The following is a 144,179-nucleotide window of genomic DNA, read 5'->3' as shown; positions in this document are numbered from 1 at the left end:
CACATAATGATATCTGAAAATGTGGAGTATCTCTAGTATATTCCTTTTAACTTGATGCCTTATTTGAATTCATGGTAAGTGAATATCTTTTATAGGCGGGAAGTGAAAAGTGTTGGTGAGTCTAGCAAACTCCCTCCTTCAAACTGATCTTTACAAACTCCTTGTCCAGTCTAACTACTTCTTATATTTGACAGTCTTCAGTAGCACTTGATTCACTGTATGCAGGTGATTCATATTTGAGAAACAATATCTAAACTCTGGCTGCTTTCATGGTAAGTTTAAGTTCAAATGCTATGCTGGCGAAGTCTTTGTCATTCCTTCTGTACAGATCATACATAATACTGACAATAGGCAAATGGGTCTATAGTTCTGAGATGTTACAAGTTTCCTTGATGGGAAGATGGTGACATCAGATGCTACAAATATTTGAAGGATATAAATATGAAGGAAGAGGAGGAAATACACAAAGAATATGTTGAGGAGTAAGATGAAAATCAGGAAAAACTCCCTTAACAATGAAGCAATATTATATTGGCAGTGAGAAAGGACTGACCTACTTCATATTTTCCATTTCTAACTTCTGTGATTCTTATGAATTATTATTATTTTTGCTCTAGTCCAACAGACTCACTATGAATAAACTAATGAAGTCTGTTCACTTTGATACCTTACATGCTATATTGGGAGATGAGGAAACTTCTTTTGACCTCTTGCTTTGTCCCCTTTCATTCTTTTGATTGCTTATTAAACTTCTTTTATATACTACTTCTGTGACATTAGGAATATACGTCACTAACTTACTAAGACATGATGCTGCATTCAGTTCTATTAGTTATAATGTCTTACTTATTTCATTTCCACTGGTTTTTTTTCTTTCTATGCTGCTTATGTGTCCTCTTCACAAACTGTGTTCTTGCTAAAATTATCATCTTTTTAGTCTATTTTGAGCATGTTTACAAACTCGTCATTTCTAACTTTGTAATTTCTTTTCAATCCTTTTCTTATCTTTGTCAGGCTTGTTTGTTTTTTCAGGTATTTCAGATTTGTTTGGCTTCATCTTAATATTTCAGCAGTATATATATATATATTTTAGATTTATCATTCCCCTGTGATCTTCATTCAGAGGTTGAAAAGAAGAATTGGTTTGGCAATTTTACTCAGTATTTTGTTTTGTTTTCTCTGCAAGACATTTGGGTTCATTCTAGAGAGCTTTTGACTTGGTATTATTCTGCATATTTGCTTTTACTGTCTATATTACTTCCCAAATTCACTCAGCTGAACTTACTGAATGCATTTCTCTGAAGAGTCAGGAATCCAATTTGTGGTGAAAAAACAGCTAATTGTAGAGCATAAGGAGTTCAGTGTATCTGCTTTCTTGATTCTTTTGGGAACAGAATTGGTTAACTGTCTATTCTTCTAATTTATATAAACTCAATATCATTTCTCCTTTTTTATATACACACTTAGATTTTAAACTCTCATATAAGAATGTTTCCTTCCCAGGTCCCATAGAAGATGCTGGTATTTTCTGTTAATGCATTGAACTATATCCAGATCTCTTCAGAAAGATCATTCATTCTTCCTTTCATAGTTCAGCTGCCAGTGTATTTATGACGTAGAGACACTAAGAAATGTGGTTAAGGTGAATTTCTTTTGCTGATTAACAGCTTTATACGTTTTTTCACTGTTAAATTAGACTGGATATTAGTTTTTCTGCCATTTCCTAGACATGACTGTGGTGTTTTTAACTTCATGGTTAAATGTGCTTCATTTCAATTAAATCACCCATTTCCATTCTGATTGTATAGATCCAAAATATTGTTATCTACCTATTCACTTAAACATTGCTGTTTGAGCCAAACTCTGGTAGGAAGGGTGAAATAAAAACATTCAAATATCTGAAAAACATTCAAATAAGCGATGGCCACATTAACACCACCTATACCGAAAACCCACCGACCGCTACGCCTACCTTCATGCCTCCAGCTTCCACCCCGGTCACACCACACGATCCATCGTCTACAGCCAAGCACTGAAGTACAATCGCATCTGCTCCAACCCCTCAGACAGAGACCAACACCTACAAGATCTTCACCAAGCATTCTCAAAACTACGATACCCACACAAGGAAATAAAGAAACAAATCAACAGAGCCAGACGTTTACCCAGAAGCCTCCTGCTACAAGACAGGCCCAGAAGAGAAACCAACAGAACTCCACTGGCCATCACCTACAGTCCTCAGCTTAAACCTCTCCAACGCATCATCAGTGATCTACAACCCATCCTGGACAACGATCCCTCACTTTCACAGACCTTGGGAGGCAGGCCAGTCCTCGCCCACAGACAACCTGCCAACCTTAAGCATATTCTCACCAGCAACCACGCACCGCACCATAACAACTCTAATTCAGGAACCAACCCATGCAACAAACCTCGATGCCAACTCTGCCCACATATCTACACCAGCAACACCATCACTGGACCTAACCAGATCAGCTACAACATCACTGGCTCATTCACCTGCACGTCCACCAATGTTATATATGCCATCATATGCCAGCAATGCCCCTCTGCTATGTACATTGGCCAAACTGGACAGTCACTACGCAAGAGGATAAACGGACACAAGTCAGATATCAGGAATGGCAATATACAAAAACCTGTAGGAGAACACTTCAACCTCCCTGGCCACACAATAGCAGATGTGAAGGTAGCCATCTTACAGCAAAAAAAACTTCAGGACCAGACTCCAAAGAGAAACTGCTGAGCTCCAGTTCATTTGCAAATTTGACACCATCAGATCAGGATTAAACAAAGACTGTGAATGGCTATCCAACTACAGAAACAGTTTCTCCTCCCTTGGTGTTCACACCTCAATTGCTAGCAGAGCACCTCACCCTCCCTGATTGAACTAACCTCATTATCTCCACACTGATTTATACCTGCCTCTGGAGATTTCCATTACTTGCATCTGAAGAAGTGAGGTTCTTACCCACGAAAGCTTATGCTTCCAATACTTCTGTTAGTCTCAAAGGTGCCACAGGACCCTCTGTTGCTTTTCAACGGACACAAGTCAGAACACTTCAACCTCCCTGGCCTAATATCTGAATTAGTCTTTTTCCTTTGTGCACACTTACTTCATTTTCAGACTATACCACTACTTTAGGGGAAAATGAGATATCTGGTATATGCAGAAAGACTGATTTGGTCTATACTACTGTGTTATAAGATGTGTTGGAGAAGTGGGCTGTGATTGCAAAGCTAGAAAACCAGCTCCAGTATTTATCTCCATCTATCTGAACTCACTCATTTCCATGTGCCAGTGAAGAAGCAGAAAAATAATAAAAGGGGACATGCAGTAGTAGGATATATTCCTACCACTTGAAGTAGAATAATACACTAAAGATTGAAGAGCTTTCTGAAAGTCTTTAGATGCCTTTTTCTCCAGAGCCTTTTGAGAAAAACTGAAGAAGTTTGAAATGTAAGATTTTTTTTTTGTATGCTGACCCGCTGCACCATTTCAAAGGCAGCAGGCAGCAGACAGAATACTTTAGTTTCAAAGGCTCTGTCTACTTTCAAATATAAATATAGGTATTAAAAACACTGCTGCTTAAACAGTGTGGTCCCAGACTATTGACTGGAGAAAAGTAAACTGGCTTTAAACAGAATTGCCCTTTCTTATTCCTAAAACCCCTTTATTTTTTTAAAAAAAGTTTCCTTGTGACTGGACTCCCTTTTAAAATCTAAGGGCCAGATTGTCACCTGGTACCTTTTACCCACTTGATACGCATACTTAAATGACTAACATGTTAGTCTGTAGTAAGGCTAGTGAGCTACAAAAATGATTTTTTGATGGTATTGTATATTTTGTACTGAAAAATGAAATTAAAAACAATTAGTTTGTGCTAAAAGCAAAACCAGTTGTGAAATGGCTTGGCATTTCGTTAGTGATTTATTAGTAGCAAAGTCAGGCATGTTTTTAAGAAATCTTTTAAGAAGGGAGCCTTTGTATTTAACACACACAATCAAACTTTTGATGGCTTCAGGCTATTTGCATAAATGATCACAAGATCATATTTAATAGCTATGTAAGCTTCAATTCTGTAATTAGAGCTGAAATATGGATTACACTAACCATTGTACATTAATTTTAATTAGCTATTTTTTCTAAGTCAGCAAGGCCCATATTTTGAAAAAAAAAAAATTGCATATGCCCAACATTCAGAATGCCTAGGGTGCACACATTTAAGTTGTATTACAAACACTCTTAGATCTATCTACCTCCAAATACATGACTTACTCCCATACACTGGGCATTGTGAATGTATGCAAGTCAGCTGTGCACAGAGACCACTTATGCTTTTGGAAACGGGGGCCTATTTTGCTCAATCTTGTTTTGTCTAAGGCAGTATGAGTTTTACAGAAAGTTAAAGGAGATATAGTAAAATGTGGCAATAAACTTATTGTGCTACTTTTCCAAATGAAGCAGTGATTGTTTTCATTTAATGATACCTGCACAGGGCCGCCCAGAGGGGGGGGGGGCAAGTGGGGCAATTTGCCCCAGGCCCCACAGGGGACCCCCCGAGAATATAGTATTCTATAGTATTGCAACTTTTTTTTATGGAAGGGGCTCCATAAATTGCTTTGCCCCAGGCCCCCTGAATCCTCTGGGCGGCCCTGTACCTGCAGCAAAAAAATATCCACATAATGTAAACAAGGGGAGACATCAGTCCGCTGAGGCATAGCTAATTTTACTGAAGCAGACAGTCGTTCTGGTAGCTTTTTCACTACACAAATTTTCCTATGCTATTACAGAACCAAATAACTCACACGAATGGGGATGTATTTTGTACAGATGATATATCACCATTGCTGTTGCGCTGCCTTTTAAGATTATGGGTGTGAAGCCTCTGGCAACATCGTGGGAGGTTTAGAGGAGCACCACCTTCAACGAGTGCTCCCAAGATAGGCACAATGGGTGAAGTTTTGGTTTCATTGAAGTCAGCGGAGCCTGGATTTCATCCAATGTCTATAGGAAATCAAGGGGAATATACCTGCTGTTTTTCTCTTTTGGAGGGGTTCCTCATGCACTTTTTTTTTTTTTTTTTAGGTCAGGCAGCTGTGCTGGCTGCTGCAGAAGGAAGCAGGATTTCAACCTCTACTTGCCTACTTTGAGGAGTTCAGGGATGGTATTTGGCTTACTTTGCATGTAATTATATATTAAATGTATTATACAGCAAGGATGTGAGACAAGGGAAGATATTTGCTAAAAGGAAAAGAAATGCATGGGAGAAAAGGATAGGTAAGGGAAGAATGGAGAGGGGATAGAAAGGTGCATGGAGGGCACCTGTAGTGAGGTAATAAATTTGTTAGTCTCTAAGGTGCCACAAGTACTCCTGTTCTTCTTTTTGCGGATACAGACTAACACGGCTGCTACTCTGAAACCTGTAGTGAGGTTGAAGTGAAGAGGTACTGAGGAAGGGGACAGGGGATTGTTGGATCTAATAGTCCATCACCGGAGGGGAAAAAAGTTCTGAAGAAAACAGTCTGTAAACATCATCATCAGTGTCCAAAGGCCCTTGCCTAAATTGCTTCTACAATTGCTCTTGCTGATATTTTACTAACATTTATCTGCAGTTCAATACCATACTTTATTTAACAAAAATACTAAGGCTAACTTCATCCCCTGGGTAACTTTATTGACCTTGATGGAATTACTCTACTTATGACCTTGCTTAATTTTAAAGTGTATTGATCAATTGTATCTAGCAAATGTATTGACTTCAATAAAAGGCAACTGATTTACAATGAACTCTGACACTGAAGGTATGATTGTATACTTCTGTTCTGCCCTCCATGTCATATTTAAGGCAAGATTGCTTTAAGTAAATAGGATAACATTCAATGGAGGACAAATGCAAAGTACTCTACTTAGGAAGGAACAATCAGTTGCACACATACAAAATGGGAAATGACTGCCTAGGAAGGAGTACTGCAGAAAGGGATCTGGGTGTCATAGTGGACCACAAGCTAAATATGAGTCAGCAGTGTACCACTGTTGCAAAAAAGGCGAACATCATTTTGTATTAACATCAATCAACATCAACATCTATCAAGCTGTATTAGCAGGAGTGTTGTAAGCAAGACACAAGAAGTAATTCTTCTGCTCTACTCCATGTTGATTAGGTCTCAACTGGGGTATTGTGTCCAGTTCTGGGTGCCACATTTCAGGAAAGACGTGGACAAATTAGAGAAAGTCCAGAGAAGAGCAACAAAAGGAATTAAAGGTCCAGAAAACATGACCTACGAGGGAAGATTGAAAAAAATTGGATTTGTTTAGTCTGGAAAAGAGAAGACTGAGAGGGGATATGATACCAGTTTTCAAGTACATAAAAAGTTGCTACAAGGAGGAGGGAGAAAAATTGTTCTTTTTAACCTCTGAGGATAGGACAAGAAGCAATAGGCTTAAATTACAACAATGTCCAACCTAAACTGCCCTTAGGAAAACTTCCTAACTGTCAGGGTGGTTAAGCACTGTAATAAATTGCCTAGGGAGATTGTGGAATCTCTGTCATTGGAGATTTTTAAGAGCAGTTAGACAAACACCTGTTAGGGATGATACTTAGTCCTCCCTTGAGTGCAGGAGACTGGATTAGAAGACCTCTCAAGGTCCCTTCTAATCTTATGATTCTATGAAAATGTCATCTTATCTGACTGCAATTAGTCCATATATTTTGACCTATGCTTGCATGCATACATATAGGTGGACGCGCACACACACTCACTTTCTCTAAAATGGATGGTGATATTGAAGCAGGATGCCAAGTTTTCATCAAGGGAGTTCCTTTCATTATCAATTTCCTCACAGCTTTTGTTTCACTAAGAGGAATTCCAGTGACATGAAAGATTTGAGGCCAAATACTGAACTGACAATGGGCAAGCCCACTGAAATCTGTGGTTTTGTCCCCCAGGTTCTAAGTTAATGTTTTCAATAAAATTTCTGCTTTCTAAGTTAAAAAAAAATCCTGATTTTTGGAGGGCGGAGGGGATCTGACTCAGGGTTTTTGAATGCTTAGAGTTAGCAATACTGCCAAGCAGTGTTTGATGCAGCTGCAGAAGTGGTGAGATGGCTTTAAATCATTTTTGTACTTTCTTGGTACTGTAGCCATCTTGCAACTGGGCTGGATCCTCAGTGCAAATTACAGTAACCTGAAGGCTGCAATAATTAATGCCAGCTACTGCGGCCTCAAGAGGACATTTTGAGAGGCAGCTGTCACCAGGATGTAAATGAGCCTTGTTCATGCCTGATTATGTGTCCTACATCAGTGGCTAGTAGAGGGATTATACAGGGGTCATTACATTGATAATATACAAACCCAGTGATTGCCTTGCACTAGGGGGTTTTCCTGTGCAGTCTGGGTCCTCTGGCTTTAGGGCTGAGAGCAGCCCTAATATGTCATGGGATCAGATTTCTAGTGTCTGCACATAACCCACATTATTATTGTCTTGGATTTGACTTCCCAAGACTTTCTTGCATGTATGTTTTACTGGCAGAGTTTATTCATTGGATTTGCGTTTGAAAATCATAGACCCAACATTTTGATCCCTCTGGGTTCCCTGTGTTAATTCATAGTCATTCATTCATTCTACAATTCTATCCGTTTAAACGTAGGTGTATGTTTTTGACTTGGCCTGGTGTAATTTTAATTTAGAGATACTGCATATGACTTAAGATTAGCTGTATATGGTTAAAGGTGAAATGTGCCCATTTTCATGCACATGCAGTAAATTGCTATCCCCTTGGTTGAGAGCTGGTGTAAATATGGGCTAGGTGTATGATTCTGTGGAGGAGGACCGGATTATTCTATGATGGGATTCACAGGATTACAGATTTCATATTTCATTTGTGCCATATCTGACAAGTGGGTTTTCTCCTCCGTATAATGGACTTTGTAGCACACATTAGGGGAAAAGAGACTGATACTCATGTCGGCTTCTTTCTTCAGGACTTAAAATGTTCCATAGCCAGAAACATAGTACTGAATTAACATGAAAAGAAAAATCCTTTGAGAAATATTAAGGCATCAGGAAAGTGCTGTGAACCATGGATGCTATTGGATCTCTTACGTAATACAGCCTACATGAAACAGCTTGGCCTGTTAAATGCTTTGATGTCTTTCTAAAAGGTATGTTGTAGCTCAGTCAGAAATTATAGGATTGGTGCAGAAACCACTTGGTGAAATCATCTTATGCACAAGCTCAGAAAAGATTATCATAATGGTCCCTTCTGGCCTTAAAATCTAAGAATACATGAAAATCTCACATCTAACTTGATATACAAGTATGAAATATCATTAGCGTTCAATTGGATTGGTGAGGGGATAAACATAGCTTGCTCGGTCTGATCTAAATGGACCAGATTTTCAAAGGTATTTATGTGCCTTGTGGGATTTCAAAAGCACCTAAGCAGTTGATTTTAATGGGATTTAAGCTCCTAACCGGCTAAGGTACTTTTGAGAATCCCACTAGATGACTAAATACTTTTGTAAATCTGGTCCCATATGACTTGTACACAAGCCAGATTTTAAAGAGAAAAAGTAATCACTTATAGTTGTTGCAGAGATAAGTTAAGCAGAATGATAAAACAAATCTGTAGTAAACTTAAATCATTTTACCCTACACCTCAAATCTCTGAATGAATGTCTACTTTCTTCAGGAAGTTGGGACTTGAGGGCAGAAAATGACTCTGGCTGAAATAAGTTTCTTGGGGCAGAGGCAGTCTTTTCTTTTCTTTTTGTTCTGTGTTTGTCCAACACCTAGCACAATGGTGTCTTCCTGGGTTTTTCAGTGCTATCATTATATAAATAATAATGAGGCTGTCTCCCATTGAGCCCCTACAGTCATACAAGTTATTTAATTTTTGTATTGCAATTGAGATTTAGAGAAAGTCAGCATGGAAAAATAAACCATTAATATGACCTAATTTGGTTCTACCAAGACAAGCCTAGAATTGATGGCCACTGAAGGATGTGAAGGATGGTCTAACGTGACATTATTGTGCAGACCTTTTTTGTTTTTAAGCTTTATCTACAGTACTTCACCCTTTGTACTGTGTTAAGCTGTATGCAAGAGACAATGTCAAAGAACGTAGGCAGATGCACACAAATGTTATATCTAGGATAACGCATCCTCACTAGCAAGCCATGGTACCTGTGGTCCACATTTGCAGTGAAATCTGAAAGAACGATGTCCTAAACAGCACATAAAACAATATTTAGCAGTTGCATATGCTTTTAATCTTCAAGGTGTCTTAGACATTAACTAGTTAATCAAACCAGGGTCAGCAACGGCTGTCATTGAAATGGAAATCACTAAACGCCATGATGAAAATTACCTGAACCTAAATAAAAGTTAGCCTTCCACACAGCTATTTTCATTTTCCAGCAATGACAACAAGATATAATGTGAACAAGAACTATGGCTTCATGTACATTGCCTTGCATGCCCATCAGTGTTTTTCTGACTTGAGGGTTAGGTCCTAATAATTGCCAGAGAATAGCATCCTTGCCAGTTAGATGTTAAGCTCTTTATGGGAAGGACTGAAATCTTTAAAATTGTTATAAATGTTTAAAATTTATAATGATTAGTGGCTGTAAAGCTTCTGAGAGGTTGCCAGGCCTCCTCTATAGTTCAATAGTATGATCCTGTCAGTCTCTGTTACCTTTTTGTTTAAACATACCTTTCTGGAAGAAAATAAAATTAGACTTGTTCTGTGTGTGGATTCTAAGATTTAACAAGATTGTTTTAAGTGCTTTTTTTTAAAAAGACCACACGAAGAGGCTGTACATCAGAAATTTGATTAGATTCCCAAAAGTACCCAACTATTGAATCTTCTCTTGTAGCTTGAAGTGAGACTATATCACATGAAATATCTATCTTCTGCAATGCCAGCCAGACTTTCACATGTGAAGAGGAACTAAAAAATGAATTCTGAAACATTTCCAGCCCTTCATATCTGTGAATAATTTCAGGTCTTTTAGCTACTAGCAGCCTCTCGAGAGAAAAATTGAAAGGCTTTAGAAACACAAGCCCAGAAGGACAAATTCCCTTTTCTAACTGATTTTTATTCCTTTAGTAAATGTCACTTTTTAATCATTGCAGTTGACTGAAGCCATTAGGCTGAAAGAAACTCAATTCATAGGATTGACCTACCAGGCAAAGTCCAAGTGACCAATTAATACTTGTTTTTTTCCACTGTGACCTTAATGGACTAAACATTCTTTGCCTCCTCCAAGCTACATACATGTAAAAGAATGAGTACTATTTATTTTGAAAGGCTGTGAATGTTACTGCTTAGAATGATGGAAAGACCAAAGGTAATGACACAATGTAAGATGTGTTGATGGCATATCATATTTTCCAGATATAGTTGTTCCTTTCCCTCATCCTCTGCACCCTGGACTAATCAATAACACCTCATGACGAACACTAGAGACAATTTTGACAAAGGGGAGATTAAATGGAATGTGAAGTGACACAACCTGATTCTTTTTTCCCTTTTTCTATAAACTCACTTTCATAGATTTGAAAGTGGAAGAATGAATAGTAACTCTTCCAATTATTGTCAGTCTTTGGCTTCTTGAGTTGAATTGGAACAACTCTATACGTGAACACAGAGCAACAGTGTCATGAGAGAGGAAGAAATTCTTAGAAAATTATAAAAAAGGAAAAAATCCACCAACTTAAAAAAGGCTTTTATGCTATTTGAGGTATTTCTCTATTCTCTGCATAGACCCTGCTGGTGTATGTGTTCCCAAGAGCATTCTAATGTTAAAGCACACGAGGAACATTTAGTGCACATCAGTAGGGTCTACACAGACCGATTAATGTGCAACATTTTAATGTACTTTAGACATCAGACCCCCATAGTGTGCATTACCCCACTTTGTAGACAAGCCCTCGATCTCAATGCAAGAGAACAAGAAATCATAGAGGATGAGAAAATGCAATTTATGAGAGACCATGAATAAACATTGAAGGGCGAGATCCTCGACATACTACCCCAGCTTTGCACTGCTCAGGAGGTGCAAGGTAGCTTGAAAGCTCTCCTCACAGGGTAACTGGGGATTCACCCTGTGGTGGGGTGTGCACGACCACCTTGTCAGGCATCTGGATTTAGAAGCTACAGTAGATCATCAGTAATGGCTATAATTGCTACTCAGCAAAGTACTTAAGCACACATGTAACTGTAAGCAGGTGAGTATTCATTGATTTCAAGGGGATGCTTAAACTTAAGCATGGGCTCAAAAGCTTTGCTGAATCAGGGTCTTAACTAGCAAGATTATCAATGCAGTTTTGCTACTTATGGACTGTACTAGTGATCTTGACCATTTCCAACTAGTGTTACAAGTCTCTAGCTAAAATGATTTGTCTTGCACTTGACCTTTAAAGAATGTAATTCTAGTAATGATAGCCAAATGTGTTGAATATAGTATGTATAGCTGTCTAAGAAGTAGTACAGCATGATGCAACCAAGTGGAACCTTTTACTGGAAATTTTCATGAGAAACCAAAAATTAAAATTAAAATTTAATCTATTGTTGTTCATTCACATAGTTTAATTATGCAGTGTTTTTCTAGCAATAAATGTTTTAGTCTAGAGTTATTGTTAATTTATGAATGTATTGTGAATTGATTTTAGAGCAGAGATATTTAAGCAATATCACCTTTCTCAGCATTTTCTCTTTAGCAGGCTTAAAATGAGAAATTCAAAGGATTTAGCTCTCAGTTCTGTTTTAAGATTTTACTTGGTCAAATTCCATATATAATTTCATTAAAATCTGAAATAATCTGAATAATTGCCTAACTGCAAATAAATTATTTTTATAACCTAGAATAGTTGGATTCAGGAAATCATACTGCAAAAATTTTGATTTGCAAAAATATTTTAAAAGGCTTTTCTTTGGGTTATGGCACTTGGTTAGCAAAGTCTAGATTTGAGAAGTGGGTTTTTTCTTTTTAGGAAAGAAATTGAGAAGACAGCTGTCAAAAGATCACTGCATTATCTGAATATACCCTTTTTTTTTTACAAATATCTGATTTCTAGGGATTTAGGTTCAAAATACAACTTTGGGTTAGTAGCAAAAACAACACAGTACAACACACAGGCTTGGGTACTCAGAGTTATATCCACCAGAAGTTGAAATTTGGATAACGGTTAATAGTTCAAGTTACGGTGCCTTCTCAAACATTTCCTCTTTCCTTCTTCTCTTTGACCATGTGCTTTTAGTGCTATGTAAGTGGAGGATATTTCCCTGTAGCTAGGTTGGTTTCCATGTCTAGAGTTACATGGCCGTACAACAGCATCTCAGACTTTGGCTATGTGTACACTTAAACCGCTGCAGCGACACAACTGTGTTGCTGTAGTGCTTCAGTGTAACTACTCACTATAGGGATAGAAGGGGTTCTCCTATCACTGTAGTTAATCCACCTCCCTGAGAGGGGTTAGCTCGGTTGATGGAAGAAATCTTTCATCAGCCTAGTTCTGTCTACACTGGGGGTTAGGTTGGCTTAACTATGTTGCTCAGGGATGTGGATTTTTCACATCCTGGAGTGATGTAGCTGGGTCGATTTAACTCTTCAATATAGACCTGGCTGCTGATGGTTTCTGTTACGTTGCAAAATGACTTCTTTACTCAAGGGGAGAGGATGCATGGAGGAGAGGAGCAGGCAATTGGAAAGGGAATGGATGAAGAAGGATAGGGAAAAGTGGAAGGCAACATTTTTCAGAAGTGCCCAAGTCCCACTTTTAGCTTTGAGACCTTGTGATGGGTTCCCCAGGGTGCAGCCTGGGACTGTGGGACTGCTGTACCCCCCCTTATCTTTCTCCAACTTGGGCTGTCTCTCAGAATGCCTTGCTAGTGACCCCCCAGGCGCTGTGATCACTCAGCAGATCCGCATGTGGAGCCCCACAGTCAGCTAGATTGCATGAATGCTCCCAGAGCCACTCATGAATCACACAAGGAAGGCACCGGCCCAAATCCTCCCAGCTTTGTACCTCAGGAATGTACCGTCTTGCACTGCTCAAGATGGGCAGTTCAAATTTATTAACTGGTTCACCACTTCATCAATGGAAAGTGGATACACCAGCCTTTGCAATCCTGAGCAGTCTTGCCAACACTTCATACAAACTCACTGGTAAAACAAATGTATTGACTATAAAAGATAGATTTTAAGTGATAGGCAAAAAGTCAGAGTTAGTTACCAAAATAAAATAAAATATATAAGCACACAGTCTAAATTCTCAACCCTATTAGGCTGGGAAACATCTAGATTAAGCAGTTTTTCTCACCCCCACTGGTTATTGCAGTCCTTAATATACAGATTTCACCCTTGAAACCTGGGCTGGTTTCCTCTGCTGGAGTCTTCAGTCTTCTGAGAGTGTCGTTGTTGCTTGCAGCAGGAGAAAGGCGAAGCATGGGCCTCCTGTGTTCTGTTTTATACTCTCTCTGTCCCATGTGCTTGTAGAACACAAGTCCAGGCATGTCTCGTGGGCATTGCTGAATCCCCAGGCAAGATTGAGCAATTCCCCTGGTGTGGCCTCATGCATGAGAGTCATTGAATTGTAGTTCTCTTGCTGAACAATGGCTGTTGATGGGTTGTTTGATACCGTACCCGGACGTTGGTTACTTTCCTTGCTGTTGCCTCTGGGGAGCTAATATCCGGCTGATTCCCCAACTTACAGCATGTTTTAGTGACAACCATACAACACAATTCTCATAACTTCATATGCATTAATGACATACCTATATGGACAGAGAAATGACTTTCAGCAGATCATAACCTTTCCCCTGATACCTTACAAGGCATGCTTTATATGTAATATCACAATTATATACAGATGAGAAATATGGAGGTTACAAGACACTCCCCCAAGGTATAGTATGTCACAGACCCAAAAATGCAAACGGGCACCAAGTGGATTTACAAAAATAACTACATGAATTAGGTTCTTGATTTCCAAGGGGAGGTAGGGTACCTAACCAGCTTCTAGTGGTCATTGGTGCTTTTTTGAATCCCACTAGCTTCCTGTTTGCATCTTTAGGTGCCTAAATACCTTTGTGAATATGGGCCCCTACGTTCCATTGGCTTTCATTTTTGAAAATGGGACTTAGACAAAGGTGCTTTTGAAAATTTTACCTGGAGATTTTTACCCTTGTTAAAACATTAAAAATGTAAAATGTTCTAAATATAACAATTGAATTGCTTAAAATATTATGTGTACATGAGCTTTTCCCATCTATTTCCCTACTTCATCCAAGACCATTTTATCCCACCCAGGCATAAACTCTCTGCATCCCCCTCCACACACCAGTTATAGACTGGATACTATTTGCTGGAAAAAAGACCCCACTGTGGTGAGCCTCAAATCTGTTGGGGAAAGGATGAAAGGTATAGATCAGATGATGCCATCGTGAATTATGTATTAGTTGGCAATGGGGAACTGGCTAAATCCCTTACCTGTTCATTTCTTTCAATATTTGTGCATTTTTAAACAAAGAATATTTGTAAAGGAAGGTGTAGTATTGTTTTTTGGGGTGTTATTTGGACTGTCTTGAAACACACTGTCAGTTTTAACTCTTTTTAAAATTATTTTTATTTGGGAAATCTTAATTACTAGTTAAAATAGTCCAAGAGTTTCCTTTTGAATTGTCAACTCTCTCCAGTTGAAAAAAAAATTCTTGATAGATTTGATAAGATGGTCTGAGCTAGTATAACAAGAAACCAACTTATTTTTAATTATGATGAGTACATGTTGGAGAGGTACCACACCCAAGGCAACCATTCTTCATCACTACTAGGTTAGTCTTTCATTATGTCCTGTACAGGTAGAGATCTTGTAATATCTAACAGAGATGTGACAATAGATGGTTCATTCAAGCAATGAAGCTCTTCAGACCTTCAAGGTCCTAAAGAAGTATTTCCTAAAATGAAGTCTCCTCATTAAATCCTGAGATATGTATGCTTATCAAAAATCTTAGGGTGAAATTTACCCATGGCACAGATGGCCAGTGCACTTAATCAAAGCCAATTAGTCAAGGTATTTTGGAGGTGAAATCTATTCCCTCCTTAGTGAAATTGTAGGTCAGGTTCATAAATAATGAATTCAGGAACTTGTATTGTTAGGACACATGTCAAATTCTGGAAATGATTGCAGCTGGATTTTATATAATAATGAGAGGCTTCAACGTTAGCTATTACCAATGCTGTGAAAGCTCAGAGCTTATGTCAATAAAGGCTGAAAATATTAAACTTGTAAAACAAAGAGCAGCAATGGGCTTACTGGGAAAGATCCTCAGCTGGTATAAATTGTAATGGCTCCATTTCAGTCAAATGTGCTGTGGACAAATGGGCTGATCTTTGACATCAGTGGAGCTATGATAATTTTTACCACCTGAGGATCTTCTCCATTGTGGGCAATAACCCTTCTGCCATTATTCGTGACCTGGAACAACTGTCTGACTAGTTCCTGTGTGAATAGATTTGGGACATTAAGAGTCAAAATGAGCTAGTATTTCAAAGCCAAATGGCAAGGGCCACTTTTTAGATGGGAATAATTCCAGGGAAAAGTGTGAACAATCCTGGATTGATTTCAACTTCCTATGATGAGCTAACTCCACCCTTAGCATATATGTAATTTTATGGTATAAACTAAACAAATCCACCCAGCCCTAAACTCAAAGTGGAGTAACTGAATGTGTGGGATTGTTATTCTACCATGTAAATGTGAACAACATCTTTTGCCTTGAAGTTGCTGAACCTAGCAAAAATGTATAGGAATGAATATGAAGGGCAAATATTCATACTCTATACACTTGATCTATCATCTTTGACTTCTTATTCAATTGCTTCCACTTGTTCCCAGCAAGGTTTATCCTGGGTCTGCCACATCTGCCATCTCATAAGGCCATGGACCATCTTTCTGATCTCTTTGTATAATGTCTTTCACAATGTGGGCCCAGTCCATGACTGTGGCTCTTAGGCTCACAATACAAAAAATAAAGTAAAAAAAATCTTTCTCTCTTTTTCCCCTTGGAAGGCAGAGGATCCTTAGAATGATAAATCATCAAAAAGCTACATTCAATCTTTTATTCTGTGTGGGGGGCAATTGCATTTTAAACAATTTAATCAGTTTTCTCTATGTTGACACTAGTATTTTACTGTTAGAAAAGAATTATAATTGCTACAACCATACTGGGAAAATAAGAAAGTCAAATTAAATTGTAATTCAGACTCAGGTTGTAAAAGGTCAGATTGCTAAAAAAGTTACTGTAATCATTTTCTATTTATGCTTAAGCAAAAAAATGCAAGATTTATTTCATGAAATTCCTAAATATCTGATTTACTTCCAAAGTTTAAGCATTTTGGAATGGTATCTTTTAGACCTGAACAATTTTGTTCTTTTAATACCAATTTAATATGTTGGTTAAAGTTCTAAATAAAATCTCTAAAGGCCAGATTCTGACATGGTCATGCAATTGGAATAATACCTATACTCTGCCAATAGTCCCATTGAAATCTATGTATTTGATTTTTGCTAACCTTACTCATTTTGATTAGAACCCTACCCATCAGCCAGTGTACTAATTGCATGGTAATAAACTACTTTATGCGACTCAGTGTAGCAGGATCTGGGCCATAATATATACAGTGGTTGGAAGTATGAGGAGTGACTTTGAGCTGAAACAAGACACTACCTCCCATTTGCTTGGTCAGGGTGACACTGCTGTTTTGGTTACCTGAAAGAACTGCTGGCATGGAGGTCAAGAGGTTCTGTTGGTATATTTTCCACCCCCCTTCTTCTAGATGAGTGAAGTCCACATCTCTGCATCTTGCTGATGGAGATGTTTATATCCCCGTGTGTTTTATTCTTACAGTTGCTGTAAAGAACACACACATTTCTCAACTGTTGGCTTGTGGTGCCTATTTTTTCACACACTTTTTTTTTTAATCTAGCTCCATTAATGAGTTTGTTATAGGCAAGGATTTGTGTAGGACCTGCCTAAAACCTGGTGGTCATATTTGCTGTTGACATAGCTCTACTGCAGCTGCACTGATTTTAAAATTCAGTAGATTTTGTTAATATTTCTGCAAGTTCACCAAGTGCATATTATGATGAATGGTGCTAATGGCTTGTACGCTAGGGGTCTTTGATATATAAGCCCCCACTGTGAATTTCTCCAGAGTGAAAGGTACCATGCAGTAACCACAGGCAGAGAGTTGTTAAGGAGTTGTTTGAGTTAAAACACTCATGTTTGTGTGGGTCCTTAGAGTGGTGGTCCCTAAACATTTCAGGGTTGTAGCCCCTCTTACTCCTGTCCATGCTCCCCCGCCCCCCGAGCCGGAAGCAGGGCCACAGCTCCAGGGCAGGGGGAAGACACGGATGAAGTATGGGGGCTGAGGCTGGGGCTGCAGGTGGGAGTGGGCCCGGGAACTGAGCTGGGGCTGGGGCTGGGGCTGAGTGTAGAGCCGCAGTCAGGGGCCAAGTCGGGGCCAGGAGCCAGGGCTGTAGCTGTGGGTGGGGCTGGAGCACAGATTGGAACAGAGCAGGGCTGAGTGGCGTTCCCTCCTCGGCCCCTGCGGAGGCTGCTCAGGCCCTGCCATGCCCCCTGAATGTTTCTCCACACCCCTATGGGGGGAACGCCCCACAGTTTGGGGACCTCTCCCTTAAACCTTTGCAAGCTTCCTTTGTGTTGCAACGTAGCTGTATAAAAGGAGGGTAGACCCTGTGAAGGGCTTTGGATAAGGGTTTTCCCAACTAAAAAGTGCAGAGGCTGAAGGAGGAAAAGGAGCACAGAGTCTGTGAAGCAGTTAGACTTTTGTGGGTGCCTGGAGAAAGAATGGAGGCACAAGACATCTGCTTGCGGACACGGCACTGACCTGTGAGGAAAGGTTAAAAAATCTGGGTATGTTTAGTCTTAAGAAATGAAGACAAAACAGGTGGGGAGTGGATGGACCCGATAAGTCTTCAAATATGTTAAGGGCTGTTATAAAGAGGACAATGATCAATTATTCTCAATGTCCACTGAAGGTAGGAAAAGAAGTAATTGGCTTAATCTGCAGCAAGGGAGATTTAGGTATATATTAGGAAAAACTTGCTGACTCTAAGGGTAGTTAAGTTCTGGAATATGCTTCTAAGGGAGGCTGTGAAATCCCTATCATTGGAGTAAGAAACCTCAGGAACAGGTTTGACAAAAACCTAGAACATCCCTGACAGGTGTACTTGGTCCTGCCACAGTGCAGGGGGCTGGGCATGATGACATTCTTGTCACCCTACATTTCTGTGATTTGATTCTATACACCACTCCTTTGACCCTCCAAATTATTCCTCAACGGCAAGCAGAGATGAAAGAGAGTTGCTGCCAACCCCTATTGTGATGGGTTCGGTCACAGAGACCCCCTTGGGACTGTCACCTGATGTGCTAAGACTACCTCTGAGCCCGTTTTCCCTGGCAGCTTGGGACTTCAGAACCCTGTCTTTTTGAGCCAGATGCACCAGCTGGCTGCAACACAGACCCAGGTCTGGTCCATGCCCCCAAATCTACAGCCTTAAACTGAAAACAGCTTAGCAAGTGCTCCTGTCTCCAGCACCCAGCTCACAATGGGATCTAAATCCCAAATAAATCCGTTTTACTCTGTATAAAGCTTATACACTCTCTATAACACCGATAGAGAGAGATGCTCTGTTTGCTCCCCTAGGTAATAATCATTTACTCTGGGTTAATTAATAAACAAAAGTGATTTTTTTACGTATAAAAACAATTTAAGTGGTTTCACATAATAACAGACAGAACAAAATGTTACCAAGCAAAATAAAACAAAACATGCAAGTCTAAGCCCAATACATTAAGAAACTGAATACAGGTACATCTCACCCCCAGCGATGTTCCAATAAACTGGTTTCACAGACTAGACTCCTTCCTAGTCTGGGCCCAATCCTTTCCCCTGGTACAGTCCTTGTTCCAGGTCAGGTGGTAACTAGGGGATTCCTCATGACGGACCACCTCCTTTGTTCTGTTCCACCCCCTTTAATAGCTTTGGCACAAGGCAGGAATCCTTTGTCTCTCTCTGGGTTCCCACCCCTCCTTCTACATGGAAAAGTACCAGGTTAAAGATGGATTCCAGTTCAGGTGACATGATCACATGTCCCTGTAAGACTTCATTACCTACTTGCTGGCGCACACGTATACAGGAAGAATTACAAGTAAACAGATGCATTTACAACCAATTGTCCTGGTTAATGGGAGCCATCAAGATTCCAAACCACCATTAATGGACCATGCTTTGCATAATTACTATAGGACCTCAGAGTTATATTTCATATTTCTAGTTTCAGGTACAAGAATGATACATTCATACAAATAGGATGACCACACTCAGTAGATTATAAGCTTTGTAATGATACCTTACAAGAGACCTTTTGCATAAAGCATATTCCATTTACATCATCGCCACAATTATAAACATATTTTTATAAAAATATGGAGTGCAACATCACACCTATATTAAATGATTTCTCCCCATGTTGCTACCTCCCATACTAAGGATGTGGCCCAAATAGAGGGTGTAGGATTTCACCAGGCACAAAGAGTCGCAGAGCACAGGAGATAAGAGCTGATTTGTGTGAGCTATTCCCCTCCGAACAGTTTCTAAACTCTCTACCCTGGTATTCAGAGATGGCATTGCTCCTCAATAGGTTGGCCTGGAATGCAGCCAAGATCCACAACCTGTCAAAATGCACACAACTCTGGAAGCTGCAAATTCCTTGAACTGAACAGACCCTAAAAATGACCGGGGATCTGTGTTTTTTTTTTTACAATTCCAAAATTTAAAGACTGGATCTCAATCCCACTATGAATTTTTTGGCTTTTATAACTTCACATCCCAACCTTAATGCTATTTCAACATATGTTTTTATATAAGTAAACAATGAATGTTATTGCTAACATTCTATCCTTGTTTTTCATTAAAATGTATGCAAATCAGGGTTGTTTTTAGGTCAGTGGAAACCTGAGGCATTTCATTAAATTTATGTATGACAGTGTTTGGATAACGGTGCATTTATGCACCTTGAGGGTTCAGTAAATTTCTGTTATTTACAATTAAGTAGAATACTGGGGCTTCCTTTAGCAATTGGGAAACAAAACCAAAAACACCCTGTATTAGTGTAGTATGAAATACTATGTCTAACATTATTCTTTTTTTATCTGAAAACAAAACTGATAATCTCCCTTGTAGTTTCAGTTCAATACCCTACAATTATTGCTTCTCATAAACTCATTTCTGAAATGAAACTGATATTTTTAAAGTGAAGACTTGCTAAATAATGGTAATATTATGGCAAACATAATTATAATCAGTGCATTAGCCAGTATGGCCTAGTTATCAAAGCAGGTGAGGAACTGGGACTCCTGAGATCTGTTTCTGACTGCTCAGACTACACATGTAACATTAGGAAAGTTGCTTTATCTCTCTTTGCTTCAGTTTATCTCTGTATAAAATAGGTATGATGATTCTTTTCTCACGTGCCTACTGACCGGCTTGTTTAATGACTGTAAAGTGCTTTGAGATTGTAGCTTCAGACGTTTGACCATATTACTTTTTTTAATTACTTGTTTCTAGCCGATGAGTAACACATTCAACATTGCTAACCCTGAGCATTCAAAAGTCAGCGCCCCGCCTCCCAAAATCATACAATTAGTTTAAAAATTGAGATTAAAAGAAGGATTCTTTTTGTTTGACTTCCAGCTTTTGAGTGTTTGGGTTGTATTCAGGTAATATTTACAAGCTTTTCTCTTCAACCAATAGGGCTAGACATACACTTTTTAAAAACAATTAAATGAAAGCTAAGATTTGCACATAATCACAAAGGATTATCACACAAGGAACTGGAGCTCTAAGAAAAACACCAAATATCACATGACTTGTGATAAAATCATGAGTTGGCAGCACTGCACATTTTCTTAACAATGTTAGTTTGGTTTTAAAATCTTGAAACATTGATAGGATAAAGGTTATTGTCCCAAAGCCTTAAATGTCCACCTTTTGTGAAGGGGATTTCCTGACCTGAAGGGTAAATAACATTTAATATTTGAGCTCATAATTAAAACCATAAACCATAATTTCCCTATAAAACAGGTGGAGTTTTGAGGCTCCAGAGCTCTACTTGGTTTTGCAGTGGTGGTGTTTCTATGCATTCCGATCAGGCAGCCTGCTATCTGACCTTCCCTCCGCAGCCAGCTCCTAGGCTGCTGCTTCCAGTTTGCTGCTCCTGGTTTAATGCAGATTCTGGCTCCTTTGTTGTCTCTGATTTTGGGTTATGCTTCCCTTTCCTGGGGGATTATGGAGGCTTCTGCTGGCAGGATATTGAAACGGGTGAGCACAATGCCCAGTAATGAGCCAGCAGGTTCATTATCATACACACAATGATACCATGAAGGAGCTGCAACAAAAGTGCTGTGACCAAAGTTGCAACCATATTGGTAATAAATTCTGTAGTGGCAGCAGCAGAACACCTGTAATACAGTGGCAGTCGAAATAATTTCAGAAGAGTTGCAGTACTGCCAGCCTCAGGTGTTTAAAAATCATGAGTCCAGTCTCAAAGATCGTGAGATTTAAAAATAAAAAAAGAATCCCAAAGGTTTTTTTATTTTTAAATTTGCCTTCTGTTTCTTGAGCTGTTGGGTGCTAGGGTGCGCTTGGGGAAATCTCTTCAATATTTTCTCCACAACTCTGACGGCAAGAATTTTTTTTTTTAATGGAAGTTGAAATTGTCACAGAATTGGACAATACTGGGATCTGTGGGTTCTGTCTCTCTCTACAAACTGCATTTATAAGGGATGGAAGCGCAGTATTGTCACCTTCAGCCACACCACCTCAATCTGTGCTTCTGTTAGACAGACAGACAGACACACAATGTGGGTGGAATTCAGGAGCTCTGGAGCCCAATGTGTCTGAGGCTATAGTAGTAGCTCTATTAAGTTTTCTGTTAATATTTGTTCTGTTATTTTTTCTTGAAGTTAGTCTTACAGAGTCTGATCCAGCAACTGGAAGACATTGCTGAGCAACCTTAATTCCCATTAGTGATAAGCAGCGTTAGGAGACTATATGACACAGTTCAGGGCAACTACACCTCTGTTCCCCTTCTATGGTTCATCAAGGGCACCCACTCTTAGGCTTCTGGCTCCCCAGATGTCACCTCTCTTTGGTGGAGACATGAGCCTCTCTCCCTCCTGACTGGGGTATTTCCAGGCAGCACAGCTCCCTGCCTACACCGTGAATTGCTCAGTGAAGTCAGACTGTCTAAGCAGCCTGCTTTACTTTTCTCCTCAGAGATGGTAAATGGTGTAATTGCCCCAGTTAAGTTACCCCACAGCTCTTTTTAAGCAATGCATTTATTCTTAAGGTAAAAGCATTACAGAGAAAACATATTAAAAACTATAAAAGGAACTACACTTGTGGTAATAAGCTTACCAGAGATCATCTCCACAAGCATTCTGGTCAGTGTAAGTCCTTCCAGCCCTTCCTTAAAGACGGGGGGCCTCCCTCCTGAAAAGTGGGTCCTGTTGATTGGCTGGATTAGAATGAAGGACTGAGGCAGTTTTGGATAAATAACCTGAGTTTAAAGTCCATTCCTTGTCTGTTAGTTGGTGGAGAATCGAGTTTGACCCAGTGTATGAAGCCTCCTCAGGAGGTGGTAGTTCTCTAGAAACATGACATCATGAGTAAATTTGCCTAACCACCCTCTATGAATCTTAGTTCCTGAAGGGTTGTGGTCCCCCTCTTCCAAAGAATTACATACAATCCCTTGCCCACAATGATGCATAAATTTAATTTAATAAGTTTTGCCCTCAATACTGCAGGAAATTGCCATATCTGTCTCACCCATTAGTGCTGAGCACCATTAGGAGGCTTCGGTACCTTCCAGAATGAGGCACATAAGCCAGTAATTCCCATTAGTGATTTTTTTTTTCTTTTTTTTTTCTTACATTTAGGCTTAGAGAACTTCATAAGGGTTTAAGCTGGTAACTTCTAATTCTTGAACATGAGTTCCCACACAGCTTGCTCCCATTGGATCATGAAGCATGTCTGGAAATATTTCTCTATTCATTATTAAGTCTCCTGTCATCGTCTTGTCCACAATACTGGTTTGGTTTTAAAATATGTAGTAGGTACAGTGGCCCCCAATCATATCACAATAATGCACACCGATTCCTTTGAGTGATTTGTCAGAAAGCATGAGTGGCTCTAGTGCCTTTATTAGCTTCAGATGGCTAAGAATAAATTCCGTATTTCAATGGCCTCTTGGTTCACGCATTATGTTTTGATAACTTTATTGAATTCCACTTTGATGAAAGTTTAATCAAAGTACCCTTCTACTAAAGGGAAGCATGTATTTAAAAGACAAAAACATTTATGTATTCTATACATGCATTTTTCTAAATATCAGTGTTCAGTTTTTTTGCATTTTTAATAAGCTCTTGTTTTAGTTAATTATTTATAGGGGATGCCATGTATTTTTAAGGTTAGGAAATTAATCTTCATATTTTAATATCAAAATCCATTATTTCCAAGTGATCTCAACAAGCCTGCACCAAGAATTTGACCTTGCTGATTAATGGAAGTTTGAGAAATATTTGTTTTGCTTTTGGGAATTTTTATTTGCCTTTCAGATGTATAGGATTTCTACATATGAGTTTTATTATGCAAATCTGAGTTAAGCTACCCAGCATATGGAAATAGATAGAGCTGTCTGATTTAATCTTTAAATATTGGAGCATTAAATGAAGCAGAACCCTTTACTTTCTGTTAACAAAAGCACTGATGAATGTTCAGACTTATGCTTTCGAATGCTGCAATTCAATTATTTGATTCACGTCATGGTCACAGAATGAAAAATAAGAATAAAGTGATAGAGACAGTTAAAATTGTCTGAATATATCTGAAGTCAAACGTTTCCTGAGTAAATTCTTAAATTTCAGTTTTGTACAGAAAGTGCACATTAGGTCTGGACCCTGTCACCCATACTGCCTCCCCCAAAGCACCTTTTCTTTTTGAACTCGAGTTAAAATGAACTGCCCTGAGGTATTCTACAACTAATGAATACTAGTTGTGAACAATTGTTTGTGGTAAGGGACTGCATAAATGTACAGCTATCTGCCTGGAAGTTGGGGAAGTGGAATAGAGGATAGGGGCAGATAACACATTGGAGTGAAGGGGTGTTGTGTTGGTTTTTGTATTTATGACTTTTTTCAACACAGAATATCCAAATATGCCAAGACAACCCCTGATTAAAAACCATGACTGTAATTAGATAATTTAAAGTAGCTATCACTAGATGTTGGGGTGGGAAGGGAGGGATTGATCATAGAATCAGAGGACTGGAAGGGATCTTGAGAGATCATCTAGTCCAGTCCCCTGCACTCATGGCAGGACTATTATCTGGACCATTCCTGACAGGTGTTAGTCTAACCTGCTCTTAAAAATCTCCAATTCCACAGCCTCCAAAGCTTAACCACCCTGACAGTTAGGAAGTTTTTCCTAATGTCCAAACTAAACCTCCCTTGCTGCAATTTAAGCCCATTGCTTCTTGTCCTATCCTCAGAGGTTAAGAAGAACATTTTCTCTTCCTTCTCCTTGTAACAACCTTTATTTACTTGAAAACTGTTATGTCCCCTCTCAGTCTTCTCTTTCCCAGACTAAACAAACCCAATTTTTTCAGCCTTACCTCATAGGTCATGTTTTCTAGACCTTTAGTCATTTTTGTTACTCTTCTTTGGACTTTCTTCAATTTCTCCATATCTTTCCTGAAATGTGACATCCAGAACTGGACACAATATTTCAGTTGAGGCCTAATCAGCGTGGAGTAGAGCAGAAGAATTACGTCTCATGTCTTGCTTACAACACTCCTGCTAATACATCTAAGAATTATGTTTTTTGTTTTTTTTGCAACAGTGGTACGCTGTTGACTCATATTTAGCTTGTGGTCCACTATGATCCCCTGATCCCTTTCTGCAGTACACCTTCCTAGGCAGTCATTTCCCATTGTATATGTGTATAACTGTTTGTTCCTTCCTAAATGAAGTATTTGCATTCATCCGTATTGAATTTCATCCTATTTACTTCAAACCATTTCTCCAGTTTGTCCGGATCATTTTGAATTTTAATTCTATCCTCCAAAGCACTTGAACCCCTCCCAGCTTGGTATCATCCACAAATGTATAAGTGTACTCTCTAAGCCATTATCTAAATCATTGATGAAGATATTGAACAGAACAGGACCCAGAACTGATCCCTGTGGAACCCCGCTTGTTATGCCCTTCCAGCATGACTGTGAACTACTGATAACTACTCTCTGGGAATGGTTTTCCAACCAGTTTTGCACCCACCTTATAGTAGCTCTGTCTAGGTTGCATTTCCCTAGTTTGTTTATGAGAAAGTCATGTGAGACCGTATCAAAAGCTTTATTAAAGTCAACATATACCACGTCTACCACTTCCTCCTATCCACAAGGCTTGTTATCCTGTGAAAGAAAGCTATCAGGTTGGTTTGACATGATTTGTTCTTGACAAATCCATGCTGACTGTTACTTATCACCTTATTATCCTCTAGATGTTTTCAAATTGATTGTTTAATTATTTGCTCCATTATCTTTCCGGGTGCAGAAGTTAAGATGACTGGTCTGTAATTCTCCAGGTTGCCCTTATTTCCCTTTTTATAGATTGGTACTATATTTGCCCTTTTCCAGTCATCAGGAATCTCTCCCGTCTTCCATGACTTTTCAAAGATAATCGCTAATGGCTCAGATATCTCCTCAGTCAGCTCCTTGAGTATTCTAATGATCGATTCATTAGGACTCCATTGGAAAGTCTGCTTTGTTGCAGCCCTGGTCAAGCTCCCATTGCTGGATGACAACAGGCCTGCTGTCTTTGGGTCCCTCATGGCGGACCTGTGTGCTTTTAAGCTTTCCTGAGTCTGATCAGAGTCCAGGCACTACCTCTGGCTCTGGGTTCTAGGTGCACTCTCACAGTGCAGATGCTTTCTCTAGTACCCCCTTCTGTGAGCTGAGACCCTGTAATCCAACTGCCTAGAGCTCGAGACTAGTGCTGACTCACCCTGACTCACCATTAAGCAGTGCTTAATTTGTAATGAAAGAGGTGCTGGGGCTCAAACAATGTTTTTACATTCGTAACTGAAGCAGCAAGCCCAGAGGTGCTGGGGTTATGAACTGTCAAGCCTAGAGGTGCCAGGGGTCAGCCCTGGCAAACCCTGGCACAAATTAAGCACAGCCATTAAGCACATCCTTTCCTAGAGCTCCAACTTTATGGGTGCTCTGGTTTACAGTTGACTTCCTCAGGGCACAGATAGTTGACGCTAAAAGTTGACGCTAGGCTTTGCATAGCATCTCCAACACACTTACTATTTATTTTAGATGGCACAAAAGAAGTGTGGGTCCAGGCAAAATAAGAAGCATCTGTATGCCATTTCTTGTCTCAGTTTCCTTACCACTCTTGAGTATTCTTTGGGATTTAGTCGGAGTCCTTTAGGGTGTCAAGGAGCCACCCTGCTGCAGCTATTGGCTTCTTGTCTGAATCATGAAGTCTATCTCCTCCAGCCACTTTCCTTTGACTATGGCTGGTTCTTTTGCCAAAGAAGTCTCCACTACCTGCAAAAGCTGTCTGTGCATTCCTGTCCTCTGGCCCAAGTTTTTTCTGTCTCAGCCACCCAGTCTCTGGTTTTAAAAAGTAGAACTAACATCTTGGTTCTTTGTTCAGTTATGTACTTCTAAATATATTCCCTATAAATGAATTCATAAATAGTTTTATAAAGTTATCTGTGGCTGCCATCAAAAAACCCAAACCCTAAAACAAAAAACTACACACACGACCTGTGTTTACATAATTGTTCTTGCCTGTGCAATTAATATTTTGTCACATTCCATTTTCATTCAAAGTTTGCCTCACAAATGAGGCATTGGAATTTCATTTTTCTAAATACCCTGTGAAAACCAGTGGAATGCACTAGCATTTTGACCCTTTCAGCATTTTGTAATTTAATTATCTGTTCATTCTATTCCTTGTGTACAGGCTACTGATTGTCTAGAATGTCTGTGTGAATGATAGTCAAAGTTCCCCTGAACCAAGGGCTCATTGGGCTGATGTGGTGAAGGCATGTCATTTTCATAGCCAATGGTACATAAGGGGGAGTGATGTGGCCAGCATCCTGTCCCATTGCCTATGACTGCCCTGACACAATAGATCACATACGCATTTTGCATTTCAGTGAGCTGTGTGAATGGTAGCTTTGTTAAATAGATCACCATTCTGTTGCCTGAGTTACTCGCCACTTGCTTACTTATAATTTGGATATCTAATCTTTCTTCCCAATGCATGTTTGCCTCTTGCTGACAATATTGGGAGCACCTGGCACTGGCCACTATCGGAAGACAGGATACTGGACTAGAGGGACCAATGGTCTAACCCAGTATGGATGTTGTTAGGTTCTTACTGTGTGTGAATGTAGGAAAGGATAGAATTATTTACAATCTGAAACAAGGAAAAATAATCACAGATGTATCTCCGTAAATTTGAAAATCACTTTACAAACACCAAATGTTTACAATTTATAAACTAGGATGATATTGTAAATTCCTTTAAAATGGCTTGAGGAATGGATTGTGGGTGCTGGGCTGTAAACTCCGCTTTCAACTTTTAATAGAATATAGTCTTACTTTTCATAGGAAATCATTATTAGAGTGGTAAGAAGTAGGCATTCTTAGACATGGCACCAATTTAAACAAGCACAAAAATTAGTTGACAAATGTCAAGTTATGTATTTATAGCCTCACTCCTCCATTCTCCCACCCCCAAAGCAAACTAATTAGAGACGGTGGCCTGGTAGAGAGAGCATTAGACTGGGACTTGGGACACCTGAGGTCTATTCCTCGTTTGGCCTCTGGTTAGCTGGGTGACCTTAAGCAAATCATTTCACTGCTCTATCCCTCAGTTTCCCTAGCTGAGCACTTTTGAGATGTACTGATGAAAAGCATTACATAGGAGGTAGATATTATTATTAAGATGAACATGTGCAAAAACCATAGTAAACTAAGGGACTTCACATCTTGCCCTGAAGGTAAAAAATTCAATCAATAAAAACATCACCGGAAAAAGAGGTAATATCTGCTGTAAGACAGACCCAAACACAAAGGATTGTACAAATATATATCAGCACCATGTACTGTACACAAAAGGGAGACAGTGGAGTTTCTGGATCACTGGTGTAATGTTCTCATGCTAACTAACATCACTAAGCAAGACCATGTTGTAGAAGAAAGTCTAGACACCAGGAATGTGATTTAACTAGGCTACAACTTTATTAAGTAATACATGTGAACTACCTGGTAATAACTTATCCAATGCAGGTCATTCTTCATATTGTAATCCATTCTACCTGATGAAAGCTTGCTGTCAGACCCCCTCCTCCCCCCCCGGTTAACCTGGTCCCAGTACTGCCGCTGAAACCTTGATGGCTTCCCTTTGTACAAGGATTAAGAGGGGTTGTCTCTTTGCTCTACCAGACATTGAGAGCCCCAACCCCATTTCCCACCTTCTTTAGAGAATGCCATCTGTGACGTTGCACTCCATGTGTTTTATGGAAATATGTTTATAGACTCATAGACTCTAAGGTCAGAAGGGACCATTATGATCATCTAGTCTGACCTCCCGCATGATGCGGACCACAAAAGCTGACCCACCCATTCCTGGAAGAATTCTCTCCCTTGACTCAGCTGTTGAAGTCCCCAAATCATGATTTAAAGACTTCAAATCGCTGAGAATCCTCCAGCAAGCGACCCCTGCCCCATGCTGCGGAGGAAAGCGAAAAACCTCCAAGGCCTATGCCAATCTACCGTGGAGGAAAATTCCTTCCCGACCCCAAATATGCTGAACCCCGAGCATGCAGGCAAGATTCTCTAGCCAGACCCTCTGGAAAAGTTCTCTGTAGTAACTTTTAATATCATAATATTTATGAGTATGAATATGATGTAACTGGAATATGCTTTACACTAAATACCCCTTGTATGATATCATTAGAAAGCTTGTAATCTACTAAGTGTGTTCATCCTATTTGTTTGCATGTATTATTTCTATATCTGGAGTTAGGAGAATAAGATATAAACTCGTATCACTGATGTAAACATATGAAGTGGAGGCCATTAACGGTGCTCCAGAAAGAATCAGTTGTAAATGGCCTTAGTTACTTGAAAGTCTTCCTCTATATGTGTGAGCCAGCCCATGGGGAATGGAGGTCTTACAGTGACATGTGACCATGTCACCTGATAATGAAAGGAGGGGTGAGGACCCAGAGAGACAAAGGATTCCCGCCTTGTGCAAAAGCTATAAAAAGGAGGTGGAGCAGGACAGAGGGGCTGCCAGTCATGAGAAGTCCCCTGTTTATCACTGGAGATGTCTGCTGGAACTAACAAGGACTGTACCAGGGGAAAGGATTGGCCCCAGACTAGAAAGGAGTGTAGTCTGTGAAAGAAGCTTATTGGAACATCTCTGAGGGTGAGATATTACCTGTAATCAGTTTCTTAATGTATTAGGCTTAGATTTGCCTGTTTTTGATTTATTTTGCTTGGTGACTTACTTTGTTCTGTCTGTTATTACTTGAAACCACTTAAATCCTACTTTTTATACTTAATCAAATCACTTTTATTTATTAAATAACCCAGATTAAGTGATTAATACTTGGGAGAGCAAACAGCTGTGCATCTCTCTCTATCAGTGTTATAAAGGACAGACAATTTATGAGTTTACCCTGTATAAGCTTTATACAGAGTAAAACAGATTTATTTGAGGTTTGGATCCTATTGGGAGCTGGATGTCTGGGTACTGGAGGCAGGTAACCTGCTGAGCGGTTTTTGGTTAAAGTCTGCAGCTATGGGGGCATGGCCCAGACCTGGGTCTGTGTTGCAGCAGGCTAGCGTGTCTGGCTCAACAAGACAAAGTTCTGGAGTCCCAAGCTGGCAGGGAAAATGGGCTCAGAGGTAATTTCAGCATGTCAGGTGACAGTCCCAAGGGGATCTCTGTGACCGAACCCGTCACACCATCTCATAATCCTCTTCCACTTCTAGTTTATCAGGGAACCAGATCCTCTGGTGATAGGTTCCACTTCTAGTTTATCAGGGAACCAGATCCTCTGGTGATAGGTTCCCAGTGCATGTAATCTGTGACAAAATGAATGTTACAACTTAATCTACCCACTAGTTCACTGGACGGCTGAAAGGAGGGTAAAAAAAACCCATCTTGTCCAGTCTAGCAGTGAAGGAAAAATTCCTTCCCAGCTCCAAATGGGTAACTAGCTCAGTGCATGCAGCAAACCCCCAAACTCAATCATTCGCTAATCTGGGAGGAATGGGGAGAGGGAATGGGGCTTCTAGGAAGGGGGAAGGGTTTATAAGCCCTCCTTTCGTGCCTCTGTGTGTGTGTGTGTGTGAGACCTGATAGGCTTTGCTGCACTCTTTTGTCCATCTAATCAGCCTTTCTGCTATCCTCAAGCCCATGGAGTATTGGGGGTTTAGTACCGACCAAGTTCATCTCAGTCTGTGAAATCTGAATGAATCACAGCCCCAAGGTGCCATATCTGCAGAATATGAGGCATGCTCATTTCATTTGTATAATAAAAAGGAAAGGATTCCCTCTGTCCATATTGATTTATGCGTTTCTGTAGATGACCAGCCAGTCCCCACCAATATGCTGACACACTACCATATGCTTCTGGATTTCTTGTTAATACACTATAAGGTAATTGGGCCTGTCTGTCCAGAGAGCAGTTACATACTAAAATGAAAAATATGACAGAGTAAATGAAATATTGATGAATACAACTTGAAACACATTTCAAAACTATATTTTCATATTATGTCTTTAGGAGAAGTAATGCCTTATCAGGAAAATTATATATCATATTGATTGTCATCCTGATTCAGAGCAGAGAGACAGGTTAGGTTACCAACACTTAATATTCCAATAACCATTTTATCTAGTAACCACAGCCTCTACTAAATTGAGCAGGGTTATTTCTTTATTAGTTATTCATTAAAATGAGTTTTGCTGTTAATACCAAATCTCTAGAGGTTAGCATACAGTGCATTCTAATACGTATGCTTGATAAATATATTAATATTTAATATCAATAAATTACCCATTTCTATAATAGTGTGTGTAGTATGGTGAATATTAAAGCTGAGTAGCCTCTGCCACTATAATTTGATTTTTCAGGGTATAAAAGCATTCTGATATTTTTGCATAACGTTTTAAAAACAGATACTTTCAAAAAGCAAATTTGGGACCTAACAAACTTGATAATGCCCCTAGTGCCAGACTGTGTGTGTGTTTTAATGCATTGTGTATTCAGAACACATTTTTGTTTAAAATAACAATTAGTTCTGGTTGAGATAGTCTTTATGAATATATTTTACTGTTTGGTTAGTGAATCATGTTGATTCTGATTTTCATTTGACAGCACTTCATCAAATTTAACAAGTGCTCTGCAGCTTTGATGACATTTAGGATTAATCCTGTTTCCTAATTTGGGGTTAGGAACTTCAGAATTCCTTTGAGCTGTTTTGGTCAAGTTGGACAGTTGCAAAGAGCCGTGTACATACTTTTCTAAACAGTCTGTGTATATACTTATTCCTCTGATTCAGTCGTGGATTAATCTGTATTAAGTACTATTAGATTTGTATACATAGAACATGTACAGAAGTAGTTTCTTTTACTGTTTGTGGAGGATAGTAAGATTCACAACTTTGGCAAGCTTTCTTTCGCAGAAGCTACATTTTAGTTAATGTATCTGTTAAAATCAGAGTGGATATCTTTCTCAATTCGTTAACTAATCTGTGTAGATCACTGAGTGTCTTCTTATCAATCACTGTAGTAGATCCAAGGTTTGTAACACTGGACTCTCAAGTCTTCTTTCACTGCCTTAATAAGACAACTAAATAACTGTAAATTGTCATTCTTAAATATAATTTAATATTTTGTTTTTTTTCTTTTGTCTTTAGAACATTAAAACTTCAGTCTGAAACTATGTAGGAGGTCTGTTCGGCAAACACTCCATGGTTCCTGTGAAATATGACTGTTAACTATGGTCTGATCACAATGGCATACTCATTCACCTGCTTGCTTTTTTTTAACAAATGTAGAAATTACTAATCTCAATACTGGTAGAATCATTTCTTTCCCCCCTAATTTTCAACTGTAGAATAAGGGGCGGGGGGGGGGGGGGGAGAGAAGGGGTAGTCTCCAACAGTTACTGGTCTGTAGCTTGTTTTGATTACAGACACTCCCCGGGTTACACAAGACCCGACTTACACAAATTTGACCTTAGGCAAAAAGATCCATAAGGCATAAATAAAATTTTTGAGTTGCAGAACCTATTGCGTAGCGTACTGAAACACAAAGTACTGTAGTGCGGTGTGGAATACAGCAGTAGCATCTCCTACAAGGGAAGGCTTTGTGCTCTCACAGCCTCTCAATCTCGTGTTATTTCACTGATACTGTATTTCTGTTATTTCACCCTATTATTTCATTCAAATCATGCCTGGAAAGTGACCAAGTGATAGCAAGGGTGCAGGACCAGTTTGTAAGCGAAAGAAGATTGATTTAGAGCAGAAAATGAAAATAGTGAAAAAGTATGAAGGCGGACAAAGCCTGTCGTCAATTGCTTGTGAACTAGATTTTGCTACCTCAACAGTGAAAAGTATTTTTAATGATAGCGAAATGCATAAAAGAGCACGTGAAAGGCTCTGCTTCTTTAAAATCAACAGTCATAATGAAGCAGGACCCCAATTCCTCAAGATTCTTGAAAGTGAACAGAGGCATTGATGAAATGCTGGCCTGTTATAGACAGATATATAAAGAGAAGAAAAAGGCCACTCTCCAGTCATCTATCAATAAGTTTGTAAGGAAGGTTGAAAGGTCTGCAACGTCCACATCTCCACAGCCTTTCACCTCCAAAGCCCCCTCTGACTACCCCGATGATGTAATGCCTGTCACCTCCTCTCCTTCCTCATCTACAAATTAAGCCCATTGTCATCCATACCAAAATTCAGTGTGCCAGGATAACAATAGGATTAAGGTAAATGCAATATTTTTGTTTGTTTTTTTATGCTTGCACAATATATGTTTCCGACTTACGTAAAATTCGGGTTATGCAAGGCTTTCCGGAACGGAACGATTGCGTAAGTTGAGAAGCATCTGTATTTTATTTAGATTGATGTTAAAATTTCTCACTAGCATATTAAGAACTTCGGGAAAAGTGAAGATTTCAATGCATCATTAGTATACATTCTGTAACAGCTTGGCTCAAACTAAAGATATTCCCAGCCTAAGTCTTTGAATGTTTCTTTGAGATGCAGTTTGAGACCTTAGGACTTCTAGTTATACAGGGGAGTTATACTACCAGGAGTATGCCTGGATTCTGGTATTTGTACTTGTATTTCCAAATTGTGGGTGTGGGGGGTGTACTTGTTTTTTCTAGCCTGTTTCGCTGTCTCAGGGAGACATTTACAGATTCATAGTAAACTGAATTCTAATCTTCTCCTGGTATTTTTGTTCATGAATGATTGCTTATTGAAAAATTATCAGGGGATTGGGTTGTCTGGTGAGACCATACCACCAAGAAATGTGCAGCTAGAGTGGAAGAAACAGAGGTGAAAGGAGTTCCAGTTTGAACTGACTATGGTTTTCATAGAACAGCTGCACAAATCATTGTATAGATACTTAAAGTAACTTCCAAAAACTTTAATAGTTTAATCCTAATTATATTTCATAGGACTTTGATGTGAGAGACAAGGAGTTAATGGTATTTGTATTCTATGGATATACTGAGAGTAGCATTGGTTACAAATGAGAAAAATATTCATTTGATGCTTGTGTGTTTTTTAATCATTTCAAAATATGAGCTTTCGTCTGAACTTCCAATAACTTAATTGTTGGTTGAAAAATCAGAGAATTTTATTGAGAAAATTTGGGTTCTCCCCCATCACAGGGTTGGTGCAGGCTCTCCCACTTTTGTGCCTGCACCCTGTGTTTAGGCTGGTATAATAAAGAGTCTTTCACGCCTTCTTTTGCTGGATCACCCAAGTATCTTTATTTACAGCGTTCATGCAGTTCCCCGGACTCCCAACATCTAGCGCCCTACAGGCCCTCCCCAGGGTCCCCTGCCTTTGAGACTTCCCTCCTTGGTAAGGAGACAGCGATACTACCCTGCTCTCTCCTCCCAGGCTAGCCTCCTCAGTGAGGTTTGTTCAGGGTCTTTATAGTCCTCTCGTGCCTCAGCCCACCTGTCAGCTTAGCATGTTCCTCTGAGCCAGCCCTGATTAGGGTTTGCAGCTGGGCTCACTGCTGAATACCTGTGTCTCTATCCTGGCCTCCTGGCTAGAGAGCAGACTGCAGCCAGCATTTTGGCAGGGCTTTAAAGGGGGTTTTACCCCTGCCCTGCCACACCCCCCATCAAATTCAAATAATAATAATAAAAAAACCAAGTGAAAAATTAATGTATTATGCCATTGAAAGCAGAGAACTTCCAGATGCCTCAGCAAATTGATTTCTGGCTGTACTGGTTATGGAAGCAGCACCTGTTAAAATCACATTAGAATTCAAGTGTGAACGTGAGGAAGTGAGATACAAATCACATCATTCTGATTACTAAGGGCTTGTGATCCACTTTGTATGCTGTATGAAGCCTTAATGTGTTGCCTTGATGGGTCACAAGATATCAAAGTATAAAACTAACATTGGTTTTGTGACCAGAAGAGGTTTTTGGTATCTATCCAAGACTAATTATATATCCGCAAGAGAGGTTAAATATAGGATGACTCCCTCAATATGTTAAGTACAGTTTTGCTGCCTGTTACTCATACAATAAGAATAATAACATGTCATTACCCTTTCATCCATGACTAAAGTTAATTTTAACCCAAAACAACCAGAATTGATCACTTTGGCAACGCAGGTGCTGATGATCTAGGCAGAGTGGGTGTGTCTATGCAAATATGGTCTACTCCTGAGATCTGTTCCCCCAGCACATCATTAGAAGGCAGGGGAGAACTCATTCAGATCCTGCTTACAAATGCTAAATCTTTAAAACTGTATAGTATAACTCCAAGAATCAGAGCAAAGTTTTTAGGGTATAGTGATCAAACGTGTCTTGTGGATAGTTGTACACAAACAGCTTGTTGAAACACCAGATAACTGTGTCTGAATGGTTTTGTACCTGCATAAGCATTGACATTAATCAAAAATACAGACAGAAATTCCCCACACTCTGTACATTTTGTGTGCTTGGTAAGACTTCATTTGAAAGGATACAAAAATGAATCATTGCACTTTTAGCAACAAGTCCCAAGAGATCTTTTTACCAAAGAATTTATTTTATGAGAGATTAATGGTTCTGATTGAGATGGTTTACATCCAATACATGACAGTTTAAGAGCATTTTTAGTAAGAAAAGCTTTTAGGGTTTTAGAAATCCGTGGGACTTCAGTAATGCTAAAGCCAAATTGCTTTTCCTTCCAATGAACATCTATATTGCCTTGATTGTTGCTATAGAGACATGCCAACAAATGCCTCTCTTCACTACCTTTATAGGGTCTCGTTTTCTCTTATCTTATAGAAAAAAACGTCTTGCCAGTTTAGCTTTAAAGGTCACTGCAGCAGTACATTACTTATTACTACATCAAATTTTAATGTTGATGTTTTTAGGCAGTCTCTTTTATTGTTCTCACACTTTGCCTTGTATATTTTTAGGGAGTTACTGTACATTTAGAATATAGATGTACATTACAATCTAATTTCCTGAATTCCATTAAATAGGTATATTTCCCAGCCCCAAAGTGATCTGCCCTAGCAGTGCTCACCACAAGGTATGTGTGTGGGAGAAATTAAATAAAAATCAGTTAAAAATGAAGGTCAAGATTATAAACATAATTCAAGTTTTATTTAATGTTCAGAGCTTTTTAGAGTTTTTTTCAGAACTTTTGATGAAAATATATTGTAATTAAATATATTACAAATTAAGTGCTTTTTACCCTCTTTAAATAAATGGATTACTTAATACATACATGGAAAGTTCTATGCATTTGCCTGGTATAGGAATGTAAAAGTGCTGCTATTTATCTAAAGCTGGAAAGGATAACCTAGGTTTTTTCCTTTTACTCTCTCATAGGAATCTATCTCAGTTAATGCAGCATTTTACAGAGGTTAGAGCACTGGACTTAGATTCAGGAGACCTGTTTTCTTTTCTTGGTTCTGCCACTGACTTGGTAAGAGACTTTGGGCAATGAAATTAACTTTGCCTTTCTCAGTTTCCATATCTGTAAAATGGGTATAATGTGCTTTCTGAAGTGCTTTTAGATCCACAGATTTAAAAAAAATTAACGAGTTATCTTAGGGCTTTATACTGCCCATCACTGTAGTATCTGAGCGCTTTCTGTGTAAAAGCAATAGTGCTAAGGATGTCTTTAATGGATTTCATGGACTCTCTAGGTCTTCTCCTATTTTGGGGTAAAAACTGTCCTTGGAGTAGGATTTTTGTTTGTTTGTTTTTTTGGGGTGGGTTCACAGGGCTATGGGAATAGAAGATGGTGGTTATATTGTGAGTGTCATTTATGGTGGGAAAGACTTTCTCAGTGTTTTTGCAATGCTTCCTAAAAATAGCCAAACTCTGGAATCTTCCTCTGGAATATTGTTCTACAATTGGATCCTCTCAGCTGAGGGTGCTTTGGTCCCCAGTTCTCATGTGCTTTATCCTGGACTTTGTGATCTGTGTTGCCCCAGAGGAGCACAACTGTGGCTGGAATTCATAGATCAAAATTTGGTCTTTGATGTAGCTGGGGCTTGATTCATTAATTGCTTTGTAAATTAGACCTTAAACAAGATCTTAAACTGGAATTGGGAGCTGACTGGGAGATAGTGGAGAGACTTGAGCATGGGCCTGATGTGCTGTGGCAGCCTGAACCATACAGAAAGCGGGCACCTGCATTCTGTACCAGCTGGTGCCTGTGTGTCATCTTCCCCATTCAACTTCAGCTACAGTGAGTTACAGTAATCCAGCCTGGAAGCGACAAATGCCTGGATTACTGTGGCCAGGTCTTTGGGAGGAAGGGATAGAGTTATAATTTAATATAATTCTCTTCTTTGGAAAGCACAATAAATGTGTTAAAGTTCCAACCTTGCATATTTCTCAGGGAATGATTTTTTGCCTATCTTCTACAACACATGCTTCAGCTCTCACCATGTGATGTAATTTTTCCTATTGAAAAAGCATCGTATTTAGTACTAAAAAGTGTATGGGGATGCTTGATAGGCAAAGAGACAACAAAATGAGATCTTCTACCAAGCAGATAAATATAGATGTTGGCATTTTTTAATATGTCAGGTTCTAGACAGCTAAATGTGTTGGGTGTGATTTTTAAAGTGTCTAAGGGTATATCTACACTGCAATTAAAAACTCATGGCTGGCCCATGGCAACTGACTCAGGCTCATGGGAATTGGCCTAAGGGGCTGTTTAATTGCAGTGTAGACGTTTTCAGGCTTGGGCTGGAGCCTGAGCTCTGGGACCCTCACACCTCGCAGGGTCCTACAACTCGGGCTGAATTGGAAAGTCTACACTGCAATTAAACAGCCCCTTAATCTAAGCCCTATGAGCCCGAATCAATTTACACAGACCAGCTGCGGATTTTGAATTGCAGTGTAGATGTAGTGTAAGTGACCATGAGATTTGTGCTTCTAAGTCATGGCAGCACTTTTGAAAACCCCACCTATTCTTGGTGAAGGTTTAAGACTCGGCAATTGTTGGCTGTTCACCTTTTTGTTTTATTGGAGTCTTGAGAGACTCAACATCCCCTATCACTGGGTCCTCCAGTTGTTTGACCAGTTTGGTCTTAATCTTACATTTCTTTTCTGGAGCTTTTGAAAGGCTTTTCTGTCTGATTGTGCTGTCACCTCCCTTGGGAAGGACTCCAAGTGAGGCAGCTATGCAAAGCAGAGCTGTAACTATAAGACTCAGTATCCTAGAGAATACACTAAATTCTGTTAGACTGCATTGTTTTTGAGGAAATTGTGAGCAACTTATTTTGCTTGACAATTTTTCAGTTTTCAATAAACGGATTTAATGAACACTGGAGCAAATTTGCTCTGATTTCTGAGTGATGCATGGATAATAACTAGTGATGCATGGCTACCGGGAGAAACTGTACTCCTCTAACTCCCTACTATTTTGGTAGGGAAATAGATTCCTCTGGTGACTCCTACTCCTTCCTAGGGCAAAACTGCACTCAAAATAAGTGAGTAAGAACAGAGGATTTGGTGCCATGTGACTATACTGAAGTCTTTTCTCCTGTTTAAAGTCTTTAGTCCAAAACCCATTGAATTCAATGGAAAGACTCCCGTTAATTTCAGTAGGTTTTGGATGAGACTAAATGCTAGGGATTAAGAATTGTATAGTCAGTGGAGTATTGCCTAAGCAAGGACAGCATAAGGAGTATCACAATTCAGTCCTTGCTACATAAAAATAGCAGTAAAACATAAGCGCAGACTCCGTGGGTGCTCTGGGGCTCAAGCACCTACCGAAAAAAATAGCGGGTGCTCAACACACAGGACCCAGAGGTTGAGTGTGAAATGTGATGAGTTCTGTTCTGCTAACAGCTTCTGCCCTTGGAGCAGGAATTTGTTTATAAAAAGAGGCAAGGTGATTAAGATAACAAAAGGCTTATCATTAAACTAAATTAAGGATTGTTAGATGATCCTGAAAGCATTCCCAGGCACTCCAATTAAGAGAGAGGAAACAAAGAATAGGAATAAATGGTCCATTTTCAGCATGGAGAGGAGTAAATAGTGGCGTTCCCCTGGGAAGGGCTTGTAGTGGTCTGGGACCAGTGCTGACCTTCAAAAAGGTGAGGCCGCGGTCTCCCAGCGCTGCAGGTACTCCACCTCTATGAGGGGATTAGCATACAGCTCCCAGCGCTGGGGCACTGTTTACACTGGCGCTTTAGAGCGCTGTAACTTGCTGCACTCAGGGGGGGTGTTTTTTCACGCCCCTGAGCGAGAAAGTTGCAGCGCTATAAAGGGCCAGTGTAGCCGTTGCCTGAGTGAGGTGGCGAAGTTTGCAGATGATACAAAATTACTCAGGATAGTTAAGTCCAAAACAGACTGCAAAGAAAAAACAACGAGGAGTCCTTATGACAACTTAGAGCAGGGGTGGGCAAACTACGGCCCGCGGGCCACATCTGGCCCATGAGACCATCGTGCCCAGCCTCCGAGCTCCTGGCCCCTGCCCTGCTGTCCTCCCTCCCCCGCAGCCTCAGGTCGCTCGCTTCGCCGCCGGCGCAATGCTCTGGGCAGCACGGCTGTGAGCTCCTGGGGCAGAGCAGCTGCAGAGCCCAGCCTGACCCAGTCTCTGTGCTGCGTGGTGGCAGTGGCCTGGCCCAGCTCCAGCTGGGCGGCGCAGCTGTAGCGCCGCCAGTCACCGGTGCTCCAGGCAGTGCGGTAAAGGGGCATGGAGCAGGGGGGGATGGATAGAGGGCAGGGAAGTTCGGGGAGGTGGTTAGGGGCCAGGGGTGTGGATAGGGGTTGGGGGGGGAATAAGGGGTTGAATGGGAGGCAGGAGTCTGGGGGGGCAGTCAGGAAGGAGGGGGGTTGGATGGGGTGGCAGGGGGTAGTCAGGGGACAGGGATAAGGGGTGGTTGGATGGGGCAGGGGTCCCGGGGGGCCATCAGGAATGAGAGGAGAGGTGGGATGGGGCAGCAGGGATCTGGGGCATAAGCTTTCGTGGGCTATAACCCACTACATCAGATGCATGGAATGAAAAATACAGTAAGCAGGTATAAATATATAGCACATGAAAAGATGAGAGTTGCCTTACCAAGTGGGGGGGTCAGTGCTAATGAGGCCAATTCAATTAGGGTGGATGTGGCCCATTCCCAACAGTTGACAAGAAGGTATGAGTATCAACAGAGGGAAAATTATTTTTTGTAGTGACCCAGCCACTCCCAGTCTTTATTCAGGCCTAGTTTGATGGTGTCAAGTTTGCAAATTAATTCCAGTTCTACAGTTTCTCGTTGAAGTCTGTTTTTGAAGTGTTTTTGTTGAAGAATGGCCACTTTTAAGTCTGTTATGAGTGTCCAGGGATATTGAAGTGCTCTCCACATGAGGGAGGGGAGGTTTGTACAGCTCTAACTATATCAGTAGAGTTAAAGGGGTACAATTTGTGTGTGTACATAAGACCTATGAGTAAACAAAATTGACACTTCATCAGGCTTGCAGAATCTGCCATTGGGAGAACATTAGAACATAAGGGCCATCCTGAGTTAGACAAATGGTCCATGTAGCCCAGTATCCTGTCTTCCAACAGAGGGAATGAAAAGAACAGGGCAATTTATCGTGTGATCCATCCCCTGTGGTCCATTCCCAGCTTCTGGCAGGCACAGGTTTAGGGACAGCTAGAGCATGGGTTTCCAACCGTGACCGTCTTGGCTAATAGCTATTAATGGACCTATCCTCTATGAACTTCTCTAATTCTATTGTGAACCCAGTTTAACTTTTGGCCTTCACAACATCCCCTGGCAAAGAGTTCATAGGTTGTCTGTGTGTTGTGTGAAGAAGTACTTCCTTCTATTTGTTTTAAACTCACTGTCTACTAATTTCATTAGGTGATCACTGTTTCTTGTATTATGTGAAAATGTAAATAACACTTCCTTATTCACTTCTTCCACACCACTCATGATTTTATAGACCTCTGTCATACCCAACTCAGTTGTCTCTTTTCTAAGCTGAACAAATCTTTTTAATCTCTCCTCATAAGGAAGCTGTGCCATATCCCAATCATTTTTGTTGCCCTTCTCTTACTTTTTCCAAATCTAATATATATTTTTTTGAGATGGGGTGATCAGAACTGCATGCAGTATTCAAGTTTTGGATATACTATGGATTTATATAGTGATGTTATGGTATGTTCTGTACTATTATCTATGGCTTTTCTAATGTAGCTCTGTGTGTGTGTGTATGTATATGTATATGTGTGTATATATATTTTGAATTATGAAAGAACCATTTGTGTTCAGTTGTAGATTTAGAAAAAGTCAGTTATAGTGATCCTTGAGTTGTTGCTGAAATCCAGGCATACACACAAAAAAGTGAAAAGCAAAGATAGGGAAATACAGATTCTCTTCCCCCACTGTCCCTTGCAAAATAGCTGCTCAGAAATTACATGAAGACATTATTTTAGCTTGCCTCCTTCATCAGAGTAGTGTTCCAAAGTGGATTTGTTTAGCCAGCAAAGTCAGATTCTTGTTAGACATCAGGCAAGATGGGAAAGAGAAGAATTAAGGTGGGGAAGAAAAAAATGACACTTGGAAGGGGGAAATGTTGATTAGGATTTATCTGAACCTGGTGCAGGAGGCGATGTCATCTACTTCCCTCTTCTTATGCTATCTGGTTTTGGCATCTTTCTGGATGAGGAAAACAAATCCTCTGTGGTGTTATAGTATATTCCTGGATCCTAGCAGATGGTGGTTTTGGTGACAGTGGAGCTTGGTCTCCTTCCTGCTGGTTAGTGCCGCCTCCTCCTTGTACGTAGAGGTGGACAAAGCTGTATGTGTGTGTGGGTGAAAAATGTAGATTTGGTGACACTGAAATATTTCATGAACTCATGTCAATTTTTATAAATTGTTTATTTTTGGAACCTCCCTAAATTTCCCCCAAAATGTAAATATTTCTATTTTTTTGTTTGAATTGATTGTGATTCAAAAATTCCTTTTTCTTTTTTAAAACATTCAAAAATAATTTTAAAATGGCTGAAATTGAAATGAAATGTTTTGTTTCAGTTTTGTCTAAACGAAGCATTTCAATTTTTTTACTTTTTTCAAAATTGCCAGTGAACAGAAAAAATTATTTGCCCACCTCTGCTTGTAATCAAGCTAACTGTGTAGTCTGTGAACTTAAGCAAGTTGCCACTTGACCCTGGAAATGCAAAATTAACCAATTCCGATACAGATTTGTTGGTTCCACTTGTAAACATTTCCTGTTTGTGTCATTTGATTTAGTGCTATAGCAATTTTGTGGCTTCACTAAATCTCCTAATATTATTTTTTGCTTAAACACAAGTTATTGCAAGTATTTCAGCTTTCAACTTTTTCTTTTTTTATATAAACTGTTTAAAAAAAACAGCAAGTTCAGCTTGTTACTGTAGTATTTATGGAGTTTGAACAACTTTGGGTACAGGCTTCTGCAGAACTATTCTATATTCTAAGTGTTTATTATATCTTCTTCTTATTTTATTAGTTACTTTCTAACCAGATTATGAACTGTAGTTCTTGAACAGTGGCAACTCTCAAAGAAATCAGGGAGCTAAAACTGATGCTACAGCTTCACAGAAATTCCAGTTGGCTTGTGGAACGCTGCTGGAGTTTGGGCTGCATTTTGCAAGAATAACAGTGTGCAGCTTGAATTGCCAGATGTAATGCCATCTAAATATAGCACTTTTCAGAAATAACATCAGATTGCAGGAAGTTGGCTATTGTAATACCTTCAGATAAACCTAATTATCTGCTATTTTAAAACTTGCACCCCTCTAGCATTTTGAGGTGGACCTGAGAAAACCCACTGCCCTCCATTCCAAATATAACTAACAATTAACTTCCGCTGTCCTCTGTGATCACACCGCTGTGGAGAATTGGCTTTATGATATGACTGACTCAATCATAGAAAAATGACAGTGGGCACACTTCAGGCCTCCACTAGCCTCCTGCTCCAGGAGTAGAGTCCAGCTGCTATATTCAGGTCTGAGCTTAGCTGCCAACATTTAATAACAATAATAAAAAAATTCAAGGGACACACCTACAGATAAATTGGGGATTTCCATCCACTCCCTTTCCATAACCCCAGCTCCCATCTGTCAGAGAGTGCTGTGTGCATTCTGGTGAATTGAAGTTATTTTCTGTAGCTTTTTTCCCCCTTTCAGTTTCTTAACTATAGAATCCAGAGCACAGCAGCCAGATATTTTGGTATGGGAAGACTCACCAGGTGGCAGCAAGCCAATGTTCAATGTTTGGAAGACATGGTGTATGGTGATATCAGTTTTGGTTATGCCAGGTTCTGGATAGAGGATGCTGTGTGAGCAGTTAGAGAGTTTGCTCTTTGCCTGTGACTGGAGTCAATTCTTGAGCTAGAGTTGGCCCACAGATGTTGGACTGAGATTCCCGGAAGAAGAGATTGCCCTGCATGCTGTTTGACTATCTGGTATATATGTGTAAATAAAAGATGTTACACTTAGCAATTTCATATCTGTATATGCTATTTCACTTTCACTAAGAAGCCAACATGAAAGGCTCTGGACATCTGCTACCGCTTGGCACAGGGGCAACATTGGTTTCCGAAACAGGATAATGGTGTCAGAAGATGGGTAGCAATATTAATATGAGTTCAAAATAGCCATCTCATGCCTTTCTTCCTCAAATGTAGAGAGAAAGAGAGAGATATGATAATGATAGCTTTTAAAGACATCAAATTCACTGACCTATGAGTTTTCTTTTTTTCTTATCCCCTACTTCTGTTTTTCTTTCTGTCTGATCCATCCTCTCCACCTCAAAGCTCTTTCATTTTTTTTCTTGTTACGGATGTTTTACCAGATGGCATATTGGGACCTAAGCACAGGAGTAGGTTCAGGCAGACCACTAAGTAACCAGATCAAAGCTATCTGCTGTGTTAGTATCAAGATATTCAAGTCCAGATATCACCCACAGTCATTGGTACAACAGTCATCCAAATGGCTTCACAGACCAGGCCCCGTTTAAAGGGTATAAGTGGGAAACTGTAAATAATCTCCGGTTTTAGGAAGCATTAACTGGACAAACTTAAGCCCTGACATAAAAGGACACACTGGGTTAGACCAATGATCCATCTAGCCCAGTATCCTCTCTTCCAACAGTGGCCAGTGCCAGATGCTGCAGAGGGAATGAGCAGAACAGGCAATCATAGAGTGATCCATCTCCTATCGTCCACTCCCAGCTTCTGACAATCAGGGGCTAGGGACACCCAGGGCATGAGTTTGCATCCCTGACCATCTTGGCTAATAACCATTGGTGGACCTATCCTCCATGAACCTATCTAATTCTTTTTGAAACCTGTTATAGTTTTGGCCTTCACAACATACCTGACAATTAATTCCACAGGTTGATGGCGTTGTGTGAAGAAGTACTTCTTTTTGAAACAAACCTGTTGCCTATTATTTTCGTTGGCACACCCCTGGTGTTGTGTTATGTGAAGGAGTAAGTAACACTTCCCTCTTCACTTTCTCCACACCATTAATGATTTCATAGGTCTCTATCATATCCCCACTTAGTCGTTCATCTCTTTTCCAAGCTGAAAAGTCAGTCTTTTTAATCTTTCCCCTGACGGAAGCTGTTCCATACCCTTTATCATTTTTGTTGCCCTCTTTTGTACCATGTACACAAAGAACAGATGTCTGAAACTGTCTATTTTTTTTCCTGTGCTGGCATATATCTTTGATTGAACTGTGAGAGAGGCACAGCCCAAATTAAAGTGTTGCATTCAAATCCCAACTCACTTGAAGACCCTCATTTTTACTAGCTCTTTAGAGCAATGCAGAATTGTATAGAAATATTCATGACCAGTTCTCTCAACTGTGTTACAGATGACAGAACAATGGAGGAAAAGATGCATATAGAAGTAGTTAATGAGGAAGTTTAAATAAGCATAGGCTTCTATAAGTAGTTTGCTGGCAACTAATAATAATAATAATACAACTGATGATAATTTTACCAGGTGTATATTACATTGTTATAAGGTACCCCAGAGGACTTTAGTATCATGTGCACTGATGCACAAAATACTTGCAATGGGTTTTTTCACTAAAAGTGCTTGTTTTCAAGGTCACATTTTTGTTGTGTTGATTGCTAGCAACAATATTTATTATTTTAAGCTATTCTTTAGGAGCTAATACAAGTTGTATAATGCATTGTTTGAATTAAATAAAACATATTCCAGTCCCTTCTGGGATAAAATGAAAGAAGTGCCATACTATTATGTCAGATCTCTTAAAGAAAAATGTATTACAATCTGCAAACTATTTTGTTTCCATTAATTTGTCAAAGGGTGTCTAACTATTGGTGTGTAGTCAAGGAGGCATGTAGAGAGACTTTAAAAACTAACACCCTGACGTTTTTCATTTCCTCCTTTCTAATTGCTGCAGAGGTTAAAAATTATTTTAATCAACTTGTTGGTAGCTTTGTTAGCATGAATTGTAGATATCAGAAGGACTGAAATGAAGTTTTTATATAGTAGCTTTGTCAATCAGACCCCTACAGAAGCAAGTGGGTAAACTAACTTTTAAAAATAAGTGTTTCAGAACCATTTTACTATAGCAATGAGATTTATTTAGACTGTAAGCTCTTTGAAGCAGGGGCCATCTTTTTATTATATATGTCAGATGCTTTTGGTAGCTACTACACTGAATTTCACCAATATGACACTTTCTAATTAACAGAATTAGTGGGCAACATGGATTATGTCTGAGCTTTCCATGACCGAGAGGGACCTAATTTTGACTGTTGTTTTTAATTTTGAAATTGACAATTATTTTGTTAAATTTATACTCTGAGGATGCTTGCCCCCAGTATAACTCAGAACTTTTCCAGAGCTGTTATAAAGTAGGCTTGAAAAGAGAGAAAGAGAGAGAGGATGCTATAAATTACTCTTTCCCAGACCAGAGAACCTGTAGAAAACTTTGCCATACTCTGATGGTCATTGCAGGGATGGGTGGAAGTATGTATACATCCCTATCTACTTTACAGTTTCTTTGTTTTCATTACTTTATATGATTGCGATATACTAGGTATTCTTGCTGCATCTGTAAAATACAAAATGTGCAATGTATAGCGAGTGAAGTTTGCAAATGGAAAGTTTCAAATATTGCAGCCAGTGATCTACATTAAAGTATTACAAAACTCAGTATTAAATAATATGGTCTTGGTTTCCTGCATTCTCTTGAATTTTCACATAGCCTCTTAGAGATAGTATGTTATTTTCTTTATGGTTTGCATTTGCAGTATAACGGTTAAAGATAATGTCAGCTTGCACTCTTCACAGGAAATTTCTCCTTCTTTTCTTGGTCTGAATTCTAGTAGGCAGGCATTCATATGTAAAAAGCAGGAAACTTGTCATGTCAAGGAATGAATGTCAGTCTTGGTAGGAGCAAAGAGTAATTAATAAGAGGCTCATTAGGTATCCATAGCTGTACTGTGATAGACACATCAGAATAATCTTCAGGTGGTAAAAAGATTCAACTCAAGGCAGTAATTCAGTAGGAATTTTTGCACTGACTTCAGTAGGCTATGAATCTGGCCCTCAGCAAGGTAATGATAGAAGGAGAAAAGGAGAACATATATAGATAAATCAAGCGTTGCTAAATCTTTATCTTTCTGTAGTTATCCCTATGGTAGCTTGGAAGAGTACTGCCCAAAATTGCCATCAAATTTTTAAACTAATTTGCTTTGACCGTGTTAATATTTTACAAATCTAGTGTGTGAGGTTACAAGCAAGAATGTCTGAAGAACATATATGCTGTAATTTTATACTGTAAAACATTCAAGGAAAACATGTTTTGAACTATCATGAGTATCTGTGATACAAACCTGAGATGTAGGAAGTTACAAAAGCAGATTTTTCAAATGTAGGCAAAAGTGAAATGTGAATTCAGACAGAACATTCTTAGGGTATTCCAGGAAACATATTTGCTACGACGCTTTGACCCTTCTAAGAACTTCTGGATCAATGATCTGTATGTTTGATTCAAACCAGTCAATAAATCAAGAAGTTTAATGCTGTCTTATTTTTCAGTCACATATTTCACGCCTCCGTAAAAGGAGTCCCTGTTTTATAAATTGCCAATGTTAGCTGTTTTCATTTTTGTAGTTAATAGCTTTCAGTAGATTTTCTTGTTAAATGTATAGGAAACTACATATTTTCTTGAAATCCTTATTAGGTTAGCAGTAAATATTCCCTATGCATACATAGTTCTAGAAACATTTTACTTGATAGATTTTATTTACAATCCATCCCACTACATTCTTAAACAATACACTGTAAAAGGTATATTTAACTTGCATTTCCTCTGAAACACTGATTTGATTTTCAGTTACAGGAGATGTCAGTGCTAGTTAATTTCTAATTTGGCATATTGGCTTCAGCAGTCCTTAAGGTTTTGATTATAGAGTAAGAACACAGAAGGTGCCAAGGGGTGCCTCTGGGCAGATATGTTTTGCATCAATTACCTTATTCGGTTGGGGCATTCATATCTAAACAGCTGAAGACAAGCTAAGAAAAGGAATTACTTTTCCTTGTTTTGACATTTGAAAAATTAGCCCTGGCACCCTCTATATAAACGTCAGTTATACACTTGCTATAATTTCATCACAAAGATGACACAATCAATGCTAAGTATGTAAATGCGTGTGTATATTATAGCTGGAGTTGACAGTAATGCCTATTAAGTTTTCCTAACACTTTTCATTGAGACCTTGTTTTTAGTCTCACGTTTTATTGAGAAGCTGTAGAGCCTCCAATCATTGAAACAGGAAGTTGAAATTTGGCAGTGTATTTCCTTGTTCTCAGTTGCCTTTTGCTGAGCCCTGTGGGGAGACACACACAAATTTTCCTAAGTGTTACTGACCATTGCTGTTTTTAAATGCTTAGTAGAGGCAAGCTAGAGTTTGGCAGCTAAATTTTCTATAGATTTCCTCTGCATTAAGCTTACTCCAACCCCATGTTGAAGGAGCTAAGTCAGACTTTCACTGTAATTACTTCTCCCTTGCTGTCAGACAAAGCCCAGGACTGAAGTGACTATCTATCTCCTTTACTTTCAGTGATCTGCTGCTGCTCAGACAGCATAGAGGAGAAGGAGGAACAGCTTGACTTAAATACTGAGTTGGACAGGCTGGGAGTGGGGAAAGGTAAGGAAGGTGGTAAGAGCAAGAACAGGGATAGAAGGGAAAAGGCTTGAGAAGACATGCTAGGAGGAACGATAGAAGAGTCTACCGTCACTAGAACATACAACCAAAACCTGGAATTGAACTCAGGGTTCCTGAGTCTCAACATATCTTTGCTGTCTAGAAAACAGCTCTGAAAATCCAGTGGCAAACTATGTGTCCCACCCAGTTGGTCCACATATAGGTTAACAAGCTACTACTGTAACCAGTCAGTTTATTGAATCAAGTAGTAGACATCTGAGTTGTGGATCTAAAGTTTCCCATATTAATTAATATGAATGAATATTAATTCAAGTTGCAGGTTAATATGGTGCCATGCGATGGAATTTGGTCTTTTTATTTTTAAGCTTAGGAAATTACATCAAAAATACTATGTTAAAAGAACATTCTGTTGCAAAGTTAAGTATTGAAAAATTAGGACCCTTGCCTCATTCAGTGCACAAAATTGACAGGACTTAGTGAATGAATCAGATTGTGTATTGAACTAAAGCTTTGTCTCATGGTTAAGATAGGTGAATATTAACCTAGAAAATGGAATTGTGCCTCTGCCACAGACTGTCTTCTGTGTAGTTCTTCTTCGAGTGATTGCATATGGCCATTCCACTTCAGTTGTGTGAGTCCCCACTGCGCCAGAGAGGTAGATTTTTTCCTTAATGGTACCCATCAGGGTAGTGCATGCACCTTCTGTTGTCTAGTGCCACTGCATGATGGTATAGAGGGCAGGAGCCACTCCAGACCCCCCTAAGTTACTTCTTACCACCAATGGTGGGTAGTTGGACTACATTCTATTGCTTCTGCAAGTTCTCCCCTTGCTGGAAATTTATTTAGTCTTCTGTAAATAGTTATTGGCACTTGTTTCATTTGTTATATTCTTTACTATTGGAGCACCGGTTTCCTCCTCTTATTGGCCACAGTGCCTAGTACTGGGGTATACCTCAGTCTCTAGGGTTTAAACTTTGTGCTGCCTGAAGTGCCTTAGGGAGGCCCTGGACCAAGAAAGACAGAGTGATGAGACTGTACCATATCCTCATGGAGGTTGCTCAGCATCTACCTTCTGAGCCTTCCATCTTGAGTGTGCACCTAGTGCTTCGGCATCAGTAAGGATTGCCCCTCCGGCATTGTTTTGGAGGAAGCACAAGAGGTTAGAGTTGTTCAATTTATTTCCATTCCTCTACCCCCTTACCTATTCCTCTTCAGAGACCACTGTCACGAGACTGTCCTTCTCTGAGAAGTACAGTATTTTCTCCATTTGAGAGCTGTAGAAAAGATTTCCCCCTCTCCAACATGGGAAGGGTTTCTATTCACATTACTTCCTGATTCCAAAGGCAAAAGGAGGTCTCAGACTCATCCTGGACTTGCAAAATTTGACCAAACATATAAAGAAAATACTGTTTTGCACTTTCACCCTAGTCTCCATCATGTTCTTCCTGAATCTCGGCAATTGGTATGCTGCCCTCAACATGAAAGATGCATATTTCCATGTGGTTATCCATCAAAATCTCAGGAGATTCCTAAGATTTCTGTTAAATAACACCCATTATCAGCTTATGGTCCTACCCTTTGGCCTGTCTTCTGCCCTGTGAGTATTTTACAAAATGCATGATGATGGTAGCTGCATTCCTAAGGAAAGCAGATGTGCAAGTGTGTCCTTTCCTGGACTATTGGCTGATATGAGGTCAATCCAAGCTCCAAGTAAAAGTCCATCTATCCAGGATTCAATTCCTCTTCAATGTTCTGGGTCTGTGGATCAGTGAAGATAAGTCAGTTTTCTTTCCAGTTCAGAGAATAGAACTTATGGAGCTGATCCTGGTTTCTACAGTAGCCAGGGCATTACTACCTAAGGACAGACTGTATGGCTTAGTGGTGTGAGCCCTTGGTTTGTATTTATCAGAGCTGGGTTCTAATCCTGCACCTGCTGATCAGTGAGAAGTCATTTCACCTCTTTATTTTGACAGATCAAGGAGTAATGGTCTCAAGTTGCAGTGGGGGAGGTTTAGGTTGGATATTAGGAAAAACTTTTTCACTAGGAGGGTGGTGTTGTAGAGGCAAAATAATCTGGTGGCCATCTTGGATCCTCTTAAGGACAACTAGGCATCCATCTTTGTGAGCCTTCTTGCTCCTTCCCCACCCTAGTTTGGCGCCCTTTTCCTGGTTTCGGCAGGAATAAGAGAGCTGTCAATCATATAATCTGCTCAGTGACTGGAAGTCTATATAAGGCGGTGTTCTGATCAGATCGGGACTGCCTGTCTGAGTGGCAGAGTGCAGAGCAGACAATCAAGGGTAGGCCATTCACCCCACATGGGTTATTCTGGCTAGGGAATTTCTCACTTGCACACACTCACTACATCATCTAGGAGATTCGCATACTACACCCACGACGACGCAGGTAAAAGGTAGAGGGAGGGTAGGACTCATCATCAGTTCACCGGAAGAAGCTCGATCATCCCTGCTTTGGGTTTCCACTTCCATCCAGGGGATCCAGTGACTAAGAGGGAGAAAGCTGCTAGAGATGGTAATGTGATCTTGTGAGTCTGCTTGTACTGTTCCCTATTGTTACAGCCTGTCTTGTTGGTTATTTTGCCCTGTTTATTTCACCTTTGGGATCCTTGCCATATTCTTTCCTTAAATAAAACCTCATTGTACCTTGATTTGTGAAGTCTTTATACAAACCGCCGGTGATAGATACGGGTGGGGGACGAACCTAGGACCGAAATATCTGGGCCACTTTTATTTTAGTCTCCTGTTTTGGTAAACAGTGAAGCACTGGAATGGGTTACCTAGGGAGGTGGTGGAATCTCCTTCCTTAGATGTTTTTAAGGTCAGGCTTGACAAAGCCCTGGCTGGGATGATTTAGTTGGGAATTGGTCCTGCTCTGAGCAGGGGGTTGGACTAGATGACCTCCTGAGGTCCCTTCCAACCCTGATATTCTATGATTCTATGACAGATTCCAGACAATGTTACACATTTCCATAGATCTCAAAGCCAATTTGCTTACTATAGTAAATGGTCTTAGACTACTGGAGCACATAGTCTCCTGGATGATTGTGATTCTGCACCTCAGACTGCATCTCAGAAAGGTGCAAGGCTAGTGTACTCCTGGCTTGCCACCTGTTGGACATGCTAGTTCTTTTGGACTGTCATCACAGCTGTTCTTATCAGTTCCAGACAGGATGAAAAGCCTTCAAATCTCAATGCAGAGGATTTCGTCCTGCATACATCTGTGCTATTATGACATTGCCAATGCACTCCTTCCAAGCAGTGAAGTAGAGTGCTCTTCAAGATCTCAAGCAGCTTCTGCAGCCTTTTTGGTTCCAAGTACTTTAGCAGACATTGGTATAACTTCAACTTGGTCATCTGTGCATACCTTTACAACTCATTATGGTATATCTCAGCATTCCAGAGATGATGTCAAGTTTGTATGAGTAGTCCTGCGGACATTGTTTGGGTAGATTCTGGCACACATCTCCTGATTGAACTGCTTGGGTGACCTGAAGTGGAATGGACATATGCAGTCATTAAATGAAGAAGAAAAAAAAATTATTACTAACCTGCTCTGCAATGGTTGTTGTTCAAGATACGTTGCACATGTCCATTCAATGACCCGCCCTCTTTCCCCTCTATATTGGAGTTTGTCTGGTGTGAAAGAACTGAGGGGATCTTGGGCGGTTTCCAACCTTTATACTATCATGCAGCAGCACAAGGCAGTGGAGTGTGCATGTCTCACCAGGATGGGTACCACAAAAGGGAAAACGTTTCTGACTCTAATGCACCATGCATGCACCTGCAGTGGAATGGACATATGCAACACATCTCAAAGAACAAGATTTACAGTCATTTAAATCAAACTTCTCAGAGGTGGTCACTAATTGTGTGTTTCTCATTGTATGGGTGCCCAACTGAGACACCTAGGGCCTCATTTGCCAAAGTGCTGACAATGGCAAATAAAGTCAGTGGTAGTTATGCTTTGAACATACGAAGTACCACAAAAATGCTAGTTGCCTTGAAAAATCAGACCCTGGGCATCTCAATTTGAGCACCCCAAATTAATGGATGCTTCTGACAATTTAGGCCTTAAAATCTCATCTGCCCCTTTGTAAAACTGGGATAATTCCACTGCCATACAGGAATGTTGTGAAGATACATACGTTTATGAAGTGCTCAGATGCTACAGGGCTGAGTGCCATAGAAAAGCTCACAGGAAAATTTAATAATCCTCTATTCAGCGCAGTATTTAAATGCTGTGTGGTAATTAAGGGATGTGGCCATATATTGAATAATGAGGATAAAAAAGAAATATTGAATAGCTATTGACTCAAGAAGCACCATCCGTTCCATTCACTGAATGAGGCAGGAGTTCTAGGGAAAATATAGTATGTGATCATGTGACTGTCATGATTGATATGCATAAGGGGACTGAATTAAAGTTGCATAGCAAACCTTAATTGTGGCATTTCCTTACTTTTGAGTGCTTGACTTTGCACTTTTAATGTTCATTTAAAGTTTGCACACCTCTGTTGCATATTATATCATTCTACATTTTATTATATTATAATAATACAATACAAATAATCAGGTCACCGATAATATGGATCACATAAAAGATTTATAAACATGTTTTAAGGAGTAAGCTATCTACAGTTTTATATATTCTTCTGACATACAAATAGGAGAAAAACCCACCTGCCACAGAATTTCATTTAGCACCTGTTCACATAAAAAGGCATAAACACTCAATTCATGACAACAATTCCAAATTATATTCCTATTTACATTTGGGTAAGTCCTATCAGTTCACATACCGGCTTTTATTTTAAATGCAACTACAATATTTATGGACTTCGGAACAAATTACTGAGGAACAGTTGGTCACATGAAATTCCATTTTTAACCTGTTTTACAGATCTCTCAAACTTGGCAGGTTCAAACATCCCAAACCAAATCTGATATTTCCACACTAGTTTTGATGAATAAAACCCACACTTAATTATAGTAATTTTGTGGCTAATGTTTATGGGATTGGTGTATATGAAGCAATAAACAGCTTCTGCTGTTGATTTAGTGCCAAAACAACGATGAGGCATTTGATCCTTGTGAAAGCAGTTTATTGCAAGTATATCCCAATGCCATGGATATTGTTACAAGACGAGAGAAAAACAACAACATTGCTTTAATTATAAAAGGGAAAGTAATGCTATAGATTGTGAAATTTACTCTTAAAATTAATATTTAGCCTTCTCCACCTTAAGTTGCTTATTTGCAAATTAAATTTCACACTATTAAGTCTGAGCTAAGCACCATTGATTATAAAATAATTTTAGTGTTCTTTGTACAATGCATGTGGTTTCATGGTAAGTCTGCAATTATCTTATATCAATTAGGATAGTTGGAACTCTATTATTTTCATGGTTTTTATTTCAGTCTAAAACTCCAGCTTAGGTATTTACTGTGGTGTACGTGGACCCAAACAATGTTTAGAACCATGCACAGTATTGACTGGTGACAAACTCAGTTTAAAATCGGAGGCTGGTATTTTCAAAGGGATTTCAGGTGCCTGACTCCCATTGATTTTTGGCTAGTAACTACAGGAGCTAACAGCTTTATTTATTTATTTATTTTTAACCCTTGTCAGCAGCCTCGGCTGACATTGACCAGTTCTGCATTTTTGCGTAGATGGCACTATTGACGGTGTCAGTGTAACCAGTGCCAAGCATCCATCCTTCCAGTTCTCTGATTTTTTTTTTCCATTGGGAGTTGGGTCCCTAATTCCAATAGGTCCCTCAGAAAATCTCAGCTGTATTGTAGATGGTGCCTAAATGGGGAGTGTTGTTGAAACACTGGAGGATATTTTCAAAGGCAAGTTGCAATCAGGCACCCAGCTGCCATGCAAAGTCAGTTGGATGCCTGTCTTGTATTCATGAATTTGAAAATTTCCCCCTAATTTTCAATATTTTTTATTCTAGATTGATATGAGCTGAGAAAAGGGAAAAGACTGTTCTACCTTCCTGTCTCTTACTGTCATAACATTCTTTTCCAGATAAGTCTCGAGCACTGAGATATTTGTATTGTCATTTGAAGATTGCAGACAGGTCTCAGTGAAATTGTATAATTATTTGGACTCTGTTGTGGTCTCTGTTCTCATTAAACTGACTGTCCTGTTCTACTGCATACACAGCTAATGTCTGAACAACTGATATGTCTTTTTCTAAAAACTTGAATAGTGCCAGCTTTTTCAAGTTTTTATTAAAAAAATATTATCTCAAACTTTATTGTACTTTAGGTGTTGATCCACTTTTTTTGTACAGAATGAGATGAGAAAATATCTTTAACCCCTACTTAATTACATATTTTTGCCTCTTTAAAACAAAAATAATTTATTGGATTTAAATAATTTCATATTTTAAAAAAATCACTTTGGGGTGGTATCTTCTATACTAGAGTAATAAAGATGGACAATCACTAATAAACCCTGAAACCATAGATCTATAAAGGAAGAGGCAATTCTCTCCTAATTAAGAAGACACAGCAACTGGTATTTCTGCAGTTAATTAATAGTGACTACTTTTCAAGTTCTGTACAATATATTTCAGCCACCTATATAACCTGCCAATACCTTCTGACTCAGACAATTCCACTGAAGATTTGGATTTTTAAATTTCTAAAATGACCTACAGTAAAACCCCATTTGGGATCAGACCCTCTGTCATTGTGTGTCAGTGGGTCACAGCTGAGAATACGAGATTCAGGACAAATGGCTGAGAAATAGGGCAGACTCACCCCAAACTGGTGGTTATTCTATTATTCAATTATACCAAGCCAGTAACAAAAGTAAACTTCTGTCTCACCACACTAGTTAACAAGAAGTCAGAGATGCAGGTTCCTGAGGCATTCCAGCCATTATCTCACCAACAAGACACTGGACTCTATAATGAGCGGTTATTGAAAACCAATTTCATCAAATATAGGGTCGTTCTAATCCCAAGAGATCAGACGCATAGCCAGGTCAATATGTACTCAGACCATACCCAATAATCACGCTGCTGCCAATCAGGAGCACCTTTTCAGATTTTGGTGTAGGAGGCAACTTTAACCGTGATTCCAGGGGCTACTTAGGCACCTGAAAACGCTAGTATTATTTATTTATTTATTTATTTGTTTGTTTTGCAGATAATAATTTAGAAATGAGCTGACAGGAGTACTCGAACTAATTACTATATAAAGAAAGTATTAGAGCTCAATGTGTCAAATATTTATTTAATTTTCTAACATGTTCTGACATCTTGGGTCAAGTCACTTAAGAGACATTGGTTAGGTTTAAAATTTTAAAGTATATTCTTGATCTTGAATACAACAATTGAAACAATTGTAGAAAAATCTAGATTACTTTCTATCATTTAGGCTACCGACTTTTCCAAGCTTGGTGAACTGCAAATAGATCATTTAACTTTTGGAAACATTCTGCTAGGGCAAAGCCCTTTGAGTTTATACGGCACCTGCCTGGGACTCTAGAGGTGTTACTACGCAACAGATAATACACTAGAAACTGACTTTAAACAAAAGTAAAACTGACACTTTCAAGTCACTTTCACAGTATTGCCAACCTTGAATATTCAAAAATCAGGAGATTATGTAAAAATAATAGATCTGGTGTTCTTTTTATTTGCTTTCTGGTTTGTGAGCATTTAGGGTGCACTGGGGTCACATTTTGAAGCTTTCTCCACAGCCATAAGGGCTAGAAACTTCATTTTTCTTTAAGAATGAAGGCTGAAATCATCACATATTCACTTGACTCCAGGAGCCGGGGCTTTAAGGAAAACAATAATTATCATGAGACTCATGACAAAGTCATGAGAGGTGGCAACACTGCCTTCACTTCTATTTAAAGGCTAACAGATGTATTGGAGCATAAGCTTTCGTGGGTGAATGCGTCTGACGAAGTGGGCATTCACCCACGAAAGCTTATGCTCCAATACATCTGTTAATCCTTAAGGTGCCACAGGACTCTCTGTTGCTTTTTACAGATCCAGACTAACAGGGCTACCCCTCTGATATTTAAAGGCTAGTTATTTTCCAGAAGGCTCTTAAACCAACACCATAATAATTGAGTTGCAGTTCTTGCAGGAGAATATTTAAAATTCCACATTTTAAAGTTGAGAAAAATATTGAGTCTTCTGAAATATATCAGGGCCTCTGCCAACAGGAAAGGAAAATAAACAGGCACAGGAACTAGAAAGCCAAATTTCCAGTCCTTAATTAGGGTAAAACTTCTATTGCTGACAGCACCTCCTCTCATAGATATTAACGTGCTCTAGGGTTACCATATTTCAACAATCAAAAAAGAGGACATGGGGGGGGGGGAAGCCCCGACCTAGCCCCGCCCCCACCCTGCCCCCATCCACTCCCTCCCACTTCCCGCCCCCTTCAGAATCCCCAACCCCACCCCGGTCCTTGTCCCCTGACTGCCCCCTCTTGGGACCCCTGACCCTAACTGCCCCCCACGACCCCACCACCTACCTAAGCCTCCCTGCTCCTTGTCCCCTGACTGACCCCTCCTGAGACCCCCCCACCCTAACTGCCCCCCTAGGACCTTACCCCCTACCTGCCCCTGACTGCCCCGACCCTTATCCACAGCCCCGCCCCCAGACAGACCCCCGGGATTCCTACGCCCATCCAACCACTCCCCGTGCCCTGACTGCCCCCCCCGCTCCCTGTCCCCTGACTGCTCTGACCACTCTCCACACCCCTGCCCCCTGACAGGCCCCCCCAGAACCTCCAACCCATCCAACACACCCTACTCCCTTGACTGCCCCCTCCAGAACCCCTCTGCCCCTTCTCCAACCCCCTGGCTCCCTTACCGTGCCGCTCCGCAGCACACTCCAGGGGGCATCTGGACAAAGCCACAACTGGCTCAGAGGACCTGGGGGTGTGGAGACTTCAGAAGACATTAATGGGGGGGACCCCCCAAGGCCTCTAACCATCATCTGTCTGGGGCTTTGTTTTTTTAAATCTTCCCCAAAATCTATCCCCCAGCGCCCAGCACCAGGCTGGGCACGGCTACTGCTGCCAGGCGTCCTTTCCATTGGTCAAGTACCCCGCAGTCACCCTCCCCCTGCCCCCGCTCCGTTCCAGCTAGGGCACGACCAGCGCCCCACAAGGAAATGGACACCTGGACTCTAGACAGGAGCTAAACTCTCTGTTTTCCCTGCTGCGGGGCAGTTCTCTCCCCCCTGCAAAAGCAGGTTAGAACAGCTGTGCTCCAGCTCTCCCCAGGGAGCGGCACACTGGGCAGCGGGGGGAGGGGGAGGGGGAGGGAGGAGCTCTAGAGCTGCCGGAGGCAGCCGGAGGCCGCCTGGCCAGTGATTTGAAGCTGCAGGGGAGAGGAGGGGGGAAGGGGAGGAGAGGTTCTGGCTGCTAGAGCCCCATGCTAGTGGCTCAATCGAGCCGGCCGCCCTATCACCCGCGCCGTGCTCTGCACGGTGGGAGAATGCCGGACATTTTAAGATATTTGCAAATTCCCCCCCGGATGCTATTTTTAACCTAAAAAGCCGGACATGTCCAGGAGAATCCGGACGAATGGTAACCCTAATGTGCTCAATAATTATACACTTCATATTTAAATATTTGGGCCATCTTATCCACATTTTATACACATTTGCTGAGGGACTATATTTTCTGGCATATTCTGAACAGTGCTGAGCATACAGATGGTGTCCAGTGAATAATACAAATCATAACAATAATCATCGACTTTATGGACTCTGTGGATGCAATTTCTGTTCTTTGTTCTGGAATTGGCCTGAATACAGCTGAAACACTAAGAATTTGAGGCATAAACACATCTGATACCCATACAGCACTTTCTCATTCCTTCCTTTTCTCAAACTCAGAACAAAAAATGACAAAACAAAATGGTTTTCAGTTAAAATGTAAAATTGCACAGCAGCCATTCCTCTATAATGCAGTATAGGGAAGAACCTGCCACCCTTGGGGGTTAAATGATCTCCTCTCATCTGACTCTGTTTCTCTTTCTTAATCCTTTCTGACCTCTCTGCTGCTTTTCATGCTGTCAATCATGACATCCTTCCCAATCGTCAGGACCATTTGCTGGGGTCTCAGAGAATTGGCTTTCTTGGTTTTGATCCCATCTATCAGACTCCTCCCCCCCCCCCCCCCCCTTCAGCATGCATCAGAGTGAGAGAGAGCCTTCAGAGACCTGGGCTCTACCTCCCCCATGGACTTCCTGTATGACCTCAGGACAAAGCCTTAGGGACAGTGTCAAAGGTTTTCAGGCACCCAAAGAGGCATCTAGTGATGTTTACAAAGCACCTAACCTTCTAAGCACTTTTGAAAATCTCACTAGGTGCCTAAATGCCTTTGAAAACCTGGCCTTTAGTCTCTTTGCCTCAGTGCCCCATCTGTACAATGAGAATAACAGCACTGCCCTACATCACCGAGGGGCTCTGAGGAGAAATAGGTTGGACATTGTGAGGAGCTCAGATACTACGTTGATGGGGCAACATGCTATCCCTTTCCTTGGTTTTGTCCCCTTCTTTTCACCTATCCCCTTCAGATCTCCCTCTTTTCTGAATGTAACCTTGGCTCTATTTCTTCTGAGTCCCCTGCATTCTGTCTTCAAACCTTCATGCTCCCCTGGGACATTCCTGTTTTACAGGCTTATTTAAGGACTTCCAGATCCTTAATTTAATTACCAGCCCTTTCTTATCTTAATCACCCTGCCTCTGTTTATAAACAAAATACTGACTCCCTGCCCCAAGGGCACAAGCTGGGAGTAGCATCTCACATTCCACATTCAGGCTGTGCTGCTGTTAAGAGCTCCTCCTGGGGCTAGGACGTGTGCAGAAACTCGGGGGGGGGGGGGGGGGAGGAGGCACAGCAGAAGCCCCCTCCAAATGGTGCCTCTGCTGCCAGTCCTTTAGTAAGTAAAAACTAAAGGTGTATTAATAAAAGAAAGGAAGAAGAGAGTTAAAATGGCTATAGATCATATACACACAATAATTGCAAAGTCCTTGTAACAGGTTTGTAGAAGTGATATAGACTGCTGGCTTGTAAAGTCTCTCTGGTAACTTCCAAAAGATTGAAAGGTCTTCAGCCCATAGTTCAATATGCTTCTTTTAGTTGTAAATCCATAGTCCAGAGAATAAGGGCAGGAAAGAGGCAAAATGGAGGTTCCTCAGGGGTCTTTTATACCTTTTGCCACGTGCGTGGAAATGTACTGCTTCAAACACAGCTCACAACCCAGTTTGTGGAAAGTTACTGGTCCAAGATGGAATCCAGGGTCACATGAGCATATCACATGTCCTTACATGGCTTAATGACTCATAGGCTCTATCCCCTGTCATCCAGTCCCAGGTTCTAGCAGTCAGAGGTTTAGGGACACCCAGAGCATGGGGTTCCGTCCCTGACCATCTTGGCTAATGGACCTACCCTCAATGAACTTATCTAATTCTGTTTTGAACCCAGTTTTACTTTTGGCTTCACAAGATCCCCTGGCAATGCGTTCATAAGTTGACTGTGTGTTGTGTGAAGAGATACTTCTTTATGTTTGTGTTAAACCTTCTGTCTATTAATTTCATTGGGTGAGCCCTGGTTCTTGTGTTATGCGAAAGGGTAAATAACACTTCTTTAGTCACATTTTCCACATCATTCATGATTTTATAGACCTCTGTCATATCCCAACTCAGTTTTATCTTCTAAGCTGAGCAATCACAATCTTTTTGATCTCTCCTCATGCAGAAGCTGTTCCATAAAGGAAGCCAAACATTTGAATTGTACCACTCAAGTCAGTGGCACTGTTCACTTGTATGTAAGTGTTTGTGGGGTCAGTGTCTTAAACCTCATTGTATTACTCGGTTACAGTGGCAGTAATATTTATAACATTTAACTTGGATGATATTTAGGATAGGCTTCAAAATCATCACTTGTGTGGTTTCTTGATGAAAACTCAGAGTTAAACATACTGCATTGTCATGTTAATAAACCCCTGCTGCCAAAGATCATACTTCATTTCTCCTTGATGTGAGAGAATAGTTGCATCCTTATTGGCTTGTGTCATAAAGTAATCTCTTCACTGCTTGATGGCTCCTTGACCTGGCTGTACTGGGGATTAGCTCTGCCCAGCTGATGCCCGTTTCCAGCAGTTGCATTCCATCACTTTCTGTCTTTGTCTGTGGCCCTTCTCATAGACTTGAAGGTCAGAAGGGACTATCGTGATCATCTAGTCTGACTTCCTGCATGTTGCAGACTACAGAACCTCACCCACTTTTGAAATAGACCCCGACCTCTGGCTGAGTTACTGAAATCAGTGTTACTCAAATCACGGTTTAAAGACCTCAAGTTACAGAGAATTCACCATTTAAGCTAATCTAAACCTGCAAATGACCACGCCCCATGATGCAGAGGAAGTCTAACCCTCCCCCCAGAGTCTTTGCCAATCCAACCTAGGGGAAAATTCCTTCCAGACCCCAAATATGGCAATCAGTTAGACCCTGAGCATGTGGGCAAGACCCACCAGCCAGAGACCTGGAAAAGAATTATTTGTAGTAACTCAGAGCCCTGCCCATCTTGTGTCCCATCTCCATCAGTTGGGGATTTTTGCTACTGGCAGTTACCAATGGGCCACATGCCATCATAGGCAGTCCCATCATACCATCCCCTCTGTAAACTTATCAAGTTTAATCTTGAAGCCAGTTAGGTTTTTTGCCCCCACTACTCCCCTTGGAAGGCTGCTCCAGAACTTCACTCCTCTGATGGTTAGAAACCTTTGTCTAATTTCAAGCCTAAACTTGTTGATTGCCTGTTTATAACCATTTGTTCTTGTGCCCACATTGGCACTTAACTTAAATAACTCCTCTCCCTCCCTGGTATTTATTTCTCAGATGTATTTACAGAGAGGAATCATAGCCTTCTTTTGGTTAGGCTAAACAAGCCAAGCTCTTTGAGTCTCCTTTCATAAGGTAGGTTTTCCATTCCTTGGATCATCCTAGTAGCCCTTCTCTGTATCTGTTCTAGTTTGAATTCATCTTTCTTAAACGTGGGAGACCAGAATTGCACACAGTATTCCAGTCGAGGTCTTTCTCCTCCTCTGTTGTTTCCAACTGATAAGTCCCCAGTTTATCGCAAAAATTCTTTAGTCCTTAAATGCATAACCTTGTACTTTGCAATATTAAATTTCATCCTATTTCTTATTGACTATATCTTTCAATTTTGTGTCATCCACAAATTTTATTAGCGCACTCTCACTTCTTTTTGTGCCAACATCAGTAATAAAAATGTTAAATAAGATTGGTCCCAAGTCTGATTCCTGAGGGACTCCACTAGTAACCTCTCTCCAGCCTAATAGTTCATTTTTCAGTACGACCTGTTATAGTTTCCCTTTAAGCAGCTCCTTATCCACCTTTCAATTCTCATTTGAATCCCCATCTTCTCCAATTTAACTAATAATTTCCCATGTGGAACTGTATCAAATGCCTTACGGAAATCCAGGTAGATTAGATTTACTGCATTTTCTTTGTCTAAAGACAAAGTTATTCTTCTCTCACTCCAGGAGTCCTGCTTTCTCTTCATGACTTGTCCCTCTGGCTAGATCACCCACTGATTTCTCTTTCTGGGACCCCTTTCCAAGTTTCTCCCGACAAACAGCATTCAACAGCACTCACGCCTGCTACCCTGCCTCTGTCCCTCTTGCTGTGACTCACACAGTCTGCTAGTTCACTGCCCCTGGCAGTACGACTTGGCAGTGGTTGATAAGGGAACCCAGGTCCCCCCTCTTCTCTGGGTTCCAGTCCAGGGCCCTTTACCAAGCAGTCAACGTCTGCAGCCTTCCTAAACTTACTGTTTTTGCCCCAGACTACTTCCTACCTTGCTTCCACTCATTCTAGTCAGACCCCTCTCTCCTAGAGTTGTCTAGGTCTCAGGAATTCCTATTCCTCCTTCCCTCACGGAGACTGATTGCCATTCTTCACTTTGCAGCCCCTCGTCTGTTGCCAGTCTTTTGGCTTTCTGTAAGCCCCGCCTGTTACCTCACAGGGTGAGCTTTCATCCAATTAGTGGCTGATTTGATTTGCCTGGTATGGGGAGTATACCCCATCGCAGTCTGTTTATTCTAATTGATACCATGTAAATAGATGAAAAGTTTCAGAGTAGCAGCCGTGTTAGTCTGTATCCGCAAAAAGAAGAACAGGAGGACTTGTGGCACCTTAGAGACTAACAAATTTATTAGAGCATAAGCTTTCGTGGACTACAGCCCACTTCTTCGGATGCATATAGAATGGAACATATATTGAGGAGATATATATACACACAGACAGAGAGCATAAACAGGTGGGAGTTGTCTTACCACCTCTGAGAGGCCAATTAATTAAGAGAAAACAAACTTTTGAAGTGATAATCAAGCTAGCTCAGTACAGACAGTTAGATAACAAGTGTGAGAATACTTACAAGGGGAGATAGATTCAATGTTTGTAATGGCTCAGCCATTCCCAGTCTTTATTCAAACCGGAGTTGATTGTGTCTAGTTTGCATATCAATTCTAGCTCAGCAGTTTCTCGTTGGAGTCTGTTTTTGAAGTTTTTCTGTTGTAATATAGCCACCCGCAGGTCTGTCACTGAATGACCAGACAGGTTAAAGGTTATGCTCTCTGTCTGTGTGTATATATATCTCCTCAATATATGTTCCATTCTATATGCATCCGAAGAAGTGGGCTGTAGTCCACGAAAGCTTATGCTCTAATAAATTTGTTAGTCTCTAAGGTGCCACAAGTCCTCCTGTTCTTCTTCATGTAAATAGACATGGCAGAAATAGAGGCTTTTTTAATTCAGTAGATCTTCCTTGAAACATTTTTCAGTGATATCTAAAATATGAATGACTTATTAAAAGTAAACTGAATATGATTTTGTAAAACAACCAGAATCAGGTTTTTAATGCAAACCCATTAGAATTTTGTGTAGCTATGGAAAAAAGTGCAATTATTCCAGGAAATGTATCTCTTAATTAGCATCAGAGCTTCCATTCAGGGCTGGCTCTAGGTTTTTTGCAGCCCCAAGCAAAAAAAATGTTGGCTGCCCCCCGTCCCAGCCCTGGGCTCCTTGCCGCACCCCCCTGCTGCCCCAGCCCTGGGCTCTCCCCACCCACCCTGCTGCCCCAGCTCTGGGCTCCCTCATTCCCCCCTCACACCTCCTGCTGCCCCAGCCCTGGGCTCTCTCCCCCTCTCCCCCACCTGCACCCTCCTTCCACCGCAGCCCTGGGTGACTGGTAACTCGCTCCCACGGCAGGTCATTCAGCATGAATTTTAGATGTGCACAGAACACAGACAGGATTGGTTCCCATATAGTTACAGAACTGCAGTAAAGTGGAACAATTTTCAGCTTGTGTGATTGGAGGATATCTGGATGCATATTATAAGACTGTCCTACATAAATGAGGAAAAGTTGAGGTGCCTTTATTATTCTTTTCTTCCACTCTTTCTTTCTATGGAGAATTTGCCAATGCAATATCACTGTCTTCCTTTTAAACAAACAAACAAACAAACCAAACAAAAAGGCAATGGCTGTTGAAAATAGCAATTCCAGTCCTAATAACCACTGGGAAGCATTTCTTGCTCAATTTTATCCTACTTTTTCTACAGCAAATTACAGTGGATCAGTATATTTGATTTGGGAGAAATGAAGTAACAGCTGCCCATACTGAGCTTGAGCACTCCTGAATTTTGAGGTATTCAAATCTGGAAGGCAGGTGCTGGGGGGGGGAGGGGGAAAAGGGGGCTGTGGCTCCGCGGGGGAGCACGGCAGCATGTATGCAGCAGTGTGTCTGGCGCTGCACGGAGCCAGACATGCTGGTCTGAGTGGCACGGTAAGGGGGTTGGATGGGGCGGAGGTTCGGGGGGGGGCAGTCGGGCAGGGAGAAGGGGGGGGGGGTTAGATGGGTCAGGGGTTAGGGGGGCAGTCAGGGGACAGGCAGTGGTTGGATAGGCATGGGAGTCCTGGGGATTTGTCAGGGGACAGGTAGGGGGTGGGGTCCTGGGGGGAAGTTGGGGCGGTCTCAGGAGGGGGCAGTTGGGGACAAGGAGAAGGGAGGCTTAGATGGGGGTGGGGTCCTGGGGGGCAGGGGTCCCGGGAGGGGGTGATCAGGGGACAGGGTGCGGGTGGGTTGGATGGGTTGGGGTTTCTGTGGGGGGCAGTCGGAGGGGGTGGATGGTGGCAGGGTGGGGCTACCCTCCCTGTGGACTGTCCTATTTTTTGAATGTTAAAATATGGAATCCCTACCCTTCAGCGTGCAGCTCTCCATTCATAGCAGGCTGCAGCATGAGGTCTCAGCTACTTCACTCCCTCCCCCTCTTTCCTGTTGGTAGTGGCCAAGGGAATGCTGGGAAATGTAGTTCTTTCCCTGCTCCAGGGCTGGCTCCATAGGCAGGGAGCTAACCAAGGAACTACAGCTCCCAGGGCCCCCTGTTGGTTCTCAGCTCCCATGCTGGATCCCTGCCGCTCCTGCAAATGGGCTGCCCCAAGCACGTGCTTGTTTTGCTGGTGCCTGGAGCTGCCTGTGCTTCCATTGAACATAAAAGAGAATACTTAACCAAAGAAATTGTTCAGTTTTTTTTTTCCACATAGGTTAGTTCAACACCAAATAATAGCTTCTAGTCATTGTGGTTCTGGTAATTCTTGCCTACTTGGGTATCATTCCCAGAAAGGGAAAGTGGAATCAGTTATGGAAATGTCTTGTCAGTGTCACTGTCTCATCATGTTGGTGCAATATATTTCCTAGTCATTTCCTTTTCCAATTAATTCTCCTGTTTACAGTTCCCCCAAGAAGGTTCTTAGACACACTGACTTTGTGCTTAGCAAACTCTACCCTGTACCACTTGTGGCAGTATCCTTCAATAGTTTTAAAATGAACTTCATTATAGAAAAGTTCAATTGTTGTTTATTGGGAGCGCTGCAAAGCACTGTGTGTGATTTTAGAAATATATAAATCCTGTGATAGTGTTGTACTAAAGAACAGATAAGTATCACATCATCTCCTCACCCAGTCACAGTTACTTCCCACATCTGACTCTTCAGAGTGGTAGCTACTTCTCATTTTTATAAGAAAAACTACCTTGCTTCTCTCCCCTCCACCCACCCCCAACTACTGTGTATTCAGTCTTCACACATCAATGACTGTTGTCAAACCTGTCAACTTAATTGTTTGGGATTATTTTGCATGGCAGTATTACTGTCTTGCAGTGAGCTGGAAAAGCAGCATTATTCCTTCTATTTTTTTTTTTGACATTTTTCCTTTAAAAAAAAAAAAAAAAAAGGAAAAAATGTACCTAACATTCCTCCCAGCTTTTGAATACTTCCATTGTCATTTAACAACCAGCACTTAGGTTACTTAATTGGACACTATTTCTTTTAAAAGCATTAAAAGTGAGTTCCATGCAATTTGAATTACATGTGCAATTATGCAGCACTTTGCCTGTTCTTTAAAAATTAAAGAAATAGTCACACTATTAAATAAAGGCTGAAGTCTAACATTTATTATCTGATATTTGCCTTTGAAACTCAAAATAATATTTGAGAATAGTTGCACGTGTCTGTTGTCTGTTGCTATATAAGTACATAATGTATAGGGTCTACAGTGAATTAACTCTGACCTTTGCTCGCCGAACCTGACCAATCTTGGTTGAGTGCATTATTATCAAGAGAACCTAATGTAGAATACATAAAGACATAATCAAAAGAACCTAATGTAGAAGACATAATTTAACAGGGGTAGTGAGTGGAAAAGGCTGCTAATCTTTCTCACACCTTCTTTCTCACTAATTTAACTAATTTAACTGATCTTGCCCCATTAAAGTCAATGGGAGCTTTGCCATTGACTTCCTGGAATGAAGGATCAAGCCCTTGTAACTTAAGCAAGAGAAGCTAGCTTGTGCCCTGTCTTCCCACATACACAGCAGATTTCCCCTTTGTGAACTCTTCTTTGTTTCATAAGGAGGTCAGGACAGATTCTAGCTGCATTAAGCTTCTGCTGGGTGCAGTAGAGAGTGGGGAGCTAATCAGAAAGCTGGTTATGGCTCTCGGATTCTCTGCCTTGTCGTGGGTTTTGCTGCTGTAATGTGCACCAGCTTGCAGCTTTTAAAAAATCATGCACCGCGTCAGGATTCCCAGCACATATTGCATTCCAACCACACCCATTCCCTATCCCTTTTGCCCCCACCAGGGCAGAGATGTTATAGGGTCAAGCTTTATTGACTGTATCTCTGTCAGGAATTTCCACACTTCAGCGGAATACACAGCTACTCAGTCTCTTCTAAGACCATTGAAAGGGAGTGTTGTGGGGGCAGACAATCTGCTCCAATATATTTTTCAGTTGCTCATGTCTATGCAGCTGCATACAGAAAGCTGCATTTTGAACATGTGGCTAATTACACTGAAAGGGGGCTAAAGCGATATCTCAAGGCCAAATACATCATGGAAAGAAAAAATAGCTTTTATGAAATTGTCAATGGATTGCCTAAAAGCAGGGACATGCACAGAAATAAAAATGTGGCTGCTTTTGGAGGGGCACTTTCTGTGCCCCCCTGCTGCCCCAGTGGAGCTCGCTCTCCCCCTGCAGCTGGAGGAGTTCTGTGCCCCACCCCAGCTGATGGGGGTTCATCCATTTTAGAATGTGTGACTTGTCTGGATAGTTGAGTCACTGAAGAATTACCAACAAAGATCAACAACCTACAGGGGTTGCCGGGTGCGGAAAAGATTGCAGCACCACATCCAGACAACAGGAGGCACTGAAAAGAGGTGAGTGCCCCATCACAGTCTACTGCTTAGTGGGTGAGTAGAGCTAATAATGCATGACACCAAGAAGGATGAAGTGTTTAATGCCATTTTGCTTTAGTTTTCTCTTAAAAAAAAAGGACAATTATGACTAGATACTAAAAATAATCAATATTAACAACAAGGGGGGAGGAACACAAGCCAGAATAGAAAAAGAACAGGTTGAAGAATATTTAGATAAGTTAGAGGTATTCAAGTCAGCAGGGCCTGATGAAATTCAACATAGGATACCCGAGGAACTGGCTGAAACAATCTCAGAACCATTAGCAATTATCTTTAAGAACTCTGGAGGACAGGTGCCAAAGGACTGGGGAAGGGCAAAGATTGTTCCCCTTTTTAAGGTAGGTATTAAGAAGACTCAGGGAATTATAGACCCATCCACCTAACTTTGATAACTGGAAATATACTAAAACAAATGATTAAGCAATCCATTTGTAAGCATCTAGAGGATAATAGGGTAATAAGTAATAGCTAACATGGATTTGTCAAGAACAAATCTTACCAGACCAATCAAACTTTATTTGACAGGGTTACTGGCCTAGTAGATGGGGAGAAGCTGTAGACATTATAATATTGATTTTAATAATGCTTTTAACATAGCCCCACATGACAGTCTCATAAACAAACTAGGGAGATGTCTAGATAAAATTATAAGGTGAGTGCACAACTAGTTGAAAGGCTGTATTCTTCAGAGTAATTATCAATGGTTCATTGTCAAATTTTGGGGGAGGATGCATGTAGTGGGGTTCAGCAGGGATCTGTCCTGAGTTTGGTACTATTCAATATTTTCATTAATGCCCTGGGTAATGGAAAGTAATCTTATAAAATTTGCAGTTGACACCAAACTGGGAGGGGTTGCAAGCACTTTGGAGGACAGAATTAGAATTCTAAATGACCTTGACAAATTAGAGAAGTGGTCTGAAATCAACAAGATGAAATTGAATAAAGGCAAGTGCAAGGTACTTTGCTTAGGAAGGAAAAATCAAATGCACAGCTCCAAAATGTGGAATAATTGGCTATGTGGCTGTACTGCTGAAAAGGACCTGGGGGTTCTCATGCATCACAAATTGAATATGAGCCAACAATGTGATCCAGTTGTAAAAAAGGCAAATTTCATTCTGGGGTGCATTAACAGGAGTGTTCTAAGTAAGACACTGGAAATAACTGTCCTCTCTACTCAGCAGGAAGCCTCAGCTGCATTACTGTGTCTAGTTCTTTGTGCCACACTTTTGGAAAGATGTGGGCAAACTGGAGAGAATCCAAAGGAGAGCAACAAAAATGATACCAGTTTTATAAAACCTGACTTATGAGCTAGGGTTAAAAATTTTTTTTTTAAAAAAAAGGTGTGTTTTAGTTTTGAGAAAAGAAGACTGAGGTGGGGACCTGATACATTTTCAAAGATGTTAAGGGCTGTTATAAATGCAGTGTGATCAGTGGGCTTGGAAACAAGTGAAGGTAGGACAAGGGGCTTAATCTGCAGCAAGGGAGATTTAGGTTAGATATTAGGGAAAATTTAAAAACAATAAGGACTGTTAACCACTGCAGTAGGCTTCCAAGTGAGAATGTGGACTTCCCATAAAGGGATGGTTTTAAGAACAGGTTGGACAAATGCCTGTCAGGAATGGTCTAAGTATACTTGGTTCTGCCTCATGCAGGGGCATGGACTAGATGACCTCTTGAGGGTCTTTCCAGCCCTATAATTTTATGATTCTATGGGCTGGATTTCCCAGCCAGACTTATCTCCCATGACATGCTGCAAGGTTCACCAAGAGAGGAGAATGTGGTGCATCATGGGGAATGTAGTTTGGTCAGGGAGCCTAGCCTATAGAGGAAAATAGGTGCATTTGGGCATTTCCAAATTGAAGTACTTTGTTTTTTGGCTGAAATATTTCAAGTTTTGATTTTTCTGTTTGGGAATAAAATCCATTTTCTAACCAGCTCATAGATGCATAGACTTTAAGGTCAGAAGGGACCATCATGATAAAATATTCTGACCTCCTGCACATTGCCGGCCACAGAACCTCACCCACGCACTCCTGAAATAGACCCCTAATCTCTGGCTGAGTTACTGAAGTCCTCAAATAATGGTGTAAAGACTTCAAGTTACAGAGAATTCACAGCTCTACCTGTGAGTCTTAGAAAAATGCCAGGCTTGGAAATACCTAAAGTTTAGCAATCAGTTTTAGGCTCTCCTCAGTTACAATTGATTTCATTATGTTGGTGCTCTGATACTGTGGTGATGGGATACCACCATACAAGTGATTGTAAATAAAAGTATTCTTGGATCACTACTTGCATCTGAAGGCAAAAGAATTCATATTATTTTAATTTAGAGGATGAATCTTTGATTCCTTAAGCACTATAATATGTTCTCTAATAAATAAATCAGCACAGATATGGATTAATAATAGATGCCATATTTCACAACATCCTACATTATTCAGGTCTCTCTCTCCCTTCCCCCCTGCACTACTTTTCTTTCCTGTGACCCCCATGCCTCCCACTTCTTCCTTCCAGGCTCCCTTCTCTCTCCTTGCCTCTTTCCTTTGACTGTTTTTTTTTGTTAGTAATATTAGAGCTTGTGAAAGTACAGCTAAAATTTGAGCAATGCTGTCAAGTAAAAACAGATTTTTGTTTATTTCATCATCAAAAGAAGTTCAAAAGAAGTTCCTGGAGTAGAATTCAAGACAGAGGATCACACTAATTAAAGTATGAAATAAATATTCATTGCAATATGCCCTAATTGCTTTGAATTTTAGAGCATTTTTCCCTGATACATGCTTGTTTAAAAGATGAGTCCTTAAAATTCAGATGTTTAGAAAGGGCTGGTAACAAGTTCTTTCTTTGCTGTCTCTCAGTGCCAAGGAAGGAACGTATCTTCAAAGCATCTTGACCTTTAGAGTTTCAATCAAGGCCCTGTATCAAGGAAGTAGTCTGGGTTGGCCTCCCAAACTTTCCTGTCCTCTTGAGATTTCTACTACTTTCCCCACACTACCATAGTCCATATTCTCTGAGGATGATCCCAAAGTATATAAAATTTTTCAACAGTTTCAACTAAAAACTATGAAGCTCTCCCTTTAAGAAAGAGATTAAATCTAACAGAAACTAGTATATAGATATATTTCCTGGAATCTCTAAGGGTGAAGACAAATAGCCCTCAGACTGGCTGGCCAAAATGTAAACAATCTTTAACTTCCTTCCGGTAAGGTATGAAAAGGGGAGTGTTACTGGTTTTCAAGCAGGGGGAAAGGGTAGAGCAAGGCTGGGGCAGAGACAGAAGTAGTAGGAGGAGAAGGAAGTTAGAGTTTTCCCATTTATAATTTTGAAACACTATTGTGATGAAAGGCATTAAATAAATAAATGAATGGAGATATCCTATCTCTTAGAACTGGAAGGGAACTTGAAATGTCATTGAGTCTAGCCTCCTGCCTTCACTAGCAGGACCAAGTACTGATTTTGCCCTAGATCCCTAAGTGTCCCCCTCAAGGGTTGAACTCGCAACCCTGAGTTTATTAGGCCAATGCTCAAACCAGTGAGCTATCCCTCCCCTTACCAAAAGTATCTGATAGTTGTTGGCACCTACAGCTACCACTGAAATAGCCATTCTGTGCACAGGTATTAAACTGGTCCTGGACAGCAATCTTACGAGGCAGTGGTTAGAATCTATGGGTGCTGCTGCTGCCATCAGCTACTGAAGTGCCTTCTTTGTATGAGGTGATAGAACTATTTCCTTTACAATCAGAGATCTTTCATTCAGCGTGGGCAGATTCCTTGCAGCTGGACCTAATTCTTCTCTTACTTACACTTATGCACTAGTGTAAATAAAGTGGAATTTGGCCCCATGTTTTTGCCTCAATCCCCTAACTTTTTCCTAAGCACTATTTCTAGGGAAGGCATTAGATTATCAGCCAACCAGAATTTTAGATTTGTGGTATATAGCTGTATATTAATTGTCTCCCTCATTCATAGCCACAACAGTACCTGCTTTGGAAAGTAGCACACTTTGCTGATCTATAGATCAAGAACTTTAAAACTCCTGTTATCTTGCAGGGGATTTCTTTCCCTGCAGGGTAAATGCCCTTGAAAAATGGGATGGAGAGGGGAATAGAGGGGAAAGGGAGGAAAAGAGCTCTATTTTATTTTTCTTTTTTAAAAGAGGCTCTGTTTTTTTAAATTCTTAAGATTTTCCATCCTACACAATTTAACATAAACCCACTTCCGGTGCCATACTCATTCCCAACATTTAATATTTGTCAGTAGTGTTTTAATGAGAAAGTTAAAGTGTCCTTTTATATAAGTAGGGCCCTACCAAATTCAAAGCCATGAAAAACATGTCATGGGCCACAAAATCTGGTCTTTTGTGTGCTTTTACCCTATATTATACAGATTCATGGGGGAGACCAGTGTTTCTCAAATTGAGGGTCCTGACCCAAAAGGGAGTTGCAGGGAGTCACAAGTTTATTTTAGGGGGGTCGTGATATTGCCACCCTTACTTCTGGGCTGCCTTCAGATCTGGGCAGCCACAGAGCAGCAGCTGTTATCTGGGTGCCCCACTCTGAAGGCAGCGCCCTACCAGCAGCAGCACAGAACTAAGGGTGGTAATACCATACCATGCCACACTTACTTCTGCACTGCTGTCTTGGGGGCTGGGCGGCCAGAAAAGTGGCAGCTGACTGAGGGCCCAGCACGGAAGTAAGGGTGGCAATACCATACTATGCCATCCTTACTTCTGTGCTGCTGCTGGTGGTGGCTCTGCCTTCAGAACGGGGCACCCAGCCAGCAGCCTCTGCTCTTCATCCGCCCAGCTCTGAAAGCAGTAGTGCAGAAGTAAGAGTAGCAGTACCACACCCCCCCACTACAATAACCTTGCAACCCCCCCACAACTCCATGGAATTGGCCCCAAAGGACATTAGCATGGGCCAGAATCTATCCTTAGAATTTCGAGGAAAGAAAGAAATTCTCTCTCCAGCATGGTAAAATCAGTTGTGGCACTCCTCCTTCAAAGTAGTAACGGGCAATTTAATTGAAAGGCACGTCTGAAAATTACCAGATATAGTCGAATTATTTTTGATGAATTTTCAGAGAGACCCCATTTTCAGAAGGGTCTTGACCTGGTTATCCTAATGCATCTGCTACTGTGCATGCAAATCAGTTGCCCATTTTCACAGAAATAGCAATTTACCCATGAAAAAATGTTTGTGTGAACAAATCCAGTGCAAATGAGTTTTGAATGTACAAATTCTATTAGCTGCATGTACATGTTACAGTGGGCAAATATTGTGCATACTAAATTGTGAACACACAGAGACATGTTAGTCATAGAGTCATAAACTTTAAGGTCAGAAGGGACCATCATGATCGTCTAGTCTGACCTCCTGCACAACGCAGGCCACAGAATCTCATCCACCCACTCCTGTAATAAACCCCTCGCCTATGTCTGAGCAGCTATGGAAGTCCTCAAATCATGGTTTAAAGACTTCAAGATGCAGAGACTCCTCCAGCAAGTGACCCGGGCCCCACGCTGCAGAGGAAGGTGAAACCCCTCCAGGGCTTCTGCCAATCTGCCCTGGAGGGAAATTCCTTCCCGACCCCAAATATAGCAATCAGTTAAACCCTGAGCATTAGGGCAAGACTCACCAGCCAGACACCCAGGAAAGAATTCTCTGTAGTATCTCAGATCCCACCCCATCTAAGATATGGGATGTGGACCTGAGGCTGAAGAGGATCCTAACGGGAGTAGGAAAGAATCCACTGATTGCCCTTCATGTGGGAACAAATGATACGTCTGAATGTATCAAGGGAGACTATGCCAGGCTGGGGAAGAAGTTTAAGGAAATCAAGGCTCAGGTGATCTTCAGTGGGATTCTACCTGTTCCTAGAGAAGGGCAACAAAGGTGTGACAAGATATGATGATCAACAGATGGCTTAGGCAGTGGAAAGCTACCTTAGTGAGGTCAGAACATGTAGGGATAAAGTGAGAAAGGCCAAAAGCCATGTAGAGTTGGACCTTGCAAAGGGAATTAAAACCAATAGTAAAAGGTTCTATAGACATATAAATAAGAAGAAAACAAAGAAAGAAGTGGGATCACTAAACACTGAGGATGGAGTGGAGGTTAAGGATAATCTAAGTATGGCCCAATATCTAAAGAAATGTTTTGAGAACTTGGCCCTTAAAGGTCCTGTGAAGTTTGCACCTCCAGTGTCAGATATAGAAACTTTCCAGTACAGAAAAAAATTACACTATATAGTTATTGATAGTTACCATCAACTTTAATGCAAATACAGAAAATATGTGGAATACGTTTAAAACATCAAGGAAATGGTCAATTTTTTGAATGCCTCAATATATGAAATATCCAAATATGACTTAAACAGTTAGCAGAAAATCCTTTCCCTAGGGCAAACTTCAAATAAATGGGTGCTGTGTTTGGCAGGTGAGAGTTGACAGGGAAGGAATGGTCCTTGTTGCCGTAAAATCCTCTTCCTTGCTCCAGGCCATAGAATGGCATAGGATTTTCCGAGCAGTTGTGACTGTTGTTCAAAATTCACCCAAAGTCTGTATGGAGAAGACCCTGACAATGGACTTGGGTGAGCTGCAGTGCAGTAAGCAGGGCCGGCTCCAGGCACCAGCCCACCAAGCTTGTGCTTGGGGCGGCACCTGGAGGGGGGCGGCGCGGTGCGGCGCTCTGGCTCCGGTCGCCGGGGAGAGCAGAGCCCCGGCTGGCTCGCCGCCCTCCTCCCGGTGCTCTGGCCGCCGGGGAGAGCGGAGCCGCAGTGGGCTCGCCGCCCTCCCCCCGGCGCTCTGGCAGTAAGCTTGTGCCTGGGACGGCAAAAAAGCCAGAGCCGGCCCTGGCAGTAAGGCAGCTATAACCCCCTTCTGCAGCAGGGCCTGTAATGTCCAGAAAGTGAGTAGTGCTAACTAAAGAGGGGTTGAAAGTAGGACAGCTGGGGGAATAGCTGATTTAGCAAAGTGCTGAGCACTTTGGGTACAACCCGACAAACCACTTAAGCACATACTGGATTGTGGTCAGAGCGCTCAGAACCTTGCAGGATTGAGGCATAGAAGCAGAAGGCACTTTACTACTGGTTTGTCTTGAGTTACAATGGATCTTCATTATTTTTTTAATTTGTACTCTAACAGGATACATCAAAGGTAAAGAGGCATGAAAGATGTAATTTCCCTAGAGAATGAAATGTTGCTATTGTCAAGTTTGGCCCTGCATCCTGTCATTCTGTTTGGATATCTGCTTAGTTTTGTCATGTCTCTGTCTTAGTTTTCCACTGATGCCATTACATAATTGCCTGAAGCTCTACTAATTAGTTATTAGCTTTCTCTCTTACCCTCTGCTTGTTGAACCATTTTTGTTATTATGGGATCTAGCAGTACTATTGCCTATAAGGGCACTAGGTTGGATTTTTAGCAGTATGGTTCTGTCACCATTCATTACAAGATTCTCTGTTAGGCGATCTTTGAAAAAGTCAAATTGCCTTGGCTTCCATGTGCATTGGATTCCATTATATAATTTACTCTTTTTTCCCCCCAACTCTCCCATGCAATAATGTTCATAAAATTGCCTGCTGAGGTCATTTTTCTAGTGTAAGGATAGAGTATGCCTTAAGATGTCACTTTGATCTCCTTAGCAAGGTCAAACACAGTAGCTCATAGTGTTATTTAAGAATTCATTGTTGCAGCCTTTTTTAGATGTTAGGATTAGCTGTATCCTTGAAGAGTTTCATGTCATGAATATATACTGCAATAAAACATTTTTAAAAAAAAGCAAGCTACATTTTTTTTTTCAAATACTAGTAAATGCTAATACGGTTGTTATTTTTTCTCAAATATGTTGCTTGAATAGTTTTCCTTTTCCCAGTCAAACAATTTTGTTGGTAAATCTCTCAATGCAGTAGCAGTAAGTAGTATTTCTTATTTATTAAGTACAGTGGTGCAAAACTAAAGTCCTGATTTCAATGGAAATTGCACACATAGAGGCCTAGGAGAAATTGGGCCCTAAATTTGCTTCTTGTATTATATTTTAGCATATTTTAAAGATTTACATGTTCCTGCAATATTCTGTGGGCCTGTTTTTTTAAATCCATAAAACATAATTAATTCTAGCTCTTGTTCTCTTTTCAAAAATCCACTTTTCTTTGACCCAAACACCCTTCAGATATAAAGAATGCAACATGATTTCTTTGTAGAAGGAGTCAGACAATGCATAAGTCAGTTGTCTCACCTGAAAATCTGTATAATAAGGGTCCTGTCATGTGAAAGTTATGTAACCATATTTTAATCCACATCTGCGGATTTTTATTCTTCTTTCAATTGAATAGCTTGACTCACTTAACAGTAAATTATGTAAGGAACATTATGGAAACAATGACATATAAGATGAAAAAATGTTGGCATTCATCATCTTATAGATGAAATAAACAGGCCATTAGGGATGAAAACTATATGCTGTAGGAATAGAGACAATAAACTGGAAGCTAGCAAAAGGACATATAAATGCATGTGACAGTAAAAAAAAAAAAAAAAAAAAAGAAGCTTACCTTATTCTTTGCCATAAAACTAACATAATGCTTAACAATGTGACCTCAGAATCAGAAAGTCATCACAGTAATTGCTTATGAGCATATATGAAAGACTTAGTGAAAGTGAAGATGCATTATATTTGGGACCAAGCCTACATCACTCATCACTAAAAATGCAACAAGAAGGTCTAAAAGAAGTGTCAGAATAAGTGGGATCTCCTCAATTAGCAACAGTGAACGTTTTTGAGTAAAGGCAAAAAGCTGCAAATACCAAGTGCATTTCTGAGTTTAGCTTTCTGTTCTCACCTAATAATATAGTTAGAGTTGGATTGAACTGATCCCTTCTTCCCTCTTTGTCTCAAAGACTTCCTCCTCTTCGTCTCAAAAAAGGAAAACCCAGCCAATCAACTAACCAAAATTCCAAACACACATCTTTTTGGACAGTCTTTTCTTTAAATAAAACAATTGTTATGCTTTACACTTCAGATACAAAGTTTGGGAATATTAGGGTTTTTAAAAAAGATTATTAGAAAGCGAGTATTTTATGGTACCTACATCTTAGGTTAATACAGGATTTTATACAAAGGGGCATTTACACTGTTATACTAGATATTCACATTTTTTAAAAAATCTCCATTGTTTTCATTTAACATTTTTCTGCTAATGATAATTAGAATAAATGGAAAACACTTAACCTATTTCTGATAGCAGTTATGATGTTGTGAAGACACAACTTCTTCATGGACCATTGCACACACTTCTAAAATCAGTATTAAAATGACTTAAATTACCATTTTTGCAGAATGAATGAATTTGGATTATGCAAGAGCTTCAGTTAAAAATGCCCTTCATATGTGCTTACAAAATCTAATATGAAGAGAAAAATATGGGCCTCCATCTTAACTGTATGGGCCATGCTATGTTTAACTGTAATTGCATCAGATTTCATAAGTGTTGGTCCACTGGATAGAAGACTTCTAGGGAAAGCCCAAGGTGCTGCAGTAAGAGCTGGTAGTGATTCAGGTGGCAACACTTATTGCCAGAGTCCTGGCTCCGTGGGCCGAGTCATCATTATTCAATTTCCGAGGATTGTGCTAAGGAGACAGTATATTGCTGGAGGCTCAATCTATCAAATGAGACAAAAAACTAAAAATCAGACCATTGACATTCATTAAAGATCCCATAGCATTTTCTCCAAAGTATGGTGCAACTCCCAGTGTCTTGAACTCATGTAATTACATTCTGCTTATCTAAATTAGCCTTGTAGTTTTCAGTTGCACAATGTAGTCTCTTCCTCTCCTAAAGGGATGTGTAGTATTCTTGCATGCTATTAAACTGTTGCAGCAGCTCACAACAGAGATGGCTGTAAATTCAGCTGGGAGAAGTGATCCCTATATGTGCTTGTGCAGTCAGTAAAGTTCAAGCAGTGCTTTGTGAGCCATCTGTATGAGAAGGGCTAGATAAATTTAAGATCATTATCATTAAAGAAAATCAGAAAGCTTTTAGATTTCCTTTAGGAATTGAAAATTTCCCCCTTATGTAGCATAAATTGTATATTTATTCATATACAGTCTACAAGGTTATTTGTCTGCAGTCACTCTGCACCACTGAATTGTTTCCACTTTAAAAGTTCATTTCAGTTAGTGTATGAGAAGGGAAATCATTTTTTGACCATAGGCACTCATTCTCACAGATGGCAAAAAGACACTTTCAATTTATAGGAAGACATGAAGATTTCCCACTTTCTAAGATCTTAACATGAGGATATTTTCCTTTCAGGGGAATTATTCATTTCATCTTTTGGTTGTGATCAACTATAGTTTTCTTTTTGTTTGATTTAGGAGGTGCCTAGAAACTGTGGCAATAGTTCTTACCAGTCATCTAACATAGATTTGTACCTGATGTACAATTTTATTTTTACCTTCATTTAGGGTCAGTATGCTTTTGACTTACATATCCAAAGTGGGGAAGTTGGAGCTTAATTATCTTAGCTGTTGCCTGAGAGAATGAGACAGTCACAAGCTAATGATTATGTATTTTCTGGGGAGCTCAGAGTTCATGCTTTCAGAGACCTTATTTTCAGTCCCATGCAGAGATACAATTTTCAAGGACACATCATGATGGGGTTTGCAACAGATGTTTAGAAGGTAACTAGAAGCAAATAGACTTGTATTGACCTCATTGGTGCAAGTCCATTGAATCCAATAGGACTACTTGTGTGAGGTAAGGATTAGTCCCGGGCCAGCTCCAGGCACCAGCACGGCCACCAGAAAGGGGCGGCACGGCCGGCTCTTCAGCGGTGGGTCCCTCAGTCCTTCTTGGAGGGAAGGACCTGCCGCCAAATTGCCGCCGAAGGAGGAAGTGGTGGCGGTAGAGCTCCCACTGAAGTGCTGCCGATCGCAGCTTCCCCCCCGGAGACGGCCCTGGATTAGTCACATGAGAAACGATTGTATGATTGGACTGGACCATGTAATCCCAATCCCACAAGACATAGCACATATGTAACATTAATTAGGTGTCTAGTCTTATATACTTTAGTTGGGATCCAAATGTTTATTCTGTTCCTCTCTTCATTGTGCCTACTTCTGAGTATTGGACTTGGATCAAAGATGCACACACAAGACTACATGTTTTTATTTTATTTTATTTTTTAAAGAATTCTCTCATACTTGTACTAGCAACAAGTTATACGTATTTTTTCATGTGCATGTTTTCTGATTGTCCTTAATCTGAAGATCAAATCACGATATATTTCCCTGAACTGTATTGATAATTATTTTTTATCTCTGTCATATGAAAATGTTAACAATATTCTTGGGATAATATTTTTGTTTATATTTTCAGTTCTTTCAAAGGATGCAATAAACTAAAAAATATCAATTTTTTTCTTGATTTTACATAACAGGTATTTCAAATTTCTCTTTAACACTTTCCAGTTTTTAAACACTAGTCCTAGCATTCCAAAATATTTAAAATTATTGAATCAATTTATTTTAAAAGTATCCATCAAACTTTTGCCTGTAAGAAATTCTGCTATGACTATTACTTTCATGCTTCATTTCACATATAAAAAGAATGTCACATTGAACAGAAACAGTCTATTTAATGTAGTGAGACACACAGAAACTGCTGAAAAATGAAATAAGTTTTCTCTGTGCTGGTCCTGGTGATTTAAATATGGATAACTATATTTAAATAAAAACATTAAATCTGCAGATGTGGATTAAGGTAAATATATTTTTGAAATTTCTGTTCATCAGCATGAAGGGAAGATAAAGATGAAATTTTAATATTTTTAGATAAACCAAAAATTGTTCACACGTTATTTTTACATTTGTAGTTCCCTGTATAATAATCTGCTAGTGAAGATTCCTGCTTCTATGTTAAATCCTATTTATTTCCCTGTGACTTTGGCTGGGTGTAGGGGGCCCACACTGCTATGTCCTGAAGCAGTATCAATATCTTTGCCTTTTAAAGTCATATCATGTCATGAAGGAAGACCAAATATGCTTATTTTACTTGAAGGGAATTATTCTGACTTTTCCAATCCTTGAGGGGATTTAGTTAGGGATTGGTACTGCTTTGAGCAGGGGGTTGGACTAGATGACCTCCTGAGGTCCCTTCCAACCCTGATATTTTATGATTCTATTGGGACTGTCTTTTACTCAACAGAAAGGGGGTACACTCATTTTCTTTTCAAAGCTGGTGTGCCTCTTAGGACTAGATTGGGAACTATTTTCTCACATTGTTGGCTACTCAGGCAAGTAGTCCCATGGACTTCAATGCCCCATAGAAAATGTGAGCATTACTGTTGGCAAGGAGATGTGCCATTAAATTGGTGCAAATGGGCCATAATCTCGAAACAGATATCCAATAGATAATTCCCCGGATGTAGGGGAGCTCTCTGCTGCCACATCAGTGCTGCAGCTAGGTTCTGAGTCTCTACCTCCACCTTCTAATTTGAGCGTGGCTTCCGTTGTGCTGCATCAATCCATCACAGGCATAGGGTTTATTAAGGACCCTACATTACATCAGTCATGGAGCTGCATCAAGGTCACTGCCGTACGTCATAATTGGGGAATTCAAACAGGGTACTTGATGTTCTCCCATCTAGTGCTATGCAGAGCTCTGGCACAGGACAAAATCTAGTGGGTACATAATTCCTTGTTTGTTCAGAACGTTGTAGCCATTTTCTAAAAAATCGACCTACAGAAGGGCCCTGATAATACAATGAATTTGGCCATGATATTGCACTGTATTATGGCCTGGTTGTGATCGTTCTAAATTAGGGCAAATTAACTTCATCTAGGGAAGATCAACTGCAAGTGGCTTGGTGTGGGGTGTGCGGTAGCTCAGTCAGAGATTTAGTAGGGAGAGAGGAATGGTCCGTAGGCATTCTGAAATTCAGCTCTTTCTCTGCCTCCTTTCATGAGAAATTATATTTTCTATTTTTTTTGTTGTATATTGATGCTTCCTTTACGTCATGCATGTAGACCCTATTCCCCCATCATTACTGATATTGAATATGACTCCATGTGCAGTCCTATTGATTTCAGTTAGACTAGTTGCAGAGTCAGATGCTACTCAGTGTCGAAGTGAGGCAGAACAGAGCGCATAAGGTAGATAGCCCTGTCATGGTATTGAGGGGCTGGATTCTGGTATCTTTGGTTACTTTAATAGTATGTTACTCCACAGGCAGTCCCATTGAAATCAAATAATCCTGAGCGTGAGTATCAAAGTATGGCTCCACATTTTAAAATCCGAATGTTGCATTTTATGACATCTTGAAAGATGTATCAAAGAGTAAATAGATGTTTAATCCCATTGTATTTTTTGTTGATGAAATATGTGCAAAGTAAATCATACTTTTAGAAATACTGGAAAGGGAAAATAAGCAGCATATTTTTCTGAATGTTAAGTGGTAATGTAATATTTTTATTTTTGGTGTTCTATGCCTGGCATTAGTTTATATGCTTAGTGTTGTCTGTGCAACAGAAGGCCAGTAACACAAGCAGATTATTCATACTATTGCCTCTTTTGTCTCATGCAGTAAGCATGGGACTAGTGGTTCCACGAAGTAGGTCTCTGTCCTTAGCACAGAGCATATTAACCCATCTCTCTAAATTTAATTAGTATTTTTCAACATTTGCTTTAGTTCATTGCACAATGTGAACAATGTGTACATGGAACAATAAAGGAACCTTCAGTAAAAAGGTGATGGTATCAGTTGTACTGGCAAAATGAGTATTTGATGGTTTATGGACAGCACAAAAGGAGAGAGAGGTTGTGTCCATCAATCAACCAGAGGGCATTTATTGCACAAGTACAACCAATAGCAGGGTATCAGACTCCCAGCCCGCTTGATGTATTTATGTTATCCCCATGGCAGAGTCAGGTACTGTAAAAATGCAAGTTCTCATTAAAATAAGAAACTGTTTCTAGCTCTTATGACTCAACGACTGTGAAGATAACCTTCAAAATGTGACCCTATGCATCCTGCCTCGGACAGTCTGAGAAATAGTACCCTCCTCTCCTTATCTCTTTGTTCTTTCACTACATTTCTGTCTCCTCAACTGTTTATCTTCCCTCTCTCATTTCTTTTTTTCTTTTCAAGGTCTCTTTCCTTCTTTCTTTCCCCATGCTTACCTAGATTCATAGATTCCAAGGCCAGAAGAGACCATTGTGACACCTAGTCTGACCTCCTGTCTGATACAAGCCATAAATCTTCCCCAAAATAAGTCTCAGAGCAAAATGTTTAGAAAAACATCCAGTCTTGATTTACAAATTGCCAAGGATGGAGAATCCACCATGACCCTTGGTAAATTGCTCAATCCATCTTCCATTTAAATCAGTGGGAGTTTTTGCATTGCCTGCGATAAGATTCCGATTGGGTCTTTATTTTCTTTCTTAGCTCCCCTGTCCCCTTTTACTTTCTCATTGTATATTAATGTATTGAACAGCAGATGTATGTTAACAAGTATTGGAGAGTGGCCCAAGCAGCAGTAGCCAGATCTGGACCTGAACTTATCTGAAGTTTTGTTTTGGGCTCACGTTCAGTTAATATTGAGCCTCTTCCTGAGCCCCATTCAAGGCCTGGTACACACCCATTGATTCCAGTGGGATTTCACTTGCTTATACGAGGGTTGACTTTTTTTTTCTCTCAATTTTTTTAAAGTACCTTCTCTGCACATTACATATATTCAGAGGAAATAGAGTTTCTGAAAATACTCAGTGCTGAGAAGAAAAAAAGTAAGTTGAGATTTTTCAAAGCCATATATGGGTTATAGCCAGACATCATTTAAAATTAAATTACTAAAAACCCTGCACTGTATTGAAAATCTGTCAGCGCCTGTATAGATATTACTAAAGTATATTAAAACCGAAACTTTTTAGAATGCAAAAATTGTGAAGGGCAATTCAAATAATGAATCAACATTTTAACTATGCCTGTATGTGATGATAGACATCTAATATTCTACTCTTAGGGTATGTCTACACTACCTGTCGGATTGGCAGGCAGCCATCAATCCAGTGAAGACACCGTGGTGAGTAGGTCTAAATATGTCTAAATAGGTCTAAATTGCGTAACTTAGATCAATTTCCGCTCCCCACCCCCAGTGTAGACCAGGCTTTAGTATTAAAGTTATGGGATTGTGTGTGCTTCAGAATACTCTTCGAACTGTAACATTTGAGCACCATTGCATCATTGATTTAAAAACTTTTTAGATTATTTCTGTTGTGAATTACTTTTGATCTTGGTTGCTTTGATAAAAAGCTCTTTTCTGTGTCTCAACATCCCCTGTTGGTTTTTATTTCTGCTTTACAACCCAAAAGTAAACAGATCAAAGAGCAATTGATGCATTCATACCCATATACATATAACAAGTAATGCAAAATAATACTTTCTAATTCTGTTATACTTAACGGACTAATATTTATATACAATGGAAACTGGAGGCATTAAAAAAAACAAATCCTGAGGCTGATACCCTTTGTTGATTAGGATTAAAGAAAGTGACCCTGCAACCACTTACATAGTGAGTACTCCCATTGACAGTACAATACATAGCAAGGAGTCAGGGAAAGTGTAAATTAAAATAAAGTGTGGATTGATTTCATTTACACCTTCTGTCGCTTTGTTCTGGCTCCTCAGTGTGTAAGTTAACCAACTTTAGATTCCTTTAAACATTGTTAGAGCAGGTATAAGTAACTGCAAGGAAATCTGTTTGAGCATAAGGGAATTTGTTAGGTTTTTGGGAATGAATAGTTTCAAATAGTTTCCAGCCAGGTCCCTATTGGTATGTATTCCTCCACAAATCACTGTCATCCCACATGGATTACATTGCCTCCTCCCTCCCACCCCCACCTAAAATTTGCAAAAAATATATTCAAAGGAAAATACTCTTAGTAATTTATTATTTAAAACCGTGTTTCCTTTTCAAGGGAGCTGCTACACACTAGGTACTAAAAAAATTACCAACTACCAGCATCATTACATGCTACATAATACAGCTAAAAATACAAAGTTGTACCCTTCCATTAATCCACAACACCATCTAATCACCAAATTGCATAACACTAAATTGATGAATCGTGCTTATATTGTTATCACACCATGAGAAATTATAGAACTCTGACAAGGCTAATTTGTACTCTGACTATATTCCTTCACTTGGTTGAATTTTCAATAGTGATCAGTGTTGGCCTAACTGTTTCCACTAAAGTCAATGAAAACAGAGTTAGACCTATGTTGATTGCTTTGAAAGTTGCACCTAAAATTATTGTTATACAAATTCAACAGTGTACATATGATGGTCACCATCTTTGTCCTCTATCAGGGATTTAACTGGGGACTTCCAAAGCTAAAAACAAGCGCCTCCTCCACTTGAGTTGTCTCCAGTCTAGATGAGAGATCTAGAAGATCCACGTGCTTTGTAGACCAGGTAGGTGGAGATATGTAACACAAAGAGACAAGTGGGTCATATATATCCAAAGCATAATGATATTTCCATTAAAGAACAAAATTAAGGTTGGGTGAGCACAAAGCAGTTGCATTGGCGCCTGGGATTTGGCCTTTGGTTTCCAATTCATTGAAATGTTTGCAAATAACTTTTCCTTGTATTTATCTGGCAAACAGGCCTCAATATAACCCGATATTATTATGTTCCTCATGCAAGTACAAGGCAGCAACGAGGCAGTAGTTATGTAGGATGGAGATGAACGACATGGTATCTTAAGTAACTGGCAGGCTGACCTTTCTGTTGTTCACCTACAATTATAATAAACATGACATCCTTTAAAAATAACACTGAAGCTCCGTAAGCTTTATGGTTTGAAGGAGGAAAGCCTGTGTATAAAAATTGCCCCCCAGAATTGTGATATTTTTTTTTAAAGAGAAAAAGACTTTTAATCTGAGAGAGTTGAAGGCTGATCTTTTCCCCAGATCCTTGTGTAAGAAATGCTGTTCAAAGTGGAGCTATAAACATCTGTCTGAAAGCAGGAACTGTGTCTTGCTGAGCATGGCTCAGTGAATGTGTGATTGATGTATTCCTCTGATTTCAGTTTCATCTTTTTGATAATTTGCATTTTAAAATTATTCTTGAGTCAGGACTTTGTAGGATGGTTGAGAATGCCTGTGGACTGACCCATGATCTTAATGTCACATACATATGGACCTGCTGGCTATAGCTAAGCAATTTTTGGGGGTGAATAGTAAATTTACCAAAAAGATATTTTTTGGGGGGCACCGGAACTATTTGCAAATTCATTTTGAATTCCGCAATAAATTTTAGCACCCCCCCATCCCCAATTTGTTTTCGGAAATGTCAGTTTCATTTTGAAAATGTCGTGAATTGACCCCCGCCCAATGGGTTTTTTGTTTTATTGAGTAAAAACAAAAAATTCAGTTTCAGTTCAAGATGAATCCTTCCCCCTCCCCCCCCCAAGATTTTTCAGTCTGGCCCAGGAATCAAAAAATCAATTATTCACTGAGCTATTGCTGATTGACTAGATATACTTGTGTATTCATGGACTTTCTTAGCCCATAGTTACTGGAATGGGATTCACTGCCATAAATAAATCAGACTGTATTTGGTTAGACGAAGGACACCAGAAAAGGAAGTGCCCCATTTTGATTAATTGAGAAGTTCCAAGGAGGAGGAACCAGTCAGGAACCACCATCTTCAAAAACTGAAGGAAAAGTTGACTTGCTTGCTTCTGGTATATGTGCTGGCAATGGCTGCTTCCATGTTACAGTTTCTGGCTACACAATGCCACCAAAAGGTAGGAGTCCAGCAACATGGGTCATATACGATTGACATCTACAGGAAAGAAATCTCTAGCCAGCCAGCAAGTTTGTTGATGTTAAATACCAGTGTCAATAACCACTGGCTAGTCTTTTCAACCATGTATCAGCTTCCCAAAACTCTATGAAACCACACGAATGATGACAACCATTCCGCATAACTGTCCACCTTTTTAGTCTGATTTGCTTCCCAAACTTTTTCAGTAGAAGGGCACCTCTACCACAGTATTTTTGCATATTGTTTCTAACTCCAGTAAATGGGTGGCAGTGAGTGTGTGTTTGTGCAGGAGTGTGTGTGACTAGAATCCACAGAATTTATTTGAGAATGGCATTTATGGATTATTTCTTCAAATACCCAAAACAGTCCTAGATTAAATCACCTTGCTGTCTAAAACACTGAACATGCATATATCTCATGGGTTAAGAGTTTGTATGTTTAATCCTGAGAAATCATGTTGTTTTCACCTAATTTGTCATTTGAATATTAAATGTAACAAATTGCATCATCTTGAACTGTATTGGAATAGCTCATTGTACCTCTGTGTTGGTGGGGAAGGAAAAGAGATTGATTGTTACTTAATGATCCAATTATTTGGACAGACTACTTTAATTAGCATCAGAACTGATATTGATAACCTTCTTATAAATCAGCTCTACATTCTGCAGTAGGAGAATCAGGATTCGTGATACCTAAATGTGCAGAAAGATAGGGACAACTCATAGTTAAACTGAATATATACAGTCCCTTCAAGTAATAGCTTTTTTATAGACCGAAACCACTACTATTTTATAGCATGCCATGATCTTTAATTCCTGTTACAACACAGCTCATATTGATAATATTATATATCTCAACTGAAAAAAGATGAAGAAATATACATTCTATTCATCAGTAAATGTCATAGGCTATTGGCTCTTCAGATCTCTGTTCTAACTGTTAGTGTATCACTGTGTATGGCTCACCACTTCTAATGAAGTCTGAGAGTTGTATCCACATACAGAGTTTGGTGCCAAACCTTGGTCTCAATAGAAGGATATGGTGTGACCAGAAGCATATAAAGAAAACTAGAGCTTTGCCAAACAGAGTGAAATCTCTGCCTCATGTCTTTGGTTCACAAAAATAAGGAGAACCTAGGATGACTGGCTGAGTTTCCTTCACTTAAATATACATTTCACAGATCTCTGTGACTTTCACATATGTGGAATTAATATGTAATTTTTATTAGTTTGACTTACAGTGGTTTCATTTAAAATGTTTTTACTGTTTACCATTTCTACCTATTTCCCTGATTATATGGAAAGGTGATGTCTCTCAAACTGATATATTTCTACCTTTCTTGAATACTGTTAACCGGAACCACTGCATATCACACCTGGAATATGGTAGACATATTACAGAACCTATAGAACACTTGGGCATAGCCCTGAAGGATTTACATTTGAAAAAGAGATGACACAACAATAGAATACAAAAACATAACAAAGGGTGGCTGGGGAAAAAGACCACATGTTTATGTTTGTTAGATATATTTCTTTATTTTATGAAAACTTGCAATAATAGGTATTTTTTATTTAGGGGATAGGGAGGCATTTGGGTAAAGATGTGGGAGAGGAATGTTATGGATGAGGTGAGACTAGTATCAAAAGAATGGGGGGGGAAGGGACTAGTAGGAAGTGGAGATAGTGAAGGAAGAAGAGAAGAAGGTGAAAAGCATGGAGGGTAGGGAGATAGAGGTTAGGTAGTAGAAGCATTTCAATGATAGAAAAGGAGGAGAATGGCAGTAGGACCAGCAAGCAATGTCAGAGCAGAGAATGTAGAGGGCCCCTATATTCCCAGTTCAAAAAACTGGTGAATTTAATTATATCAGGAAATTGCCAGGGATAGATAGTGGGAGTGCGGGGGGGACGATGACTGGTAGTTCATGGGCCTTGAAATCACCCCCTACTACCTGTTGAAGATATTGCATTCTTTCTGGGAGTGAGGGGCTCCAGTGGGGTAGAGGCTCCCCAGTTGACCCCTATCTCTTCTCCTGTCTATCTGTTTTGAAATTGACAATTGGTGCGCTGTAGCGGTAGGGGAAGGCTGTCTTCTGCAGGAGCTGCTGCCAACCAGCTGGAGAACAAGGCATTCTGGGCATCACAGGTGGCTCTTCGATCACTTGAAGTTGTGGGGGAAACCCTTCACCCTACCCTGCTGCCTATATGGAAGTATCTGAAATAAAACATAGATAAGTGATTTAAATTTTTTTGCATAAATAGTGTCCATAAAGTCTTCTTCTATTATGTGACTGTACATCACAGTGTATATCCAAGGTCATCAAAGAACTGCCACTGTTTCCAGTGACCATATAGGTTGGCAGCAAATAAACTATTAGGTTACAATTAAATAGATACTGCATGAGGGTTCTACAGAAGCTACTGTAAGATATTTCTCTGCCACTACTTACCCAGTTTCCATATTTTTCTTTGATGTTTATGTTGCAAAGAACCATTTCCACAGTCACTCATTATCATTTGTAATTATGGGGTTCAGAGAAACGTACTGTAATTTACCATCACTACAGTCTGTCAGCACTGATGATAAAAGAGCTTGAATTAAAGTGAACAGTAAAGGTATAATTAGGAGATAGATTAATGAGCTGCCATGAGGTTGGATTGCTGTAAAAGTAAGCATCATTTTACATTTCAATTCTTGCAAGCATTGGGTGAGATTTTGTGGGATACAGAATGCCCTCAACTCCTAATAGCTTCAGTAAGAGCTCTACAACAAGGTCCAATGTAGTGAACTTTGCCTTATTGTATATTGATGAACTAAAAAAATAATAAAAAAAAAATAATGGAGATATCCTATCTCCTAGAACTGGAAGGGACCTTGAAAGGTCATCAAGTCCAGCCCCCTGCCTTCACTAGCAGGACCAAGTACTGATTTTGCCCCACCTGAGCTATCCCTGCCCCTAATTTTCATGATTGGAAGTGTTTTGTATCTTTACCAGCTTACAGTGTCATCACTAGCTCTTTGGGGCAGTGCCTAGGACAATGGGTCCCTGGTCCATCTCTAAGGCTCCTAGGAACACCTGTAATACAAATAATAATGAATTAATCAATTCCCTGAAGAAAAAACATAGTTCATAGTATACAAAACCTCTTGTCCTCAAGTTCATTTATTTAGATATTCTTTGATTACAATAGTTTCTTTTCATTTTCAGGATAAGATTAGCCTTGGATTCTATAAGGAACATTTCAGTTTGAATTAGGTTCTTATACATGGCTTCTTCAAAGATTGGTTCAGCTTAGATGAGACCCAAAATTAAAATAAATGTGTAGAAACAATGTCAGAATTTGAAAACCAACATAATTTAGAGCATATTATATGACTGAATTATAACCTAATATCTCCTAAATTTTCCTGCTTGTCACAAAAGGTCATACAGCACTGTAAACAATCAATAGTTTTTGTGTCTAAGCCAAAGATGTTCAAACAGTTTTTCATAAGCTGTGAAGGTTAAATGAGGCGCTTGCCAAGATCTATTGAGAATCATCCATGCTTTACATATTTTATAGAATGCGTAGTGGCATACTCATTACCATTACCATTAATGGCTTATTAATCAAAAGAATTTAGTTTAGATCCTGCACATGGAATCCATGTAATTTATTTGTCTCATTTGTTGGGGGTTTGTCCTGAAGAAACTGCTATGTAAATGCTCCTAATATATATATGAGCTTATAAAGTATGTTATGTGCAACATTACCAATAACTATGCTGAATATTATCTTCTTAGGAAGAATAATGTGCTGTTTATGTATAATATCTCAACCTTTATATTAAGGGAGTCTTGGCAATTCTATTAGAAACCTCCAATCATTGTTTCTTATAACTTGGCCATAAAAATTCACTATAGGCTGAAATGTGGCAATTGGCTCCTCATGAGTGGGCAGCATATTATTATTTTCCCAGCTCAGAGAGATCTTGGATTGGCTGTTAACGCACAAATATATTGTTATACATGCCCTGGAGAAGAAGAGCAACGTGTAAGATGAAAACTTTCTCTCTCCAACACAGATTGGTCCGATAAAATATATCACCCATCTTGTGTCTCTAATGCCCACAACATACATTCACAAAGGGGCCAAGTTGCCATGTATGGGGTCATGTATTTAAGAGATGCCAGGTATGGGATGATAATTCTTTAAATGTAGGGCCAGACCTTTTATGGATCTTCCCCAATGCTAATCAGTTGAGAAACAAACTTACCCCAGGTCTTTGGAAGGAGTAGGGAGCATATCGGTGCCTTCCCTGAGGTAGAACAAAATCAATGGCTCAGCCTTTGGTTGCGGAGGAAGGTATGGATGGTCATAAAATGGCGCATAACTGCTTTTGAGGGAGAATGTCTTCAAATAGGGAGCTGTGGAACTTCCATGAAGGAGCAGCCACTGAGTCAGCAAGGGAGTAAACAGAGCTCTAACAGAATCTTATGAGTAATTTGAAGGCAATGCAGACTGCTTGTGGGATAAGCCAGTGGGGACCTTGTGCCAGAGGGCATAGCCAGTTCTTTTATTCAGGCAGTGATCCCATTTGCTTCAGTTTTGGGCCCATTAACATTAGTACCAAGTGGATAGCATGTACTGTCATAGAATACGTTCAAATACAAAAATATAGAGGGTCAGATGTTGAGCTGATGTGAATTGGTGTCGCTCTTTCAGTGGGTCTATGCTGATTTACACCCACTCAGGATCTTGTTCAGATGTTTTAGAGTGTCCATAATTTTTAGTGTTAAGAAAAAAAAAATCTTAATTACGATAATGCTAAGAGCTGGTCAACATTTATGGCCAGGCTTTTAAAATGAGGCATGAGCAATTGTGAGCCAACATTTGCACTTAACAAATGTATGCAGGCAAAATATCCAATGTATGGATGCAACTCAGGGCTTAGAGGCAGCACACGTAATAACAGATTTCTTGGTGTTAAGTATTAATGCAGGTCTGTGGACACTAGACAGCTAAATAGTTGCATTATAACAAAACTACAGTCCTAATTCCAGTTTTATGGAGGCTCTTATGATTTGAAGAGAAAAAAATAATTACACGTTATCACAACTAAAAAAAGCAAAAATCACGTTTAAAATAACCCCGAAGGTACAAAAAACAAAGGAAATTCTGATCTAAATTTGGAGGAGCAACTTCAGTTTAACATGCTGTATTGGAAGTATACTGAAATACGGTAGGTTTATACTTGGGGTGTAATACTGGATCCATTTAAATGGATGAGAATTTTCTTATTGACTTTAATGGGACTAGAATTTCACCCATAGATTGTAAACTGTTTGGGACAGGGATTGTTTGTTGATTATATGTTTGTAAAGTGACTAGCCTAATGGGGCCCTTCCTTCAAGGCACTACCATAATGTAAATAGTAAATAATAATATGTTTAGAAACAAGGAAAAGGGTTTTTAATTTAAAGGAAACAGTTCAGAATGGCATATAGATCAAATATCAGTATCACTATTGTGCTGTGTAAATCAGTGACCTTGAATAAGGCATTGTTTTAGAAGTTGCTAAATTTGCTGATGACATGGCTTAAATGTAGATTATATTTTACAGTGGAAAAAATATTGAGCGGTGATACCAAGCTCAATAGGGAGCAAAGAAAAAATACTTGGGTGTGTGTGGGGATAATAAACTAAAACCATTTTAACAATGTAGGACAACAATGAAAAAGGCACACAAGCTCTTTAAACTAGTAGAGCAATATGAAAAATTTTACTCCTTAAAACAATGACTAATTTATTCTGCTCAGATTGTTCACTGTGGGTATTGCAATTAGACACCTGCAGCTGGCCCATGCCAGCTGACGTGGACTAAGAGGCTGTTTAATTGTGGTGTAGACATTGGTCTTGGGCTGCAGCCTGAATTCTGGAACCCTCCCATCTCACAGGCTACTAGAGCAATTAAACAGCCTCTTAGCTATTTTAATTGCAGGGTACACATGCCATTATATAAAAAGGTAGGGTGTTTTTTTGCAATTAAGTTATCTGAGAGCCAGAATTTTATTCCATTACTCATGTGAATAGGACCTTCAAAAAAAATATTCAAAGGTGCTCAGAAGTTGCCTTTATTCTACTGCTATTGAAGTCAATGGAAGGTATACAATATGCAAGTAGTCCCATTGACTATGCTATTAATTAGTTGCCCAACTCTAAATATAATACACACCTCTCTTTGTATGCAAGCATCAGGGATTGCTGGGGAAAGGCGAGGCAGATGTTAGATGGAATGAGGGAAGCTGGCTTAAAGAGGACTTCAGTGGGACTGCTTATATAGTATGGTGCTACTCAAGGGTGGCAGAATCTGGTTCACTTCAAAAGTCTGCAAAAATATTTGTGAATTTTTTTTGGTAAACAAGCAGATTTTGTTGCATTAATATGCATTCTCTGGGGGTACTCATGTATGTAAAGTTAAGCATACACATAATTATTTGTAGGATCAGAGCTTTAGAGAGCAACCAACCAAATAACAGGGGGTAGCCGTGTTAATCTGTATCTACAAAAAGACACATTCCAAGACACATCACATGATCCATTGTCTACAGCCAAGCCCTAAGATACAACCGAATTTGCTCCAACCCCTCAGACAGAGACAAACACCTACAAGATCTTTATCAAGCATTCATAAAACTACAATACCCACCTGGGGAAGTGAGGAAACAGATTGACAGAGCAGACGGGTTCCCCCTACTTGTAGTAGGGAAATCACCTACTACAGGACAGGCCCAACAAGGACAATAACAGAACACCACTGGCCATCACATACAGCTCCCAGCTAAAACCGCTGCAGCGCCTTATCCACGATCTACATCCTATCCTGGAAAATGATGCCTCACTCTCACAGACCTTGGGAAGCAGGCCAGTCCTTGCTTACAGACAGCCCCCCAACCTGAAGCAAATCCTCACCAGCAACTACACACCACACCACAGAAACACCAACCCAGGAACCAATCCCTGTAGCAAACCTCATTGCCTACTCTGTCCCCATATCTACTCTGGCGACACCATCAGAGGACCCAACCACATCAGCCACACCATCAAGAGCTCATTCACCTGCACATCCACGAATGTTATATATGCCATCATGTGCCAGCAATGCCCCTCTGCCATGTACATTGGCCAAACCGGACAGTCCCTCCTCAAAAGAATAAATGGACACAAATCGGACATCAGGAATGGTAACATACATAAGCCAGTAAGTGAACACTTCACTCTCCCTGGTCATTCTATTACAGATTTAAAAATCACTATCACTGAACAAAAAAACTTCAGAAACAGACTTCAAAGAGAAACAGCAGAACTAAAATTCATTTGCAAATTTAACACCATTTATCTGGGCTTGAATAGGGACTGGGAGTGGCTGGCTTATTACAGAAGCAGCTTTTCCTCTCCTGGAATTGACACCTCCTCATCTATTATTGGGAGTGGACTACATCCACCCTGATTGCATTGGCCCTGTCAACACTGGTTCTTCACTTGCGAAGTAACTCCCTGCTCTCCATGTGTCAGTATATAATGCCTGCATCTGTAACTTTCACTCTATGCATCTGAAGAAGTGAGGTTTTTACCCACAAAAGCTTCTGCCCAAATAAATCTGTTAGTCTTTAAGGTGCCACCAGACTCCTTGTTGTTTTCAACCAAATAACGAATATATGACTCATTCCCATTTTTGAAGGAATTTCCCCCAAATAATATTTATGAAACAATATTTTTGCTGAGACTATTCTCTTTATATTTTAAAAAATATAGTAAATTACATCTCCAGACATGGTCATAATGATCCATGCACTGTTCAGGTTGAGGGGATCCATACATGGAATGAATTTCCAGACATTTGGCAAATGTAGAGTGATCATCTTCAGGAAGCACTGCAAAACTTTCCACTTTTGATAAAGCCTTTACATTGTAGCAAGAATGACACTCCCAACATTGAGACCCCATCTACCCAAATACAGCCCTCCTTCCTGAAAAAAAAAATATACCCCCCCAACAAAGCTATAACATAAACAATCAACTAACCAAAAAAGTAAACAACAAAATATTACCCAAGTGGAATTTTTACCCTGAAAAGGGAGGAGAGCTAAAGGTTCCATGAAGTCCAATAGGGACTTCACCATTGCAACTGGCTTCACGTAGAAGGCACTCAGATACTATGGTTGTGGCCTTCCAAATTCACAGCTATGAAAAATGTGTCATGGACCATGAAATTTGGTCTCCCCCCATGAAATCTGTTCTCAAATTGGGGGTTATGACCCAAAAAGGAGTTGCAGGGAGGTGACAAGATTATTTTAGGAGGGCTGTGGTATTGCTACCCTTACTTCTGCACTGACTCCAGAGCTGGGCAGCCAGAGAGCAATGGCTGATAGCCAGGCACCCAGCTCTAAAGACAGCACCCTGCGGTGGAAGTAAGGATACCATACCATGCTATGCTTCTGCGCTGCTGCTGGCAGCGGCTCTGCCTTCAGAGCTGGGTTCCCGGTCAGCAGCTGCCACTCTCCAATTTCCCAGATCTGAAGGCAGTGCTGCCACCAGCAGCAGCACAGAAGTAAGGGTAGCAATACTGCAACCTCCCCTACAATAACCTTGCGACCCCTCCACAACACTGTGAAATTTCAGATTTAAAAAACTGAAATCATGAAATTCATGATTTTAAAAATCCTGTGACTGTGAAATTGACCAAAATGGACTGTGAATTTGGTAAGGTCCTAACTATGATGATGGGCAGCAGAATAAAATACTAAGATTATTAAGTAAAGATAAGTTTACTCTCCTATTTTAAGCCGTGGATATCTCATTTCTAAATATTATAGATGACAATTTTCCTAACTCAAAAAGTGTTTCATCCAAGATGGAGGAATTCTATATTAGACCTCATCTTGACAGATAAAGAGGAAATAATCACAGACCTAAAAATTAATGATAACATAGGTACAAGTGACCATGACTTGATCACTATAATGTGCAAACAGAATGAAGTCCAGACCAGTGAGATAGAATATAATTGGTGCTCTAAAAGGGCCAGTTTAACAAAGCTGAAAACAATTATGAGCCAAATCAGCTAGGAGGAAGAATTTAATCAGAAGAATGTGTGTGATACTTTTACATTGTTTAAGAATGCTTCTTTGGATGTCTCAAAAACTGCAGTCACACAAATGACAAAGAAGGTCATATTGGTTACAAAATCTGTCCTGGTTTAGAGGGGAAGTGAAGGCAGCTATAAAAATAATATATTACAAATGGAAGAAAGGTGAACTTGGTAGTAATGAACATAAACAGAAGCTAAGAATTGTAGCAAATTGATAAGAGATGGAGAAGGACACAAGGAGGAATCTGTGGCCAGCAGAGTTAAGGACAATAAGAAGGAGCTCTTTAAGTAAATTAGGAACTCAAAAAGAATCCTAACAATGATATTGGTCCATTACTAGATGGAAAGGGTAGAATTATCAATAATAATAATAATACAGAAATGACAGAAGTGTTCTGTATTTGGGTAAAAAAGAAATGACGTAGTTACATCAAATGATAACACTTTTCCATTCAACTAGTATCTCTGGAGGATGTTAAACAACAGCTACAGATTTTTTTAATACATTTTTAAATCAGCAGGCCCCGATCACTTGCATCCAAGAGTTTTTAAAGAGTTGGCTGAGGAGCTCATTAGACCACTAATATGTATTTCGGACTGGAAATAAGGCATACATCTTTAACAGAGAGAATAGTTAACCATTGGAACAACTTACCAAGAGTTGTGATGGATTCTACATCCCTAACAATTTTGAAATCAAGATTGGCTATTTTTCTAAAATGAATGCTCTAGGAATTATTCTGGGGAAGTTATATGGTCATACTAGATGATTACAGTGATCCCTTCTGGCATTGGAATCTATGAATTATAGCTCACCATGTATTGTAAACCCAAACTGCGGAACAGACTTGGAGCCCAGGGAAATCTATGAGATCCCACTTGTACAAAATTAAGCATGGAACTACATCTTTACAGGATTTAGTCTAAGATTATTGAAAATGAGGCAGGTTTCATGCTTTTTTCCCTCTTCCCTTCATGGTTAACTCACTTTGTTAATGAACACTAAATGTTGACTATATAGCAAGACTAAGAAATCAAAGCTAATGGTTTGCTTAACAAGAACTATGGTTAACCTTCCTTCCACACAGACAGTATCATTATAATTGTTTTAGTAAATTAAATGTAACTGTATTTATTTTTGACCCTTTGGCCCAATCAGTTAGCCAGTATTCAGGGATTTGCTGAGTTGATTCTGTTAGGAAGAGAAATTAACGTTACAGAAATTTCGTAAGTGCAGTCTTGTTCACTTACAAAAAATGTATACAATGTCCTGTTTCCCTGAACTCCTTAGCAACAGAAATCCAAGCCTGTCTTTCCAGTGAGTACTGTACCCAAAAGAAGCCCTGTCTCTTGGTTTCTCCCTGAGTCATGCTCACCCCTGCTTCTGTGGCTTTCTGCTTCTGACAACCACAGACAAACACTGACCTATTCACTGTGTTTGCAATCAATGCCCAGGGAAACTCCTTTGCCCACGTGGCATAGCTTCTGATCAGGCTTTGCCATACTGGCTGGCTCATGCCTGAGGTGGTGGCTTCCATTGTTTCAATTATCATAGCAGAAAGAGGCATTTAATTACTCCTGTCATGTAGCCCAAACAACGGGTACTTAGTACACCTATCAGTTTTAACCAGGCATGTGATTGATGGCAACCATTAATACCTTCCATCATAACATTATTGTAACAATTATAGCACAATTTATTGTGGGATGTATAATGGGAGGTTTAACAACTATGCTCCCCATTGCCAGAAGTTGGGAATGGGCGACAGGGAATGGATCACTTGATTAACAGGTGTGTTCATTCCCTCTGGGGCACCTGGCATTGGCCACTGTTGGAAGGCAGGATACTGGGCTATATGGACCTTTGGTCTCACCCAATATGGCCATTCTTATGTTCTCATTAGTCATCAGATATTCCCATTTTTTGAGGACTTGTCTATGTTCGGTAGGTAATAAATCTCTAGTGTAGCATACTGTAATCTAATTTTCCCTGGCTCAGCTTTCTAACTAACTCAGTGCCTTTGAGTGTCAAATATTTGGAAAAGTTTTGCAACATAGTCAAACACACAACTCCTTTTTTGCTTTAGTAATTGAAGAGTCTGGAGATGCTGCTGTTACGCACATTGGTGTGATTCAGGAAGGATATCTTTGTGTATGCAGCAATTCTGAGAATAATGTTTCAGTATCAGAAGCTAATTAGCTGATGCTATGGTGTCTTTTTCTGAAATAACAATTCTTAATGGCAGTTCTCCAAAACATAAGCATATCCTCAGCTGTCAGGCCTCACTGTTCAAACTTGCATGCCTAAAGTTAAGCCCCAAAATCTCGGTTTAGTCATGTAGATAAAAGGGACCTGATTTTTTCACGGACGTTCATCTCTCAGAACAGAAGAGAATAAGGAGTAGTGTATGCTGAGCACCTTTGAAAATCAGATCTCTTTTGTTTGGGAGACTAAATATTTATTTAGGGGCCTAACTTTTAGGCTGCTGTGCTTGAAATACTTGGACTTCTTTAATCCATATTTAGGTACTTAAATAAAAGTGGCCTGATATTCAGAGGTGCTGAGCATTTACAACTCCATCTCTAACACTACCTGTGAGAGGCTCACCTAAAACTACAGGAGTATGTGTGGCACCTTAGAGACTAACACATTTATTAGAGCATAAGCTTTCGTGGGCTACAGCCCACTTCTTTGGATGCATATCATGGTGCCACAAGTACTCCTGTTCTTTTTGCGGATACAGACTAACACGGTTGCTACTCTGTCACCTAAAACTGCAGCTCAGGGTTCAGTGACTCATGCCCCTGGCAATGCTTCTAGATTTCTGGCCCCAGTTAGTAGAAATAAAACGATACCATCAGAAAGTTATATGTTGATTCTAGAAAGAAATAGGTCCATGCTGGGTAAGCCAGCCCATGCTGTCAGTGGTTTGAGAGGCCAGTGGACAACAGATGACATTCTAAATTTCGTGTCAGATTGTGACTTTCAGCTGAGATAAGATTAGTATTGCTCCTACTGGCTTTGTGGGGCAATAAACTGGGGCATTGAGTACGCTCAAGACATACCAGTTATAGGTCAGCCACAAAAGTATTATTTTTCTTGAGTGAGAGAGATGTAAGACTATCATCTTGTAAATGTTTAGCTACATTAAGGTGAACTATTAGTATTATGCATTATCATAGCTGCTGTGCTGTGCTGTGCACATCCACAGATAGTCCCTGAAGGGTGTGGCTTCTTCCAGAGGAGAAGGAACCTGATCTCCGGAAATTGAGGGTGAGTGGGGTGTCTTTCCTGCCCTGCCCTGCCCTGCAGCAAAGCAAAACTATTTTTTGAGTCAGTAGGCTGCCTTTGTATCCTCTTCTAGTAATAAATATGTACTCTTTTGTCTACAGAGCTCATGCCTATGTCATCATTCAGGGACTTTGCTTGCTTGTGCTCACCAACCAAGAAGGTGAGCATGAGTTCACAAAACAATATTATTACCTAGCAAAGGACTCTTTAGGTGTCCTCTGGTAGAGTTCTTTATAATGGACATTGAGGATCAATGTTCAAGTCTCAACAAGACCACACTACAGGATATACAATAGTTCCTGCCACCAGTTGTGTGTGCATGGGACTCTGTTAATTAGACATATCTACTTCAGTCCACTGATTGGTGGACACAACATATCTTGAGATTTTGCTGAGAAATTGTAATTAACTACAGTGAGGTTATTCTAAAATATTAGATTAACATTTTAAAGTAGCAACACTATAAAATAATGGTTCACTTTGTATAGTGTTACAGTGAAAACCTCACTTAGAATATCTGTCTGAATACACTTGCCTCTTTAATATACATTCTTGTACATAGAAATTTAAAGAATTAATGTAAATAACAAGGACTATTTGTCTAACTTATTTTAGTTGATAAAATATGCTCTTCTAATTGGGTTACTTGGTTTTTTTAATACCACTGTGGGTGGCTTACTGCAGCAAATTATTTTCCAGGCTGGAATTTATTAAAACAATTACTGCTAGTTCACAAACACTTCTAAGTAGATGTATAGATTACTATTTGATTAATTCCTACATATGGCATGTACTGCAGAAAGAGAACAAACTGCATCTTAACAGTAATAATCAGCTGCACATATTTCAAGAGCGAAGAGCTTCATTTTATAAATTTAACAAAGGTTTTTAATCAACGGTATTCATGGAGTAGCACTTGCTCTGCCTTGCTAATCACTTACATTGCTTGGCACAACTACAGCAGTGCCAAGCAATTAGTGAATTCTGGATCTGAGTAATTAGTTATTTCTTTTAGGTGCAGACACAGGATTAATACATAGTTCCCTTATCCAGTTATGTTTTATTTTCAAATGTGGCATTCCTACAGATAGGGATTTTGACTAGACATGGGTTTAGCAGCACAAACCAAGCTCAAACAAATAGGCCAACAGCCAAAGCTGCTTCTCTCCAGTGTCTCCTTGGATAATTCTGTGTTCCCCTTTCCAACATTGGCAGATGCTTCTTTCCCCTAATTGGGCTTTTATGTTTCTTTTTGCTCATTGCTCTTGCTTTGAGCTGGAGAGCCCACTCTGACACATGAAAAATATCACATGATTTTAGGAGCTATGCTAAACCAAGTGTGGCAACTTCCTGATTTCTCTGCTTGACTCAAGTTTCCTTGCTTCACTAAGGGAGTCACTTATGAGCCCTAATGGAAACTGTTTTTATTAAAAAGAATAGGAGTACTTGTGGCACCTTAGAGACTAACAAATTTGTTAGTCTCTAAGGTGCCACAAGTACTCCTATTCTTTTTGAGGATACAGACTAACACGGCTGCTACCCTGAAACCTGTTTTTATTAAAGAGAATGATGATGGCACCTATACATTCTTAATTGCTAGTCGTTGCTAATAACTTGCATTTATACAGCATCCTTACAATGTTGTTTCAGGGAGCTCTGCAACGGATCATAATACGGTATTTAGCACTTCCAAGTACAGTACACTTTTTTTTACTTTATCTTTAATAATGACAACTATCTGTAATTGCAGGCAAAAATGTCCTTGCTTACAATATAAAGAGGAAAAATGAAAAGTCTTGAAGATTTAAATAGCTTTGCAGTTCTCAGTCGTGGCTCTTTGGGAACAGGGAGTGAGAATAGATAGGCTGGGGTTCCATTTTGCCAATATATTGCCTGTTGTGGACTGGCTAAAGAAATAGTTTAATTCCCTGCCACCTCTGACATGCAGATACACATTTTAAAACTTACTTCTTATACATTTGTAGGCCTCTGGAAAAACAAGTGGGAGAGGAGGAGGGAATTTAGAGAGAGGAATTTAGAGAGAGGGGAGGGAATTTAGAGAGAGGACATCTTTGTAAAGTTCCCATGGGGAGATCCTCCTCTCATCAGGTGGGGTTTGGGGCAACTCCTCTGATATCTGCAGGAGATTAGGACCAGATTAGGAACACAGGAGCCTTGTGCTTTTGGACCAACTTTGACACCCCTCCCCCACAAACACCCTCTGACAGCGTGGCCCCAGGGAGCCAATTAGCCTGATCATCACTCTTTCTGTACAAGTTCCCAGTACCCTGGAAGTGGGGGTTCATAGAAGAGAGATTTCTAGTGCTTATAATCAATTTGAGTGCCAATGGAGGAGGCAATGGCTTGTTCCTCCCTCCTACTGTCCCACTCAGGCCCACATGGACCCCAGATAGGACAGAGAAGGAAAAAGATGCTGTGGAGGTAGCTGAGGAAATCCCTCCAGCATGCAGCGGGTCCTCTCCATCATTGCATCTAGAAGGTGTGATCTTGACTATCAGTTTTCTATTTTTGTCTATTGTCTGCTGTTGTGAATCTGACAGTCATCATAAGTATCTTCATGTCAACTGTATTAACTTTAACCTAAACTTTATGCAATTATAATTAATTCCAAAATAAATGAGAACAGTAAACAAAAAAGAACTCTAATTTCTTTTATTACCCAACACAAAAACCTCTCATATCTTCTAATATCACCACTTCAAACCGAAAAAATCAGTAATGTGTTCTATTCAAAGACAATAGTCACATGTTTAGTGCTAAAGTTCAGAACAAAATCTGACATGCTAAAATGAATCTCTGGCTCACTGTATTCTGCCTGTAAACTACATTTAATTAAAATACAAAGAATACTGCAGCATCATAAATGATTCACTGCATTTCTAATCAGATGAACCTCTTATTTAAATTTGGTCAGTTAAATTCCCTTATTACAAACACTTTTGGTTTTGTAATCCAGCTAAAAAAGTAATAGATTGTCAGTGTTTTTTAATAGCAATTTAGAACTTTTGGGCCAGTTACTATGGTACTGTAATTTTCTCCTCATCAGCCATATTTTGTATTGTTTTTACAGCGTTTTTCCTCGGACACTGTTAGGAAGAGAAATCTCTCATTGATTTTACAGAAAAAAATACTCCTGTGTTTTTGTACAAAAAACTAGAATACTAAAACAGAGTACTTATGGAAATAACACATTTTATCTAATAGCTTTGAAGGTTTGATATAGTCATAAAACTCTGCTGTCTATTGGGCTGTACTCTTTAATGATGTACTGATAATGATGGACTAGAACAGATTTTTTCTAAATGTACAAAAGGCTGAGAGTAATGGGATGTAAATAGATGAGCCATTTGGACAGCATATTTTAAACTCTAGGTTCAAGAAGCTTGAGCTTTTTTTTTTTTTAAAATCTGGTTTTCCTTAGTGAAGTTTCATTTGATTTAAGAGGCTCATTCTACTTTCTTAATTTTAAGTCGTGATTATAGTTAATGTTCATTTTAAAAAACATCTGTCCCTGCAGATTAGTAATAAGTTAGCTTTGGTGGCACACAGAGTAATTGATCTAGAGCCTTCTAACGACACCCATATAATAACCAACATTTATTGATTGATCATATTATTCTTGAAACACAGTATACTGAATCTCCAAAGATAAGGAAAAACAGTCTGTATAGGACTAATATTATAATATTGATTTACGCAATGTAACAGCTTTGATCTGAGCATCTCCAACTGATTCACCAATGTTATTAAACATCGTCGCTGTCTGGAAGAGTTTGGAAATAGACACCAGTACAGTAATTAGGACTCCTTGTCCTCAGATCTAACCACTAGATACCACCATGACATCAAGATTATAACTCATTTTAATGTACCTAAATGCAACTGTTTATCAAGTAGAATTGAAATATGAAAGGAAAATCAATCTGGGAGTTGCAGAACTCCAGTATCTGCTGGAAGAAGTTTGGATTGGAACAAGTTTTTTGACATAAGTAATATCTATCTGATAGTGTTTTTGGTGGTGGTCAAACATCAGTTGTACAGTCCTTGTTCCAAGGAGTTTACAATCTAATTCAGACATCAACAAAATATTCTAATCAATATGACTATTCCCTCTTATGTATGAAAGTTCTTCCCTTCTGCCCGTTCTCAAACACTATTCCACACTGATGAGTAGAGAACAGAATTTTCCCCTATGTTTGTAATGGAAATGGAAGAGTTGCAATATAGGAAATTTTCCTGACCAATTTTTTTTCCATTCATGAAACTTTTATAATGAAACCTGGATTTTTGTTCAATGTTGCACAAAGATTTATTAAATCTAATTCTTTCCCCCCAGAAGGGCCTGTCAATTACATTAGAGGAAGAGCTCAGGTGTTAATGTCCTCTGTTTACAACACCAAAATTCAAGGCACTGAATAGTGAGAAAAATCCTTTGGTTTTCAATAGAGGAGAAGTGAATGGTTGCATTTTGGATTTTGTGAACTTTGCCCCTTACCAGGCCAGTGCAGTTGCTGTTCTGCACTCTGCTCCATGTACAATGTAATGATAATGACCATTCTTTTAAGTAGGTAATATGACTTTAAGGTTGCACATTCTTAGGGAATATTGTCGATATTCTAATTAAATGAGAAATGATAATTCCAGTGCTAAATAATTCCCATAACAATGCAATAAATTTTAGTCCTAAGTCTTACAGAGACAAAATTATGAATATACTTTAAGGACCCAATTCAGCAGGTTATATATTAATAACTAGCTCTTATATTAGCATTTTTCATCTGTAGATTTTAAAGTACTTTACAAAGAGGGTTAATATCTAATAGGTGCTTAAATCAATAGGATTGCTCACATGCTTAAAATTAAGCATATGATTAAGAGTTCCACTAGCAGATGTGTGTACATATATTAATGTGTAGGACCTGAAATAAGTGCAACTTTTGATTTTTCTTGTGTTTTAATGTATTACTGTAAACATTCTTTTAAAAAGACAAACCAACCATCTCATTTCAAATCCAACCTATACAGCTGCCAAATATATTACATCTGATATCTTCTCAATGCATGTATATAACCTTTATTATCACTATTAATAGGAAATAATGTATTCATTTGAGACTAGGCCCTGAAACCACTACATTTTAGATGCCAAAACACCAATGAATATTGACATATATACACTTTATAATTTAGCAGGATACTGCGGACACTTAATCACTTGACTATTAGAAATGAGCCATAAAATTCAAGCCTGGAGTAACAATAACTATAAAGTATCAGAGGGGTAGCCGTGTTAGTCTGGATCTGTAAAAAGCAACAGAGTCCTGTGGCACCTTAAAGACTAACAGATGTATTGGAGCATAAGCTTTCGTGGGTGAATACCCACTTCGTCAGACTCATGTCATACATATATTACATTACATGCGTCTGATGAAGTGGGTATTCACCCATGGAAGCTTATGCTCCAATACATCTGTTAATAACTATAACATCATTCACATGAATTTAGTGAAATTAAATTAATCACCCTAACTCTGAAACTGGATATTGATACTATATTTCCTAATCATGAGTAAAATGTGTTCCACTGTGAGACAAAATACAGATATGTGTAATTAACATGTAAATTGATGCTGAAGATTTAGTGCCCAACACTTCTGAGACTTCAGTTATTGATGGATTGCTATGTTCTGAAATCTTACCAACCACCTAAAAGGTTTGCAAGTTCAACACCAGAGATGATTTACCAAAATACTCAGTGACACAAAGAACCAGATAAAACTGAAAATAGTTATAAGTGACTTCTCGCAGAGAAGTTATTGTACTTCCATTCCAAGCTATTTTTGTGGTCCTGAAATATTTTTGAAAATGTTCATATTTTGATCTTGGAAATAATTTCAGAATTCAAAATTTTGAAAATTGAAGTTTTCACTCTAAATTTGTGCCTTTTTGGAGAGGACAAACCACTAAATGCCAGTTCTCCAATTTTCTTGTTCCTCAGGGGCCAAGTGTGTGTGTGTGTGTGGGGGGGGTTCAATTCAAATCTCTTTGCTGTGTAGAGCAGCCTCAGGCAAAAGCTGGAGCACAGCACTGTTCTGAACCTCTTCCCCCTGTCCTTAGTCATTGCTCTGACATTATAAACTATGAGAAAGGGTGGCATAAAGTTGCTACATTGATTCTGTGGTACTAAAGGATTCTTCCTGCACCTGATAAATTCCCAACTAGACAGACATGTGAGTTTTACAGTCTCTTTTTTTGTAGCAAAATAGCCACAAAATGGCCATACCAGAAATCAGAATTGGATCAGCATTTTAAAGAGCCCCATTTTCAGACTTGGTTACCTAAAGTTAAGCACCTAAAGTTGTATTTTTAACTTGAAGTTTAGTTCAGAGTTAAAGTTTGAAAATTGGGCTGTACCTTTGGACTCTGTTTTACCTGAACCTGAGATACTTAACTACTTACAGTGACTCACAGGAAATCTTGGGCTTTTTCCAATATTAAGTGCCTGGAAGGAAACACTGTCATCAGTATATATTAAAATGAACAAGTCATGAGCAATCTACTTGTTTCATTTATGCCAATTACCATCAATAGGATTGCTTCTGAAACTAGTCACGAGCCTATAATAAAGCTCAAAAGCATTCACAAAAGTGACTTTCCCAGTAAAGTTTCTGGCCTATTCTATTGCTGAGAAAACCAAGAGAAGTGTCACAGGCCTCAGAAAACTCCATGGTTGGCCCTGCTAAGTTTCTAAGCTTTTCTTCCCCTGTGATTAGAGATGTCTTCAGAGACATCAGGGCTTGACCCCTCCCAGTCTTACAGATCTTGGGGTCTGACTGGAAAGGAGAAGCCATATAGGTAGGAGTATCTGAATGGAAGTCTGGGCTATGTGCTGCTCCCCTGGCTCCGCTGGGCTTTTTTAACCATTGGTAGTATGGTTCCTTCAGGAACTATGTGCAGTTTGTCAGGTACAGGCCATGAACTGCTCGAGTGCCAGCTGCTAAATTGCAATCAGGAGACGTAACGGGGTTGGGAGTGAACTGGGTCAGAATTCCAGGAAGTCAGGGTCAGGCACCAAGTTGCAGGCAGGGTTGAGCTGGGTCAGGATATCAGGAAGCTAGAGTCAGGTGCCAGGTTACAGACAGCAAGCAAATAACAAAGTCCAGGACAAACCAGGGTCAGAACCCGGAGTCTGGAGTCTACATCAAGCAGGGGCTGGAGCAGAAGCAGTCTGCATTGTTGCTCAGATAATTCCCCACTATGGCTTGCTGGTTTTAATATTAGCATCAGCCAATGGGCTGTGAGGGGCTGCCACTCAGGTCCCCCTGGAGAGCCTAGCTTCACAGGGTCCTCCAGCAGAAACCTAACCAGGGGCAATGCAGAAGCGTCAGTGGCCTGGATTGCCCCAGGTTCTAGTCCTGCAGATTCTTACATTGGGCCCCTTTGTGGTTTCCTAGCAGCAGTTATGGAGGAGACCCAGGAAATTTAATAATGGTGCTTTAAGCATGATTAAGTCTCAATCTGATATCCACTTGGAGATCTATGTTTACCTGGGGATGATGTCAAAAAGAGCAACTGGTGCCTTGCTCCATGCTGTATCCAAAATCTGGAAGAGCCTCAATTTAATGATGAAAGTGATTAGATGAAATCACACGCTGCTCTCCTCCCCACCCACCCCCATTTCATGCCTTTCTCTCCCAAGGAGATCAACTTGGATCTGAGTTTTTCCCTCTGCTCCTGGGATCTGTTGGGATAATCCAGCCATTGTGGGGTTGTTGTTTTTTTAAATTTGAGCTCGGAGATGGGGGAGAGAGTAAAACAATGAAAGAAATAGAGACAAAAGATGATTAGTATCTATACAGAAAGTATATGTTCTTAGTTCACTGTTGAAGTAATTGTAAAGTCATTCATTTATGCAACGGAACTATCTGCATATAAATAGAAGTTAAATGGTTTGTGGGATACTTTTAGTTAAACTGTGTAAACAAATGCAAATGTTTGCATAGCAAAATTCTTCTTACGTTTTGATGTGAACTATCTTTATCATACCCAAATCCACATCCCAGTTAACACCTGAGGGTAGGTCTATACTTACCTCCGGTGGTAAGCAATCGATCTTCTGGGATCGATCCCGGAAGTGCTCGCCGTCGACGCCGGTACTCCTGCTCCGCGAGAGGAGTAGGCGGAGTCAACGGGGGAGCCTGCCTGCTGCATCTGGACCCGCGGTAAGTTCGAACTAAGGTACTTCGACTTCAGCTACGTTATTCACGTAGCTGAAGTTGCATATCTTAGTTCGAAGTGGGGGGTTAGTGTGGACCAGGCCTGAGTAACTGGGCTGTGCCCTAGGATATTTTGAAGGGGCTGGAGCAGGGAGAGAAAAACTCTCCCCACAAGCTTTGAGTGTCAGCAGAGTCACTCCACAGCAGCTGCTACATCTCAGGGCTGCAGAAGCCTCCTGTCTTGTTGCTCTCAGTGGCCAAAAAACTGGATAGGTATGTATTCACTGGCTCTGTCCCTGCACTTCTCTACCCTGTCTCCCTCCCCCTCACCTCCCCATGGAGTGGCGTGTGGAGTGCCCATGGTGCTGTTCTCTGTAGGTCTTATCCTACCTACCGCCCACCCAGCATCTCTTCCCAACCCCTCATCCCCACCCAGAGCCCACAGTAGGGTAGAGGGGAGTAGAATTTCCCCTAAAATAAGCTGCTAGTGTTTTACTTTATTTAATTTTAAGATCTTTAGAATATGATGTGTTAACGTTTCCTGTGTTAAAATACTCTCTCTATTGATGGACAGCCACTGTCAAGCTGACCTGTCACTTAATGGACTCATTTTGGAAAATGTGTGTAGGAGAGGTGTGGGGCTATTTAAAGAGAAAAAATTAGGAAAGGTATTTATGAATTCCAGGGTCTCTATATTCAGTCTACAGCCTCATTCTGTCCTTAGTGGTGTTGGGATTCTCTCCGAGATCTTTTTCACTCAGCTTATCCAGAACAGCTTGCCCAGTTCTGGGAGAACACTTCATCTAGTTCTCTGGGATCCAAAAAGCTCAGTTTGACTCCAGAGTTTGTGACTTAGGTTCCTTTATTTAGCACACAGCAAAGCTATGTTGAGTTAATCAGACTCGGGCATAGGGAGTAGGTGTAGGACTTACCACACACCCAAAGTTAAACAGAAAACTCTTTGTTTATGTACCCTTACATTGCATTTACTATACATTGCATCACACATCTTTGGATTGGTTTGGTTACTTTGCAGGAACAAATCCCCACACAGTATGCTCTGTCCATGCATTGTCCATGCTTGACCTCAGCTCTACATTCCTAACTTATTTTGTCCATGGTTAGTAAATGGTTCCTTGGGTATTCTCCCTCTTCTTTTAGCTGGCTCAGACATTCTGTCTTTTTAGCCTATTAGAGAGACAAGGTGAATGAGGGAATATATTTTATTGGACCAACTTCTGTTGGTGAGAGAGACAAGCCTTAGAGCCACACAGAGCTTTTCAGGTCTGGGAAAGGTACTCCCAGCATTGCAGCAACATACAAGATGGAGCAGATTGTGTAGCATAAGTAGTTAGCACATATTCTAAGGCACCATTCAAGGTAGATGTCAGAGGGTTATAGATGGTGAGACCACTGGGGATGATGTTTTGTTTCTTGCATTTGCTCAGGAAGTAGATGTTGCTGTTAAATTTTGTTTCCTTTTTCTTCATGTTGTGGAGTTTCCATTTCAGATGGCTAAATTCAATATCTTCCATTGTTGTATGTGCTAATTACTTACACTAAACAATCAGTTCCATCTTGCATTGTGGTGCTCGGAATACCTTTCCCAGACTGGAAGAAGAGCTCCATGTGGCTCAAAAGTTTCTTTCTCACCAATAGAAGTTGGTCCAATAGAAGATATTACCTCACTCACCTTGTCTCTCTAATATCCTGGGACTGACACGGCTACAGCTACACATATTTAGCCTACCAACCTATTTACCTATCTTTATTTAGTGATCTGTTTAACTCCGTAATTCTGTCTTCCAAGAAATGAGGCCTCTCTCCATGTGTTAATTACTCACGTCAAGCCAAGCCTCAGCTACAAGTGTGTCTTCTGACATTTTCAACAGGGGTGCTAAAAGTCTTAGTGTAGTGGGTTTTTTGTTTTTGTTCTTGAACCAGAAAAGTTTTCCAAGCACTGGACTTGGACAATCTCCCCAATATATTATTAATTTTAATTTTTATATTTTAATTATGCAGCATTGTGGGTTATAGGTCACACACACACATTTATAATTCCAAGAAATCTTTGATACCACACTAATTTTTCTTTTGATGTTCATTTAAAAAATTACAGCCTTTTTAGAAGCACAGTAGAAAAGTTCCTCAAATGCACACTGATGAATGCCCCTGGTATGCCTTCCTTTCCTCTGGCCTTGTGTGAAGTGATAATTTATTATGCCTCTTCTGAGGATTAGAAAATGCACAGGCATAGTTCAATCGTCTTTTGCCTCCAAGGACCTGGCATCGAATACTGTTGTAGCTCTCAAGTGAATTATGATCACATCTTAGCCTTTTATTAGCATCACAAAATCACCACATAATTTGGTAAAATGGCCTGCCTGTGCTCAAGGGAGCCCCAGGACTACAATAAGGGGTGTGTTGTGGCTTAGAATTGACATGCTTTGTCACAGCTGCCTGGGGAAATTTGCAAAGCCTCTCTCTACACTATACACGCCCCAAAGCTCCAAACTCATCCCTGGTGTGATTCCACTGAACTTAATAGAGTCACATCCTGGAGATGAATTTGTCTCAATGCAATTATTCCCTCATCTTCCTGAGCACATATTTCAAATTGTCAGGCCACATATTTACTTCGGCTGATAATTGTTTTACAAATTATTCATACAGCATGTTTTACAAGATTCATAGAGGTTTCCTCAGAAATTACAGCTCTGCAGGGGGTAAACTAGTTTATATCCACAAAGCACATTTTCAAAAATACCCAATTTTCCAACTATATTTTTAAAAAATGAATTGGTCTCTCCCTGGCTGAACTAATAGTAAGTTTCTCATCTAGAAGCAATATTTTCATTTACATTTTGGCAATTGCACTATGAAGTATAACAACAAAATCAGAGTACTGTTAACTGGGCTCAAAACTGCAAGTTGTTTTTATCATTCAGTTTATTTTTAACTTGCACTTGGTACATCCATTTTGAATTCCTTCAGTGGTAGAAATGGCGTAAGCCGTAAGTGATTTGGTTTATGCTTCATTCAAGAAAGTTTGAGCACAGTTGATGTAGTACATATTATATTGCCTACTCATTTGACATAGACTTCAGTGGAGCCACACCAACTCCACTGAAGATCTCAGGATCTGGCCCAGAAAAGTTTGAACATGGCTACAAAACAGATGCATGTGGCTGCTGAGTGTGCCAGTATATATCCCAAAGTATTGGAGGCTCAGCAATGATCCTTCTCCCAGTATGGATCACATAGATTCCAAACTCTCTTTGGGGGCAAAGCTGCACTACCTAGGACAGACCATGGAGGGCCTGGTGGGGCAGTAAAACGGTCTGCTAGCTGCAAACATAGGGCCAGATGCTCAGCTATTGTAAATCAACATATTGAAGTCAATAGAGCTGTGCCAATTTACACGAGCTGAAAATCTGTCCCATAGTCTGATTGTCAGAGCTCCTGAGCTCCCGTAGTTTCCACTGACTTCAAATAGAACTGTGATTGCATGTTATTTTTGACCCATAGACACCTCGGGATTCTCAGCTGGTGTAAATTGTCAGAGTTCCATTGAAATGGAGCACAGACAGTTCATACCAGCTAAGGATCTGATCCCTTGTTCATCTTGTTATCAGATTGTGGTGGAAACTTAAAGGTTGTCCTTAAAGGAAATCCCAGTCACTCTCTAAATTTTCAGATAATCTCCAGCAGGTCCCCAAATCAACAGTTATACACCATAAAGAGCTTTTATTCTACCTCACAGAGATGGCCAGTTGGATTTGAGGCACCCTTTCTGATGTCAAAAGCAGGAAAGTATGAATCCACAGTCTCCCCTAATTAAGGTTCATCCAGTTTCCCAATCAGAGGATGGGAAATTCTAGATGTTTCAAAGTAGTGAGGAGAAAACATGGATATGTGAGAGTAATGAGCATTTCTATACCCTTTTTGAGGCTGAGCTGAAGCATGAGAAAATTCAGGCAAAGTGTAAAATATTTGGGAAAGTGATTAACTACTGCAAAGGGGGATTTAGAATAGAAACTGGGTCCCATCTAACCTCCGACTGGTGTAGGACATAAGTGGGGTGCAAAAATGATTTTTTGCCACCTTTATAAGTCCACTTCCAATTGTGGGGTTGATCAGATGCCAGTTATTCCACTGGTGCAAGTTAGAGCAGACTAAGGGCTGCTCTAACCGGCACCTACTGGTACTGGCCCCAAGCAAGCGGTAATGACAGCTAGGGATCATTGCAGTACAGAGGGTCCCTGCAGTTCTTCCCCTGGCCACACCTCAACTCCCCCCTCATTCCCCCAGATCAGGTGCTTGTGAGCTAGAGTGGTGTAGAGCTGCTTCTATACCACATAGGGATTTCTCTATATGAGGGGGAATCTTTAATTGGCAGGTTAAGAGAGCTTCACAGCCACTGAAGTGGTGCAGAGGGCTTATAACTGGCCCAGAATCTGGCCCAGAATAGCTGCTGGTTTACTTCATATTACTTCTGTAAGTCATTCAAATAGCAGATTATAGACTCCATATAAATGCCAGAATGGAGTAATAAATCCATACCTATTAGTGTTTCTACACATCTTAAAATAAAAAATGAAAATCTTCTAAAACAGCACTGATACTGAGAGTTAATAATAGAGGAAGCAATCACACCTATATGTAATTATGAACTAATGATGACATAGGTCTGCTGCTCTCAGTGGGCAGAGATCTTTCCCACTGCTCTGAAAACAAGTCGTCATTTTTCAAGCTGTTTTTTTTACTTCCTTGCTGTTTGGACTCTGGCTACACGCTGTTTTCCACACAGTCTGCTACTTTTCCCTTCAGATCACTCTATTGACTGTTTGTGAAATGACAATATGTCCCTAATTTAGAATATATTGTTTAAGAAGGGCAAATGATGATGATGGAACTAGAATATGCTCGCCTCTAATATCTCCTCATATCCCAGAAAGCACTTTTCTCTTGCATGGTTGGAACAATTTCTTTAGTCTAAATGGAAATCTTCAAAGGCAGATTATGCAATCTTAGACGACTGCTATAATTCCCACTTTATACATGAATGTGGTAGGTTGATGCCTATAGGCATCTGTGACAGCCCAGGGGTTAATTACTTATTAATTTTCTGAGCTTATGCTAGTAATACGATGGCCATGGCACAACAGCTGATGAATATGAAGTGAGGTCTGTGAGTCTATCATTAACAAAAATTATGCTCCAAATATCCTCTGTTAATATAGTTTTTGAGGTGGGAGAAATATCAAAAATATGTCAGTAAGAAAACATCTGAGGAAAGAGTTTGAAATCTCTGCACATGCTTCTTCATAAAACCATCAGATTTTAAAGTCATATTTGAAATCGAAGTAAGTTGGTGGAGGAGACTGGTGGGATGTAGGAATTGTCTGGCAAACTCATTTTAGAGCTTGATCTAACTGAGTCCATGGAGGTTCCATTAATTTCATTGTTTTGGGCTTTGGATGAGGCCCTTAATAAGTAGGCTGTTGCCCATTCTATCACTTTCTGTTCTCTGCCTTCATCACCTTGAATTGCAGCAGAGAATTAATTGGAGGCATTTTTTCCTTTTATCAAGCCAGGAAATCAACTTGCAGCACAGGACTTCATAGTTGAGTCTGATGATATTGCTGAAAATAGTGTTTATCCAAATGAATTTACTGAATATGGGATTTGTGATGCAAATGTAATCACCTCTCTCATTTCCTTTTCATCAATGGTTAATTAAGGCAGGATCCATCATTCCATGGTTATAGGCCCTGGCATTGAGAGTGTGCATAAGGACCCACAACATTTAGATCCAAAATAACGCAGTGCCAGACTATATTGAATCCACCTTGGGATTCTGGAGAAAAAGACACTTGAAGGGTAGGTAGCTTGGAAGTACCGTGGTTTGTTATGGGAGGGCCATTGGTCTGAACTGGATTTGTCCCCCACTGAGTCTAAATCACCACTTTTTCTTCATTCTTGGCCATTTTCAACATTTCTTAGCAATGGACAATGTGCCCTTTGTTCTTCTGCTTCTTTCTAGAGTATATTTTTTGTCATCATCAGCCTATTCTAGCAACTACCATCTGCCGGACTCCAGCTTAGGCTAAGAAGTGAACCAAGAAAGAGGAGAGAAACACAGACAAAAATCCTTTATTTTAATTTGTTCAATTATATGCTAATAGAGATGATACAGGTTGTTGAGAATTAGTGAACTTTTTTAGTGTTTACACTTCAGAGGGGCCAAGGAATGCGTGGACTTGGAACATGAAGTGCAGTAACTGGAAATAGGTCTTTTTCAGGCCAGAGCTGAGACATGTGAATGTCTGTCTATGTATGTTAAATTGAAAATAAAATCTTGACTCATGTCTCATATGGCCCAAATTCAGATTTGATGGATAAAATGCTGGACATTAGACATCATTACATTCAGTCTTACACTCAGACTTCCTTAGACCTATTTCCATACAATCAATATCCAATGAGGAGCCAGAAGGTTGTTTAATTAGTAGTAAGTTTAAGTATTTGCCACTTTGTTTTAACTTATACCTTCTTCTGACTCATTGACATGTAAATTACACCATCTTAGACTCCCTCATATACAAGGAGAATGGATGTAAGTAGGCGTAAGGGAATTTAACAGAGTATAAGTTTGATGGCAGCTAATTTACACAACCTTACTCATCAGCTCTAAATTTGGCCCACATCTATCTATTCTGAGAGGTCATCTGATCGTATGTCTTTAATCTGAGTCCTTCCTTACCCTCTCTGGTATCTGCTATGTTCCTCTTTTCTGTCACATTCATTGTTTAGACTGTAAACTCTTCAGGGCAGAAATGTCCCTTCTATGATGTACTTAACACACTTGTAGGTACTATAAAATTAATCATACTAATTAACAATAAGAGGCAGGGTGAAGTGGGAACTGGGCTTACATTTCAGTCTACAAGGTCATTAATTTGTCACTTTTCACAGATACAAAATTCATTTTAAAATATTTCCCATAAGGAAATTGATACCATTTATATATGATGTCTAGGATTTGAAATAGGAATATACACTATGAAATGGTCAAGTAATAAAGAAAATGTATTTACATTGCAAGTATATAGGTACACTTAAAACAGTCCCTGTTTGTGTGACCTACTTGGACTATGAAATTCAGCTAAGAGTGTGGTAGTAGGCATTGGATGTGCAACTTTATTTTTTTAAATTTGTGCTTTTCTCAAAACTGCAGTGCTCAGAAAAAACATGTCTTTTTAAGACTTCAGTTGCTGCCTCTTCAGCTGATTCATCCTGTCAGATTGGATCTCTCATGTCATGTTACAGACTGATTTCAGATGTCACAACCTAGCACATCAGCTGCAAATTTGAAAAGCCTGGTCTTCTCATAAGAATGGTTCAGAGAATATTCTTATGAAGGGTGCTTTTATTTTTGGATCTACTTTCTGCAGAATATTTCACACCTGATATTCCTTATAAATTTTTTCTAAGCTGACAATAAGTGCTATGCACATTAAGAGCTAGAATACTAAACTATACCCTTTAGTAATCTTTTTATATGCATCTAAAGATGTGAAGTTCCCCTTGTGCTAGCTATGTAGTGCCCAATCATTGTTGTATCTCCATACATCATAAACTACCTACTTTATCTGTGTATTTTGTCTTAAAAAGATATGTGGGTGTGAACTTCAGTTTTTATTTTTGAGTAAAGCACTCAACATGCACAATACAAACCAGATCTCCAGCTATTGTAAGTCTGCAAGTTTCCTTTGATTTCTGTGGAGCTATGTAGAGTTATACCACTTGAGAATTTGGCCCAAAGTTTCTTTTTAAATGTTATCAAAATGTCTATTTCTGTAGATTATGTATTTCATCAGGTATGCACAAGAGAAGGGCTGCCAGGCAAAATAAACAATACTAGCAAAAGTACTTTTATGCCCCTATAACCACACCCATGATTGACATGACTATACTGGCAAATTTTCTAGATCTGGCCTTAGTTTATTGAATTGCTATTTTGGTGATACAACATTTAGTAATAACTACATATTATTGTAGCATTAATGTCTTCTGATATAGGCATCATCTAACATAAACATTTTACACATCACATTAAGTAACACCATGGACTCTAACAACTGTATTTGCAAAGTTCAAACTGGTGCTGCTATCCAGAGCTTGGCAAATAAGGATTCCACACATGGTTTATGGCTTAAGTGTTTACCATAACACTTATTATCCAATTGAACAAGACACCTCAAACATGGCTCACTCAATAGTCAAACTTCTAATAGTTACCCCCTTGCCATGTGGCCATAAAAGGCCCATACTAGAGACTGGATCCCAGATAGGCCACACCCAATTGGAAATGGCTCATGAATGAAATCCCTCAATGTGTTTTCCTTGTGCACAGAAATGGATATGAACAAGGGATGCATCTAATGTGTGTTGGATATAAAAAGTTCTCCTCTCTCTGTCCTGTCATTCATTGCATCCCGTGACCCATTCACTCTTGCCCCTCAAAATTGGGGTGAGGTATGGCATTTCTAAACCCCATTATTAGAGAGGACTCCAGCCACAGGGAATGTCAGTGGAATGGCTTGTCAGCGGAATGGCTTGATCAATCAGCTGAGTTAAAAAAAAATTAACCTGTCCTTGGTAAGTCAGGTGCATATATTTTCAGGAAAAAGGCATGTTGATATTTCAGGATATGACATCAGACTACCAGTTACTGTATGTCCCAGTTGTTGTCTCATCTTTTCATTAAGTGCCAGATCCCTTTGGTGGTGAAAAGTTCTTAAAATCTGTATAAATTTATCCTCAAGACTGTCTGTAGTGACAAATTAATATTACGTCATCATGACAGAAGATAAATTCAGTGCCTGCATTGCCAGCATAAAAATAAATCCTGTTTACCAAGGTATTCTATTTGAATCTTTCCTAATGCAGATTTTAAGCTGTTGAAATTAACACTTTTACAACCAATTTCCTGCACAGTTAATTAGAGGTCAAAAAGACAGAAGATGCTCTAGCTTCAGCTGGGGGAAAAAAAACCTTTTGGAATTATCCCTTCATTAATGTGGCTGAATTTTTTTTATATGTTTTCCTATTTGTTTGGCCATTTCTTAGCATAAGGAATTTAACATGAATATATAAACGCTGTCATCACCTACACAGTACTGTATTTCAGTTAGTGTTTCTTCAGACTTGCTTTAGGAATTAAAATCATCACATTGTGTTATACAATACCTTTTATGTATTATTGATGGCATCTTATAAAATTAAATTCCATCACTCACATAATAATGCAATCCAAAAGCTTCAGTCTATTAACATTTTATTGCTGGAGGGGACAGCTAGCTAGTTTGAACTATACAATAGATCCCAAAGGGCACAAGAGCCTGCTGAAAATGCTGAAAATTTAGCTTTCAATAAACATATTAAATTGTTACAATTTGTTTATGATAGTTCACTTGCACTATAAGATTATTTTCTTTTTCATTTTGCAGAGCACAGTGGGTGCCTCCTGTGGATTTCCCAGTGTGCTGCACAGATATCACAGCACAATGAGAGAACAGAAAATTAATTTCATCCTTCTAGTATTCCTAGATCAGCAATATGTAACGTTTTCTTCAGAAAATGTAGAACTCTCAGGTACTGTAACTATAGTTTAAAAAAAATCCTCAAAGGAATACAATGGGGAAGCATAATTTTCTTAACGGTGTTAGGAGTCCTTTCAACTAGAATACAGAAAATTATGTTATTTTTACAAGGACTGGTATATTTTATGCAAAATCCCCTGCTTGTTTTACAGAACCATCAAGCATAATTAGCTTATGCTGTTCCCTCTTAAAATTCAATTGAGAAACTGAGGCAGGATAGTGTCTTCTGCTTGAAGAGCCCATTCTCTGAATCATTTACTCTTCCCTCCCTTTAGGAACTAAATACTTCCTGACCCAGTTCCCTCTTTCTGGACTGGTGAACTCAAAATACAGCAGCTGGAGCCACTGTAGAGAGCCAACATAAATTGGGATGTGGGCATGGTAGTCTCTTGGCTGAATGAACTGCTTTTGTCTGATGAAAAATGTATTTGAAATGAGTTTGAGATTCTCGTGTATCAATCAGTCTGCCCCAAGAAAGAAAAGGGGACTGATTAACATAAAAGCAAGGCTCATAGCTAACTTGATTGCCAATTTGGCTGCCAGCTTAGCTACCAGTTCACTGCTAGCAAACACAGGGATATACTAGCTGAAAACAAAACTCTGATAAATGGGGATTTTATTATTATTTCTCTGGCATAAAAACAGCTCAAGTCTGTTGCACAATAGTAATTTCACTAAGCAGAAAGCACACTGAAAATACAGTGAATTGTTACACAAAGTAATAAAAGCCCAAGGATTCTTGGATATGGCAATGCATGGGCACAACAGAGTACGTTAGGGAGATGCCTTAAGTATTGCAGGTCAGTCTTGAATGTGTGTTTCCTTATTTTCATTTCTTTCTGTCACAATGTTATTGTGTGGAATCTGTTTTCTTCAAGTAAATTTCCTTCATTTGTGAATTATTCAAAAGTACAAAATACAGTTTTAAAACGTAATTATATGATAAAATATTGTATAATGGTGATTTTGGCTGGTGCAGGCTCAGTAATTTATCATCATTAAAATAATCAGGCAAATTTTGTGAAAAGTTGCTGCTGAATAGGTGGAGCAGTTTATTAGACCATATCACAGACTCGCCACCTGTCAATTTGCATTTTTTTTAAAGTGAAAGATCTTAAAGTGCCTCATACCATTAACTAACTTTTCGTGGGGAGTGGTGGTTTTTGTTGAGGGATTGCAGTTATTCCTGCAACTCATAAGAACCCAAACAAACAGTAACAAGAAAAAAAAAACATTTCAGTAGAAGTTTGGGATGTGCAAGGAATGCAGGATCTTTCAAACTTTATTAAAAATAAAATTGTTCCTAGAAAAAGCATCAGACTGCCAAGTTTTAATCTTGAGGACATTTTTTATTACAGTCTTAGATTCTTGCCCCACAAAAAATAAAATTGGGATCAATAATGAGAATGCTGGTACAACCATAAATAGACACCGTTCAATTGAATTTAGCCTAAAGTGGTTTCTTTTTTTCTCTGTGTAAAAATAAGCTTTTACAGGGCTTAACACCTCTAGAAATATGAGTTTTAAAACAGAAATTGCACATGGGTTTTTATTTAAATATTCCCCATCAATGTTTGAAATCCATACATTAGCATTTTTATTAACGAACTGGAGGAAAATATAATAATCACTGATAAAGTTTGCAGATGACACAAAAATTGGGGAGTGGTAAATGATAAAGAGGACAGGTCACTCACAGAGTGATCTGGATCTTTTGATAAGCTGGATACAAGCAACCAATATATATTTTACTATGGCTAAATGTAAATTCATACATCTAGGAACAAAGAATGTAGGCTGTATTACAGCAAAGGGGATTCTATCCTGAAGAAGATTTGGGGGGTAATAGTGGATAATCAGCTGAACTTGAGTGCGTAGTGTGACGCTGTGGCTAAAAGGGATAATGCAATCCTTAGATATATAAGTGGGAATCTCAAGTATGAGTAGGGCGGTTATTTTTTCTCTGTATCTGGCACTGGTGCGATTGCTTTTGGAATATTTTGTCCAGTTCTAGTGGTCACAATTTAAGAAGGTTGTTGATAAATTGGAGAGGGGTCAGAGAAAAGCCACAAAAATCATGGAATATCAGGGTTGGAAGGGATCTCAGGAAGTCATCTAGTCCAACCCCCTACTCAAAGCAGGACCAATCCCCAGCTAGATTTTTTCCCCAGATCCCTAAATGGCTTCCTCAAGGATTAAACTCTCAACCCTGGGTTTAGCAGGCCAATGCTCAAACCACTGAGCTATCCTTCTCCCCCAAAATGATTTGAGTATTAGAAAACATGTCTTATAATGCTAGACTCAAAGCACACAAACTATTTAGCTTACCAGAAAGAAGGATAAGGGATCACTTGATTACAGTCTGTAAGTTCCTACATGGGAAAATATTTAATAATGGGCTCTTCAATCTAGCAGAGAAAGGTATAACATGATCCAATGACTGGAAGTTGAAGCTAGACATATTCAGACTGGAAATAAGGTGTAGCTTTTTAACAGCCAGAATAATTAACCATTGGAACAACTTACAAATGGTCATGGTGGATGCTCCATCACTGACCATTTTAAAATCAAGATTGGATGTTTTTCTAAAAGCTCTGCTTGAGGAATTGTTTGGGGAAGTTCTGTGCCTGTGTTATGCACAGGTCAGAGTAGGTGATCACAATGGTCCCTTCTGGACTTAAAATCTAAGAACTTTCAGTATTGAGCTAGTGCTTGAGAGTCTGAAGGTGAAACTGACTAGAAAGTGACTATAAATGAATGGGAATCACTGCCTACATATAAATGAATGAAACAGACTATCCAAGCTGAGAAAAAATGTTTGTAGAGTGAAATTATCTTCACCTGCATTACGCCTGAGTAACTGGGATTTATGCAGGCAAATAATGCAGTTGTTTGGGGGGCAGGGGTGAAATGCAGGGGCAGGATGACATTACAGTCTTTCTTCTCTGTGGGAATAGGTTCAGAGAGTTGGAATAGAAGCTGCAGCCCCTCTACGCCAGTTCAGAGATAGAAGTCCCCTTGCATGACTGCTCTGCTTACAGCTCTCCCTGCTCATCCCCACAGCAGAAATGAGATGACATGAAGAACCTTGTGTTGGTACTTCACTCCAAGGTACATTTTAGCCAGAATCATGAAATATAAATAGTGAAAAGTAAATTAAATACCGATAGTTTCAGTTTTAGTATCCTAAGGTGCTATCTGTAAAAAAGGTAAAGATTTCAGGGAAAAGGAGAATGGGGTGCAGGTCCCCTTTAAGTCTAGCAGTGTGAATGACATTGCTACTGTTTAATACCACCAGCTTCCTTAAATACAAGGAGAATGAAGCAATGAATTGAGAACAATCCCTTTCCTCCCACCCAGCCCCCCAAATCCCAATAGAATAAAATACACTACCCGCAGTGTCTAATTATGACATCATCCACAAGAGCCTTAGCCTGGAAATTCCAAAGGATAGTACGTCACTCTCACTTTGCCCATCAGTGCTGCATGGGAGAAAGGCTTTGTCATGGTTATGCAGGTTGAAATGGATTCGGAGCATTAAAAGGGATTTTCTAAAACACTCTGAAGTTTGAAACTCAGCTTTCTGCTATGTAGAGTGATTCTTGGATTGTGGTCTCAGAGGAGGGCTATTTCCAGCATGACTTGCTGCAGTGTACAAGTGTTGTCACTGAAGATGTCAGTACATGAAACAAGCCACTTCTTCAGTAAATCACATTGAATTAATTTGATTTAATTGCTTACATTTGCCAAGATAAAAAAATACATCATGTCTATTCAATTCAAAGCAAATAAATCAGGGAGGAGGTCAATAACTAACCTTATTGAAATGGTCTGTGGGCAAAAAGTTGTTAAAGAGAATATAGCAATTAGACAGTCCAGTCACAAGAATGAATTAAAAAGTTTCACGTGCAACATTAAATAGTTTTAGGGGAGAGCTAAAATTGCTCACAGTATGTGTCAGTACACATTCACCGACACTCTCAACTTCACTAACATTCCAAAAAGCATGCAGCATATGATTCAAAAGTGAGTTAAATTCCAGGTCTCAACAGAAACAAAGCCATCTTAATTGCAGACTGAGAGACATTACTCATGGTACCAACAACAATGGAGGCTATACAGTGCACATAAATCATGAGGTGTGCTGTTGTGTATTTGCCTGTACTTCTAAGACTATAATCAAGCGGAAATGAGTTGGGCTAATACTAAAAACAAAGGGGGAAAGTTTCACTTTAGTGAATGAGGATTTAGCTGTACAAATTCTCTGTGTCTTAATGCTAAATCCCTGTATAATAGTTGGAAAGTGCACCACTAAACACTGCCTTCTTGATGAAGGGAATTATTGACAGACGTCTAGCTAATCTTACTATTGATTATAATAGCAATTTATTGGAAGCCTGGCAACAAGTACCATTGACTCTAGCACAGCTTTGCTATGAAATGAATGAACATTATAGAGATCTTTAACAGGAGAACGTGTAGAGTTGAATGTGTTCCCCCTCCATGCTCAAGAATCCAGGATTTAGATCCTCAGATGCTCCTGAGTTCTGGTAGACACTCCAGAGAAGGAGGGAGGAGGGGATATAGATAGCTCTCTGCTACCTTGTTGATCCCCACACTCCCTAATTCTGGGGGCTGGTTTGGGTTGTTCTGACTTCTGTTCCATTGATCCAGGATCTCTGGAGCACAGTGTGCGCTGGCTATGCCCCCTCCCACACCTGGTATGATCCCTGAATTCCCACTATATTTAATTTAGTTTAGCAACTGCCTTGTAGAATATCAGAGACTGTAATTTTTTGTTTACATTGGTAATGCACCCAGCCATGGCACCAGGGCTACAGCAAATTTCTTATTTCAATGGAACTTTGTTTCACATGGGGAAAAAATGATTATTTTTTAACTATTTTGCACGTAAAGCCAATTGGTTATTTATTTTTCTTTTATCTAGCTAAATAAGATCTGGAACTAATGAGTCTGAAATTATTAGTAGAAGTAATTACACATATAGAGTAAAAATGAAAGATTTATGATAAATTTTAATAGGTTTTTTTTTACTATATTGCCTCAGTTTCTGTTAAATAGAACAAGCAGTTAGTGCATGCTAGGGGATTAAAAGTTCAAATATATAGCTTCTGGAACACAAGCAGATTTTAAAAATATTTGCAAATACTGTGAATTGACAAGCATTGCTACCAGAATGAGACCCACTTACATCATGAAAGAGAATTGAATGGCTGGAGCTATCACAGATTTCAAGTACATATTGAAGTGCTGTTGTGCTCTCTAAAAATGACAGTTTAGGTTCCATGTTTGTGTCCTGAGACTCTATATCAAATGTGATTGATTTTCAGTTAAAAAACATCTTGGATTTTTTTCCTCTACCAAATACCAGCATTGCGAACTCCCAGTGTCAGATTCTCAGTTATGATCTGGCCCCATGATGTATTGCTTAGCAAGCACAAAGGGGATAGATTTTGCCTGCAAATGGCCAATGGATAATTCTCCTGATAGAGGGGAACTCTCATCTGGCAAAACCAGCTCCTGCTTGAGCTGTTCCCTACTACCAGACACATCCATACCAGCGTAAGACCACTTCAATCTTTTTGTTCTGTGTATTGCATCTAGCACAATGGGGTCCTGATCCATGATGACTGGGGCTCCTAGGTGCTACTGCAGTACAAATAATAAGAGTTGTGCTGGATGAGAGAGGTGTGATAGATTGTAGCTCTTGTACACTGATCCTCCAAAGCTGTATGTTCCCTTTGAGACCCTAAGCCAGCAGCATAAATTAGAATAGCATCTAGGCTCTTTAATTCATGGCTGGGCTAGCACAGGCTTGGATCAGGGAGCTGTAATCTACTTCCCTGTGTTAAGCAGAACTTGGCCACTGGCAAGGTTCTAGCCTCCAGTCTGAGTGTCCAGCTGGGGTTCTTTCCTTCTCATACATCATCACTATTAGTAAAGAAAGCATGGGCCAAATTCTGCTTTCAGAAACACGGGTATGTAGCCACCTTGTCCTTCAGTGGGATTGCAGAGGTGTAACTGAAGGTATAATGTAGCCTTTTGCTGGTGGCGATACAAGGAAAATAAAGAACCCCAATGAGCTTTATGATGAGTCTACCAGGACTGGCATTTAGAATGGACATTTTTTTAAAACTTGAAACCTGAGCAAATCTGGTAACGAATCAGTGAAACACAATAAAAATGGAGCCCAACTGTGCCAGCTTTTTAGAGTCACTTTTCAGAGAAGAACATAGCTTTAAGGAGTGTCCAACAGCATGGGGGTCAGGCAGAAAAAGATAGGAGGAAACGACAGTGTGTCCCATTTGGAGAATTTTACTTTAGGTTATAACATCAAACATAAATATGATAAAATAGAAGTTCAGCCGTGCATCATCCACAAGCAGGAATTTCATACAAAAATTATTGTGAGAATCTCATTTCCCAGTTATGCCATTGGGAAAGTTTACGTAGGGAGGAAGGACAAAAATCTCTGATATGCGTGGACGATTGTTGCAGAGGGGAGAAAGTTGGTGCAAATATTTGTGGGCTTCATTTTTTCCAAGGCCTGGTCAAGTCCCACTCACTTGCCATGTGTCCTGAAACTTGATACAATGCAACAATTGAAAACTACAGCCTATAGGAATTTGGGATGGTCAAACTGCTGTGGAGAAATTTATGAACAGTCCTGATCAAAGCCAGACATTTTTGAAAGTGTGGGGTAATTTTGGTTAGGTAAACCTTCTACCTGATTTAAGACTATGTCCCAAACACAGCCTTTCCTTTGCTGATAACCTCTATGCATTGTATACAAAGGATTTTTTGCTGTTATGATTATCTGTGCTGGTTACTTTCTTCAAATGTTATACATCACTAGTTGAGCCTTAGAAAGGAAAATATTTTAAGATATTAGGCAGTCAATGTCCAGCAGAGACTGTCAGAAAATATCTGCAAAGTAGATTTGCAAATATCTGCAAAGCAGTTTACTGTGGCTCTAGGAGAAGAATGGAGCTGGTTGTGGGCTAGAGAGGTGAAAATAGAGGGGCTGAAGTGTGAAGGAAATATAGAAAATAATGGTGACTGGAAGTCACTAGAACTGTATTGTGAGGATCAGCTAGAGAGAGCTGATTGTGCTAGCAGAAGGACAGGATGGGGAACATGACAGAATTTGGGTTGGATATAACAAATTGCATCACAGGGCTTGTTGTATGAATAGTAAGAGTGTGGCAAGCTGGGGTGTGAATCTACCTCACACTAGCCTGCTCCGCACTTAGTGGCCATGTGGACCCTGCTTCCATACACTAGAAGTTTGTTTGTGTGCATTGATCTACCCAGGGCTGGCTCCAGGCACCAGATGAGAAAGCACGTGCCTGGGGTGGCACATTGTAAGAGGCAGCATTCTGGACAATTTTGGGGCAGCCAGCCCAGCCCTGCAGGGGCACGAACTAGCGATCCCCACCACTCACCGTGCCGCCGGGCTCTCTGGGACGCGCCACACCCTGCCGCCTGCACCGGCTTCCGCCTCCCGCGCTGCTCTGAGCCCGGCCTGGCCGAGCCGCCTTTAAAGGAGCGGCTGAGCCAGCACCTCCTGCAGCCCCCGGGGGCTCCACCTGCCCGGCCGGGAGATACACCTCAAGGCTGGAGGGGGGAGCCCCTCTCGCCCAGCTGCGAGTGGGCTGCTCCACACGCTCCCTGTGGCTGCCATTTTTTTTTTTTTGCCTGGGGCGGCAAAATAGCTAGAGCTGGCCCTGGTACTACAGAACTTTTAGTGCGTGGCATCAGGGACCACATAGACACTTACTGTGTAGCAGGCTACTCTGAGGCAGATTTACATCCCAGCTTGCAATGCACTAATTGTTCCTATAGACAAGCCCATGGGAAGAGCAGCATGATCCAGTAAATAGAGCACTAGGCTAGGCACTGCCATTGACATGCTGTGTGCCCTTAACCTCTCTGTTTCTGCACCTGTAAAATGGGGATGATACCTTCCTTTGTACAGTGCTTTGAAATCTATGGAAGACAAATGCTGTGTAAGCGTTAAGTATGATTTTAATAGAAAGCTGGATGTGCTTAACTAATGGACATGATTTGATTTAGAAAGAAATTGGAGTGTTTGTTCCCTGGTCAGTTTTCCAGTGTGAATATTTGTGTTTCAAAGTTCAAAATGCACTTTCCATGAATATTCTGAAATGTGCTTATAAAATTTGCTGATTCCATTAACATTCCTCTCAGCAAATTCATACTACAATATTCAGAGAATGCAAAATATAAAAGAAACATGAGGACAGGTGAAGCAAATTTCTGTTTTTTTTTTTTCTGTGTTTCTTTTAATATGAGTGAATAGGAACCGGGTTTTTTGTATTTGCCCTCTGTCTGAACCTTCTTTAAGTTTGCCCATCACTAAGTTCATCTTATTTCCTCTGCAGAATGGTGAAATAAATGCCAGTGCATACTATTTTAAATGGTGCTTTGGAAATCTGCAAGGTGATTCAGATAATGGAAGATAGTTTGTCTAGCCCAGGGGTTGGCAACCTTTCAGAAGTGGTGTGCCGAGTCTTCATTTATTCACTCTAATTTAAGGTTTCGCGTGCCGATAATACATTTTAACGTTTTTAGACGGTCTCTTTCTCTAAGTCTATAATATATAACTAAACTATTGTTGTATGTAAAGTAAATAAGGTTTTTAAAATGTTTAAGAAGCTTCATTTAAAATGAAATTAAAATGCAGAGCCCCCCCAGACCAGTGGCCAGGACCCGGGCAGTGTGAGTGCCACTAAAAATCAGCTCGCGTGCCGCCTTTGGCACACGTGCCATAGGTTGCCTACCCCTGGTCTAGCCAACTAGAGAGAATCAGTTAGACTTCACAACATAATACACATTTTTCACCTAACGTGTTGGAAATCAGAATTCTGTCTTCTAGTGGCACCTCCATGCAGATTGGTTCAGAGTGCTACAGTCTAGTTAATGAAGTGTGCTAATAGTAATTAATTTGACTGTTTGTTCTAGGATGACAATGTTCCTTATTCCTAGTCCATTATTTTGATGTATAAGTGCAAGGAATATTATAGAATGATCAGGGCTTAGTGTGTAGTTGTAGCATCTTTTAAAATCCATGGAGGACCTTCTACCTGCTGTGTAACATATAGCATTTATATATCTCTGTGTGTTTGTGTGTATCTAGAACATGTATATAATTTATTTGGCAATTAAAAAGCATAGATATGTTTGGGGGAAGAGGAAATCACCCTCTAGCCTCCCTTAAAACCTCCTGAATATGGGGGTCTCAATTAAAATGGATTCTATGCCTGCCTTTTGGACACGTGAGACATGCAGAATCTTCTTTTAAATCCATGAATACAGCATTGCTATGTGTTAACCCTAGCAGAAAGTAAGTTTTGCTAAAGCTTTTCCAGCTGGATCCATGAACAATTTGCCTTTGAGACAACATACTCAAAAACAGTCCCCACAGTCATGCATGAGCTTAAAACAAGGAATGAAATTGGTCTTTCTGTTATAAAAGTATGACAATACTGTTTATGACATAAAATAAATTCAAAGATACTCTTATGAATAAAGATACTGCTAAAGTAGGAATTAGAACTAACAGGAGACTAACTTTAATATACATCAGAACAAATTTAGAGACAAAGTTAGCTGAATCTTTATGGTTTTTCTTTACTCTGGGACAAATCTCTGAACCATGTTGCCTTCAGAACCTCAATTTACCTTGGCCATGTGGCATTAGAAGAGAAATGGAACCCTGATCTTCCCATGAGCAGCTACATAGCTTTGTGCAGCTGTTCAGAGCTGCCTTGGACAGAGGAGGTGGAACCCATCTGGGTGGTTATATTACTATTTCGCAGTAATATCTGCTGGAAGTAACAGCTGGGAGGCAGTTCCCTCTCTAATGTCTGAGCTGGGGGAGGGGGAGAGTGGCGAAAGGAGGGATGGGGGAAGAGGCAGGGTTCTCCTCAGCTGTCTGAATATACTATATATATGTCTGTCAAAATATTTTATGGATCATAAGGCCTAGATCTAGTGAGGAAGGATGTCTGCATGGTGCTCAGTGCTGTCAGGATGTAAGTGGAGAGCACATTGCTCTTTTATATGACCCTTCAAACTAACTCACAAGCTATGTTTTTCTTTTTGCTCTGACTCTGGTTCATTCTATCATATGTGAAAATATCTCTATGGAGCATGAACAGGAAGAAGCTGTGAAGGGTGCTTGAAGGACAGAAAGTGGCATTTTCAGGAGCTCCCTGTTCTCCAGAGCTGTTCTGTAGATTCCAATCCAGGAATAGGTGGGGAGGGATTCTGTACTGCTTTTACTTCCTCAGGACTGATCAGATCAGTGTTGAAGAAGCACATGTAGGAATAAGGGAATGACTTTCCTTACTTCTATGTGGAAGAGTTTTTGAACCTTCAACTCCTATTGCAGTCAAATGTCAATTTGTGTAAGGATTTGTCTTCACTGAACAATGATGAAAGTCAGAGGAACTCAGCAGCTTGGAGCACCAGCTCATTCAGAACTGCAGTCAATATCTGAAAACTAATCATCATGGTAATACCAGTAATAGTAATAAAACCTCCAAAATATAAAAAGCCAGATCTTCAATCTGGTATAAATCAGCCTAGTTCCATTGGCTTTAGTGGAGCTAGGCTGTTTTATCAGCAGCTGAAGATCTGCTCCATAATGTCATCTTTTCAGAAGCTTTGGAGAAAGCAGCAAAGATTTTCTTCTGGTCTCTATGCCTCTTGAACTATCAAGAAAATAGGCCAGTCATGAAATAAAAATGCAAAATAATCCCTAAGTGTGTGTCTAATTCATTCTGGTGAAAACCAGCTCTTAGGAAAATTGCAATTAATCACATGTCCAAACTTCCATATATGTTAATTGGATTTATTTAATATAATTCAGGTAATGTCTGTGAAAGTTTCTCGTGTCAGCTCTTCTTTAAATTCACTGCATGGTTCTATTTTAAGATGAAAAGCCGTGTTTTCAAAGCTATTGTCCTATATATTTTATAAATCCTAGCTACTGTTTTAACTCCAGTGGGAACTGGCAATGTCTGCTCAGCACCTAGTTTTCATCCAACCACAGCTCTAAGGTTGCACACTAGATTATAAGATGTAGGAGCAAAACTAAATGACAAACTAAACAGTGTAACACAAATAGAAATGTGTAACAATTATTATTATTTGTATTGTAGTAATGCGTAGGGGCCACAATCATTGACCAAAATACTAGGTGCTTTACAAACACACAGCAAAAAGATATCCCGAGGGGATTACAATCTAAGTATAAGACAACAGATAATAGGTGCATACAACAGACAGGTGGAGCATAAGGAAACCATGAAACAATAAAAGCTGAGTTAGTGAGTTCAAAACATTCACATTTTTTTTTTTTTTTTTTTTAGCCTTGAGCTGGTACTTAGAGATTAACTTAGTCAAGTCAGAAAGGAAAATAATCTTTTCAAAGAGAAAGGCAATATTACAATATAGCTCCCAGATAAGTTTACTTGTTAGTACCTGATATTATTCAGCCAAAAGACTGGTTTGAGTTTAGCTGCATTTTAGATATAGATATACAGTACCCTGCGGGGTGCAGCATAAAGAATTCTGATCATTACCAATGTAACCAACAGTCTATTTCGGTTCTTTTACTAATTTTTTAATGAATAATGCAGATGTGTGGGGATTATTAACAATAGTCACCATACCAAGATCTAAGAAGAATGCTTTCTACTCTTATTGGGAGTATAAACTAGGGCAGAGGCACAGCAGATGTGGTATTGTGTTCAACTATATCTCCTTGTATAAATGTGTCCTTGGAAGGTGAATCCAGATAAAATGCATCTATGCAGCTGAGCTCTCTCTCCTCATAGAATGAAACAGAAGGAAGAAAATTTCTGTCTTTCTTTGATTTTCTTGGGGAGGGGAGGGGAATTTTAAGGTAGGAATAACTTTCTACCAACACTGAGGTATTCTTAAGTTGTGAGGGAAATTATTCTTGCTGTTGGTGTCACTAGGCATAGCTACCAGGTAACTCGGGGGAGTGGAAGGCCATAAGTGCTGATGAAACTCCCCTGCTCTGGGTCTAGGTGAGCCACAGTAACTCCATCTTGTGAACTTTGACCTACCTCCATGCTACCTGCTTACATGCTGTAGCAGAAATGTAATGGTCAGCTTTTTCTAGCAGACAGCTGCAGTTTCGTTCACACTAGCAAAACTTTTAGTGATAATGCGGGAGAAAAGGTGGAGGGAAAGACTGCGTGCGCATGAACCTACAAGGTCGAAGATAAGCATACGGACGGGAATCTTTCTAACTGTAACTGCTCGAGGAGGGAGGGATAGGAGGGGTAAGAGGGAGTAACAGAACAAAGGCTTACACAGAAACAGCTTGGAATATAAAAGGGAAAACTTGCTTGTATGTGCTGTGCTTGATTTGAGACATGCTGGTCTCCTAGTGCCTATTCAGAGCTCTTGAATAAACTTGGATTGCTTCTCCACCTAGGTGTGTTCATTAGCACACCGAAGCACACCGGGCAATGAACCCCGCTGCTGCCTCCTCAGGCCTTTTGGGCTGGCAACATTGCCTACTTTAGTTTTCTCAAATTAATGCACAAGTCTCAGATTTATCTGCAGATCTTCATATGAAGAAAAAGTTCAAACCTCATTTGCTTGACTCCTTATAACACATTATTTTTTTGTTAACTGAAAATGCAGGTGGGTTTTTTCTTTTCTGAAGCTGGTTTTAGCCTGAATTTATTTAGGTTACTATCTTGCTTTATTCTGGCAGTTTACTCATTGTCGCAGATAACAAACAGCTATAAATTATAATTACACCTCTTAATAGATGCCATTAAGAGTGCACTATGATCATGGAGGACACAATATTGCAGCTAAAGGATAAAGCTGCGGGTAAAAAGAACAAACTAGCATCTCATTAAGAAGACAGTGTTAATGATGACACAGGGACACCTCTAGCTTCGAGACATGAGTTAAAACAACTTTTATTAAATGAATCACTATCGTACAAGCTTCCTCTTGCTGCTTTTTCCAGGTAGTGTTGGAGATTCAAAGGTGTGGATTTCAACTCCTCTGACTCTTATCCCAATAAGAAAAGGGAACAGAAGTAAGGAAGTATCGAGAACGTTATATCTGACTTTCCTGACTTTTAACGGTGAGAATTAAATTCACGATATAGTTTTTTTTCAGTGTTCATAAATGGTAAATAAACTACATAATATTACGTTCATAGGTATTTTATAAGTAATAAAGGGAATTGAAATACAATAAGATCCACTATATTTAAGCCCCAATCCTGAAAGTACATATGCATGGGTTTAATTTGAAGCATGTGAATAGTGCTTTTTTCATAAATTATATCTATTACATAAATTCACATGAAGTATCTTAACTTAAACTTTATTGTGCAACCTACAACATTCGCCTAACGTGAGGAGATTACAACATGGCCTGGCTGCAACTCTTCGGCCTCCAGGCCAGGTGCCAGAGCCAGGTCAGGGTAAGAGCCAGTGGGCAGTTGTGGAAAGCTGCGGACCCTCCAATCTGGCCTGAGCGGGGAACCCAGGAGGCGGAGAAATGGGCCAAGGACTGTTCTCGCCTCCCCACCCCTAAGCAAGTGGAGGGGCTTGGGCTTCCTGGCCTGGTTCTCGCTTTTGACTTGGCCGGGGGGGTGGGGCCTTAGGGTGGAGAGGAGAGGAAGGAAGAATCAGTTGCCACTGCCTTTACTATACTTGCAACCAATTTGCCTGGTATTGAAGTTAGATTTACCAACCTGTAATTGACAGGATTGCTTCTGGAGCCTTTTAAAAAAAAATTGGCATGACATTAGCTATCCTCCAGTTATCTGGTACAGAGGCTGATTTAAGCGATAGATTACATACCAAAGTTGTTAGTTTTGCAATTTCATATTTGAGTTCCTTCAGAACTCTTGGGTGAATGTCATTTGGTCCTGGAGACTTTGTACTGCTTAATTTATCAATTGATTCCAAAATCTCCCCTATTGACCCCTCAATCAGATTCAGTTCCTCAGATTTGTCACCTAAAAAGTATGGCTTGGGTGTGGGGATCACCCATACATCCTTTACAGTGAAGACCAATGCAAAGGATTCATATAGCTTCTCTGCATGGTCTTGTCTTCTTTGAGTTATTCTCTCCAGTTATTAGGAAGAGTCAGGTAATAGTTATGGGGGATTCGATCATAGAAATATAGATAGCTGGGTTAGCGATGACCAGGAGAATCGCATGGTGACTTGCCTGCCTGGTGAGAAGGTTGTGGATCTCACGAGACATCTAGATAGACTTATGTGTAGTGTAGGGAAGGATAGGAGAGAGGTCCAGGAGGCCAAATTTAGGATGCTAGGTAAGAGATCGAAGTCCAGGACTTCCATGGTAGTTTTCTATGAAAAGCTTCCAGTTCCACATGCAGGTCCAGTCAGATAAATAGAACTGCAGATTCTCAATGCATGGATGAGACGATGGTGTAGGGAGGAGGTGTTTAGATTTATTAGGAACTGGGGAAACTTTTGGGAAAGAGGGAGCCTATACAGGAAGGATAGGCTCCTCCTAAACCAAAATGGAACCAGATTGCTGGCACTTAAAATTAAAAAGACTGTAGAGCAGTTTTTAAACTAAGGGCTGGGGTAAAGCTGGCAGGTGCGGAGGAGCACATGGTTTGGACAGTAACATCCCTTAAGGGAGGGAGGAGAAGATGGAAGATGATAAAATACAGGTAGGATCTGATGAGAAACAGTCAAATGAAAAAAAAGTCCCATTCAATTACATCATATAATAGCAGACAGCTAAAACATGAGAAGTTTTTAAAGTGCTTATATACCAATGCTAGAAGTCTAAATAATAAGATGGGTGAACTAGAGTGTCTCGTATTAAATGAGGAGATTGATATAATAGGCATCACAGAAACTTGGTGGAATGAGGCTAATCAATGGGACAGTAATACCAGGGTACGAAATAGATCAGAAGGACAGAACAGGTCGTGCTGGTCGGGGAGTGGCACTATATATGAAAGAAAGCATAGAATCAAATGAAGTAAAAATCTTAAATGAATCAAACAGAACCATAGAATCTCTATGGATATTATTTCCATGCTCTAATAATAAGAATATAGCAGTAGGAATATATTACTGACCAGGGTGGTGATAGAGACTGTGAAATACTCAGAGAGATTAGAGAGGCTATTAAAATAAACTCAATCATAATGGAGGATTTCAACTATACCTATATTGACTGGAAATAATGTCAAGACGGGATGCAGAGATAAAGTTTCCTGACACCTTAAATGATTACTTCTTGGAGCAGCTAGTCCTGGAACCCACAAGAGGAGAGACAATTCTTGATTTAGTCCTAAGTGGAGCACAGGATCTGGTCCAAGAGGTGAATATAGCTGGACTGCTTGGAAATAGTGACCATAATACATTTAAATTTAACAGTAAGAAAGGGATAGATAATAAGAGAGAAAATATCGTATTGCCTCTATATAAATCCATGGTATGCCCACATCTTGAATACTGTGTGCAGATGTCGTTGCCCCATCTCAAAAAATATATATTGGAATTGGGAAAGGTCCAGAAGAGGGCAACAAACATGATTTAGGGGTTGTGCTAACTGCTGCCCTATGAGGAGAGATTAATAAGACTGGGACTTTTCAGCTTGGAAAAGAGATGACTAAGTGGGGATATGATAGAGGTCTATAAAATCATGCCTGGTGTGGAGAAAGTAAATAAGGAAGTGTTATTTACTCCTCCTCATAACACAAGAACTAGGGGTTGTAGTAAGAGGAGGCCCTGAGAAATAAACCTTTGTATCAGAGGCCTGGTATGAGGATTAAGGCCTGAACTAAAGTAATGGTCAAGACTTTGTTAACATAAAGCAAAGTTAAGCTGTGAGCTAGAGGCAGGCCCTGCTCACAGAAGCTGGCAAGGAAAGAGCTGATGCTGCAAAAAGAGACATACCTAAAAGGTACTGGACACCAGATATCAGAACGTACACTATACGGGAACATTCCACAGATAACATGGAACAGGCCGACCCATCCCAATGACAGGGGCAAAAGGGTAAAATGATGGATAGAGTTGTTTTGATCGAACCAACATGTACAAGGTAAGAGGCGGCACCTTACTACGTAGAGGGGTTGTACCTTGCTACGTAGAGGGGTTGCACCTCAATACGTCAGGAGTGATGTGTAACTTGTTTGTACCTGTGTATAAGAATGTATCCCTGGGGTGGTGTCTTTGTCCAGCCGAGGGGGCAGTGGAAAGTCCCGCCACTGACTGAGCTGAGTCCATTGCCAAGAGGCACTTTCTCGTAGCATGCCCTGAATTAGGCTAAGAAACCTACAGGGAACTGCAATTGTGTCCAAGGTCACAATAAACCTGGCCGAGGTGCCTTCATACCTTACTAGAGTCTGTGGTCATTGGGGGTTCTCGTCGGGTTTGCTGTGTCAGCTATCTGCAGAGCTGGGACAGCACACAGAGGGAGCACATGCACGCAGCCGAGTGATATCAACACAGGAGAAAGCAGAGCACCACACCAGTAGCATCTGACAACAGGGGTCACCAAATGAAATTAATAGGCAGCAGGTTTAAAACCAACAAAAGGAAGTATTTTTTCACACAGCGCATAGTCAACCTATGGAACTCCTTACCAGAAGATGTTGTGAAAGCCAAGACTATAACAGGATTCAACAAAGAACTAGATAAGTTCATGGAGGGTAGGTCCATCAATGGCTATTAGCTTGGATGGACAGGGATAGTGTCCCTAGCCTGTTTCCCAGAAGCTGGGAATGGGTGACAGGGGATGGATCACTTGGTGATTACCTGTTCCGTTCATTCCCTCTGGGGCACCTGGTTTTGGTCACTGTCAGAAGACAGGATACTGGGCTAGATGGACCTTTGGTCTAACCCAATATGGACATTCTTATGAGTTCTCCTTTAGCACACTGATCATCCGTTGGCCCCACTGATTGTTTAATTGTGTAATTTATCTGATGAACATTTCAAATTCTGTCATTACTGTGAATAAAATGATTTGTTTTAGATCTCATTAATAGCAGGAAGTGAGTTCATATGAATTTTACCACCTTATCCTAATATGATGCCTAGATGCTATAGTGCTGAGTGCACTAGAAACACCACAGATAGATATTAGAGGGAGGAAAGGTGGGAAGAAGAGATGGGGGAGTGATGCTATAAAAATGTTACTGCTGTTTTGAGGATGAACACATTCTTATGCATGAGCTATGCAGGTCTTTTCAAGCCAAATGACAATAATCAAGTATTCATCATAATCATGTTTTGTATGTGCCTCTTGTTCTGATCAGGTTTTGTCCTGTTTTTACATTGCTCTGTGCATTTTTCCCTTTCAAAGTATATTTGTTACCATGGAAACAATGAAGTCATTGGTACAAGTGGAGCTTAGTGGTATGAATGAGGTCCAACATGAGTTGATCCATAGAGTAATTTGAGAATTTATATTATGGTTATTGGAAAAATGGGTATTTTTATATCAGAGTTATTGTGATTGCATTATTGATATAAATATAGGCAATCTGAAGAATAGAAAACAATGCCAGTTTTATTCCATTTCTCTGGAATTTTATTAAAGCATCAGGAAAAAGAAATAAGCAGCCTTAATTGAGGTCCTTTGCAGACAGCATTTTTAAAATTGGCCCTTTCAAGTGCTACAGTTTGTATAAAATATTTCTATCCTATAAAGATGTACATATTACTGTAAGTTGCTAACATTTGCAATCCAAACAGTTTTAATTGCCTCATTATTATTAAATATTTATAACACTCAAAGGCCCAATCTAGGCCGGGGCAATGTACAAACACAGAAAAGAGAGCTCCCAGCCATGGAAGGCTTACTCAGAGTTCGGAAATGTAAAAAGTCATGTAACTGCTGTAGGCAGGATTGTGCTCTGCCCTTAAGACACTGCAGGTGCAGATAACCACTGCAGGTGGGCAAGGAGTAGGTGGTTGGACAGATATAGTAAATGGGTGGAGCCTTTGGTATCTATCCCAATGCCCTGGTTAGCACAGCTGTGTTAGCCCAGAATGGGAAAAGGTCTGCTACTTACAGAGAACCCTGGAACAAAGAGGAAACAAAGGAGAGAATTTTTATTACATTGAGAGTCACAGTTAACCCCCTGGTATTGCCCCTTACTTAGTGCAGATGGTAAAGTTACAGTCCAGCTCTGTATGATCATCATTCAATTAATCTTTTGTTCTTGTCATGTTCTCCACACACTTGGAGGAAGGGGAAGATAATTGAAATAAAAACATATTCTAATAAACAAACACAAAAGTGTTTCATATAAAATAAAGAATGAACACAAATGGAATCCTGGTCACCAGAATACAGAAAATAGAGCAGAGTAAATTCAGATGGGTAGCGGTAGAGACCCCAGTCTGTAGCTGGATTTGGGTGGGCTCTGAGAGGTTATAAGGATCCCTGCAGCAATCCAATGGCAGGATTAGAGCCTGTCATAAGTATAAAGGGAAGGGTAACAACCTTTATGTATGCAGTAATATAAAATCCCTCTTGGCCAGAGGTACAGAATCACTTACCTGTAAGGGATTACTCTGTTCAATTAACCTAGTTGGTACCTGACCAGAAGGACCAAGGGGAAGGAAGATACTTTCAAATCTGGAGGGGAAGGGGAAGGGTTTTGTTTGCTCTCTTTGTTGTGCTCTCTCGGGACAGAGAGAGGGACCAGGCAGGAAAAAATCCTCTCCTAAAACCCTACCTGAAATAAGCATCTAAGATTACAAAAATTGTAAGTAAAGCAAGGATTATAAAGCATTAGATTATCTTTTGTTTTAGCTTGTGATTTTTTCCCTATGTTAAGAGGGAAGTTTATTCCTGTGTTTTGTAACTTTAAAGTTTTGCCTAGAGGGGAATCTTCTGTGTTTTAAATCTTATTACTCTGTAAAATTACTTTTCATCCTGATTTTACAGAGGTGCTTCTTTTACTATTTTCTTTATAATAAAGTTCTGCTTTTAAGAACCTGATTGGTTTTTAGTGTCCTAAAACCCCAAAGGTCTAGTCCAGGGGTCGGCAACATTCGGCACGCGGCTTGCCGGGGTAAGCACCCTGGCGGGCTGGCCAGTTTTATTTACCTGCTGATGCGGCAGGTTCGGCCGATCGCGGCCCCCACTGGCCGCGGTTTGCCGTCCCGGGCCAATGGGGGCGGCGAGAAGCGGCGCAGGCGAGCGATGTGCTCACCATGGCTTCTCGCCGCCCCCATTGGCCCGGGACGACGAACCGCAGCGAGTGGGGGCCGCGATCGGCCAAACCTGGCCGCGTCAGCAGGTAAATAAACTGGCCCGGCCCGCCAGGGTGCTTACCCTGGCGAGCCACGTGCTGAACGTTGCCGACCCCTGGTCTAGTCTGTGCTCACCTTGTTTACCTATTTGGTTGGTATATTATTCTCAAGCCTCCCCAGGAAAGGAGGTGAAGGGGCTTGCAGGGATATTTTGGGGAAACAGGAACTCCAAGTGGTCCTTTTCCTGAATCTTTGTCTAACTCACTTGGTGGTGGCAGCAATACCATCCAAGGACAAGGAAGAATTTGGGCCTTGGGGAAGTTTTTAACCTAAGCTGGTAGAAATAAGCTTAGGGGGTCTTTCATGCGGGTTCCACATCTGTACCCCAGAGTTCAGAGTGGGGAGGGAACCCTGACAGAGCCATAGTGGGGAGTTGTTAATTCATGCCTCAGATTTAAATTTAAGGCCCATTAGATTAAAGGGAGATTATGTAATTAAAATAAATTCCAGTCTGTTTTCCATGGCCCAGAGAGAGTGTGATTATTGAAAACTAGTCTATTTTATTTCTTGTTAGTCCAATCCAAAACATCACCCACATCTTCTTATAGCTTTTAATCTTTGTATTCTGGACTAACATCATAACCAGTGCTATGCACTCTCATATTAGCTAAAGATAAATGGGAGTGTGGTACCATAAATTTAAACTGAGCTGTAGCCTAACAATATAGGTCTTGGGTATGTGATAGCTGTACTCCATCTGACCTTTCCCTGTTAATTAATTTTTGTTAACCATTTGTAGTCTGCCTCTGACAAAGAAAATTGCCAAATATTAATTCACAACCAAATGTATTAAAATGATAATTGTTTCTATTATAGCAGTAGGATCTAGTGATCTCAGTCAGAATCAGGGCTCTTTTGTGTTAGGTGCTCTACAGACATATTGCAGGACACAGTTCCTGTCCTCAAGAGCTGAGAATGAGCCCATGCTTCCTTCTGCTTCTACACATGGAGGGAACCAGTATCTACATGAGAGATTTTACATCTGCAACATCTTCATCTTTTCCTTTTCACCCAACAGCAGCCCTTCCACTGGCTCTGGCTCGGTGGAGCCGGAGAAAGCCCTGACAGTTGTGGCTGTGAGGTTGTGTTGGACTTGGCTGGTCTCTTCATACTCTTTTCTGCTTCAGCTCCACAGGTAAAAGTCGTGGAAGTAAATACTGTCTGATGCTCTGTCAACATACACTGTGTTCTTCTGCACACTAGGGGAAGTTTCACTTCCTGCAGTTGGGGAGTCTGTAAGATCATTTATGATCAGGACAGGGAGATCTGCAAGCACAAGTTCTTCAACTGTCTTTCCATCCAGAGGCAAGTGGGAACTGCTGAGATGCATGGCAGAGGGGAGCTAAAAGCCATGCATGTGGATGTCCCTTGTCTCCATTGGGCACCCTGAGATTTGTGTAGATCTCAGTAGTTTCACAGGCTGAGGAAGTGGAACTTCTTATGGAGATGGGGCAAATCAATGCTCATTGAAAAAATAAGTGGAGAACAATAGGAGGTTGGGGAGGCCCTCAGGAGGAACACCGTAGCATAACATACAGTATAAAACCCATGCTGACCCACTTCACTGATATTCACTGATATTAAATGCTCAGTTTGAAATGTTTAAGGTATAGACTAGTCAAAAACTGAGGCACTCCAATGTAGTGGCCACTTCTGAAAACATTGGTCAGAAGGTATATTTTAGTACTGTGAGAGAATGATAGTTCTCAAATTTATATATATTTTTAATGAATGCAGAACAGAACACCACAAGACATAATTATCAGTTCATAAGGCATAATTATCAAGAGCAAGGGATAATTTCAGCATTCATTCTACATAAAATCTGGAGATTTTATTGCAGCGGGAGCATGAATACTTTGAGCAGTGGTATTGTTAAATGTGGGTGAAATGCATTGGAAGGAATTAACATTAAAGAATTCTGAGGGGGAATGTCCAACACTTATACTTTGCTGAGAGAGTATAATTAACAAACATAAATTTGGCTTGATTACAGTAATTGCACATTTTTAGTTTATAAGCATATTGAAAGAGAAAATTTTCAGGGCCTAATTTATTCTATGGGAGGAGAGGGGAATGAACCATTAGATTATTGTATCTCATTTCCAGTAGCATGATTTAAATTATTTACATCAGATTGTGGCAATCTAAAGTTGAATGTGACATGAACATAGTATTACATAAAATGCATATAGTGCTTTGATCTATATGCACCAATTACTGTACAACATTAACTAATAATCTCACAGAAGATAAAACATACTGGTCCTGATTCTCTCTTGTAGTGCGGGAGGAGCTTTTGGGGAGCCATTTATGGCTCCCAGTTCTCATGGCAGATCTGTGCTGGCTCTGATCCCTGGCAGGCTCTAACTTACACTTGCTGGCTATAATCATACACCACCTTGGGATTGCTCAGGTGCAGTGGTGATCCAGCCTTTCCCTTATCTGCCTCTGACCACCCCTTACGCAGGAGAAGGGAGCACCTGGGATAGGAACCATGTACAGTGCTTCTGCACTCACTGGAGAGCTTCTCCTTCCCAAGAGAATTCTAAGCTGAGCAGCTCCAGTTGCTTTCTGACTTCTTTTGCACCGAGTGGCATAACAGGGTCAAGATATGCAATATGTCCCAATAGAACATCCCTTTCTAAGAGTATGCATACCCTGGAGTAATAGGTATGACTGCCACATTTGATCTAGCTAGCTCCGGTAAGAGTAGCAGTGAAGCTGCAGGAGCACAGGATGTACAATCCTGTCTGGGAGCCTGGGTACTTTGGCTGTATTGCCACCTGTGCTACTGCAGTTTCACTGCTACTGTTATTCTAGTACCTCTATCAAAGTGAGCTGGGGTATATCTACACCAGCTACAGTCACACCTCTGATTGCAGCTTAGACATACCCTAATAATTTGGAAAGAGGTCACTTGCAAAGCATGCTGAGGAGGACTATATTGTTTTGTCCCCAGGGGGAGAAAACTAGCTCCTCAAAAATAATTCCATAATGCTTTTAAAATGGAAATGATAATTGAAATAAATAAGCACACACCTCTATACTTTTCTTTGCTTACTTTGTGTACTCATGAAACATTTAGTGGACAGCTCTGTCATATAAACACTGTGTGTAGAGTAGACAAGCTGCATCTGTTTGTTAAAGAGATTGATTAATGCAGAAAATGAGCGTGCTTTGAGACCTGTGAGCAGGGAAAAGGCTGACTTGCTCTAGTAGCTATCTTGTTTGCTTAAAGAGATACTGCTATTTTATATCTAACCTTGCACCATTGCAGGTGCTAGGAGTTCTGCTGTTTCTCCCGCAGCTCATATCAGTGGAGGAGGAGAGGCTTGGAATCAGATGCCTCCAGAGAGAAAGGGATTCCCTCCCCATATGACATTTGGTGCTTGTCCTATATGGCATTCAGTGGTGAGAGCCCAGATTTAAAAAGGAGATATCTCATTTTAATAATCAGTTAAGGTACTGTAACCTGCCTGAACCTGTGTGGAGAGAACTGAGGCTTGCAGCCCAAAGGTTCAAGCGATCAAAATGTCACTGAGAGACTCAGATTAGACTTGAGTTCTAGTCATCAGTGGGAGTGAGTGGGCCTGATGTCTTACCACAAGTGGGCAGTGGCTTGGTGTTCCAGCCTTTAGGAAGGAGATCAGGTTGACATAGCAGCAGTTTCCATCTAGAAAAGCAGGGAGTGTGTGTGTGTGTGTGGGGGGGGGGGGGGGCAGGGATTGCCTATTCAGACAGATAGGTCCTTGAGACTGGAGAATCCCTACTGGGAAGAGTTTTTATTATTAAAATGTGTTTCCTCTGGAGACTGCATGGGCCCACAGATATTCAAACAGGTTTAGACTAAAAGGGGTCATCCATATTACCCTAAGGGGCTATTGTGATACTGGCAGACCTAGGCCTCAACTCAGCACTGACCAATATATAGCTGGAAACCAGCATGGCTTACCTATGTATTATCACTGTTAAAACAGATGTTAAGTTTATAAGGATGTTGTGGTGTGGTGGTCACCCCGCTCCTGTCCTGAAGGACATAAAACAGCCCTGGGAGAGGGCTGCAGCAGGGAAAAGCAAGGCTGATTGGGGGAAGCAGCCACAGGTGGGGCCACGCCCCAGTCAGGCCACGGCTGGCCCTATAAGAGGGCTGAGGGCCAGAGACTAGAAGACACTCTCTCTAGCTTACTAAAGAGAGAAGGACCTGGCTGCCTGGGAAGTTGAGGAGGGTACCTACGGTGGAGCTGTGCCAGGGAAGGGCAGAGGGAGCGGGGGAGCTCCAGCCTAGCTAAGTACCAGGCTGCAGGCTGAATTAAGGACCCACAAAGGGTACTAGGGCTGCAGAGAGGCAGCCCAGGAACAGGCAGAGGTAGCTGGTCCAACCCCCCTTGCTGATGATGAGTAGTTTACAGACTGCCGTCTGCCCCAGTGAGCGGGGACTAAATGGAGACTGGCAGTAGCCACTGAGGCAAGGTGGGGATAGAGGGTTGGGGGTTCCCCTGGGTGGGGAGACCCAGATTGCGAGTTACTGCCGGGCACAGAACCCTGATGTAGAGGGGCCCCAGGGCCCTGGGAGGGACACGGGGGCCAGCAGCAGGTGAGACACCGGCCTGCAGAGGGCGCTCTGGGCTGGAAGAGCTAATTCCCAGGATGACCAGCAGGAGGCACCGCACCGATGAGTTGTCGCCCTGCCACAGATGTGTTTAGTGTTTAGAATTATAGTATGCTGCATGTAGTAATCTCACTTATAACATCTGTACCCCCATGTTATAAGGTTATATTGAGTATTTGCATTCTAATCCTCTGTAACTGTTATTCCCCAAACAGGAAAGAAGCATTAAAATGCTGGCTTCCTAGAGAAGGTATTAGGTCCTGCCCACCAAAAAAGCCCATTGAAACCAAATGAATCATTTGAAACATCAAAGAACAAAGACTTTGTGTATTGCATTCCTCCCCACCCTCCATGAAGAAGAGCCGTGCATGAGAACTCATCCCCTCACCTTGAACTCTGGGAGGAAGGGAATAACAATCCTTGACAAGAAGAAACTGGATCTTTCTACTGCTTGGATTCTGAGGGGCAAAGATTTCTAAGCATAATCAATGAATGCTTAGCCTTGGTTAGCCCTATAGAGCTTGCATATTACAGCAGCTTCTGTCACCTCTTGGGATCCAAGACTGCAACTCATTTGTGTGTGTATGTTTACCTGGCTTAACCTTGTAAATAACTCTTATTTCCTTCTCTTAGCTAATAAATCTTTAATTAGTTTATTCTAGTGTTGGCTTTGGTGTAAGATCTAAAGTGCAATTGACTTGGGGTAAGTGACTGGTCCTTTCGGACTGGGAGTAACCCGAATCTTGTTGTGATTTTTGGTGTAAGGGGCCATCTATCACAAAGGCAAACTTGGCTAGGTGTCAAGACAGACCAAAGGGGATTGTCAGTGACTCCATGGTTAGGCTGTTATAGTACTTGAGGAGTTTACACTTCATACGTGGTTGGTGAAGTCTAAGTATAGAAGTCACAACCTGTTTGGGGTTTGTGCCCCACCTCTTAACAGTCTGAGGTTGATACTCACACTCTTGAGATAGGAGTTCCAGTTATAACTGTCAAGCTATCATGTCTTTTAATGCTGCTCAGTGCAACTTCTGTTGAACTGCTTTGCATGTTGAGCTGTATGTCCTTTACCTTCTCTCTCCCAAACCAGGAGTGATGATTCCTTTTTTGGTTATGATCCTACTGTGTGCAAGTTGTTCTTGGGTGAACCCACCATATGTTAGATACCTAAGAAGTTCAGAGAGTTGAAGTTCCTGTAGTTCTTGCCCTCAATGTAAAGGTTATGATTGCACTGGCTACTAGTATCTAGCACTGCTTACGTGGAATCAGTTCTATAAAAGGCAGATGGGAAACTGGGATGGATGGAGGTCTATTACATTATTCTGAGTCTACACAGAACTGCTTTAAGACCTGGAAATGTAGATTAGGAAATTGATTTATTCTGTTAATAACCAGAGTGATTAAGTAATTTATTCAGTTGGTACGAAGCTGTGTACCAGATGAAATGGCTGAGCCGCAGTAAACTGCATAGCAATTTAATATATTGTGGTACATTTAAGTTTGCATTGGAGCACAATGAAAGGCACAAAGACCCTGAAGGTGAGATTTTCATAGCTGCCTAAGGATATGGCTGACTGGTTCTCATTAAAGTTAACAGAGATTGCATATTCAAGCAGTTTTGAAAATCTAAGTCTCTGTGGAGTGTGCAGTAGATCTCTTAGGATCTCCACATCCCCAAGGTTCAGGATTCTCTGGGCTTGGTTTGGTTCAGGCCCATCTCTATCTTTATGCTATATTTCTGGTGTGATGCTGTATGATTAGATATGACCATTTATATCATTGATATTACCACTGTTATACAATTGCACAAATCTGGTACAACGTATGTTATGAAAGGTGTCAATGGAAAAGCTATGATTTGCTAAGTAAGATTATCCTGTTTATATGCATGTATCATCTTTGTATCTAAAGTTATGAATATTGGCCATGGACTTGTATCTTACACATGTGTTGTATTGCTGGGTAACACCCACCAGATAAGATTTACATCAGGGCTAAACAGCTATGTGTTGATGGCCCATTAAGGACACTTCACTCGAACAAAGGGCCATAGAAGAAACTCATCCAGTCCAGTAACCCTTCCTGTGGATGCCTCAGCAAGAATATGGGCAATGGTTGTCCCTGTGAGTCCTCAAACTGTGTAAGGACATGTTATATGCTCAGGTGACCCTGGACTCCATCTTGGGCCAGTAATTTTCCAGGCACCTGGGCTGTGAGCTCTGTTTGAGACAGTAAATTTCCTGGCATATGGCAGAGGATATAAAAGACCCCTAAGATACCTCCATTTTGCTTCTTTCCTGCCCGATTCTCTGGACTGTGAATTTACAACTAAAAGGAGCATTTTGAACCATGGACTGAGGACCGTCAAATCTTTTGTAAGTTACCAGACAGACTTGTGCAAGCCATCAGTCTATTCCATCACTGTTACAAACCTGAGATAAGGAATTTGCAATTATTTGTATCTATATGATCTATTAATTATTAACTCTCTTTTTTTCTTCCATTATTAAACTTTTAGTTTTAGTTACTAAAAGATTGGCATCAGTGTGATTATTGGATAAGATCTGATTTATATATTGACTGGCGAAGTGGCTGATCTTTTGGGATTGAAAGGACCCTGTATCTGATTAAATTGATTTTCAGTAACCACTCATCATATAGTCCAGTGTCTGGGTGGTGAAACCAGGGCTGGAATGCCTAATGAGACTGCATTTTTGACTTCTTGTTAACCAGTGTAGTAATACAGAAGTATACTTCTGTTATTGGTTTGGTATAATCTAATGATAGAAAAATCACCAGTTTGGGGTGAGTCTGCCCTATTTCTCAACAGTCTGTCCTGAATTTGACATCCTCAGCTGTGACCCACTGAGGCATGGTGACATCTGGTTATTGTAATAAAACATAATGTAGAGTAATTATAATTATGGACCCATTCTTGCTTCTACTGAAATCAGTGGCAAAACTCTCATTAATTTAAATGAGCTGGATTATGCCCCTTGTCTGTAATCTTTCTAAGCTAGGAATTCAGTTTTGGGTTTATAGACTAGTCTCATTGTGTCTGTGTAAAATTGGACAAACAAAGCAGGATCTATTTTGGTTTATTTTTAAATATAAAATTACTTTGCCCACAAAGCCTTTAATTTTGCCCATGTATGTGCATACATTAATATAATCTTTAGTTATTTGATCACATACTACTTGTTCTACAGCAGCCTCACTCTATGCACAGGGACAGATCATGAATGGCAAGGTAGAGGCTTCCAAGAAGTGAAAAAATATTATCTTGTGTCTTAGGCACTGGGCTAGGACACAGGAGAACTGGGTTCTACATCCATGGCTCTGCCACACAAGGACAATGTTATCATACTGAGCAAAGGGGAAGAAATAAGGTAATTTTAGTTTTGGCATTTCCAGACTTTTGAGTGCTTGACTTTGAAGCCAGAGTAGGGCTGGCTGGATAATCAAAGAGTTGCAATTGACTTGTTTGTCCTGCCCGCCCCCTTGTCTGTTGTGCTCAGAGAAGGCTCAGAGAAGCCAAGTTTCTGGACCTTTGTATCCAAATCTGAAAATCTTACCGTAGCTATATCCAGAGATAGTACAAGTATTTGCAAAGACATGATCACACTAATATAGTCCAGGTTTTCTGTTTCTTTAAAGGACAAAATGCTGTTTTTCTTGATGTCAAAAAGCGAATTTAGAAGGTGAATTTGAGATGGATGGAAATGTGATAGCTTCAGATAGTAAAATACTGTGGAAAATTGGAAGTGGACTGTTTGGGTTACTATCAATGGGACTACAAATTAGAAGCTATAGAAGGATTATAATTAGATCAAAGAAAATGAATTTTGCTAGCACTGGGAAAGACCGAGGTCTGACTCTCCAGAGAAATTGGGAGTTAACAGGAATATTGCCATCAAACTGTACCAGCACTTTTTTCTCCGTAGGACTTGATGATCAGCTGCACAGTTTATTAGATTGCAAGCCTGTACAGTTGGCTACTGTTATACCGGAAACAAGTGTTACCCACACAAACCAGAAGCAGCTTTATTAAAGCTACCTTCGTGGATGCACTCACTTAGTCCATGGGCATACCCTGTTGTTTTGTTGATTAAAGAAAACCATATGTATTTACAAGTGTCATCTACAAGTGCATTACCAAGGGCCTGTTAAAATGTATCTATTCCTAATATGATAAAGATTTCTTATTTTTGTAATGAACATTGGTAGCCAGAGGCTGCAGTGAAAAATTACATGACCAATTGAATACTCATTTCTGCATGTTGGAAATGATACAACCAATAGTACAATTTAATGCACTAATATCTGATAGCCTCTGAGTGCTTTAAAATAAGATGTCTAAAAACAATTCACAGTGTAATCCCCAAAAATGGCAAATTGCCACCTGAGAAAAAGGAAGAACAAGCTCCCGCTCAATATGACAACATACAGATCATTTCCTTCTTCCATTTTGCAAAAATGAAATGACTTCTGATTTCCTGGAGCTGAAGAAGGTAGAGGATTTGGCATCATGGTAGAGGCAACAGTTACAGGCTGTTATCCAGCAGTCTGATGCAATCTGCAAACTTGTAGAGTCTCAATCTTTGTGTCCCTACTGCAGTACCTTGCAGCAGGCTTATATCAGGGGCAGCATATGTCTCAACCAGTGCACCAGCACAGCAATGGCTTGGGGTGGTGGAGCCTCAGACCTTCTCCTGTGCCATCCACCTTCATAGTTGGGGGAAGTAACAGCTCTGTAGATCCTTTCATGCTGCAACCCATGGTAAAGGTAGCCTTACCTTTTCTGCCTTATGCCCTTGCTGAGGCATGTAGGACTAGTGAGGATCTATCCCCAAATATTATTTCTGCATATATTTTGTATTTAATTTCCACATTCATACCTATATAATACTTTTAGTTTTTTACCTATATATATGTGTTGGCACACAAGTGCCCAACTCTCTGCTCCTATTGAAAACAACAGAAACTATACCATTAACTTCAATGGGAGCAGTTAGGCCAATGCTGAGTCTCACACACAAACTTCTATGAAAGTTTCTGAAGCACAGATTACTTT

General features: G+C 40.1%; 2 long non-coding RNA genes across 3 annotated transcripts in view; both read left to right on the top strand.

The window, feature by feature from the left end:
* Positions 1-5,787, top strand: part of LOC135972947 (uncharacterized) — a 20,394-nt gene extending 14,607 nt beyond the window's left edge. The window contains exons 2-3 of one of the 2 annotated variants that reach the window (XR_010589561.1): positions 5,111-5,189; positions 5,421-5,787. This is a non-coding gene — a long non-coding RNA (uncharacterized LOC135972947). Of the gene's footprint in view, positions 1-5,110; positions 5,210-5,420 lie in introns of both variants that reach the window. The other variant, XR_010589560.1, reaches the window with a different exon arrangement.
* Positions 5,788-66,450: 60,663 nt separating this feature from the next.
* LOC101935102 (uncharacterized) lies at positions 66,451-135,629 on the top strand. Its single transcript, XR_256176.3, has 3 exons — positions 66,451-66,918; positions 128,184-128,303; positions 135,512-135,629. It is a non-coding gene; the product is annotated as an uncharacterized LOC101935102 (long non-coding RNA).
* The last annotated feature ends 8,550 nt before the right edge of the window (positions 135,630-144,179 follow it).

This window comes from Chrysemys picta, chromosome 7, assembly GCF_011386835.1.
Source record: "Chrysemys picta bellii isolate R12L10 chromosome 7, ASM1138683v2, whole genome shotgun sequence".
Taxonomy (NCBI): domain Eukaryota; kingdom Metazoa; phylum Chordata; order Testudines; family Emydidae; genus Chrysemys; species Chrysemys picta.
Note: the sequence above shows the minus strand (reverse complement) of the source record. Positions and strands in the feature narration are given on the sequence as shown.